This window comes from Melanotaenia boesemani, chromosome 12 (genome assembly GCF_017639745.1).
Source record: "Melanotaenia boesemani isolate fMelBoe1 chromosome 12, fMelBoe1.pri, whole genome shotgun sequence".
Lineage (NCBI taxonomy): Eukaryota > Metazoa > Chordata > Actinopteri > Atheriniformes > Melanotaeniidae > Melanotaenia > Melanotaenia boesemani.
The window spans coordinates 15716796-15823187 of record NC_055693.1 but is presented as its reverse complement, the minus strand read 5'-3'; the positions used below and the strand labels follow the sequence as shown (position 1 = coordinate 15823187).

Below are 106392 nucleotides of genomic sequence, written 5' to 3'. Positions count from 1 at the left end.
AACACTCCATCTGTATAAGTGTCTGTTGATCAATAAGTTTTGGTTCTTCTTTTGGATTTAGTTCATGTTAGATTTCAGATTCATAGTGTTATTTCCTCAGATTGTTCTTATAGATTTTCAGTTTAGGTTGTCTTTAAATTCAAGTTGAGAATTCTGTTGTTTGTGTCCTGTTCTCATTTCACTCCCAGTTCTCTGTTGCTCTCACAAATTTTGGGCGTTCTAATTTGGATTTGCCAGCCTCCTGCTTTTTGTTTATTTCAAGAAAAAAGCTTTTGTTCCTTTATCCCCTTGCCTCAAAGTCCTACACTTGGGTCCTAGAAGGAGCAAGGGTCTCTTTCCTTCCATCGTTTGTCAAAGAGATTGGAATATGATGAAGTTATTCCTTTTCCTTTTGCAGAAATGGGCCACAGCCCCAGATTACTACAATTCAGTGGAAGGGTTTTGCCTGATCTTACAGTTATGTAAAACTTAAGGTAAAACTCTGGGTTTTCTAAGAAATGTACATGACAAAAATTAAACTAAAGAAAAGCTCTCTCAGATTCAAAATGATGATGTGCTGCCTTTGTCCTTGAAATAACATTTTCACAATATGATGGACCAACTCCTTTTGAACTTTCCTGTAAATTCCACTTCATTGAGTTTCTATGACAGTATTTGTCAGAGTAAACTTCTGAATTTGGGAAGCAAATCAATGCTAATGGTCATGCAGCAAAGACAGAAAGTAGCAAGGATAAACTAGTGTGTCAGCAACTGTGGCCCCATTCCACTCTTTTCCCAAAGAAAGTCTCTAACATTAACATATTGAACAGTCCTATCACTGGATTTTGTTTTCACAGGAGTGGTATTGCGTTCAGTTCATTGTGAAAAGTGGGATTTACAAGGCTACATCCATAATCCTCTCCTTTCCTAAACCCATTTGTGTTTGCCTGCATATATCTGGATATTTTAAAGTGTGTTATTTCTATTGCTGTGGTCTCATTATCTGATTAGATATCAGCTTGATATTCTGCCCTCATGTGCCATATCTATCTATCTATCTATCTATCTATCTATCTATCTATCTATCTATCTATCTATCTATCTATCTATCTATCTATCTATATATATATATATATATATTTATGGAAGTTTTTCAAGCCATAATAGTGTAGCTGATATTGTTTGACTGTGAGTATGTCATCATGGAAAAATGTGTTCTTGGAAACACCCAAAAGTACATGTGTGCTTGCTCAATCACAAAGTGATTATGAGTATTTACAAAGGTGTCTATATATCTCCTTTTGGAGATTTTGGCTACAAAACACAAGTTGTGGGACTCTCATCTTGTACACATACAAAGGTCTCACAAAACTTGTAAACATGAAAGTAATTACATGCAGTTATGAGAGCTGCAAGGCTTCATGAGTACTCATGGGTTGAAGCATGTTAATGTAAGTTGTAGCTAGTTTCTCAACAGCACTGATGTAACTACTTACAAGTATAAAAAAGTAATATTAAAGTAGTTGGACATCTAGTATTAAAAATGGACTACTACTCGGAGGACATAACTGGAGACACTGATTCATTGTTTCATTTAGTTGTCTGGTTGGTTGTGCAAGTCGTCTATCTGGTTTACTGGCACACCTAAAGGGCACACTGCCAACATTAATCTTGTTTTTACTTGTACTTTCAGTGATATCTTGACTGTTGAGTAGTTTCATCATGAGTAAATATATCCAGAAGGTTTACAATGAAGTTGCTTATACACTCACTTTTCTTACCTTTTAGCAGGATGAAAAACTAAAAATGCATCATCATTCACTAATTAAATTAGCACATCAGAATAGTTATTGATGGTTTTCAAGAAAATCCTAAAGAATAAAGGTTGATAGTTGGATGATTTGCCCAAAATGTATTATAGGTACAGGTATTATTTCTTTAATGATCCTTTGATTTTCCTGTCAAACAGTGTTCATTACTGCAAACCTGCTGGCCAAGTCACTGGAGCAGAGCAGTGCTGGTAAATGCAAACACTCAGGGCTTGGTCATGTGACACATTACATCAGATATTACCGCAGTGTGGAAACATTGTCATGTTCACAGCTGTATTCACAATTCCTCAACTTAAACAAAGGTACTCTTTGCTTATGTTTGACATATAATTTGTGTAAGTTTAACAATGCTTTTCCAAAGTCATGTTATATACCCACACACACAAATATACACACATGCTAAAGAGCACATTTGATCATAGTTAGCCCTAAAACCCTCTCCAAAATGAGAGGATAATTTGTTCTGGCAGAGGTAATGGCATAACATACAGGGGAGTGAGACACTCAAACTGCCATCTGTATGGATTACATAACATCTCTCAGAGAAAGTATAGTCTTCTCTGCATCTGAGAAGCATTGCCTCTTCTCACCTCAGCTCATTGAATTTCTTTGCTTTTACCCTCAACTCCTCTCTGCTCCCTCTTGGCTCAGCCTTGCCTTTGATTTTCTCTTTTCTCAAAAGGAGAGGACACAGCCTGACTACTGCTTTCTGTTCCTAGTTGGAATGAAAAGCTACTTGGGTTTTCTCTCTGTATCTTACCATTCGTCAACACATGATGGAGCTGTTGTTACTTGAAAATGACAGAGGAGTTTCCATCTTGACATTCCAGCATCAAACCATAAGGTCTTGAATCTTTTTAGGTCTTGGTCTTAAATACAACTGTGGTTATTAGGTCATGGATTAAAACCACCAACCCTGCTGGGCACCAGCAACCCAGGACCTCACAAGCCCAGTTAAATAACTTGTTGCCAGCTGAAACCTAATCATCCAAGTGTAATTATCCAGTGGGAGGATCTTACCTATTTGCTTAGTTAAATCCAGGTGGTGACTTTTTTTTTTTTTTTTTTTTTTCGGACAGGCAGTTTATACAGACAATGGAAAGATGATAACATAAAGTTTTGTGCATTGCAAATCATGAGTCTATTGTAAAAGTGGAAATTATTTGAAAGTGGCAAATAACACTATCTGCTGGACAGAGATTTGTCAGGCTATGGCAAGATAAGCTGCCTCATTGGTGGGGCTTTGCTACTCCAGAAATGAAAAACCAAATCTCAGTAGGCTCAGTTTTGAAATGGATAAAAAATTTCATTTTTTGGAATCTGTATTCTTGATTGAAAAAAAAAAATCTCAAGCTATGATGATATGGGTACAAAGCAGTTCTTTGCTTTGCATTTGTCTGGATGCATTATAAAGAAAAGAAAAGCTTCCTTTGCTGTCATTATCAGGAAGCAGAGGTATAGAAATCCATTTATTTGCAGTGTGGAATAGAACACAGCTTGTCTGTAAAATGTTGGACACAGAGATATACAATTAGAGAGGCTGGAAGTTGGCATGACAACTTTACACCTACTGCTGCACATGGTTAGTTAATTTATTTAATCACCACTTTATGTAATAAGTGAAAACAAGCCCAAGTTTATATAGGTTCATGTAGAGGCAAAATGCTTATACATTAACCAGCCACAACATTAAAACCAACAACTTACTATTGTTGCTTCACATGTACTATTAAAGCAAATAAAAGAAAAAAGAAAATGTAAAAATCCTTTACTTTCTATTTTGAAACTTCTCCACAACGCGACAGAATAACAAGATATGTAAAGTAACATAAGCAGTGAGAGTCTTTATTATTCAGTACATCTCTGTTTACAAATATGTGATTTGAAGTAGCGGCAGTTGAGAAAGCAAAATGATCATGACTGACAGGTTTGTTCAAGCAAACACAGGAGCTATTACTTTATTTATCCAACTCCATTGCAGCACACAAATTTATGGCCTCACAAACTTCCTACTAAACTGTTCAGAGCTGTCTGCTTTTTCTTGTTGAGGCCTGATTGTTATCCCCAGAGACTGTGCCGCCTGGTAGAAGGAGCCGCACAGTCCAAAATAAAAACAGCTTAAATGGTGCAATATGAAGTAATAGCCTATTCTTTTCTCTGTCAAGGGAGATCTCAACAAACTTGCTTTTTTCTTTCGCTGCACTCTCACACTCTGGAACCGTATGAATGAATACCCCAAAGCTGATTTATCTGTGCGACTTCTTTTATGGTAAGGTAACTCAGCCAATTGTGAGCATGTGCCTTTCATATTTGTGTGCCTACCTGTCAACATGTGTACGTGCATATGCTAGCACCGAAACCTTTAATCATGTGTGCATTTTGTTGTGCCTCCCCTGACAGAAAAACCAAAACACAACATTTCATTAAAAGCACTGCATGAAGTATATATTGATTCATGTGTCAAAAAAATCTGACTTTGCTGTTTTTTTGTTTTTTGGAGGGGCTTGCTTTCTTCCATTGTATTTTTTGTTGTTGTTTTCTTTATTTTTTCAGTAGGTGGACGAATACGAACAATGATTCTTAACTGAGTCTTGATTGAGCTTTTTTCTCCTTTGTTATTCCATCTTGCTGATTCTCAAGAGCCCACTCTGCTTAACAAGACAGCAACGACATTTCTATCCCACTGACAATCAGAAAATAGATTTGTCATTTTGGGATTAATGCAATATACTCTCCAAAGCTGATAAAATGATACCACTCGCCCTGACTATGCTTTTGCTTTGAGATTGTTGGCTTCCTGTGGTGCAAGCCCTGTAGTTACTCTTGCCGTTATTTTCACACTAAAATCTTGCAGAAATTAGTAGGTATTTATTGCAAAAACATACTAAGAGCGACAGGTGCGAATAACAGATGACACGTGGGAGAAGCTAACTTTGCAGTCTGATCAAACATAACTAAAGAGACATTCATAACATAAAGCCTAAGATGTCAGCTGCAAAATAACATTTTATATGAACTCTGACTTCTGACCGAAGCTGCTCGCATAAACTTTCCTGGCTAGGAAATTGGGAAAACAGTCGTTAAGCTGCTTCAACTCTGTTTGTGTTCAGTTTGATGTTATCTGATTTTGATACAGACAGAGCTGCTGCTGACAAGAGGCCTCTTAGCGAAAGGATGAGAGGAGAGTGAAAAATGTCATCTGCTTCCAAAACATTCATTCACTGCTGTCGCGGAGCAGGACAGCAAATACAGCTATCAGAGAGTTGGATCGGCTGAGGCCATCCAAGCTGATGATCAGCCAATCCAGCTTTAGTCACAACCAATTGCTATCAGGGTCTCGCCTCCATCATGTTTTCCTGAAAGGTAACAAGGGAAGAAATGTCATGGTCATTTTGGCTTTAACTATATCTCCTTGTTACATGTACTGTCAGAGGAATGATAAGAAGGAGTTTGCTGTTGCAGTTTTGCTGGGTGATATTATGTTTTTCAAATTTTACTTTGTGCAGCATCTTTATTTTAGCCAATCATTGCATTTGGTTTCGTCAGCCATGTCCATGTCCATAATGCAGCTGTAGAGAAGAAACCTCTGTTGTCCTACTGTACCCCTTATATCATAATACAAACGATACAACCACAATTAGAGAAACCTGAAACTGAATGAAAATGTTCAGCTGCTTTAATCCACTCTGTTTCAGCCTCTGTGGATTACTGTGTTTGCCTGCATAGCCAAATTATGCAGGAAAGACTAAGATGGCATAAATCAGCTCAAAGCTGAAGCCAGGTAGATCCATCAAACAAACAGTGCCAATCTGTTGTATTTGCTCATTTCTTTGTTTCACTTCTGGACTTTTGACTGGCTGTGCATTGCCATCAGGACTCCACCATCCCTACTGGAGTGAGATTACTGCAAATTCACAGGCAAAAATGTTTTCATTCCTCTTTACTGGTAGCTTACGTGTGCGTCTGTCAGTTCCTCTGCACTCTGAGCAATTTATTCATGCCATATTGCCAGTTTTGACGGATGCGTCGCCTGTGACTAAGATGGCTGATGTCTTCATTAGCAGTGGTTTAGATGCTGCACTACCCTCCCTCCTCCCCCCAAGTCACCAGCAATGATGCTCTGCTGCGCCCATCATCCTCTCTCTGTGTGTGAGGCGCCATCCCAACTGCTGTAGCACTAAGTCATGTTGCTAATTAGCTGACAAACACTCCACAGTTCCACTAAGGGGCTGGCAGTTTTTACAACACCACTATTTGTATACTTGGGCAACTACTAACAAATATGTAAAATATACATTTCCATATGACTCATACACTCAAATGCATATGGCCATACAAGGTTGCATGCATTTAAGAGGTTTTTACTCAATGGATAAACAATTTTTATATTTAATGTGTATTAGATATTAAATATTTAATGTGGAAATTAGGCTGGAATATCCTACTACAACTATCCCATTAAAATGGCACTGTGGGTACCATGGCAACCAACTCCTTGAGAATATTAAGGGTAAAGGGGAAAAAAGTTTTCTTGACATATAAAACCATGTAAAGCTGTCATCTAGCGCTGTTATATCAAATCCACAATGCTTGTTGGGGCATTTTATGTGATGTTTGTATCTTCTCCATCCTGGCCCACTGGTTGAAACACATAAGAGTATTATATGTGAAAGTGGCTGTGTCTCTGTCTTTGTTTTTTTTTTTTTTTTTGAGCAGCTGGTTTATGTGACAGAGCGGCAGGCAGGCCTGTCTACATTGTGAAGACCTTGCAGAATGACACAGCAGGCCTTCAGGGCAGAACCATGGTCTGGTCCAAGTTCACATGTAAGTATATCACTTATTCCGGTCTGAATAACAGTCAAACTCAAAGTCATAATGAAGCTAATGTCAAGTCCAGTGTTATTGCAGCCTTTCTTTTATCATCAGCCTGTGTCTGTCTAAATGTGTGAAAAAAATGTAGTCAGATAAGGTACCTTTAGATTAAATATAGTTGCTAGCTTGAATTAGACTTGAAATATGGCTGTTTAGCTTTTTTGGTGTATTAAACTGGATGCAACTGTGTAATGAACTATAATAATTTGTAAACAAGCTGTAACTGAACACCACAAAATAATCTTTCCTCTATTCATCTTACTGCCTACTGGAAACAATGTGCACATAGCTTCACACATAGCAATAAATTGCTGATACAGTAATTAGTTTGCATCCTAACCATGCTGCAGTCAGATACATAAGTGCATGTAGGCTTTCTTCTTGCTGAAATAAAATAATTGTAAATATTACACAATAAAATGGCTCTAATGTCTGAGGGTTTCATAATAACACATTTGCTCTATCACTTTGATATTTCGCCTAAATGGTCTTAGTGTTTGCTAAAAAAACAACAACAAAAAAAACATTACATTTAAATTTAAATTGTGCCAGACAATACATCATATTAATTCAGTTTAGGGGTTTATACAGCACAGTCCAGATCAATTCAATTCAATTCAATTCAATTCAATTCAATTCAATTCAATTCAATTCAATTCAATTCAATTCAATTCAATTCAATCTAATTTAATTACCCCCTAAAGCAGTGCATTATTGGCACCTACTACTAATAGTAACTATTTTAGCACCATTGCTTACCATAATGTCATGATGTAAACTAGAGTGTTCATCCATCCATCCATCCATCCATCCATCCATCCATCCATCCATCCATCCATCCATCCATCCGTCCGTTCGTCCGTCCATCCATCCATCTGTTATTCATGAAACCAAAGTGGCTGATATTTGCATATGAAGAGTGTTTCGACCACTGCAGAGAGCATGTGCATGTGAATTGTAAAAAGTGCCATTTTATGCATGTGACAAAAAGAGTACAATAAGGGTGTATTTAGCTTTGCTTTAGTTCAGCTATTTCATAAACCCTAACCAAGTTGTTTACATTTCTGACTATAACCATGTGGTGCTATTAATGGGTTTTTCATATTAGCATGACAATCTGCAGAATGACATCCATGAGAATGACAGCAACATTGATAAAGGAATATCTTTTAGCTCGAACCATGATGTCTCTGTAACCCTGCACAAATAATGTTTTTATGTAAACCCAGCTGCGAGTGACTTCAGTGACTAATAAGGATTTTGTGTCGTTTTTAATGAAATACTATACTGTTCAACGTCTGCTCTGATGTAAAAACAGTCATTTTTCTGTCTGGTTGCATGTAGGAGCTGTTATGGGTCCTGTGTATGTGCTGCATGGTGGTGTGGTGGTTAGCACTGTGGCCTCACAGCAAGAAGGTTGCTGGTTTGAGCTTTGGCTGGGGGGAGGTTTGGCCTTTCTGTCAGGAGTTTGCATGTTTGCAGGTACTCTGGCTCCCACCATCCAAAGACATTAGTAGGGTTAGGTCATTTGGTAACTCTAAATTCTCCCTAGGAGTTAATGCATTTGTCTCTCTGTGTTGGTCCTGCAATGGACTGGTTCCCTTACCTGCTAAATCCTGGGTTAGGCTCCAGCTTCCCCGTGGCCCTTACTGGACGAGTAGATAAGTTTCACAAAGCTGCACACAACTGAATGGTTTCAAGAGACTGGACCAGAATCACATTTGTGTATTTTTGTACTATAATTTATCATTCAAATAGCTGACAACACACTATAGAATAATAACAAATAGTTGTTTTTTTTTAACCTCTTCAACCCTTTCCTTTGTTTTTCCTCTCTATACCCTACATGCAGCCTTCCTAATGTCAGGTGGGAAGTCAGAGAGGGAAGTCAACTCTCTGATATTGACCCCATTCATGTCTTTGTTCCTCCTTTACTGTCGGAAATTGTGAAATTATGAACGTTCTGCTGACATATGCTTAAAGGATCTCATAAAGAGAAGCACATAATTTCAGAAAACAGAGTAACAGTATATCTAAAACATATTTGACAGGAATAAATGAGAAATTTAAATCTGGTGAAGAAATCTGCATTAAATGCTTCAATAACATAAATATTTCCTTAGCATTAAATAATCTGTTTATAGTAAATATAGCAGATCAGCTACTAACACTGGAAACATGAAAAGCTTACAAAGATCATCAAAGCTCATGGATAGAGAACATGGCCTCATAGCACTCCTCATGAGCTTTAAAACTCATGTGACTTTAAATCCTTATTTACAAACGTTTAACAGCAGATGTTGTCCTTTGAGGCTGTATCTAAGCTGAAAAAGGCCATACATTGATAAAGATTTATTATAACTTAGTGTCACCATTAGATTCTGAAAAGCACACTGCTCTTTAAACAAGCTGCTGAGGGCTGTGATACAGGTTTTTACTGTAAGAGAACTTAGAAGCCTTTCATCCTGTGCATCTCTCTGCCACAGCAGACCCATTAGGCGTCATGATGCAGTGTGCAGTAATTGGTATTTCTGTTGGTAAGCAGCTTCCTCCCAGAGCTGAGACCCACGCTGTGCTGAAGACTGATATCAGAGCTGCACAAAACTCATGACTGAGCTTTTACAGTGAGAGACGTATCATTCAGATAAACACCTCCCAGGATAAAAAAAAGGGGAAAAGAAAAAAATCTCCAACAGAATTCAACATTTTGAGTGTGATTTGGCTGGGTTTGTTCTCCACATGCTTGTGTGGAAGCCTCTCTGTATGATGAGGATAAAACAACTTTCCCTTCCAAAACAGATAATAGCCGTTGCAAACTGAGAGCATATTTAATAAAATGACCCAAACACAGCTGAAGGGAAGTTCATAAATTAACATTATTTTAAATGCTGTGTATCATCAAAATTGGTTGCACAGTTTACAAAAATGGCAAGAGGGTGGTTGCACCTTTGATGTGGTAATAGGCTGTTTTGGTTTCTGTGTGTCAAGCATGTTTTAATGGTGAGAGGCATTCCCAACAGCTACTACTTCAATATCAATTAAAACTCCTTTGCTAACAGCCCTGCCTGGTTCAAAAGGAGGAAAACTAATTCTCTCTCTGAGACATACAGTCAGTCATTTGAAGAATGTGGACCAAGAAGAGGAGAGATATAGAGTCCTGAGGGAATGAGAGAAAGTCCTGGATTCAGACACTTTTTCTGCAAATTTATTTTTGCTTCATGTGTGCTGCACCCGCCATGGTTAGAATAAAGCTAACTGTCTGAAATACAGGCCAACTTCACCAATAATAATCCATGGTTTCTATTTAGGATTTGTCTTTGTAGATTTTTTTCTGTAGCATTTAAAATAACCTAAAACTCCCTCACCTTAATAAGAGGGAACAATAACTGCATTACACAGCCAAAACAAGTATATTGTTATTAATAATTTATTAAATACACATGTTTTTTTGTTGTTGTTTTTTTTATCAGTGGGATAATGATTGCTTCTCATCTCAATCCTGCTTACTAAAAGTCTGAGCTTCACAGAATTTGTGGAAGTTTATCATGACATGCATAAAGGAGTGTGTGCATGTAGGAAAATGAGAGGGCTGTTTGAAAAATGTTTATACAAAAGTACAACCTTCTGGATTAAATACATAGTGTAAGCATAAGAATCTTATCTTATCTGTAAAATGATGGTGTATCATGGGGACCAAAGTGTCTTTCCTTTACTGACAGAACAATTAATTCTGATCAGAGAATACTAAAAGAAAGGGTCAAGACAGGTTTTTAGTGACTGAATCTTGTGATAAAGTGTATCAGACAGTAAGACATCAACCCAAATATACCGGTTGTTATCCTAAAGAGCATTAATAGAAGAATAAAAGCAATGTTTTGACAGTCTTGACCAGATAGAAAGACCTGAAGCAAGAAGATTATGTGAGAAAACTCCCCAAATGAGACATGAGACTGTTCTATATCAAGGAACTGCCTTTTTCCAGGCTGTTGTACAAGACTGAGCAATAGTTACTGGAAATTTTCTTTAGCTGCTGCCCCACACAGAGGTCTAAGCATCGGAAATCACTCAAAGAGACGTATCATTCTCCTCCAATAAATATATGACTTAGCAGAATACTTTGGTATCACTTGTTTAGATTATTTTAATCTAGATATAATGTAGAAATCTAGAAAATTCCAGTGCTAGCTTGTTTAAGTGTAACATCAGCTTGCATGTACAGTTTGTTTTTTTTTTCACTTGAATAAAAGTCCATTTAAAGTTTTTGTTTTTGAAAAAACTGATGGAGAAAGAGGATTTTGTGATCCCAAAGTCTTCTTTGAGTCATGTTGAAGCTGATGTTTTTAATGACAATCAGATCAACTCCCTGGACTTCCCACAGTCTACTGTGGTTTTTTAATTTCCTGTTAATTTAGAAGGATAATGCTATAGCAATACTATGAAAGGTAATGATTTTTTTTCTTTAGGAAGATTGCACTAACAAATACATGAATTTTAAAAGGACCAGCAAGACTCATTTCTGGATTCGTGCCACAAGATGACAAAGCCCAGAATTGCAAAATGTTTTACGATGAGATTCGTTGGGAGTTGAGGCGCTCTTTTGCACAACTGCTGACAGAACTGAGGCTCTGAAATCTGAAGTGATTCAAAGTTTGTTTGTGCAAGATCAGATTTACAGCACAGTCAACACTTTCTTGTTCTCACCTCTGTGTGTGCATGCGTGACAGTCTGCAAGTCTACATGAGATGGTTACATGTTGAATTTTTCACCTTGCCACCCTCTACAGAACACTGTTTATCTGTCAAGACAGCTGGTCTTCAGGAACAAAGATATAAAACCGTGCGCATGTTTCTGGTTGTTGAGGGACATGAAAGCAAAGAGGATGTTGAAAGGCATGACAGGGAAAGTGTTATGCATGGGAGTGATAGCAGGAGACAGTGTTTGCGTGCTGTGTTCTGCTCTTTGTAGAAGATGCACAGCATGTGGATCCTAAATTGTGTGTGTGCATGTGTTTTTTTTGTGTGTCCACACAGATGAATATGTAAGTGTGTTTGTGTAAGAGAGTGAAGTGCATGACTCAGCCCGAGGTAGGCAGGCGGCTCATGTTTCTTCTGCTTGGCAGGCAGCACAGATGAGATAAAATGACCCGGCCATTTCAAAAGCCCTGGGCTTTACCTCAAACAACAAATGCGAGCAACTCAGAAATCTTTATCTGCCAACACACAACTCTCATCTGACTTGTTTTAATAAGTATCAGTGTTTAGATTAACTTTATCTTAATTAAAAATGTCACTTTAATTGTTGTTGTTAAAGCACATCGATCAATGGCACCTTAAACAGGAGCTCGTATTTCTGCTCAGGGTACTGACACTCAAGTGTCCCGTCTTAAATTTCACAGTCAGTGATGTCACATTGTTTTTTTTGTGCTTGTGCAGGGGCACAAGAGTACACATTCATGGCCTTGCTATGAACTTTTCAAGATAAAGTCCACGTGCACTGATGTTATGGCAGATTAGTAATCCCATTAGCCTTGTAACTACGTTACTGTACTATCATAAATGTCTGTTTATATTAAAAATCATGCACAGTGGAATGAGTTAGTTTCATTGTGTAATTTAACTGAACTGAATAACATCAGGGTGGCAGAATGGATCGAGCAGGGGCCTCTGTAACCTCTAGGTTTTAGCGTGCTGTCTTAGTGAATAGATTAGTGACTGAATGTTGCCTTTGGTAGTTATCTGTCTCTGTGACTGACAGGCAACCTGTCCAGGGTGCATCCTGGCTCTTGCCCATTGTCAGCTGGGATCAGCTTTATGTGTAGATGAATGATGGAGCCAAACAGCTCTGGGATAAGCACACTTACCTAAAGTGATAACATGCTGACAGTTCAGGAGCGGATCCTTTTTCTGCTGTTGTGGAAATATTAGAGCAGTTTTACTAATTTCATTTTTGTATGCTCAATATGAGCTAAGAAGCCAGCAGGCAGTTTGCTTAGCTTAGCATTGCAACTAGAAGCAGGGAGAAACAGCTAGCACAGCAAAGTTCACTAATTAGCACATTTTATCTTGTTTGTTTTCAAGATTAAATTATGTGCTGGTGTGTCTGTTCTAGAAGTGCTGGTTGGCTGCTTTTGGAAAGAACCAGAGTGTTTAAAGTGTTTAATGCTAACTTAACATAAATGTCTGCTGGTTTGTGGATATCATGATTGAATCTCAGCCTTATTCGTGGATGTAAAGATGAATATTTTTGGGTGTGATGGATGAGAGATTTGATTGAAGCTCCCACCTTTAAGTACTGATTGTTTTAACCAGCAGGACAGAGTAGAGTTGAGTCTTAATATTTCACTCAGAATCATGGTCATCTGACTAGTTTAAAGGTGAAATATGAGCGCAGTAAAGAAATTATATCTTTGGTTTAGACTTGAAATTTGGAGGTTAAACACATAAATTCATGATATAGCGTAACAACATAGTCCTTACTGGAGCTGGCAAAGCTGTCCTAAGGTAAGACACTGAAGCCCACTTTGCCTCTGATGGATGCATCAAAGTGAGTCACAATTTAATACGATGAAAAAAAAGCACTTCACATGCTGAAAAGACACAGTGCTGAATAGAAAGAGTCATAGGTATGTATGCATGTTTGCGAATGTGTGTAAAAACAACTACAGCAGGGTGAAATGTTATAGATACACTCACAGATACTCTACTTTCATGCTCTGTTTATTTCATGGACCAAAACATGTGTTTGTTTAAAATACCTTCATTATAACAGCTAAGAAGTATCACAATATCCTGATATTAATAAATGATCATGATAGTAAAAGATTTAAATACACATAATATATTGTGTTGATAATGGTAAATTAGAGATTTGATCTAAGCTGATTAAAAAAATGTGCACCCACATTTTTTCTTTTTTGTCAAATTTTTCTACATTTAATACTATTTAATACTAAATCAATGGCCATAAAAAGGAAACAAAAATAGAGCCCAGAACCAGTTCTGACAACCAAGGATCACAATCAACTTTTAACTCTACACAAATTAAATCTATACACCAAGTTTTAACTAAATAAAATCTTTTTTGTTTCACCATTAAGATTTGGAGAGAGCAGAGCAATCAGAGAAAACACACATCTAAAAAAATCCTTCCTTCCACATTTTATACCTGCTTAATCCAGTTCAGGGTCATGGGTCACCTGAAGAGAACCTGTGTACACACTGGGAGAACGCCACAGTGCAGCCACAAGTCCAAAACGAGCGTGTAAACTTCATACAGGAAGGCAATGGCGAACCTGCTTGCTATGAGACGACAGTACTAACCACTGCACCACCACACCACCCAATCTCCATTTCACAGCCACCAATTATGTGCCAGCCTGTTATAAAATAATTACCACTTAATGTCCCTGCTGTCAAATTAAACCCATCTTTCCTTACTATAAACCACTTTCACGTGTAAAACCCATACTTGACAGCATAATATGAAACAAGTTTGACCCATTTACCAATTAGACTGCAGTCAATGGTTAATGACATTAGTCTGACGCCTACAGTTGTTCCCTACAGATAAATGCTAAATAGCCAGTTAGAATTATAACAGACCTTTTGCAAAAGAGCTGCAGACAGTGAATTAACACTAGTAGCTACTTTTCATGCTGGTTATTCAATAGCACCAGTCACAATATATAAATAATTTAGTCTTCATTTACATATTCACCATTTTTATCTTCTAAATGGCTAATACAACTACCTAATAATGTTCTAGAGAAAAGTAAAAATTATGGTTAACAGACAAAAACCACAACCCTGAAATGGATTTTAATTCTAAAAGCATGCTGTTGTCTCTCTTTTGTAGAAAGTCACACAAAGTCAAGCAGAGTCAGACGGATTCAGCACTGGTCAGGAGAGGGTTTGTGAAGCTACATGTCAGATAAAAATGTAATGTAGTTGTGGTGCATTGGCCTGAGTGATGGTTCTTATAGGAGTCAAGCTGCAGACACCACAAATCACACCTGTTTGTTTATTTAGTTTCTGACTACATACAAGAAGTTAGGTCTATGCTGTAGGTGAATACTATGAAGTAAAGGTTATCACTCTTATCATGGCACCACCGGTACTGCATGAATTAAAAATTGAACAAACATGCAATGACCACTCTATAACCAGTTAATGGTGTGGTGCAGTAATCTGGTACTGTTGTAGTTGTGTTCTCTAGCCCACGTACCTTCTCTTCCAGCCATGAGTCATGTCAGTTTTACAGGGAGCATTTAGCATGTGTGTGTTGCCTTCTTTCACAATGCATAAGATTTAAAAAGATTGGGGCGGCAGTGGCTCAGGCGGTAGAGCAGGTCGTCCAATGATCGGAAGGTCGGCGGTTCGATTCCCGCTCCCGCAGTCATCTGTCGTTGTGTCCTTGGGCAAGACACTTAACCCTCCTTGCCTCCAGTGTTGGCATCGCTGGTGTATGAATGTGTGGATGAATGTTCGGTGATGGTCGGAGAGGCCGTAGGCGCAGACTGGCAGCCACGTTTCCGTCAGCTTGCCCCAGGGCAGCTGTGGCTACACACGTAGCTTACCATCACCAGGTATGAGTGAGGAGTGGATGAATAATGGATTCACACAATGTAAAGCGCTTTGGGTGCCTTGAAAAGCGCTATATAAATCTAATCCATTATTATTATTATTATTATTAAAAAGTGTGATCATTAACAGATAAGAATGCTTTGTGTCTTGCAGTTGACAGCTAGCATCATCTTTTCACAGTGAAAAGGATAAACCTGTACTTGTGTGAGGAATAATGATGAAATATGTGTGTTGTGCAACATGGCTGTTGTTTTGGGACATAAAGGATTATTCACAGTTTGTTCAGAATAAGTCATGAGAAATTTACTGTGAATTTTGTACCTATGTTACAATGTGTGTATGTGTGTGTGTGCTTATTCATGACCCGCACATTGCAAATGAATAATGCATGACATTCAGCTGGGTTGCATTTTGGGCAACACCCACATAATCAAGAAGAAAAAGACACAGAAAGCAACGAGAGAAGACATGATTGCAGCACAAATGCATGGTTCTTACTAAAATTATTCTTAATGAATACACCAGAAAATTAGTTTTCCTGGCTGCACTGAAGACCACACAGCTGTCCTTCACTGTGATAGCGGAGGATATTTTCCACACTGCTGCCAGAAACTGGCAGAAATGTATCTGACTGGATTTGTGCTAACAATGAGTCCACATTAACACCTGGTGCAACACAAAGTGAAAATAATAGCTTGTCTAAGGTAGGTAAAAAAATCTAATTGTTACTCTGATATTAAAGTATTTGTTCACCTCATTCAAAAGCCTTTAATCGCCCCATTCACTCCTTGTAAATTAAATAAATATAGCACATTTCTTGCAACCACCTGTCAGTTAATGATTATGAAAATTACATGATTCCATAAAGTAGCAGCAGTTCTGCTATAATTAGACAACAATGGTGAATTTAAATAAACATATACTAATGTCTTTACAGACAGATGCAAAGGTAAAAAGTAGAGTTTCATTCCAGAGTAGTAATTACTGCAAAACCCTGATGTAGCTGAAATTCTGCGTCCTTGCAAACATTGAAAAATGGATGCACTTGCACACACAAGTATAAGTGCATATAATTATCATGCAATTATGGCAATCAGAGCTTTCAAGTGTAAAGAAATACAAAGACATAAAGTGTCACAATTAGTTTGAAGCACAGATAAAAAGAAAGGGAAAGAAACAAGAAATAGGCTATAAGACCCGTAAGAGGGACTGAAAAAGAAGATAAGGGCCAAAAAAATGGTAGCTTGATAGCCATCTCATATTAATACTCTACATTAGGAGCCTTTGTGATGAATAAATAATGTGGTGATTCGTGCTCCTGGCAGACTAATGTCCTATATATATATGTATATATATATATATATATATATGTGTGTGTGTGTGTATGTGTGTGTGTGCGTGTGTGTGTGTGTGTGTGTGTATATTTCTATCTTATATGACAAGACAGTATGTAATCTTCTGAGCTGAGGTGAACTGAAGTAAAGAAAAGTTGGACAACATTACTTTAGCTGTGCAGCGACTGAGTTCGCATTAGATCTTGAGTGGTACTCTGGAATCTAGCTAATGGAGCACAGCTGGAGAGCTGAACTTTAAAAGGGACCCTTTTAACACCAAACCTCACTTGTACTCATTTATCTCAGAGGAGCCTGATATTGGAACATAACTTTGGTGTGACAATGAAAAACTCTTTCTGTGTTTCCTGTTTGTCTTTTTTCTCCATTAGTCTTTCCCTATCGGGATTATTTTCCAACTTTCTCTCTGTCTTAGTCTGTGTTTCTGTCCCACTCTTTTACAGAAGCCTCTTAGAATCAACTGGCATTAAAGCGGTTTTAAATTGTTTTCCTCCTTTTTTTTTTCCTCATGCCTTTTGTCTCTGCCAGCCTGAAATGCTTTTGTTTACTTATTTATTATTTTCTCATTTGTTTCAGATACAATTTATGTAACAAACTCAATGTACCCTCTTTGAGCCCAAGACTCAAGTTGGGATCCACAAAATTGCCCAACATGTGACTCCATGTTTGTGTGCAATGCAGGTTTTCATATGTCCCAACGGGGATCTTAATCTGTAATTAGAGGTGACACTTGAATTTCTCTATTTAGTCTACAGATCTGAACCTAAATGTGCACAAGTTCATGTGTGGCTTGCTCTGTACAGTATTCTCTGTGTAATACAAGCACATTCATGGGAGACTGAAGAAAACTGCACAGAGAAATGCAATAAATCATTCATATACTTTGGGGAAGCACTATGAAAATGTGTGCATGATGAAATAAATGAACAAAACTCTTTTCCTCCATGCCATGGCTGTCTCATTTCAGCAATGTAACCAGCTTAACAAACAGGGCTACAAGACAATGAAATGTTAAGTTTACTGTAATAATACTAAGAATTGGGCCTAAATGAATACTCACAACAATGCTTTATCTTGGTAATGGACCCCATTAAGAACTGCACATAATATTGAATCGTGTTTCCATGGAGACCTATTGCAATCCCATGCACATGCTATACCAACAGACCTCCAAAGATTTTTTCCCCCTGTAAGTAAGTATATCTAAGAGTAGATGGCAGAATCACTATAAAGGGCCAAAGGTGATCTCCTTTTCAGTGTGAACATAATTAAATGCTCAAACAATGCCGCTGCAGCCTTTGAGCTCCCTGCATGTGCAAACTGTGCCATCACTTGGCCATGCAGCGAGGAGTCTGTGGAGAACTGAGCTAATTTTAGGTGCAGCAATATGTAGACCAGGTGTAACACACATGACCTACCTATCCAGTAGTGGTTGTGCATTACTTCAGCAGCACTGCACTTGGATAGACTTAGGAAAAACTGAACAAATGACCTTTGTTCTTCATTGCAAGCTCTAATTCCATTCAATTTAATTTTGTTAGAAGTATTGTTTAGCAAAGCTTGTTGTTTTCACTATATAAGCATACTAAAAGCTCCTTCTCTTTTCTGGTAATACCATGACACTGTTCTCTCCAGAGGAAGGAACAAATAGTTTTTTTTTCCTTTTGCTTCTCCCCATGAATTCATTTGGTGAGCTGTTATGTGAGGTTACGGTTTATTAACACACTGTATTCTGTAAATATCTCCCTTTCTGCCTAAGGGTCCACAACCATCTTACTGCTTGTGCGGGAAGTTTGTATTCAAGCTGAAATCCATGAGCACAGCAAAGAGAGAATAATCATTTTACTGCTTCCAAAAAGAAAAAGAGGAAAATCATGTGGAAATCAAGCAATGGTTGCAGTTCCCAGCAAATAAAGATAATACTGATGGGTCCTCTGAAATTACTTTTTGCATGCATGTGCAAAGGCCTGCTGATTTATTTATGGACAACAAAGAAGGGAACTTTCAGTTTCTGTAAGTTAGAACTTTTTGGATTCTGTCTTTCTGTCCATTTCAGACAGTATCTCTCTTTTCACAGCCTCAGACACCAAAGAATTATTATTGTGCTTGACTCTCCCTTCCTGCAAACTCCCATTCACCCTGTCTATTTTAAGAACCTGCTAATAATGAAGCAGAGTCATGAAACCAATAAATATATGCTTATGCCCAAAGTAACTTGCTTCTCCGCGCATAATCTAAATCAAAGGGGGGTGGACTTTGAAACTTGGAACCTCTGCAAGGTGTGATATTTCCTGCAGCTCCCAAACAGAGTGGCACCTCATTATGTTGGCTGCCAGTAGTGTGAGTGTGCATGTGTGTGGGAAAAGGAAATAAAGGGGGGAGGGAGTGATAGAAAATTTCTGTCTGTATTACACAGACTGCTGGGCAAATTATGCAGAAGAAGGTGACGTTTGTGAAGAGAACAAGACAAATAAAACCCATTAATGAGAAGCCACATAACCGAGGACCTCACCTGGAACACCAACACTTCCCAGCTGGTCAGGAAAGCACACCAGCGCCTCTACTTCCTTAGGAAGCTGCGGCGAGCCGGACTAGGGAGCGCTGTCCTGAGGAGCTTCTACCGCTGCGCGGTGGAGAGCGTCCTCTGCACCTGCATCACTGTGTGGCATGGCAACTGCACCGCCGCTGAGAGGAGGGCTCTGCAGAGGGTGGTAAAGGCTGCACAGAGGACTATGGGGAGCAGCCTTCCCACCACCTCGGACCTCTACACAGCACGATGCAGGGGGAGGGCCCTCCGCATCATGAAGGACTCCACCCATCCAGCACATGGACTTTTCCAACCCCTCCCCTCAGGCAGGCGGCTGAGATGCATAAGGAGCAAGACCACCAGGTTCAGGAACAGCTTCTTCCCTGAAGCTGTCAGACTGCTGAACTCTTGCCATGCCCTGTAGACCCCACCCTACTTCCCCACCTCTGAACACCAGCCCAAACCCTGCTGCCCTGCCCCCACCCCCCCATCCCCACCCCAACTGAATCCACCCCCCCCCCCCCCACCCCACCCCCCCTCCGACAAACAGACCTGCACTGCAAACACTTTACTCCCCCCAGGGGAGTTCCTGTCCACATGTTTACATGTTTACCTGCTGTCCATATAAGTGCAATATCATTAATATTAATATCAGAAATGTTATACTTTGGACTATCACTACCTCATGCACATACATACTTGCACATATTTATTTATCTAGGCTGCACATGCAAACTGGGCTCTTTAGTGTTTACTGTTATTTTTATTTAAAAAATTTTGCTGTTTATATTCTATTGTATTTAGCTTATATTCTATTTATATTTAGCCTATATTTCTATTTTTCTTCATGTCTTATTTTATTTCACTTATTGCCCTCCTTCTTATGGCTCAAACCGGGACCTCAGTTCTAATTTCGTACCATAAACATGTAAATGTGAGCTGGTATGACAATAAAGTTCCTTGAATCCTTGAATCCTTGAATCCAAATATTAAAAAAAGAAGACCTTATCATCATGCAGACCTTTCCAAACGATTTATGTAAAATAGTGATCTGCATGGCAAATAAAATGCTGAAAAAATTAGTAGTTTTACAGATTTAATTAACCTCCAGTTGGGTTAACCTATTCAGGCCATCAACGGCATGCCCCAGAATTTGAATTCAGACATGCAAATGTGGCCTCAGGCCCCCACGCGGCCGGGGCGTGTCTTTAGGAGTGGGTGGGTGGGTGCATACTGCACGCTGTTAAGTTTTCAAACAGCTAAAGTGCATGTCCTGGGAAGGAAACAAGGAAATAACCTTGGAAGAGTGAGCACAGTAGAATAGCACGCTTGACCATGTTTTTTTCTGGGACCGTATCACAGCGGTTCTTTAATTTTTATTTTTCCTTTCGGATTTTTCTGACCTTATAACAGTTTGGTTAAGGCGCCTAAATTATTAAGATACACGAGCTCAGGTGTAGCTTATTGGAAGTGAAATGAGGGTTTAGAGTTGGAGTATTAATTGATAAAAACTGATGTGTTGTGTCAGAGCACACAGCTTTGTCTGCTTCATCTAGAGCGCCCGCCCATGGGCTTTCTTTGGAGCGATAGTGGGAGATTGATCCCAGTCTCCGGGATTTACCGTGGAAAAAAACACAGCCTGTTCTGCTCTCCTTTCAGAGAAGAGGAAGCCCATTCGCCAGGACTTATTCCAGCTCGGCTCCGAACTCCAAATCTCTCGGATCTATAAGAGCTTCACGTTTGGTCTTAAATTTTTATATTTATTTATTTTTGGCTGATCAGGTATCCAAATACGCGCAAGTCACGCTGGACTTTTCCTGAGGAGGCTGCGTGCGGGGTCGCCTCCGCAGTCTTGGATGCTTAGTAAGCTGGTAGTGGTGGGTTGGGTCGTGGTGGTGCTTGGCACACGTCGTCATCGATAAAACAGATAGGTGAAGGTGAGAGGAAGCGTCACCAGAGGCTTAGGGAAAGTCGCTCACCAGACAATCACCGGACTCGCCGGCTCTGGATTTGACTCTCGAGACAACCCACCGGGAGCTTTTTTTTTTCTTTTTTTTCTTTTTTTTTCTCTCTGTCTTTCCCCCCACAGGGAATTCATACGCCTTTCTGATTCAGGACTAGTTGTTGACCACACTGCCAGACCCTCGCAGTCATCCGCTCCTCATCTACAAGGGGCGGGGGAGGGGGTATCGGAGGTGGACACACAATGGCAACCGGTGCGCTTCTGCTCGCCTGTGCGCTGCTTGGTAAGTCATTTACAAAAGCTTTGGGACTGCTTCTGTCCTGTGAATTTTCTTCCTCTGCGCAGGATTAAAGGGACACATCAGCATCTCCTTCTTCTTTTTGTTCCTGTCACGGCACCTGTGCGAGATGCGGATGTAGAAGGATCATTGCGGGGAGAGCAGCTACAGTCCTCATGAGTCAGGTGGTCGTAGTCATCGATGATCACTCCTAGCAGATGCGAGTGAACAGCTGTGTGTGTTTGTGTGTGTGGTGAAGTAGGTTAATGTGATAGGGACTTTATAGCACAGATTAACCATACACTGTCTGACCTTTTCAGTTTATGGGCTGATCAGATAGACAACCTGCTGTTGTTTGTAATAGAGCCACATATGGGTATGGATTATAGCCTGCACAATATCTAAAGATACAGGTACTATTAGGACACCTGGATCACACTTTAACACTGCACCCTGATGGATATGAAGTCACCCAGTGGGTGTGAGTCAACCTTTATTACTCAGCCAGACCTTGAGATGATGCCACCTTGTTCTTTTCTCACACACTTACTTGTGATATATTGGATTTTACAGACAAATACAAGTCAAAGCGTGCACATCCCCAAACACACACAGACACTAACATTCACACAAGAGTGACTTTTGACAACACATACTCATAGCTTGCAGTACATCCTGCATGTGAGCCATCCCAAACAAAACACCAGATGGCTTTTCTGTTCCTGGATGGGGTGGCCTGTCAGCGCTGCTGGGGGACAGAGGAGGGGGGCGGGAGTGGGAGTGGAAGTCTGCCCGCTGGAGGCCCCCACTCAGCCAAGAGGATTATTAGTCTGCAGTTCGCCTCAAGTCCTCTTTTAGCATGTCAAGTCACTTTCACCGGGGTGTGGGGGCTGTGGAACAAGTTTTCCGAATGCAAATGCAAAATATATTGTTTCTCTTGTTGTAGAGATGCAGATCTCACATGCAGTGAATGCTACATAAGAAAGAGTTTCCATGTTGCATAATTATTTAGCCCATGGGAATCAGAGGCAATGATGGACATTTAAGGTATTAGGAAGGAGAAGATTTAGTTTAATGTGATAGTGATAGTTTTGATGTGCATATCAGGTTTCATATGATGCTTGCTCTTACTATGACAACATTAATGGTCATATTAGCCTGCACACTGGGAAATGTTACATAAATATATATGGCATAACTAATTCTTGCTCTAATTACTCTTTAATAGTAATATTTCCTGGGAATAAGTAGTTCAGTCAGGCTTTTGTGGCAGATTTTCTCTAATTTTCTTTAATCAGTTCCACTTAAAAGGCCACCAACCACACAATAACCTATTATATTATTAATTTAATTTTACCAGTCCTATAAATATTAGAGAAGCAACAAATAAACAAGTAGCCATGCTGAATAATTTAACTAAAGGAAAGGATTCAGGCTGCAGAGATGGTATCAACAACCCAGATTTGTTTTCTCCACATGTATTATATCTATTTCATGGTATATTTCATCCCTTGTTATCTACCCACCTACAGTGCCTCTATGTCTGTCTTCCAGTTTGAGAGCTGCTGGCATCAGTGACACCATTTAGTTTTAATTAAAATTAAAATGGAAAACTACTTTTACTTGCAGCCATATTGTCATCCCTGGCCATTGCTCTGAAATGACTTGTCCTAAAGCTGGTTATGGCTCAGCTTGGCTGTAATAGTTTGAATGATGTAGAGATTGCCTTGTCATTTGTGTGTGCAACACCCCAGCCTGCATGCACAAGAATCTGTGTTGAGAGAGATGTATTCAAGTCTGCTTATGTGTGATCAGCTGTCTGATTTATCTGTCATGTGTCAGGCAGCGCACATGTTTGAGCTTGAATTTGTTTGTTGAAAAAACCCCAAATGAAATAAAGGTGCATGACAGCTGTATTGCACAGAGGCTGTATCAGTCATTGTTAAACCCAGAGGTGCCACTTGTGCATTTTTTTTTTTTTTTTTTTTTTGGCAGGCAAATCTTATATCGAGGTTATTTATGCTGCTGAGTTTGCAGCCAGGTGCAAGTGAGCGTGCGTGTGTTTATTTGTGGCACAAGGGTTTATGATATAAAGCATATAAAAAGAGTCGCCTGAAGGAACAAATGGTTATTAGCTTTACAAACAGGATGTCTTCCTTCTCCTCCAACAGAGAGCGAGAGAGATGTCACGCTTTTAGTGTGGTGTTCGTGTGTTTTTGTGTGTAAGAGTATGTTTGAAACAGGGAGCCAACCCAAAGTCCCAGTTTATATAACTAAATTGAAAGTCTAATATGTGCGAGGCAGGCTAGTTTAACTGTTAACTGCCTCTGTGCTTTCTATTTACTTGGCTGACAAGAGAACAGCCAACAGTCACCTAGATTTTAAGGAACTTTGCTTTTATTTTTTAACTCTGGAAGATTACATCTGACAAGATATGCATTCTGACGCCTGCAGTTATTCATGCATTTGTAATGATGTGTCATATATGTGTCACATATATATATATATATATATATATATAAACCAGAATTTTATGGTTGGACCACCCTGACAACACCAGATGGCCATGGTATGTAACATGGTTCCATGAGTTTTTGGGGAGTTAATGAGACTTTGTGATTACAAAAATGTGTCAATTTTGCCTGATTTAAAGCAACTTGTGTAGTCAGGCAGACAAAATGCTCCTAGTCCTTGAAGGGTGGCATAAAACACTGCCAAATTTGGTTTTGGACCTGGGCTGGTTTGAGTCCAGACCTAGAGCACACGGCCATGTTCATGTGGACAGTGTTTGTCAATATAAATTCGGTAAAGACTTAATCAATACCAGTATCTTTGCTTGTAGCAATTTTATGTTGTTGCTTGTACCTAAACCAGTCTTCTGTGATCCCATAAGGGCTGTTACGGGGCAAATGGGGTCCCCAATTGACTTTCTTAAAAAAAAAAAAAAAAGTTTTAACTTCTCTAATAAAATATTACCAGTAATAAGATGCCCCCCTGAGTCTCAAGCTAGAAAGTTAGCATTAGCTGTTAAATTAACTCTCCTCTGCTTCATCTGACGTGGTCCCTTGTGGATTAAAGGAACTAAAATGGTGATGGCCATTTCCAACACCACAGTGGCTGTTTTGATCTCTTACATTGATCTTTTGGTTTAGAAAACTGAAAAGAGCACATCACTTATGATTTTATATGTTTTGCTCAATCACTCATAACCCATGAACAGCAGAATTTTAAAAACTGACCAAACCATTAGCTTTATTTTTCTATTTAATAACTGGTTCTTATGTTTCTTATGGTGTTTTAAATATTCTATATTTACACTATGTGGAAAGCTGAAACACAATGCTTTGGTCAAACAATAAGCAATAACAGGATGAATATGCTCTTTCAGTCAAAGATATAAAACATCCAAAAGCACATTCTGGGGTGTGTGCCAGTCTTTATTTTATTTATTTTTATTCTCATGTCTTAGTCAGATGTTTTTATATTGTCTGTGATCACTTGTTTCAAGTCAGAAAAGACATTGAAGTGGTAGCCTCTCCTCCTTGCTCATTACAATGCTATCGATCGAAAAGAGAAAGTTCTGAGTGGCTGTAACTATCAAACATGGCTTATCAGCAGAGTAAAGAAGGCAGCCCTTTGTAATTGGCCCAATCACAGAACATGAAGGTAGTTAAAAGTTCATTTTCACTTTGCAGTGTAAGAAGGGTGGCACTTAAAGTCACTCAAGTATGGATTTAATTGTTCATATTGCAATGTGACAAATGTCACAAAGGCTTGAAAGCACTTATAGTTTGAACAATCTCATTTTTCATATCAGAAAAACTCATTAGGATGTTGAATTTCTTAATGTGAAGCAAGTTTATAATTAAAAATGAAATGAGAAATCAGGCTTTGAATTTACTCAGCACCAGTTCTCTGCTGTAGATGTGTGTTACGTAGGTTTAGAGAGTGGCAGATGGACACTATTGTTTTAATTGTTAGCACTGAGATTGTAAACAGGTGGCATTCAAATAGAGAGTTTATTCATGTCATGATATGACCTTTTAATGGCTTGGATGTGGTACATGTTGACAAAGGCATTTGAAGTGTTTTCAGGATTCAGAGTTTGCAGAGCCACTCCCTGATACACCCAGTCTCTCCTCTGTCCCAAATAAGGGTGACAGCTGGAGGCTCCCCACCCAAAAATTACACAGATTTTTAGCTTTGTGTGGTCAAGCCAGTGCATCCTCTTCCAGTGTACCTTGAATCAGCTGTTGCAGTACTGGGAATGCATTTCTTGTGTTTTTAAGCTTCAGCTGACACACGAGAGAGTGCTGTCTAGACAGTGTGGCTGAACTCTGTAACTCACTGTCTCAATGTTGGTGTAGCTGTTCTCTGTGTATGGTCTGGAAAATTTTTGGAAGTGATTTCCCAAAGATTGGTCACTTGTTATTTTTTTGCCAGGTCTAACCAGAATCAGAGACCTTGGCCTGTTGGGGAGAAAAACAGGCTTTTGCAGTTGTGTAATTGTTCCAGTGTTTGCTCATATTAGTTTCTGTGCCTGCTATATTCTGTAGTTGCACACATGCTTTCTGGAACATTGTCTTTGTGTATGCCCATGACAAGATCCCTATTGTGGCATTGTTTTTCATATCATAACATTGTAGGCTCAACTGACAAAAAATGCAAAACAATGGAGAGGCAGAAGCGAGACTGTCAGCTCAGATATCATCCACCAACAAAGTACTAAGTTTTCCATTTAGTAATGATAAAAGTTGGATGTCACAATAAAGTCCCAAGCCAGTCGTGGGTTAATGGTGTCTCATTTGTCAATATCAGTGCTTATTAATGCTACTCATGTATAGATCAATAGAAGTGGATGAGGCTTTTGTGATCTTTAGTGATGTGGTCCTTCTGTGCCTAAAGAATTTCTTGCTTCAGGCAAACCTAAAGGCAAATACTAGTTGGTGTCCAATAGCCAGAGGCCAAGTAATTGCCTTGTATTACATACATCACAGTCAGCTGCAAAGACTACTACTAGTTGTACTATGACTACACTGGTTTCTGTAATCAGATTGCATCTTCTGTCTCTTATCCAAGGTAAAACAATAGTTATCAACTTTTCTTCCAGTGGGGCTTTTAGAAGAGATCAAGGTTTTTTATTCCCTTGATTGGACTGGCTGAACTTCAGTGGAACAGCAATAAATGGGGGGAAAAAAACCCTACATTTCACTATGAGTGATCACAGCTTGTCTTCTCATTCCGTATCTGCTTTTTAAATGACGATCATCCTCTGTGACCCAGATTCAAGCTGTGGCCTTTCTCCACTTCACAGATGATTGACTGAGGAGAAACAAAGTTCTTGAGGGAAGACTTCCTGCCTGCCACAGTGATTCAGAAAAGTAGCCGGATTTGGAGACAGAGCAGAGGCAGTTTCTGTTTTCTGTCTGACTCGACTTTACTCCAGCACCTCTAGTTAACAGTCAGGCCTCTCTCGCAATACAACTTCTCATCATCTTTCCACATCTCGCTCAGACTTTATCTCATCTGTTTAATCTGTTTTGTGATAACAAGCCAGCAACATCCCTCTAGCAAATCAGTTTGTAAACTGGTTTGTGCTTTTGGGCTGATTTGCATGGGTCCCTGCCTCTCCTCACTTGCACTCTTAAAAACCACCCCAGCTGCTGCCACCACCTCCTCCTGCTCCTCTAGTGAATAGCCTCTGACCTCCCTCCCCCACTCTTTTTGAAACAATGCTACGCCCAGCCCACCCCCTTCTTCAAAAAGCACTCATTAGAAACTGAGCTTAAGTGTGATCCAAGCAAGATATTTTCTGCTTCCATAAAGAAGTGGGTTTATTTACCTCAGCCACATTTATCTTAGGCTATTTACACACACCATCTTCACAAAGGTGAAAGACTAATGCAACCCCCTTTCCCAATGAGATTTTTTCTGCTCCTCCCCCTATTTTGCATTTCTGTGTGGGAAGTCATGATGACGAGGCTGGATAGATGATTCCACTTCACTCCTACACACAGATGCACAAACACCTACAGTACTCTGAGCTGCTGTCCTTCCGTTCAGCTACCCTCCCGTCTCCCTGCGTGATCCTCCACCCGAGCAGATCCCACGCTGGTGGCATGCACACCAAGCGCTGTAGCTATGACGACCGCTCCCCACTTCCACATGCTGTGACACATGCTCAGCTCTGTGTTCACATTCATTGAAATATGGGCACACCTAACTCAGTGTCCACATTCATCCTCAATATCATTTTCCCTTATTAAAAACAAAACAAACAGAAAAAAGGGCCCCGCTTACTTTACGGCAGTGTTTTGTTAATGCACTTTTTTTTCTGTTTTACACACAAAACCAATATGGCTGCATGTGTGTGTTTGTGTGTCTGATTGCCGATGCATAAATTCATGAATTTACTCACGCATGTCTTTGACAGCCTGAGAGCAAAATGACTGACAATGGCAGAAAAAGTCTGTTTGAAGACGACTAATTAATACTTAATTAGTTTTCTTTCCAATCTGCAGCTTAATGCGCAAACGTGGGGACTGATAGCAAGTTGCCAATCATACAAAAACTAACAACTGTACATTAAGTAGATACAGCTGTCAGGCGAAATTGTACACAAGTTTGGATGACGGATGATGACTGGAGATAGTTGAGTGGTATTATAGTCTTGCTTTACAAGTTGTCATTGATTGCATGTAATATATAATTTTTTGCATTATGAGTGGTTGACAGTTTTGTCCAGGAGAGGGTTGGAGACTGCAGGGCTTTGTCATCCAAACAGGATGTGGGGGATGTGTGTGTTTGGGAAGAGGGGAGTCAGGGTGGTTATGACATGTGGGGGGATGAGGTTAGTGGGGTAGCAGGTGTCCATATAGAGTTAATGGACTTGGGGAGGGGTATAGCTGGAGGCACATAATGTGGGGGAGTTGTGTATGGATGTGTGTTTATGTGCTTTAAAAGTATAAAAAGACTGACTTCCACTGCTGTCCCAATCTCTGTTTTCCTCACAGGTTTTAACTGTAAATAAAAAAAAGAGTCTGTTTTAACTCCTCGCATTAACACATCCGTGTTGAACAGACTTTCCTGCTGCAAGTTCATCACAGCCATCACAGCCTACAATAAGTGTGTGCATCTGTCATTTTGCTGACTGTTTACCAAGCTCCCAATAGGGCTGTTTGTATAACCCAGGAGTGATACAGTCAGTGCGGGGATTTCAAACCCCACAGCCTAGCAGATACATGACTACCCAGCTACCGTTTCTCATGGTCTCTCTCTTTCTTAAATGAATTATTCATTCACAATATGGCTGGCAAGGAGCTGTCCTGACACATGCTTTTAGGTTTTAATTAGATTTATATGTCGAGATGTTTCTCTAGCTGTTCCATATTTGGCTTTATTGCAGTAACTGAGTTTCAGCTCTGCACAGACTGTCCCAGTTGACATTTGCTGCAGTGCTGTAAAGCTAAATAGCAGAGTCATGGAAGTAATCTCTAATAAAGTTCTAAAGTAAGCTTGTTTGCTTGACCACATCTTCATGTTGATGGTCTAAGTGGTAAAGCAACATGTAGTTTTTGGTAAACGATGGCTTTCTAAGATGAGGGGAGGAATATAATTTTCCAGTATCACCAAATGAGAGTGTTGATGTAAATTGTGTGCTGAATGTTATTTACAAATATCAGAGGAATCCTTGTTTGCTGATCAAAACTGACTCAAAAGCTCTTTTTTATTGTGGTTAAACCGGAATGCGAAGCAGCAGAGGGTATAGGAGGGAGGATGAAGAGGCAGCTGTTCTGTAGAGGAGGATAGGTTATGAGCTACCCTGTGATGTTGACACAATCCACAAATGCAATGGTGGCAAAAATATGAATCAGCTCCCAATTGGACCCCCCCCGGCTTCCATTCTCATCTGACCAGCTGTTATGTCAACAGTGCAGGTGGGGTTATGACTGTTGTAGCCCAGGGGAGCTGTAAATTAAGAGTAGTTAGCATAGTGAGAGCAGAGTAGAGCCTGACCCCGGTGGGGTTTCACAGCAGGATTCCCAGTCCAGACAGAAAATGTTTATTTGATTTTCAGTGATGTACAACTTAACATGAACTTGTTTGCAGTAAGACTCGACTCAACTGAGAAACTGTAACTTGCCTTTTTTTATATTTTTGAAAGACCTGTCAGCATCTTGTCTGAAACTGTGAAAAACTGTGTGTCTTTGTGTACTATGGAAACAAGTGTGAGCAGCTTTGAGTACAGAAGTGTTAAACTCTTCTTGGAGCATAATATATTAACTGAGATGGGGGCAAAAAAACTGCAGGTTTTATATCTGTACTGTGGTAATATCATGCTTCATTTGCTACGCGCACTGATATGTAATAGGAGCATATAGATTTGCAAACAATCTCTTAGTTGTGAGCAAACCAAATGATACATTCAGGAGTTCAGCTGTGCAGCAGAGAAGTTATTTTTGACATACTTGTAACGGTTACATTTAAAACTTTTTCATAGCTCTTATAACAACCAGAGGAACCCTGCTTTTTTCTGACTGTACCATAAACGATATATACATGTAAAAGATTGACATAGCATGTCTAAATCAACAGCAGAACTCCCTTAAACCATGCAAGCAAGAGCTGGTTCCCAAACATCCCGGCTAAATTAAAAGAGCAAAACAAACAAACAAACATAAAAAAACAAAGAAAAAGAAACATGATGATTCATTATGACAGACTGTCTACTCACTCAAGGCATCCGGCTATTTTTCCAGTCCCTGGTCCATTTTTAAACAGTCTATGCTTGTCAGTCAGGAATACATAAAGATCAACAATCAACAATGCAGTTCCATCCACTGCCATTTCAAAAATGCATGTAGACATCAGTAAAATAATGATTGCACTGCTGTTAGTACATTTAACTCTAAGGATTCATATGCCAATTGTAGCGTTCTCCAGTCCAGTGGACAGATTACCTTTAGGAAGTTGCCAGTACTGTTTGGTCCTGAAAGCATCCAATGGGAAAACAAAAAAAAAAAAAAAGAGCACTAGAAGAACTGAACTGAGCTGTACAATGAACTAAAAAAGAGGCTTAAGGCCAAAGAAATCAGCTGGCTAGCTTAGCATATTGACTGGAAATGAAGGAAATAAGATGCATTGGCTCATTTAATCTGCAGTGAGAATAGCTTTTGACTTTGAGTAGCAATTTCCTGAAGCCCTGTCATCACAGGGAGGCTGTCCAACACACACAACTCAGTTTTTAAATTAGACGTTGCCATGGAGGACATAAAAGGTTGATTACTGAGCTTCAGAGATGCTTACAGGTGGATTTAGTTATAATGAGTAGTCAAGACTATTAAGTTAAAGTAGCTGCCGACTGGGGTTTTTAACAGTATGTTTACAGAGTTTTCTCAAGGGCACCAAAAAAGGGACACTCTATGGTCATGCGTTTTTCAGATACATTACTAGTTCATAACATGGGAACTCCAGTTTCCTCTTGAGCCACAGATGGAGGAAAAGTACATCAATGTGCTATATATCTACGTGCCTTCTGTTTCCTGGTTTCCAAGGCTTTTAAATGTATGAAGGTGAGTCCTCTTGCCATTGCCCTACAAAAACTTCCACAGTTTCCAACATCTTCCTTTGTGTACCTGTCTTTATCTTTAATAATCATTGAATACCCCAGACATTGCTAATGTGTTTTAAAGACATACAAAGCAATGGCAACATACAGAATGATCACTATTATCCTCACTCCCTGTACATCTTGTACTCTGTCGTTCTTGGTCTGATTAGAGCTGCGTGGGTGTAATAGGCAGTTGTTGTGACTGTTTGTCAGCTGTCGGAGTGACCAGCCAGCCTGTCTTACTGGCCGCTAATAGGAGACACAGCATTTAGTCTCTTTTTTTCTCAGTATTTCTCCATGTCACAATCATTGTCACATCCGTTTCTCGACTGACAGAGCTTTCAGCAACTAGTGTTTTCCCTTGTAAATCACTTAGCTGTCTCACCAGCTCAGAAGAAATGCGTCTGCCATATTTAGCTCTAAAAGATTATATTTAATAAATTAGGCAGGCAGGATGGGGATTTGTTGAAGATTCTGAAGCTAGAAAGGGGGTCAGAGGTTGTTAATAACAGGCCTGCTACACTGATTTATACATTCTGACGCAGATGGTGATTATCGCTGCAGGAGAGACAAGGACTGGAAAAAGGAGTGAGGATGCAGCCTGAATTGCAATGTTTGATGCTGTCTAGAGCCCCTCAAAGAGCGAAAATACTGTGAGAGAGCGATGGGGATAAAAGAGTGGGGATTGACATAAATCCATTACATGGTTTACATTAGGATGACATGATTACCCAGTACCATGTGTAAAGAGTGACAAGCTCACTTTCTTTCTCCAAGACAATGTGAGAATTTTTAGTCTGAAACCTTATTTCTCCCTCCAGTTGAGCATTAGCACAAACACAAAATCACTTATGTCAAAATGGTTAAAACCATTAAAAATCAAAGACATTCTGGCTTTATAGAAGCACCTGTAGGTTTTCTTTTTTTATTCCACGATATTAGGAAATAGACACAAACTATATCGTATAGTCATATCTGAATGTTAACATTAGCTACATGAAAATCTCTCCTCTTTTTTTTGCTCTTATCTTTCTACCTCCAGTTTCCTCTCATTCTAAAATCTCTGTCTCTGTCTTTCTCTTGGACTCTATCTCTCTCTGGTAATGATGTTAACGGGGTCAAATGCTTTCAGGGGCCTAGAGGGAGAAAGATGAAGGGTGGTTTTTGGAGAATGGTTAACTAGTGCTGAGAGGTGTTGAGAAGGAAATTCTCTGATGTTCCAGTTATTCTCTCTGTAAGTCATATGCAGGATGTTAGTCAGTGGCATGCTTATATATTCACTTAGTTCAGTGCATTTAAGTACTGTTTGGCACCCTAGAGGTAACTTTCTACTTCTCATTACCCTTCTATCCTTTCTTCTTTTTCTTCTCCTCCCACCATGGAGTCATTTGCTCTCCTCATCATTACCTTCCTGTCAGGTTTTGACATAGATCTGGTCATTTTGTAAATGTCTATTATATTTCATGACTATATGATATTAAACCTTCTGCCAACTTCCTGTGTTGGTTTTTGGTGACAGGTTGTTGCTTTTTATTCATTTTTTAGATGTTGGCTGTAACTTCAAAGCATGTTCACAAAAAATAAAATCGGAGCAAAATTAAAAATATATCGCACAACTGAATTGAATTGACATTTTTACAGTATTTCTCTATATAATCAAATATTCAGGGATGAAAAAGGAACAAGATAATCGTAGGGAAATACATTATTTTTGCTGTTCATAGTATAGCACTGTGAGGCTTAACCAAGGTAGCAGGAAATGCTGTTTCCATAGTACCCATTTTCACTGAGGAAAAAAAAAGATTGAGAAAAAAGACTGAGAGCCTTTAAATGGGGTACACTGTATATGCAGTGAAACATGACTCATGCCATGAATTCATTTTCAATAAACCACGTTGGTTCATTATCTAAGAATATGTGTCTTCTTGATGCAAAATACGGTTATAAACCTCACCTGTCCGTAATTTCCTTTTAACTGGCCATTTGGAAGATCACATAGTTGTTTTACTTGCATCAAATTTTCATCATAGATGTATCTCCTGTTGCAGTGGGAGCTTTGATGGCTCAACCACAGAAACCTTGGTCCCTACTGCTGGTTTGAATTTTTTATCTCCCAAAATTAAACTTAACTGGAACTGAAGAGTTTCCTCTTGGCAGTTCTGAAACTCTGCGGCAGAGGTTAATTATAATTAGTACAAATGGGTTAAATTCAGGTGTGTATTTAATACTAAAAGCCTGAGTTTAAAGATATTAAACCTGAATGCTAACTGTAATGCACTGGAAGTAAGAGTCAGTGGGCCAGATTATGCTGTTTTGCAGTCTTTGTGCAGTTAATCTGTGGTTGTATTACTACCTGATGCTTTTCTGTCTTGCAGTATGTTTTTGTTTGACTATGTAACATTTTCTTATTTGGGTAATGTATCTACCAACAACCAAATGAGCATTATCGCTAGTTTTCTTAGGTTTTTATCTGTATGTATGCCCTTGCTTCTATGTTCATTGGGTCTGAAATCAGAATGCCCTCTATATTTGGTTGGACAGCAAATTTTTAGGACCACAACACTGGAAGTAACAAAGTTAGTATTTAAATTAGTGTAACCATTTATCGACCATCATCACACGGGCTTTGACGATAACACCATACATTGGTCAAACCAGGTCAAACCAACAGAGGCAAAGAAGCACAGGTGAAAACTACAAACAACAGCCGTTCGGAACAGTCTTTATTATTTAACACATAGCTACACCACAGAGCAGATGTTCTAACAACAGCACTAATGCTATCAAAAGCTGCCCACAACTATGTATTTGTACTGCCCCAAAGTTAGCGCCAAATGCTTGCACTTGCATAGTCTGAGCACAAAGCCTGCAGAGTATGTTCAGACCAACAGTTGTGATGGATAAGGTTCTGTTAAAGCGCTACAGAATGCATTACTTTAATGAGAACTCCTGAAACACTGTTGTGTATGTATGAGTGTAGAAATGGAAGGAAAGTGAGTTGAGTTGATGGATAGCTCAAATCTCTACATTAGAACATCTCTACGCTGCTGTGATTATGCTCTATATTCCTCACACCCTGCAGCGTTTTTATTATACACCTTTCCAGGTGTATAATTATCATGTGTCATAGAGGAGTGATGATGTGAGGAGCAGGCATGAATGTGAGTGGCCTCACCGCTGTTTCCGCTGAGAATAAGACACTGGTCACAAATGATTGGATTAGTGTTGAACCCCCCCTTCCACTTAGCTTAATCCTCTTTACAGCTTTTTGTGTAAGTTGGTGTGTGTATGTGTGCTTGTTTGAAATCATTTGCTCCCATTTCTCTGTATGCTCCAACCGATGAACAGCAAGGACAGCTTGTCCGTGGTCAGTCTGCATCATCTGATATTGGACACATGCTTCCTGCATCCAGTGGAGCTGAGTGGGAAGCAACTGGCAGCTAAGATGGGAGATGACACGCAGGAGTGGAAAACTAGAGAAGAGTGAGGGCGGGAGTAAAAGGGGATAGCAAGGCGAGATATTTGAGGTATGCAGAGATGGAGATGAGCGTTAATAATAGAAAATCTTCGGCCTTGTTGAGCAAATACAGCACTTGGAGATCAAGGCAGCACAGCCAGAGGTGAAAAGTAGGGGGAGGTTGCGGGCGCAGGATTATTGTGGATGGATGGTGGAATAGAGTGATCAGCTGAAGGTCTGTGGGGTTTGGTATGTCATTGTCAACCTTTCTAAACAGCCTGCAGAGCGATGAGCACTTTGAAGTTCCACAGAGCTGCTTAAATCCTGCCTGAAAAGATGCAGAGAACCGCAAGGCGCGGAGAAAAGACAGGAATATGCAGAGAAAGACTGGAGGGGAAGGACAGAGGGAAGGATTGATGTTGGGGGGGGGGAACATGGAGGAAGGAAGTGTGAGAGTAATCAGAAGTAAGGAGGCTTGTTTTAGGAGGATGACAGGAGACAGGCGAACGGAGGAAAGCTCTTAGTGCACCAACACAGTATGAGTAATTCCTTTTTTTTTTACTTGGATGCATGAGTAATATGCTTCCAGCAGGTGTGGATGAGAAGCTGAAACGTGAGAAGCAGTGATGCAGCAGTGCTATTATGAGCTGATCTGACTTGGAATTGGGTAGACTGGGTGCTGCCAGATAGCACGCTGACATCACAGCGAAGGAGAAGAGGCAGCTGAGTTTCAATCGAAGGTTCTTTTATTATCTTCTGAATTTCCGTAACACATTCAGCCAGATTTTGACAGTACTTCAACATTAGAGTGTTTCATGTTTGCTTTTTGTGGATGGATTTCCTAAACTAACTGACTTTTTGAAAATGAAATCTTTAGATTTCAGATTTTAGGGGTGGCTTGCCCCCCAGGCCACCCCTTTTGTCCGGCCCATGGGTAATCATGATATATGGAATGTTACTGTCCTAACTTATTCAAAACAACATAAATTAGGATAAAAACTGAACTCTGACACAGATACCAATCACAGAAAAAGTGTGTCTGTGTCTGATATTTGAGATCAGATTGGAACATATCTAATAAGAAATGAAAATGTTGAAATTTTGTATTGCTAACAGTGCACAGTTTATTAATCAGTTCACACATACACTCATGGCAATAACTTCTATCTACCAGAGGGCTCTGTAGAAACCCAAATTTAAAACTTATTAAGTGTCCTATTTATTCTACTCCATTTCCATACACAGCAATAAAACAACTAGCGCGAATGGCAAGTATGCATTTGGTTATATTTGTGTTAATAAAGCTTTAGAAGATAATATTCAGTTTTCACGACTGGATGAAAGATGTAAGCAATATATGTGTGGGCAATAAAAAATACATTAGAGAACTGGATTATTCAGTTTATCATTTCAAACTTCATATATTCCTGTGATATTTATCCAAAGTTGTATATCGTATGATTTCCCCATTTTTATGGATGATTGTGGTATTTGACCAAATTAAGCATTTTTCCCTTTTCTTTAAAGATATCATTACCAAATCCAAAGTTGTTGCATTCATGAGCACATAATTCATGTCCTGCTAAGGTTCCATAGGAGAAATAATGCCATGAAGAATGATTATTTTAATGAAGTTTTCACTTTGATATATCACAGTGACTGAATCTGAATCGTATTTAAATGAAGGGTTCTAAATAAAAGCTTTTTTTCTTTGCTCATAAATTAAATGTGTCCCGAGAAAAAAGCAATGCACAAAGCATCTGAAGCTCAGGAAGCGCAGGAAGGAAACAAAGCATATGACCTATAGAGATGGATATTCATGTTTGCCCACGCAACACACTCTCATAGATGCATGCACACACTGTGTGAGTCTTCCTCAGATTGTTTTTCCTCCTGTTATTTAGACTCAGTGGATTCAGTGTACATATGTTTTTAAACAGGGACCTCCCACCTCACATGGAAAGGCTTGTGCTTGTTCTTGCGTGGACTCACATACATGGATGTAATAAGCTCAAGCTAATAAGAATAAATGAAACAACAGGACTGTTAGCGGAAGTGTGAGAAAGTTACAATGAGAGGGGCAAGGACGTTAAAGTTAAAAAGCAGTTGTGGTGAATTATTAATGCTGAGCATTGTGCCCACAGACGCAGCCATTTACAGACTTTCTTTCTGTCACACATACACAGGCGCACACACACAAACACAGCTGCAATCCCCAGTTGCTTGTGCCGACAGGAAACAGCGTACTTGTCACTGTGTCTGGATTTGGGGTATGTGTAAGTGCTCTGTTGTCTCCGGCCCCAATGAGAGGGATGTTTGTAGTTGTTCCCTGAATGGGGAATGTTCTCTGTGTATTTCTTTGTGTGTGTCTCTATGTAAGGGGTTGTGGCAAGATTCGCATATGCTGTATGCCTAAATATAGGTTACAAAGACTTGTAATAATCACTCTTCACTGGGTTTTTACACCACCAGTTTGTTTCAATGCTCAGAACATGCTCATGTTTCAATCCACAAACTGTTTTAAGTGAAAACACTGTATTACCATTGAGGATTACTTGTTTATTGCACTTAAAATAAAAAAATAAAAAAACGTTCCCAAGCTATACCTTTTTGATTTTCTGCAGTCTTGGCTTGTGTTGTTTGAACTGCAAATAACTGTTGGATGAAAGACAACAGCTGGAACAAAAACTTGTTAGTGCTCTCTTGTGGGCAAATTGCATTTAGTTATAACGTGTGTTTTGCGTTTCTTAACAGAATTTCTAACCATATTTCATCCTCTATACATGCATACACCAGTATGTAATAAAAAAAAACCCGTCAGCCTGGCTGATTTTTATCAGTCTGGCTCAATTGCATAGTTTATATCTATGTTGCAGGACCATTACAAGTAGTATTGCGTAAGGATGTGTCTAGCAAACACTGTTTATTCTCCATTTCAAAGGCACCTGTACTCTTTGCAGCTTGATACACTTGTCTCCCACAGGCTCATGTTTTACCAGCTCTCACCTGACTCCTGGGCTGCCTCAGTGTAGTACAGCTGCAGTGCTGTCCGTAAGGTGAAGGACTAAAGTGTGGGTTTGTGTAATAGCTGTACTGTTCAAGAGTTAGAGTGAGGTTTTCGAGTGGTATTTAAAAGCTGTGTTTGTGTCAGCATATGTGGACACCTCAACCTCAGTTGGACCTCCCCCAGAAGGCTTAGTTGCACATGTCAGGCTCTTTTTATGTTTCCTAGGAGATGTAAGGTGCATAAACGGTGCAGGTGTTAAATATTTAAAGTGCAGTTTTGTAACCCCTGTTATCTCTTTCCTCTCTACCTTTCTCTGTTCTCCCCATCCGACCTCCATCTCTTCCTGCAGCCGGTGTTTCTGTGGCTAAGAGAGTGGTAACGGTGCAGACTGGACCGCTGATTCGGACCGAGGGCTCCCTTGTGACCATCTGGTGCAACGTGACGGGCTACAAAGAAGGAGTGCAGCAGGACTTTGAGTGGTCCATGTACCTGGCATCAGCACCGGAGCGAGAGATTCGTATTGTGAGCACGGCTCAGTCAAACTATGCCTTTGCCCTGTATTCCCAGAGGGTGAATAATAAGGAGATCTTTGTGGAGAGGCTAAGCCGTGACTCTGCTGTGCTCCACATCACCAAAGTGCTGGCCAGTGACCAGGGTCTGTTTGAGTGTTACACACCCAACACAGATGGACAATACTTGGGATCCTACAGTGCGCGCACCAACCTCACTGGTGAGTCTCTAAATATGCACACACTCAAAAATGTTAAACACAAAGGTGTTTTTCTGTATGATGTAGAGTAAGGACAATGTACCAATTGTACAAAAGTCCAAAGTCAATCTTCAAAGGCTGCAGTTTTTATATTTTTCCCTACTCCAACATGCCTGATTTATATTAAACAGCTCTCCTCAACAGCTTGTTGTCCAGGTCTGCATAAGCATGTTGACCCATTAATCTAATTCAGGTGTGCTGCAGCAGGAAACATCCCAGGCCTGCGGGGCTATGGCCCTCGAGGACCGACTGTGGACACCTCTGCTTTATGAGATTGCATAATTTCATTCTATGTATGAGACTGTATTCCAACAATAAATTACATTTTTTTTAACCATATACAGTAACATGTATACATCCAAGCAAATGTTTCATTATCAGTTTTGATGTGGAAATGGGGCTTAAATGTAATGGACAAAGGCCCCTGTTTCTCATGGATGTGACAATAATTTCAACCAATCAACAGATTACCATGGGTAAAACTCCACCCTTAAGGGTTGGATCAGTAAGAATGGGACCCTTGCCAGTTTTCGCCTGTGGAAAAAAAATACTGTACATACTGACCCGCTGGTAGAAACGGAGCTATAGGTTCCCACATTGATTCTAATGTCTTGTTGGTGATTGTATGTAAGTGCAAGTCATATAAAATTAGATAAATGATAGTGAAGATTATCTCAAATGCATATTACTAGAATAACATTTGGACTGTGTCGTGCCACATCCAATGGAGCATTTGATTTTCACCCAAATTTAATGGGCCCTTCCTTTTTTTTTCTTCATGCTTTGCCTCTCCATCATCCATCCATCCATCCATCCATTATCTTGACCGCTTATTCCATTTCGGGTCGCGGGTGAGCTGGAGCCTATCCCAGCATTGCCTCTCCATCAAGTCCTGTAAAATTCATTGTGGCAGTTTTTGTGTAATCTTTTTGACAGACAAATGGCACTCATCACACACCTCCACATTGCTCTCATCTTTGGGAAGGATTTGACAGCTAGAAACTGCATAAAGTATCTGTTAATGTCAGTGTAGTTTCGCACAATCCCAACTCCCCCAACTGGGGAAACCAAACTCATAATCCACACACACACACACACACACACACACACACACACACACACACACACACACACACACACACACACACACACACACACACACACACACACACAAACACACACTAGTACACGTGTGCTCCCTCCCTGTCTATTCATTCCTTGCCTCGGGCTGTTTCTGTAAGATATCCTGTGTGTTAGCAGGATAAGGGACTGTTTCATACAGTAGCACAAGTTTCCCTCCTTCCACTCCCTCATTTTCAGAGCCATACAGAAATCTACCCAAAAGCCAGCACTGCAACCACAGTTGTCATAGTTGGGGGATTCAATTCCCTTTGCTCCTTCATGCCTTTATTCCTCACATGGTTGACCTTCCTCTTGAGGTCAAGGCTGAAGCCAAATGCTTATGAGCTGAAAATTGGAGCTGCAATCACTTGTATCCCAGAGTTTTCAAGTCACAGAGTAGCATTTTGAGCTGTGAAACACAAATATTTGCATACATTCTTTTGGGCCAGTACCACATAGTTTACAAGCTGCAGATTTGTCTGCTAGAAGTAAAAGAAACTGAATGCTTAACAGATCAATAGAGTTGATAATGGGTTGAATGAGTGTTTCCAGGATTCAGTGGATATGATTTCTAATATGTGTATTACAAACTGAATGTGGGGCAGGGCTCGGTTGCAGGGCACTGTGAAACAGCTCTGCTGATAGCACATGGTATTTATAGATCTGGGTGTGAGAGAGAGCTAGACATAGTGTGAGCAGAGGTGTTGAGGGACTGTTATCTGATCTTCTCTCTGTGTCTCTAACCTCTTAACCCAGTTTCGAAGGTCAGGGGTGCACAGCAGGGTCTCTCCCATTTTTCTTTCTGCAATGACTTAAGTCCTTGTGTGATCCCTGGGCAGCTGCACACCTCCTTCAGCCATTGCGAGCAAACAATACCTTGTCCTCCAGCCTTTATGCATCCTGTTCCCTGTCTTTTCCCTTTTCTTCTGCTTTTCATTCTGCCATGGGTCTGTGTCCATTCATCAGCCATGGCCCCTCTCTCTAATTTGCTCTCACTCTGCTATATTAAAAAGCCCCTTTGCTGCCTTTGAGGATTTGTGTTTCAAGGGTATTGTCAAAGGACTGCAATAAGCAGGGAGTAATATGAAGGAAATATGGAAAATAAGAAAATGAGGCAGTTGGGGGTATGTCTGTGTGTACGTGAGGTGGTTGGGTGAATTGTGGGGTGGTAGTGAGCGCAGTAATTTGTGCCATAAATACTGGGTTAAGTCTTGCTGTGGTGCATTTCATCTAGTGTCACCTTTAAAGAGTGTTGGAGGGTTTTAATGTGAAACTTAATACCTATTGCCTGAGGTGAAGAACTGTTTCAGCAGTGCACCTGGACACTGTAGTGTTTGACACCATGACTTTGTGTGTTCACATGTTGTTTTGTTCGTCACATTAAACCAGACAGCATGGGTGTAATTGCCTGAATAATGATACCTGTTTCTACTTGTAAGTCAAAGATCCTTTCTTTAATAGGAAGTGAGGAGCCAAAAAGCATGTTTTTTTCCCCCGTTTTCCTTTTTTTTATACCCTCTGTGGTACTATATTTAGATTAATCAAGTGAAAATGTAGTTTGGCTCAGCGTTTAAGTCCTTAAAAAGCCTTGGGGAATTGCTGAAATAATTCTCATATGAAAAGAATAATTGGCTATCAGGCCACAAAATCTGGATTATGCCCACTGAATTATGGCGTGGCACAGAGATGCAGGCATATTTTTATTATGTAATACATGAGGCTGGGCTTTGCTTTTTAATAATTTTTTCTCCCAAGATTTTCTGTTGAAATGTAGGAGGGCTCACTGGTTTGTTTCCAGTTGCTGCAGGCTGTTGTTCTCAGTGTCAAAGCTCTAAAATTGCCTATTTCGATATTTAAGTAGCTCCAAAATAGCAAATTGGCAAATTTAGCATCTAGTTGGTAAACACATTTAAGCCTTTAATTGTTAAATTGCTAGTTAATTTCCACAGGACATGTTGGAGACCAAAATGGAGCAAAAAGTGCAGAGTAATATTAGACTTTTATATATCAGGTGATGAATATTACTTTCTAGTATTGTTAAATTTGGTTGAATTTGTATAAGATGCAAAGAGTAGGTTTCTGGAACAACTTCACCTGCTTTGCAGGTGCATAGAGAGGGGAAAACCAAATCTGTCAAAACAAGAACACTTGTAGTATAAGGAGGTGGGATAACAATTGGCCTAAAACATCTCACACCCAAACCACCCCCCTGGTTAAACCCTGTTCAAATATATTTGAATTGTATTGAATTGAATCAAAAAATTATTTATAAGCCCATCAAAGAAAAATATATTGCTGGAGTATGCTTTTTTTATTTTATTTTATTTTATTTTTTAAGAAAAATGGCTAAATAATAATAATAATAATAAAAAATCCAATAAAAATTAAATTAGCTGATAATTGTTGGAAAGTTTGAAGAGTAGTAGAGATGCAAGCATGGTTAAAATCGACAACCTTGAATGTATCGTGTTGTTTGTATCTAGGGAAAAGCTGAGCTGATGACATCACATGCAGCATCAGCAGGTTACACAGGTGAACTCTCTCGGTAAAAAACAAGGACGGAAACGTAAAGCTAACATTTTATTTATAATGCTACCTCTCAGTAGCATGACCAGAATGACCCCATCTGTCATTAATTAGCTCTGCAATCCTTCATCCTTAATTCTGACCTCTGTTGGCTGCTGATGTTTAAAAGCTGGGTAGCAAGGCATTGGAGCCAAATTTAGTCCCTGCAGCCTTTTCTACTGCAGGTACATTTCCAGTATTCACAAGTGTCCTTGTCAGCCCTTAAAAGTTATCCACTTCATTTACCAGTGATCTTAGATTCTTTGTGAAGATCACGAGAAGAAGTGGTATAAATTTCCTTCTCCTTGCTCTCCATTTTGCTGCTGTCTTACATCCGCCACTTGTCTGGATTTAGGGGGTCTTATTTCAGACAGGACTTGGTCTTTGGAAAGCTCAGTCACCTGCATCCACATAAACAGCTTTCCCTGTTGGCTTTACTCATGATAAAGGATGCAAAAAAAAAAAAAAAGTGCCAGAAGTATACAACTAGAAATCCCTCCCTGGTTTATTCATTTTCATACCTTTTTTTTCACCTTATCAGATGTAGGCCTAAGTTGAAAGACATTGCTCTAATAAAGCTGCTCTTTTAACTGCTTGTGTTGCTTTAGTTTTGACCTCTTTTGCTATGTAGGCAAGAAATCTTTGCATGTGTGTTTGCCATCCAGCATCAAATTACAAGGTGCTACATATCAGTTCAGTTGTTTCTGTTGCATGACTAGGGTCATGATAAAGAAGGACGCCACACTTTTCCTGCTTTTATGTCTTAACTGCCTTCATTTTACTGATTGATTTGATTGATTTTTGCTCCTCTATAAGTGTTTAAGTGCACCACAAGGCCAGCATTAACCTGAGTTTTGTGGCATTATTTACAAGTCTCCTTTTAGTCTTCTTTGTGTACGCATTCATTCTTTTAAGCTCGCTAAGCTCTGTCTGTTGCACTTGAGTGTATGTTTCTGTGCTTGCTTGTACATTTGTGTATGTGTGTGTGTGCCTGCCTGACTTCCTCCTACACATTAGATTGCAGAAGAAAAGGACAACAGCCTGACACGGCCATCATAGTTGTCCCTGTCCTACGCACCAGCCTGTGTGTGAGCATGTCCAACAGCTAACAGAACAACAAGCCCTGGCTTATACACACTAACTTATGAAGCTCACGTGTACCCTCACCGCTACAGAACGCACCATAGGAGTCATTTTGCTGGCAGATAGTCTAGCCTTCGCGCTTGGCAGTAGTCATCCATTCCCTGTGCGTGAAGTAATATAGTAATAATGCTAGAGAACTGAAGACTTTGTCAATTTTAACAATAGTATTCTTGTTCTTTTTCTTTATCCTCTACCACTCGTTGAGAGAAGGCCATTTTCAGATGTGTGGCACTAGAAAAAAATATGCTTGACAGCAAGTGGTCTTGAGGAAAAGAAAGAGAGATGGATGGTATGAAGAGGCTGAGATGTGGAAATTGGAAAAGAGAAAAATGGGGACAGAAGCGACAGTACTGGAAGGTAGGTAGTGGAGTGATGCTGAATAGAGCGTGTGACCAATAAATGATGAGCTCTTGCTCTCACTCCAGTGTGATTGGCTACACCTCCCCAAGGCATTGCCCACAATACAACCACCGCAATAGGGGTGCATTTTGAATAGTCTCTGCCTGATGTGATTCTTAAGGTTAATGTCGTTACCAGCCACCATACAAGTTCTAAAATGCAATTAACCAGCACAAATTGAGGGAAAGGGAGAGAGAAAGAAAAAGAGGGAAAAGAGCAGAAATTAGACTGAAGAATTTCAATTAAGGAAAAAAAAAGTGTTCTGAAAAATCATTTTCAGTACAAGCCGCTGGAAATTACCAGGTTTCTTCAGTCACACTTCTCATTTACATCATACCTATGGTCTATATTTTGTTTTCTTCCATCTTGAGAGGCGAAAAGGGATCCTTTTCCCGAAGGAAAGTGTGCACCTACTATGAGCTGGAAATTTGCCTAACCAAGGTCAAAATGCAGTGCTGTGTTTTGCATGGCTTTTCATGAGGGAGGCCAAGATTGCACACTGCTAAACAAACAGTCAGAGTAGCTGAATCATTCTTCTGCTGAGCTCAGCATTGTGTGTGTGTGTACATGTGTGATTTGTGAGTCTCCACTGCTTTTCTTTTCACACGGGAGTCAAAGCAGCCAAGCTTCTCTCTTCTACTTCACTTAATGAGATGAACCGAATGGGTAGATGTCATCCTGCATTCTGTCTGTTACGATGGGACACAGGGAGACCCGCCCCCCCCCCCAGTGCTGTCTTGCTGCTCACTTCATCAATCCAAAGCTCCAGATTTGATTCCTGGTCTCCGCCTTGGCTCCCAGCTGGCATTGGTCATGCAGGTATATGGCTTTGTCAATACAGTTGTTTATTGAGTTTTATTACAGTAGAAAGGTATGAGCGTAATTAAAGAACAAGACTAAAGAAGAAACCAGAGATTAATTAAAGACAGTGAAAGAAAAATGGGAGGCATCAGAAAACCTCTTTTGAGAAGAAGTAAGAATGAAGCCTCATGTTGACAAAGAAAAATGCACAAAATGACAATACTTGAGCAAGGGGAAGGAGAGAAAGTGAAGATGAATAGACAGGAGAGGTTGTATCTCTGTGTCTCTTGGTATCGATTGGGAATACAGGCCAGTATGTGATGGGAGCATTTTATCGCTTTGAGCTTTCCTTGCTGTCTCACTTAAATTTTCTGCATTACCTTTCACTCTGATCTTACTACCACCTATCAGTTTCTTCTATAATTACATTTCCATTTTTCCTATTTGTGTGCATGTGTGATTGCTCAAACTGGCTCTAAACTGTAGACCAGGCAGGGCTCCAAACAGAAAAAGATTTTATCATCATGTCTAGCTTGCCATTTCTTTGCACATCTCATTTACTTTAGAAGAGGGGGCTTCCTGCCAATATATATACATATATATAACACAAACAGTCACAGGGGCACTCTGTAGTGAGTTATCAGAACTGACGTCGCACCTGTAGTTATGTCTCAGAAGGATGATGCTGTAGTACTCCCATTGGAGTGCATGTTTTCTACTTAGCATTGAAGAGACAATTAAAAGGCCAGTGGATCTGTGGTTTACAATAAACTGTAGAATAGAGCATGTAGTGTTGTAATTAAGCAGTGCTGAACAGGGCAAACTATAACTGTCTGTACTCTTGGAGTACAAGCTGTACTTAAATGTAACTTTGGTTGATGGCTTTCAGAAATGCAAAATATTCCAAATGTAATAATTTAACATGTCCTGCAGCCACTTTCTGAACTACTCCTCAGATGTGTAGTGTCAGAAACTAAAAGAAATGTCACATTTCTTACATTTGATTAACACTGAAGACCAAAGTGGCTAAGATCTGACTTTTTTGCCCTTATGTGACCCTTATCTGATCTTGTTATGACAGTCTGATAAGCACAAATCCTTTTTTTTTTCTTTTTTCATTTTTTTTTTCCATATCCGACCCAGGCCACTTTCATACATGTTACTAAAGTGAGTGAATACATATCTGATGTTCTCATTTCATCCAACTTTTAGGTCATTGAACAGACACCACAATTCTGCACTGGGGGAGGTGGGACACAGAAAGATCAAATGTAAAGAATAATATAATATTTTTTTTATTTTTTGGCTCCTATTGCATAACAACTTTGAAACTGATACACATACGCTAACAAGTAGCATTCATATTTACCTCCACAAACACAGCATGCTGCGGTCAATTTAGGGCCATACACGTTCATACTAGGGTCTGATGGCGGCTGCATTAAATTATAATGTGAACAAGCATGCAAAAAAAAAAAAAAAAAAAAAAAAATTGCATCTCTGTCTTTTCATTGACCAAGTAACAATTAAAGAAAAAAAAAAAAAAAGCTGACAAATTATCTATGTAGTGTGTACACTATCAAAGTTAATAGCACTGAGTTTACGAGGTTACAGGTCAGCTTCAACACTTCAGGATATCAATCTTTAAAGTGAGATATGGATAACCCACCAGAATCTGAGATCCATAAAGGCTTGTTCAAAAAATGGATCTGAATCAGTACAATCCAAATTGGCCTGAAGATAATTGGATGTGATCCTGCATTTTTTTTAATGCAAAATGAACATTGTTGGCAGCAGCATGGTGCACTAGAAATTAACAAGCAGCCTTGCTCAAGAGTCTCTTTACAAATCCGTTTTTTACTGCATTTTTATTTTTAGTCTCTCATAATGATAGCAAAGGTCTTATTACACCACCCCACACAATTAGCCTGAATATAATTTGGACTAGATGGTCTGAGATTAGGTCTTGGATAATCAGACTCTGTGGAGCTGTGTTGACCCATGGATAGGATTAATGCACTTGTTTTTATGACAAAGCATTGTTGCTTGGGGATTATGATGGGCCAGTTATGAAACAATTAATATCAAACATGTATCAAAATTCACTTGCAGCCAACAGACACACTTCCAAGCATACGCTGATTTTTAAATTTACACCCACATGAAAACATAAATGATGTCAGTGATGCTCCACATTTAGCTCATCTGCTATGCTACTGCTGGGCTAATGAGAAAGGATTTTCTAAACTCACAGATTACAAAATAACAAAATGCCTGTGTGTATGTAATTATTGGTGTTTGTGTGTGTGTGTGTGTGCGTGTGTTCAGTTGTATGCATTTATGTTGATTGGCTGTAGCTTTGACGCTCCTATTGCTAGTTGATTTGATTAGCTTAGCTAAGCACTAACCCTTGGGGACCTGCTACCTCTTCTCTGTGAGATTAGCAGAGCATTCCACAGTTTTAAATATGAATACAGCATGAATATGGAAATTGCAGGGTATAATTTTGTGTGTGTGTGTGGACACTGCTTTGGTATTGTTTTGATGTCAGTAGCTGCTTTAAAACATAATTTTAAAGAGAGGGCAGAAGGTTTTTCCTTCATATATCTGATTATTTCTTTTAACACAAACACACATGGACTGAAACTGTGATTGTGGGTACATACTATTTATTCCATGGAATTAAGTAGTAAGGTAGAACACTCATTTCTTCTTTTATTTATTTTTTTATTTTTCCAAGCTGTAAAGTTGCTTTTACACAACATGTATGTATCTGCTAGTGTGCAAGAGCCAGCCATGATCTGCAAAACATAAATATCACCAGAGATCACAGACCTCTCTGACTTGTCTTTGTAGTTCAAAAGTGTGTGCGTGTGCTGTATTTATTGACAGGATGTGTAAAGTAAGGCCCAGGAAGAAGAAGACTTTACTGATATGGTTTAAAGATTATCATCACACCCACTTCATTAGTATGGTAACCACAGTCTTTTTATTTGCAACAGGAATCAGATTTAGTTAAAACGCCTGATGTAATGGATTTGAGTGTGGGCTGTAAAGACAGCTGAAGGCTGTTTCTGAGAGCTTGAAAGAGTAGAAGCGTGTGAGGTTAACCTAATTTTTGGGAAGCTTCATCAAGAAAGCAGATGGCCCTGAAGTCCCTTCTCAGGGACACACCATTATCTAAAATCTTTTGTATAAATTTTGATACTCTGTGCCCACACTCTTACTAAATAGTGTGGGCACACTGTCTATGTGAGGAGTATTATAGAGTCATGACCAGTTCCCCCCTCACGGTTGACTGCAGGGCAGACGACAGACATATGCTGCCACCTGTGTCCTGGTGCCAGGGTGGCGACATCAGGATGTGGGCATAGTGAGAAGCATGTGTATGTGTGTGTGTGTGAGGGGTGGGGCCAGTTGGCATATGCCTAAATCCCCTCTGTGCTGGCAGCTCAGACAGACAGTTGCTTCCTCATCTGCTGCCCTGTTGGATGGATGCCTGGTGATTGAGCGCTGCCGTCCTCCCATAGCGCTCCTTCACGCTCTCCCTCAGTGACACTGTTTCTCACACACTGACATGACACATGTAAAGCTACTAAGCCTCTGCACCTCTGGCCAGCTTCATGCTTGACCTCAGCCTTGCGCTCACAGTAATGAAATGATACCCTAGATCTTCTCACTGAACATTTGCAACAGTAGAAAAGCATTTGCACAACTGTTCCTAGACACGTATGGCAGCGTTCCCTGTTTTTGAGAGGATGGTGTGTATAATTGCTGAAAAAGCGGGGCTTTGTACTCTGATTAAAACACTGGGCTATGTTTTAGAAGGTTTATGTGCACACACACACACACACTAGCACATAGAAATGGTCAGATGGCTGGGGCTATAACTGGTTCTATCCTCAGGGAAGTCTTAATTGGTCACAGTGCTTTGCCATCTGGGGCTGGAGCGTTGATGGAGGAGAGATGAAGGGAGACGATGGGAGCTCCTGTAAGGGGTATAGAGGGGGGGGATAAAAGAGGAGGAGGGGCAGTATGTGCAGTTCAGGGATGAAGCTTATTAGTATTAATATGTGCACATAGAGAATTAGTACAATCCCTATATACTTGATAAATTCAGTTTATAATGTACTAGTCGGAGGAAGCATGAATGATTGCACATGTTGTGTTCCAGTGCATGTATGCCTCTAGGTATGGACCGGTTATTGCATGGCAGCATCTGTGTGTGTAGAAGTGGTAATGACTCTGGGTTGTGTTTTTTTGTGCTGATGTTGGCAGTTGGAGCAAAACCCTGCACATGAGCTAACAACCTCCAGGACAGTAGCAATGGAGAAAACAAACAAACTCACACAGGGCTGGTGTCTGTTTATATTTCTGTTTTCTTGAGTACAGAGTGTTTGCTGAAATTCATAGTTTTTGAGTCAATAAGCAGATTGAAGATACTAAAGAAAGCGTGGGACAGATGGAAGGATGGATAACGATGGTCTGAAGATGAGGAAGATAAAGAAGAGAAAGGGGGGGGGGCGAGTGAGGCTAAATCGGGCCTATTTCATGTGTTTAGACATGACGAGTAAATCTTTGATGCTTTAAAGAATTTCTGTTAATGACACCTTTGCGCTAGCTCTTCTCAAGCGTTCTTAGGAAGATTTGTCTTTCATACTCCCACCTCTCGTCTGACTAGCCCTCCTCTCATGCCTTGCCTTTTTAATCTCTCGCATACACTCCATCTTCCCAACATACTCACTCAGGCTTCTTTCCTTGCTGGGGCCTCAGTGAGAGGTAGTGTCATATTGTGTATAAGCGTGTAACCCTGTAGATGTTTGTGTGCTTCTTAGTAAGTGTTAAATCCTTCTCTTCTACCTTTGTGTAAACAGCATATCATATTAGGAGAGCTCTCCTCACCACGGATCCCTCTCTTATCACAACATTCAGCCTTTTAACTCCACGTCACCATTCTCCTGCTACAATAACATAGCCCACTCCTTCACTCAGTGCCCATCTTTATTTTCTTCTCCTCTCCCACCTATTCCTTTTGTTATACTGCTCCCCTTTTGCCTGTGCTGTACAAGGAGAAAACCTGGGCACATGCACATAGACTATATAAATGAACTGGCAAATATACAGCATATTTATATAAATTACACTATTTCTTTAATTTATTTATTTAATTAAATTTATTTATTTCAAAGGGTTAATGCATATTGGTGGACAACATATGTAAATATACTAGAAACAGACAGTGGCTACTTTCCATCTGTAGTCTCTGACAGATCAAGGAAATATAAAAGCAGTGTACAATGATAATGACAGAGAATCAGAGACAAAAATCATCCACATAATCCAACACTTGAGACATAAGACATAAGCAAAATAATACTCATTGGTGGTTACATGTCTGGTTCCTCTTTAGCTAACATTTGAGTTTTGTTTTAAATATTTTGAATGTGGCACAATTTCTAATATCAGCTGGGATGTGTTTCCAAATTTCAGTTCCTTTGACTGATAGCACTTGTTGACTAATGCTGTAAATCTATAAGTCACTTCTACAGTCACTTCTAATAGAAGCTCTGGTTACTTTACCACTTATACTGGATTTTAACTTGATAAATACATTCAAGGATGGTGGAGAGAGTCCATGCAAATTTATAAATTGAACATGCCAGTTTAAATTTTAATAAAATTTTTCAAAATTTTGAATATTTTATTTCCTAAGTTTTAGGTGGCGATGAAAGGAAAACGATTTTCTATCAAATATTTTTACAGCTTTTTTGTATAAAGATTCTATTTTAAACTAGCCATATTAGTCAGAAAAAAACATACAATGAAGAAACATTTTAGCAGCATTTACTGGCAGTGATGATCTAATTTGTCTGAAATTACAGAGACTGAAATTTATCGTTTTTTTCCATTTTTTTAAACAGGATTTTTAAAAAATAATGTTGAGACCAAGGTAATACAAAGACATTTAAATAAATCTACAATCTGTAGCTCTTTATAAAATGACATGTGAGCCTGACCTTGCTGTTTGGCATGTTGAAAATATCATGCAGACAGTTTTCTTTGAATTTAATAAAAGGAATGACTTACTGAGGTCATTGCTGAAGTCGGTTTTTCTGAAACTTTCACAGGAGAATTTTCCCTTGTAAAAATGACTGCATCATCTGCATAAAGCTAAATTGATGTTTAGGCAAATATTCAATAAGTCGTTAATATTTAATGAAAATAATATGGGCCCAAGTATGGAGCCCTGAGGAACTCCAACCTGGCATTCTAGAAAAGGATATTTGATACCACTGACACTGAGAATGATTTCATCCAGAAAATTGCTTGTTTTGAAAAATTAAAGTTGGTTAGCCTGGCCAGTTAAATTTGGTTGCCAGCTGTATGAAACACCCCTTTTAAACCAAGAAAAGCAGCCCCAACAACATCATGTTTAGCTTTTCTAAAAAAAAAAAAGTTTACTTCTGTTTCTATTTGTTATTAACGAAAACCAAACTGAATTGGGGTGCAGGGGCGTATGACCCTTGTTTAAGTAAATTGTTTAGCAACTCATGTTTCAGCCATTTTTGACACGGTGGGCGGTATACTGATTGGCTGATCATTTATTTACATAATCCTTGTTCCCAGACTTAAACACTGGAGTAATTGTGGCAACTTCCTACGCTGTTGAAACAACAGAAAGCCAAATTGTCTGATTAATCATATGAGTGATTGGACATGTCAGGACATTTTTGTGAGCTTTTATGAAATTGGTATCTATCCCATATAAATCCTTACATTTAGAGTTTTTCCAAACTTTTATAATAGTCTACTTCTGTCTCATTAATTTTTGCTCTTGTAAAAATAGGCAATGACTGATTTACCGGAAATGTGACATTTCCATATGACGTAAAAAGTTCAGAGACTAAATTTTTAAAGAAATTATTGAATTTAGTTGCCACAGCAGCGGGATCTTTCACCAGTGTATTCTTACTTTGTAATCACATTTATTGTCTTTATCCATCCTTCTTCGGATAATTTTATTAACAATTTGCCAAACTCAGTAACTGACAAATAAAAATTTGCTTTAGCTTTATGCATTACTTGAGTTACTTGTCTACCTGTAGTAAGTCCAGTTTTGAGTGATTTTTTTTTTTTAAATAGATTGTTAGTCTTAATTAGTTTTCTTTACTCTTGATTACTTTTTATAATACTCTGCTTATTGTCAGACACTGTATTAGTTTCTTCTGGGTGGCATTGTATTTCTTTTCGTGTATCAGGGTCCTGATAAAGTTGATAAGCTTTCATTCTAGTAATGAGGCATTCACATATGTAGCCAAATGTATGAATTGATTTTGGATTATATGTCTGTATTTTTCTTAATTTGTACTCTCCTCTAACTCCATGGTAGAGAGTGCTAGATATCATAGGTTGAAGGAAAAAATGGCTGCTTGCTGATGGTGAAAACAAGAGCTGAGTCACCACTCACTCACTATATTTGTGGTAATGAAATCACCAAGTTTGCTGTGTTTGGTTGAGAACCTAAAGCAACAGTAAATATCTTTCTAATCTTAAAACTGTTTTTTTTTTTTTTTTTTACTTGCCACACTGACATTCATTATGCACATTCATAGCAGAGAAACCACACTGCTGAGGGCATTACCAGAGGAAGAGAGGAAAAGAAAAAGAAGAAAAAGGGACAGAACTAGTGATAAGACATCAAGCTGCCTTTTACTGGCAAGAAAGAGGTCAAAGAGGAGACACAAAATTTGTCAGGGGCACCAATGTGCAAAAACCTGTGAAAGTTTAACAGTCCTGCTTTAACATCCCTCTCCATAACAATGACAAAAAATTTTATTTAATTCTTTGCACACCAATAACTTCTTTTAATTCTTTTAATTGTACTATTCTCCCCTTATTAAACACTTGCTGCAGCTGTAGCTATAATAATCTTTGGTATACTGACAAGGAATGTGTACATAATGCAAATAAATATGCCAAACTGTTGAGTGAAATGAAGAGTTCCAGTTTGAAATACAAACACCACAACAAAAAAGTTGACTCACTGTATCGTGAACTATGATGTGAATAAACTGACAATTTAAATACAGCCCAAATTAGCTTCAGGCTATTAATAAAATTAAAGAAACCATAATATTATGCAGAGCTGATAAACATTTCTTGTTTTTCCTCATCATAAATCTATCTGTATTTAATTGCCAGTTGCTTGCTCCTTCAGTTTTTGCTTCACTTTTTATGTTAATGAGCTAATCTTTCAGTTTCTTTTATGTAAAACATGTATTACTTGAGATAGCTGACAGAAACAAACTTACCAGTATCATTAGAAGTAGTACTTTAGATGGAGTAAAGCAGGCCTCACACCAGAAGACTGGCTTGCACCCAACTTGATGATTTGACAGATTAGAACATCCACAACAGCTGAATGAGACGAAGCGCTGCTCCACAGGAAAGCTACATTTAAATCATTTTTTTGTCTATGGCAACTTTGACAATGCAATGTTCAATTATTTCATGGTTTCTGTAACAACAATGGGTCTGGAAACCCTTGGTTTCTGTCAATCAGTAATGATGTGACATACATCAAACAGACATTAAAAGCTCCTATTTCATATTGTGTCTGCCATCTTTGTGAGACCAAACAACTCCGGCCCCTTGAGACATGGGACTTCTGGGGTGACTTGGGCTGTCTAGCAACAAATCCTTTGGGACCTGTGTGGATCAGACTCCTTCAACAGATGAACAATCGAATTGGGAACTGGGGAGTTTATAGACTGGGTCAGTGCTTTGGGCTTATAGCTGTGTGTTTCAGGCTACATGCTGTTACTCAGTGTTCTTTGTGTGTGTGTGTGTGTGTGTGTGTGTGTGTGTGTGTGTGTGTGTGTGTGTGTGTGTGTGTGTGTGTGTGTGTGTGTGTGTGTGTGTGTTTGGGAGGCTGCTGTTATTGGGGCATTCTGTTGCCATGAGGATATGTGCCAATGGAACATCCACATGAATGCCAGGACCTAAGGCTTCCAGGGGATTGCATTGTAATGAAGGTGAATGGTACTCACTTGACCTGTTAGTGGTTATAATGTTGTGATTGATCAGTGTTTATATGTGTCATTCTTTTCTTTTAAACCTTGGCTGCTCTCAGAGAAAATTTGGCTTATGTTATTTGCAAATTAAGGAGGAAAATAAGGGTTCATTAAGATGAAACATTTTCAAAACCTGTTAGTACTATAGTGAGATGCTGAGACCGACCTACTGTATGTTCCTCCGAAATTTGTGGCTAATAAGCTGCATGTCCCTTAGGACTGTGTAACCCAGTGCAGTTGATTCACAGCTCTGGAGGGGAATGTTTGGGTGAACAGAGGGGAATACCTCTGTCACTTATAATCATCTGTGTGTGCTGGAGAGCAGATATTCCCCCAGGCATCACTATCTGAGTGTTGGGGTGGGTTTGTAATAGCTGGACTGCTTTCATGTGCTTCTTCTCCTACTGTATGTAGGTATAATGAGCTACAGCCACAGGGCCCTTGTTTCTCTTACTCTTGTGCACACACTAACATACACACTGAGAAGATGTTGTATTTTAGTATTATGACAGCCTAGCAGATGAAAAAACAAAAACAAAACAGCAGCAGCACTCGGATTCTTCTGATATATAGAGTAGAAGCTGGTTAAAGAGGATTCATTATTCTAAAGAAGCATTCTTTCATGTGTTCTGAGCCATAGTGACGAAGATGCACTGGACGAGAAAGGTGATTAAAAGCAAAATAAGAGATAATTAGGAGCTGACAAGCAACTTCTCTAATGAAAAGGAAACCCACCAGACAGCGTAGTAGAAATAGGGAGGGCATGGATGAGCTGTGGACGGCGCATAGATGGAGGAAAGCTTGAGTGAGGAGAAAAATGGGACAGAGCCTGGAAGCCCTAACATGCATGACAGTGTAAGGGGACAGAAAAGAATGCTTGAGAGATCCCTTTATTAAATGAAGAGAGCCATTTCCTCTCAGTCATCGTGACCTTTGTGTTTCAGCACAGGACACACACCCACACTCACACACCCACCGAGAGTGATATTCCATTGGCAGCAGCTCCGCACGGAAAATCTCATAACGGCATCTGTGCGCTCTCCTATATCCTATCACCCTCTTTCAGCTGTCCCCCTCCCCCTCCCTGTTTCATCTCTTTTCACGTTTTTAGAAGATTGGATTTGGTGTAATATGATAGGACACCGTAGAGGTCTCTTTGATCGGCTGTGATAGTATGAGGCATTGAACTTATTTAAAAACCAAATTATTGACTAATTTGTTTTAGTTTGCTTTTGTAAAATTTTCCAGCAAAGGGCTGTATTGTTGACGTTTATCCTCAGTCACTGCTTTGAGGTCCTTTTATGAACAAATCTACATATTTAAGACAAATAAATAATAAAACATCAATTGCATTTCTACACATAATCAGTTTAAGGAAAATTTGTCTATTCAATTTCTTTAAAGGTCCCATATTATGCAAAATTCACTTTTTAATGGTTTTGGAACAGTCATACTGGTCCCCCCGCATGTGTAGGAGACCCGTAAGTGTGAAACTCTTTCAGGCGCTCTCTCTCCCCCCTGCTCCACCTCTAGGGAAGTAAGCGCTGAAATGAGCTTGTTTGAAAGCGTGTACGTTATGACGTCATAAGGGACAATAACCACTCCCCACAGAGCGATGGACCCGTCTACCGGCTCTCAAAGCCCGCCCTCTAAAAATCACCTAGCGCCCAGTGTTTTTCCCTCTTCGGCAACCCTCGTTAGCGGACATGGCTAAGCGACAGAAGCACTGTTCTGTTTGTGGCTGCATAAATGAACACGAAAACGGTTTTTTACTTCCATCCACTGAACCCACGAGGACTGAGTGGATTAATTTTATTTTTGGAGGAAATGTACCCGGAAAACTTCCAAAGGTTTTGCATGTCTGTGGCCAGCGTTTCAAAGAGGACTGTTTCCACAACATGGGGGCATGGAAAGTAGGCTTCGCCAACCGTTTGAAGCTGAAGCCAGGTTCAATACCAACTGTCCGTGACACAGCTGGAGAGGTAAGAGCTGGCAGTTATTTTATCGTTTCGGCCTTATTAGTCTGATAGCTTGAAAATATATTAACCTGTCAATCACCTCATGACGGGCGATGCGATGGGCGGAGCCAACAGCTGAGCTGCTCCACCAGGGTTCCGCCCACCATAAACGGCACATTTCTGAAGCTGCTAAAAAGAGGGAGGTGAAGAGAAGCCGCTGCACTCAAACTGAGGGTCGATTTGTCCATACCATGGCGGAAATATTTTATTTAGATATTAATGAATGGTCTCAGATTGGGAATAAAGTGTATAATATGGGACCTTTAAGGAAAAGTTTGGTTTTTTTAAAGGAAATATTCTTGATAAGAACTCTTACACTTTTTGACACAACTACTGGATCAATTAAGTTTTGTGTATGCTAGTAAACTAAGGATTCATACAAATGTGGGCCTTCCAGCGCTTTACTGCATGGTAACTTGACTGATTTGGAAATAGAGTGTTACTGACAGGTTGCAAATAATTGCAAATGAGTTAATGGAATAATCAAATTACAGACCACTTGCAGTGTTTTATTTATTTTTTCCTTATTTTGTTTCAGCTCATAAAATTATGTTGTGTTAAAGATATAGATTGTAATAATATCATTGCTTGTATCATAATCAGCAACCATATAAGTTATCCTTTAATTATGTGAAGCACTTTATGCCCTTATGTTTGTTTTTGTTTTCCACATTGCAGATTATTGTGGTGTATTGCACATACTGGGTTAATCATCTGTATAACTTTTTGCAGGGTAATTGTGGAATTAACATAATTACTAGTTTTAGAGTTTCTGGAAAAGAGTGGCGAACATTAGGGAGTTGGCAGCTGTAATGTAAAATCACTATTAGTCACTGTGTAGTCACTCCTAAAAAGCAGTCACTGTTTAGGAGTGACTACACAGGCCTGCTGCACAAAATATGCACTTTGTGTCTGCAGGCCAGTAGAAAACTATAATTCCAGTGTTGACATTTTATTCTGTACAAAAGACCGGACCTACAATATGTAGTTCAGCTGCTTGTAGCTACTCAGCCTCATGAAAAATGTTTTGTATTTTGTTATCATCATCATTAAGTTTGAGATTTTTTAAAAAGGGAACCCTACTTTTAGGCAACTTTAGAGCTTATAGCATGGCATGACATTTGTATGATGGTATGATGAGAGATGGTAAAATATGCTTTGCTACTGTAATAGTACATGCAGTTCTGACAATGCCTGCCTAATTTTTATGTTTTTTACAGCAAGTAAGGTCTTACAGCTATGGCCACCTTTTCATTAGATTTGGGGAAGCTTAAACTTTATAAAAATTATCTTGTTGCTTCTGTGTGAGGCGGATAAACTAAAAAGGTATTTGGAAATACCTCTTTCATTTACAAAAGTGCACAAAAGATGTTCTAAACATATTACAAATAAGCAAAATGCGAAATCTAAAATGGATATCACGTTTAAACAAAAACTGTAGTATATATGAAAGGTCCAGACACATTCATGGCAGCTAATTTCATGTTTCTGTGGGTAATTTATTTAGCATCCCGGTTAAAAGCTACATAATTAACATTAGCAAACTAGCTTACATAAGCAAACCCTGCTATATGACACTATCTTGTTAGTTATCTTGTTATTAGTTGTTGTTAGTTATTCACCAATGCTACTTTACAGACTGTCTTTCAGTCTATTGAACTTTTGCTAATTTTTCTACTGTAGCACAAAGTGGCTTTAAGGGGTCTTAGTTACACACAAATCAAAATTCTTAAAATAGAGGCTTCGGAAGTTAAACATGGCATGTGCAGTCAGTGCCGCAGATAAGATTGTCTGTCACAGCTGTCACATGACAGACAGTAAAGCAGGGTCAGTAAGCTTTCAATTCTTTCTCAAGGACAGGTGATTTACTTAATGACCATGAGCACATTTAGGGACCAAATGAAGAAAAATTATGATGACTTGCTTAAAAGAAACAACCCCCCCCCAAAAAAACAAAAAAAAAAAAAAAAAAAACTGAGTGGTCAATTGCATTGCTCATGAAGGCACTTCTGCTTTGGATCAGCTTCGAGTCATGTTAGCTGCTGCTCAGCAGCAGCTGATTAAACCTGCCAACGGCAGCTGCCATTTTAGCAGGCAAACTGACAGAGGCTGGCTTGTAATGAGAAGCATTTTGTCTTTGCCTTCTGCATAATTGTTACAAGATGTCCATATAAATGCTTATCATCGCTATACCCATGGTACATGTAACTAAGCAGAAACATCTACAACAAAATGGGTCGCACTGGATGTGTTGTACACCTTAACTTAAATTAGGTGACAATTGATCATATGTGTTATGGATGTACTCCCTGCTGTGGACACAGATCCCAAATGGTACCCTTCAACTCCTTTTCTTTCTTCCCCTCCTCAAGTCTTTGTTCTCTATTAAGAAAGGCTACTGCCTGTCTCTTATTTGTGGCTCTAAGTCATTATCCTGACACCTTTCTTTTTCTTGTTTAACTCCGTATCCTGTCCTTGTTATAAGAGGGGGCTCTTGGGATCGGTGTGTAGAGCTGAGCTCGTCAGTTGCTTTGAGTTGTTTGAACCTGCTTGATTTTCTTATCTCTTGAGAAAGTGCTTGCTCCATGTGTTGTTTGACAGATTTGTGTTAGTGTGTGCCTGAATTTAGGGTACTGAGGCGAGTGACAAGTACATTATCTATATATAGGCTATAGACAGAATAATAATAATTTATCTGAAATAGTCTTTTTCCACTTCCTGCCTCTGACAGTTATTTTGTATGTGTGTAGTGGAATGTATAAAACAAAAAAGCACTTCTCTTTTGTACTTTTTTATTTTTTCTTCCTCTTAATCTTTGTTCACAGCATCTTTCCTTTTTCTCCAGCTTTACTCTCTTTAGAAATTTCCCAGTTGAACCACTTCACCCCTCATTCTGACTCATCAACAGCTCTCACAAAGAAGAACAAAGGAGTGGAGGATGGGAATGGACATTATATTGGATAATAAGATTGCGAAAGACAGGTGTAGGCACAGTTTCTGCACTGATCTCTCTGTGTTTTACTTCGTGACCCAGTACGCCTGCATATGTTACAGGCACCCTGGTTCAGTGACGTCTGCTCAGTGATGAGGCTGCACTCGCATGAAGTGGAGCTGAGGATCGCCCACTCGCTCTGTTTTCCTCTCAGCAGTGCTCTTAGTTTCACAGAGTAATTAACAATAATTACCCTGCTGGCTTTGCCAAATGGCCATTTGCTTTGCAGCAACACACACGTGCATAAACAGACACTCGAGCATTACCCACTGAAAAGCAGAAGCCACTTCAGCTGTGACTGAACATCTGCAGTGCTAGCCTGTTGACATATAATACGAGGCTAGAAGTGTTCGGACGTCCGCTTTGTTTGCTGTGTTAGTTGCATCAGTTTGGAACTGTGATATAAGTTTTAGAGAAGGAAAAAAAATCTTGCAACATGCACTCATATTGTACTGACAGCAGACAGCCAGCTCTTATCACCCAACATCCCTGATGCTGACATTTGTAGCACTGATAACATTCAAAGGGCAATGTGAATCTCAGCAGTCCCTCCACTGATCATCTTTAGTCATGAAAAGACAACAGAGATAAGTATTCACTATCTGATGCTTCCCACCCAACTTTAAATATCATGAACACACAATGAATACAACAAATGAAAGATTCCCTGCACCAAAACACTGCTACTTGATTTCTCGTGGTTTCTTTCTTCTAGACTGCTTTTAGAAACTCACACTGTGGAGAGATACTACAAAGCTGCAAGCATGCAAAGTGTACAGATCAGACTTAATAAACTTAACTTTTTTGTGTGTCACCTTTGCAAAAGATTCTTCATTGTTGTGTCCTTGTGTCCCTGGCCGTTCTGCCCCTTTATGACTGGGCTTACAAGGCCAGCTTGAGGGATGGCAACCACCGTTCACTTCAGAGGGCTGAGTAGAGGAAAATCAGGAGTAGAAAAAGATAAAAGCAAAACTTGTAGATGGGGTATAGCAGAGAGTAGCTGTTAAGACTTACAAAGAATACACAGCATGTGTCGGTAAAACAGAGTAACACAGGGATGCCTTTTCACCATATCCAGCTCTTTCTTTCTTTGACAGTGTCATGAAAAATAGGAAACAGTACCGCAAATCTTTTAAAATATTTATTGCTTGATGCAAGATTGGGTTGCAATGAACAGGAGTTAATAAATATAATGCTAAATGTTTTGAAGATGTTTAAGAAATAAAAATTAGTACAAGGAAGCCTTCTTCCCGGTTAATAGTCTCTTTATGGTCACAATTATATGACAAACCATGTTTTCTTTGATTAAATCAGTCTCATAATGACAAGAGGATTCATCCGGCATGAGTTTGTGGGAGATGGGTAGTTGTTTCCAGTCAGCATCACATACTGTCAGCTACTGATGAATTTTATGGTCAACAATGTTGAGTCCGAGTGTCACAGTGGGAGAGTTTTTTTATTTTTATTTTTTTTTTCCATTTAAGAAAAAACAGACAATGAGAGTGAAGGCATTTAATGACCAAGAAGTGTTTAGCTTTCTCTTTGACCAGCTGTTTCACTGGTTTCAATCTGTTGATGTGATTGGTTGAAGAGCGTCTCTGATAGACAGTGGCAGACAGATGGCTACTCCAGTTACTTGGCAAGTGTTTTATTTTATTTAGTTTTTTTATATATGTATTTAATTTTTTTTTTTTTTTTACTAGTTTCTGTTTTCCAAATAAACGTCAGCTACAGTTTTCCAGATGGTTCTAAGTAAGCAACCATCTGGCACGTCAGGTTAATCAAATTACATGACCACAACTGTCAGTTCATCGGTCTGTTATTTACAACTTCCTCCGCGGTTTACTTTAAATGTCACTCAGTTTTAAGCTCATTCTCATAGAAGCACTATGAAACTTCAGCAAATTTTCTCAGCGACCCGCCAGGTATTGATGGCTAATTCAGCATCTTGCATCCTATCTGTAATGTGAGCTTTGTCCAGACAGTAAAAATGGAAACTCATCACCACCCAGGTGAAACCTAACGCACAAGACACGATGAATAGCAGTGACGGCAACAGTGTTGCACACTGCTTTTCTCCAAGAAATTTGATTGGTTATGTTATTTGAGGGAATTTTGACATTTTCAAAGCAGTCCGTGACAAAGCATGAAGGATGAAGTCAGAGGCTTTTGCTCAAATTGACAAAAATCTTGCTTTTGACTCTTATTGTACAAAAGAGAAAGCCAACCCTTGTTTGTAGTCCTATATTAGAAACAAGGAAACAGCATGGAGAATATCATATTTCGATGGTGGACCTCAAGGCTGATCTAGATAAATTCAGGATCTATGTTCAGACAAATTCATCCTGGTACCACATGGCTTCCTTTTTATTTACATCTCTATCATCTTTGCATGAAGTATCGCAAAGTATGGGAAAGTCAGACACAGCGAAAATTATCTGTACCATCATGTTCAAAGTGTTTGCAGACTGCGCTGGCTAGCCTGCTCTCAGCTCATTGGTCAGTCAATGAAGCCCCTCGCTGATTGGTTGTAGTGCCATGTGACATCAACAAAAACGTAACATTTTTCTATTTTCTTGTGTCGCGTTGCAAAAGCCCCTGTGTGCACGTCTGCGAGAACGAGCACAACATTTCACGTGCACAAATTCTGCCTGTCGCTTGGCTGAAGGAGGGCAGCGTTTTTCGCCTCATTGCATAAGGAAATAAATGGAGGAAGAGCGAATGGCGTCCCCGAAACAAAAAGTGCAGTTTCTCCTCCTCTGAAAGCTGCTGTACAGCGATGTCTCCAGAAATGTACACAATAAATGTCTCTGTGCCATCAAACGACACAGGAAGTTTTAAGTTAGAAAGTTGCATTTTGCATCTTTAAGATGTAAGATTTTAGAAGATCACACATGTGATCTCAAACCCCCCATGTTCTACTGGCTATAATTCATTTTACAGCAGGTAAAATAAGTCTGTACAATGTCCTTACAAGTGACAAATGCTTGTGTCTTTGGCCGAAAATGTCATCTCATGCTGTTCTTAATCCCTCCCAGATTGAGGTCAGTAGGGCTATTGGAGGAAATCTTTATGTTTACAGCCTCGGCCTGACCCTTGGAAAGGAAAGAATTGACTGCTGTTGTTTGTTTTACTTCATTCCTAGACTGTTGATCCAATCAGATCTCTACATGCATATATGAAGGAAGGACATAACCAGAATGTTAATTATCTTTATAAGAAATGGGTCAGGAGACACGAGGGAGCAGCTTGTTGTTTACTCTCTACATAGGTGTATCTGCAGAAGAGACATGACTCCGTTTCAGAGTTGGGCTGGTGTTGGCGGGTGCTGTTGTTATAGTAACTCCTGACTGTTCTCAAAAGCCCTCGGCATCATGTGGGAGGGTTGCCATAGCAATGGCAGGTTGTAGCGTAGGTGTGTTGTTCTGGGAACAGTAAGTCTATTTGAGACTGTCATTCACTCATTCTTGACTGGAGAAAGAAGTTAGTAACAGCAGCTTTACAAAGACCAAAACTGATAAAACAGAGATGAATAGAACTTGAATCAGCAATCCTGGAAATTCATTCTCTTTATCAATGAATAATAACGGTATTTAATATAGATTACTTAATGTAAGATTTCATATAGTCAAAGTACAATTCACAACTGTGATGTTAGGATAAAAACAGCTGCAGCGGAGACTTTTGAAGTTTGGGGGATCGTCTCCCTCTACAGATTTCTTAGTACCAGCAGTTTGCAGACCCAAAGCTGACCGAAGCCAAGATTGATGTGAGGATTGATGTGAGGATAGGTGTGTCCAGCAGCCAGATGGGTGACCCTGGTTATGGGATTATAAGAAAAGATCAAGGGTGGAATTGTTTAAATTGCTCTTTCCCATAAAAGCAAGACAGAAAAGCAAGACAGAACACTAATGCTTTGTTCAAGAGGTGTGTGCTCTTGTGGAGGAAGTAAGATAAATACATGAAGTTGGGATGAAGAAATGCAGAGTCTAAACTAGGTGGGATAAGGCTCTAGAGCGGGACGTCACAGTGACTAAGGTCTAGAAAGGTCAGTCCTGCCAGATGTAGCTCATCATTCAAGAAGATCATGACAAGTTTCAAAGTCCCACAAATTTGCACACCTGTGGCAAATCCTGCTCTCTTGCTTAGAATAAAGAACCTGACAGATCATATCCTTAGGGAACTTAGACGCAGGCCAAAAATAGGCTTTTGGGAGAGTCTGGAGCATTTGTGAAAGTCTCTCTTGTGTGCAGTGTACAGTCTGCACTGTTGAATGTTCGTTGTAGCTTGATAATCAATTATTCCACCTATTTAGTGCAGTTACTTATAATATTTTGTTTCTGCTTCTGCCTGTCGTCATCACAACCAACAGGTCAGCTGTTGCCAGTGTCTGTCTGCAACAAAGTTGTAGCTGACGCTATCTATAATAATTATATGCAAACTTCTGCAGCAAGCTAACAACTGTAGTGTGGTAATGAGCAATCAGCATTTACCAATGTGCTCTTCTACTTTTCTGCCTTGAATGTTTCAAATATTCTAGCATCCTCTTCTGTGCTGGAAAGGGACCTATCACGCAGGTGTAGATGACACATCCTAGCTGTGTGATATGTTCTATGCAATGTGCTTAAGTGCTATTGTTTTGCCCAGATTTAGGCAGTCCAGCAAGGGGCCCATTTGTTACCGCAGGGTCTTTGCATTTTGATGTATAAAGGCCTCTAAAGCCCTGGCTAATCAATGTTAACAATGAGAAAATAATCAAATTCTGAAGGAAATGACACAGAACATCCCAAAGCACATTGCAATAACTACCTTCAGATCAGATCTAGTTCTATGTCTAGCTCAACCAAACACACCTTCTTACTGAAGTCTGGCATACCACAGGATATTAAAATCCTCTTGAAAAGGCATTTGAAAGAAAATGCTCTTGGTATAAAAGGGTTGTCACCCTGTGCAGACAATCTGTTTAGAGAGGAAAATGCTTGTCAGTGGAAGTAGGCTGCAGAGGCTTCATGGCAAGCTCATGCAGCAGAGCCTTCGCCATACTGAGCATTGAAGGACAGGCTAAAAGAAAAGCCATCAACGAAACCAAAGGAGCGGAACCATGGGCTCGACAGTAGCTCATTGTCAGATCTGACACAAGCAGAAGCTATATTTAGTTTTAATTATTCATTAAAACCACAAGTTTTAGAACAGTTGCATATAAGGCCAGAAAATGGAGTGAACCAACTGAAAGGAAATAAATGATTATATGGAGCAATAAACTATTAACACCATCTGCTCAATGTAAATCTCTTGAAAATATCAAGGTTTTTCAAATAAAAACATAGCCAGACCCAGTAAGATTCCCTTGTTGGTCATTTTGTCTTGGCACATACAAATAAAGGGTAGTTTTATCAGTTTTATTGCTGCTCATGACGGTCATTTGCTTCCCCTGCTGCTAGACAATATTTCCAGCACTCAAGGCAATTTAGAGATATTTGATCAGACCCTGACAGTGTTTTGAAGAATGCTGAAAACTATAACAGTGAATTGTTTAGTCTTGCCTGGACTTAGTTTATATATCTCACAAGCGCAGCATTTTATTAGAGTGCCTCTGAATCTAGCCCACTTGATTTTTTTTTCCCCAACTATAATTTACACCACTTCTGTTTGATCATAGTTTCTTTCTTTGAGTGCCTTGTTAAACTTCTGTAACCAGATGTCAAGTCTTCTCTTTGCCTGCTCTTTATTTTTCTCTGATCCCCCCAATCTTTGTTCCTCTTTTTGTTTCATTAATAGTGCCTCATTTTATTCTCTCTATCTTTAAATATTAAATGTCTACACACGCATATAGGCAAACATCCAAAGAGAGTTTTTAGTCTGCCCGTGCATACATTATGTACTTTCAGAATTTTTAAATTAGGCATTTAAAGCTTTTTTCCCCCCCTGCATCTAGAATTAGTCAGTTTGCTAACAGGAAAAGCAAAGGTGTCAAACATTTGTACACAAATGCAGTTTCCAGATGACAATCCACTTGCAAAAACATGCACTGTACACTCCAGATTTTGGATTGCAATGCAATGCAAAAACTTTTCAATCCACTCGGGGGTTTTTGGCCTGTTTGTCAGTGCAGTCCCAAGACATTTTGGCCTCATAACCTTTCTACCTTTTTAGCTGTCAGTAATCCATTAAGCTTGAAAATCATAAATCCAGTGCTGTCTTACACAAATACATTAATATACAGCACAGATACAAAAAAAAAAAACAACTTTCGTGCTAAGCAGGTTTCTTTAAAAATCTGTACATGTTTATTTCTGTCGCTGTGTGTTTCCAGCCTGCCTTCTGAAATTAACACATCTTGGTGTCTCTTTTCTTTCTTTGCACCTGACTGTCCCCAACTCTCTCATCTCTTCTGTTCTCAGCCATCTGGCGTGTATTCTGTCCTTTCTTCTCATTTATTTTGTAGATAGGGCAGAGCTGAATTTATTTAGGTAATTTTAGCTTGCTGTTTGTATATTTAGTGTGTGTGATCTAAAATGGTGGAGATGCTTTGAGATGGAATGTTGTTGTGTTTACAATAGCAATCAGTACAGGACATAATCAGTCCAACAGCAGTGCCAGAGGCATCTCTAGAGGCATCTGGCTATGTGCGATAGAGAAAATGTCATCAACACTCAGAGACATGTGAAAGTCATATACGGAAGAGGGAAATAGAGGGCAGCCACCCCAGAACAAAAAGCCTGGTTGCATTAACGCCTATTCCTCACACCTTCTGGGAGCAAAATCAGATTACTAATCACTTACAGCAGCATGAATGCTTATTTTCTCTTTCATAATGGAAGCATAAATAAAAAATACTATGGCTAGCACTCAATATAAAACGACAACATGACATTGGAAGCTTTTTATAGAGAGGTTGAGGGTTTATAAGTGTGAGCATAAATTTCCACCTCTCCCGACTCTTGGTGTTAACATTTTTTATTCTTTCCCCATTTTTTTTCCCTTTCAGTCATTGCTGATTCGTTGACAGTAACGGCTCCAGCTCAGACTCTGTCCAAAGTGGAGGGAGATACCTTACAGCTTACCTGTGAGGTGTCCCGAACCTCAGTCCATCACACTCACTTGTCGGTGGGTTGGTATTTGAGGTCTCCGGAGGATGCAGCCGCCCAGCCTCAGGAGTTGGTCACTTTGTCAAGGGACTTCGTTCTGCGCTCTGGAGGAACTTATCGGCAGAGGATGGCGGCGGGGGACCTCAGGCTGGATAAAACGAGCACTACATCCTACAGGCTGACCATTCACAAGCTGCAGCCAGTAGACCAGGGACTGCTCTACTGTCAGGCGGCTGAGTGGATTCAGGATCCAGATGGAAACTGGTTTGCTATGACCCGCAAACAGAGCGACAAGACCCAACTCCGTATACAGCCAACTGGTGAGTGAATTAGATTAACTGCACTTACTTCATATACTTGTTTCCTATTTAAACAAGTAAGATATTGTTTGGAACTGGGAACAGTCTATTTTATGTGATTTAATCATTTTGCGTGTGACATAGAATTAACTATGATTTCTTAAATACATACAGGGGAAAGTTATGTATGTGTCAACGATGAAGAAGAAAATAACTCAATACCTGTCTCCATCCTACTTTCATCTTTGGCCAATGAGTCTAATCTTGTTTAAAAGTACTTTTATTATAACTAACATTACATTAAGGTCTAATGCAGATTACATTATGTGAAAGCGTTACAGTGACTTTAAAGATTTAAAGTTTTTGTCTTGCTTACTGATCTGCTAGTCAAGGCTCAAAGAGTGAGAGGCATATATGAATGGAAGATTTGCTTATGTCTAAATGGAGAAATACTCCATTTAGCCTGGCTCTCCAGCTGAAAGGAGTATGCATGCTGAAGCGTAATGCATGCTTTAATGGGTTAATAGAAACAACCCTTTGTAATTGGCCTTTCATTAAGTAATGCTCTCTCATTCAGCAGTTTGTGTGTGAGGATGAATGAATTTGCCATATAGCAACTTGTGGTTATCTGTCTTCCCACGAATGCTTTGACATGCGAATATGGGGTAGCTGGGCATCGAACTGTTGACCCTGTAATCACGCAGCCCTGTGCCCTATACTTTCTTATCCACAGCCAGAGTGAAGAGAGAGATTGTCTTGAAGGGAGAAAGAAAGAGGAGGAGGGTAATCACATCAGTCTAGAGCCTCTCTGTCCTTCTGACAGACGCACATGCCTCCATGTGGGCCAGGTTCCTCTGATTGCTGATCAGTATCTCACACTAAGCTCATTAGCTTACTAAAAAGGGCTTAACTAAACCTCCACAGACTCCCCAGTTTTGTATTTGGGTCTGCTTTATGGGCAACATTACTGGCAAACCTAAGAATGAATTTGACCAGCTCCAAAAAACACGGATGTTTGACGTGGGAGACCTTTGGGTTCCACAGAAACAACCTCCCCAGGCAGCTTGTACCCTGAAGCCCCTTTATTATTATTATTATTATTATTATTATTTATTTATTTTTTTTTTTAAATAATAATTTCTCACCAGCAGTTACATCAGGTTTGTTTGTGCCAAAATGTGTTTGTGGCAGAAACCATGCATGTTGTCAAAACTGAAGGAAGAAGATTTCATAAAATGAGGAAGTCATCAAGTAAGGGAAGGGAGGGGAAAATAGGGAGGTGATGGGTATTAGTGGGGTGATAAAATATGTAAGTATGATGGAAGTATGTAGGAGAAAAAAAGAGTGTGGTGGGATGACTGATGGAGGAGCAAGTCTTGTATGATGATGATCTAATAAGCTGTCAGCCTTCATGTAGACCACAAGGACAAGCAACAAAAGCTGCTTTATGACTCCTCGTCCATGTTTATAGCAGCCTGGGGAGGTTGTGTATGTGGACTGATGTCACGTGGTCCACATACATCAAGAATCTCTTTGTCTGCTTCTGAGAAAGGGCCAAGGATATGGGTGATAAAACTGCTTTGTCATTAGCTCAGTTACTAAGGAGGCACAGAGTGGTGAGTGTCTAACGCCAGCAAATTACTTCAAAAGCGGAATCTTTTTGCCTTTCTCCATTAAGCATCTGATCGGATGCGTCTTGATGGTGCCCCAGATAGTAGTGTGTGGATGAGAAGAAGAGTTGGAACTCAGATGTAAAGCAAGTTTTTCAGATGAGTTCCTGTTACTTCAGAGAGAAGACAAAAGGCACGAAGAGCTCCCCTCTCAACGCCCTTCGTCACTCTCTGTCTTCCCTGTAATCTATAATTGATGGAAGTTATTGTTGCATGACAAAGAGAATAAAGCAGTTGTGCTGCAGTGTGCAGCTGTTGATATAAGTGCTCAAACATGACTGTTGGTGACTCATTTTAACTTCTTTTTTTGTGGATTTATTACATCTTGAGGGTGCACCGTTTTGGCATGCAAGGTGCATATTTGGTGTTTTACTTGTTTAAGTGCATATTTGACTGAGTGCATTTAAAAGGGACGTAGACAGGAGAGGGTGCAGCTTCTCCATTACACTTCTATTACAAAAGATGGAGCGGATCTCAAGACAGCCTCATCACTAGCTAATCACCCACAGCCAGCATCAGAGATGGGGAGCAACAGACAGAATCCCAATGTATCTTGCACTCTTTTTTTCTTTTACCATGTCTGTCTTTTTTTCTCTTGTCTCTCAAATTATCCTGTTTCCTACTCTAACGTCATCTCACATTTTCAGCATCTATGTCCTATTACTTTTATTCTTTTCTGCCTTGTCTCACTTCCTCTTCTGTTTACATTTTTCTTTAATAACAACTAAACATCTGCATACCTGGATTGTGCAAGGCCACTTCTATACCATCTTAAACTAAATCATTGTAAAATGCTCCTTTTCCTGAGTTGAGCAGTAACCAGACTGATCTGACAGTGATTACACTGAAAAGTTGCATCACAATCTCTTGCTGTCCTCATAGAGCAGTGTGTCATTTATTCAGGCATCTGATGGTTGTTCTCTTCTATGCTATTGAATTTCATTTTTGTATGTGCTGCGGCTGTGGGTAATGTTAGCTGTCTTTAACAAGTCTACCAGATATGGACAGACAATCATGCAGTCTTAACACTTTCACTACCTCCCTTTTCGCAAGCTTTTGGTCTTGGATGACACTGGTTGCCATTATTTAAAGTAAGCATAATCATTTTGGATAACTTGTATAAACACTTCCAGTCATATTTACATAAACAGTTGGATTAAACTAACAGAAATGACATATTTCTATAATTATCCCTTTCAGTTTCCATCTTCATAAGCTTGACTGTCACTCTATCATCTTGATCTCTTTACACAGACTTCTTCGTTGGTTCACTGGCAGCCAAGTAGAAAGTGGAATTCAGGAATTAACGCTAATGGTTTAAATTAATTAATTAATTAATTTTCTTCTCTCATAGGAGCTTATGTATTCATTAGTCCTGATAAAATGATGAGATAAAAAAATGGACAAGTGCATCATCATTCATGATTATTGTTTTGAAAACCATTTATTTTTCAAGATAATGGCAATAATTTTAAATATACAACTTCACAAAAATAAATAAACAAACAGTGGGTTCAAACCTTTTTGATGTGAGGTGGCAGGACTGACTTCTTGTTTGTGGGTTCTTTCTGTATGTGCACTGGGGTTTCACTCCAAAGATATGCTTGCTAGGTTAATAGGTAAATTCAAGAAGGCCATTAGTGGGAATGTGAGTGTAAATGGTTGTCTGTCTCTGTGTGTTACTGTTAGAGAGGCTCAAGCTGCTGTTTGAGTATTCATATGTTTATGCATGTGTAAACAATATGCCACCTCCTTTTCACCATAATATTCCCCTGCATAACTAGCTCTGTTACAGGCACAGGCTTTGAACTTTTCCACGTGAATGTGTTTTCAGGAATGCTGTTTACAGTCTTTGTAATTGCAGCTTGGGGCTACCAGCCCACAGACATACAAAGCAGCCGTGTGCGATACTTGCCATGCTCATCATCTGGAAATTAATGCAACAAATAAAACCGGACAAACAGCCACATACAGACTAATGCAAGTGCAGCAGCACATGCTCAGGCAACAAGTGTAATTTGGCCATGTGGAAGTGTTAGAATTAGCTGTGTTTACCCTCTGTGTTGTCTTAGACAGTGCAAGAAGAGGAGGGGCTGCCTGATTCAGTTTTACACAGCTGAGGAGAATTTAAATGAGATGTCTTTTTTTTTAATTGATTGCAGAGGTGAAACCAAGCAGGAAGGGAGGGCAAAGTTGTCTGAAAGATCAGTTTTTACAGTGCGACCTTAACCTTCACAAGTTTATACTCTCTTTATCTTTATCACAAAGATATTCTACATTGCCCCCTCCATCCGAGGACGCCTCAAACTCCTCCTGTACCACCAAACACTCAGTCCTATCAGAATGTTTTTCTTTTGAAAAGCTTGTTTCCTTGTGTCAATATATATATATATATATATATATATAAACCTAATAATTTATTTTTTATCATAGCCCACATTTACACTTGGTTCAGATGTCAGAAACAAGTCATTGGTAAATTAGGAAACATATTATGCCCTTTTCATGCAATCTGACTAAATTTCCTGAGGACTGTGTCTGTGACACATTTTGGTCAAAATGCCGCAAGGATATAGTTTGACTTTTTTGAGATCTGGTTGTACAGCTTTGGGCTACCATGCAAAAACAAAGATGGACACAAATTGCACTAGATAGTCTTTGAAGCATGTTATTACCATCTGAAAGTGCATAGAAGACCTAGCCTGAGAGCTCACACTAGCACACACAAAACTGATAATACAGTACTTGACAGGCAGTTTTATTTTCAAATGCTTATATTTCTCTAAGCTGCAGCTCAAACACTGACAGCTGGTGCTGATCTTACTGATAGGCACAAGCCCATCATGTGCTGAACTGACTCAGGTTTAGAAACAAAAAAAGCATATCTCTGAGGGAAATGCTAAGAGAACTTAACAATCAGCAGGTTGTTTAAAGAAAAATTATGTTTTGATTTATCGTTATAGAAGTTGAAAAGAACGCATTGAATGTCAGACCATCACAAACAGCTGCTTATATGGCTGATGTTTCACAGATGTTAGCTAGTTTAATCTTCTTTGTAGTGATTCTGTATTCGATGACAAAATGAAACTCAGAAAGAAAATAAAAAAAACATATGAAGAAGATGGATTTCCTCATCACGCAATAAATCATTAAAGTACTGGTAAAGTGTTTATGTTTCTGCCTTAAGTTAATTAGCTGACTGCTGATGACAATTCACAGTAAATTGCAAAACAAAGGGAAAATAAAACAAAGAAAAACAAACAAAAGTTACATTTTCTGGTATTTGTAACCCAGATTTTTCCTGTGTTTTTCTCCCAGACCGAGACTTCAGCATTCAGGTGAGCACGGAGCGACGGTCCTTCACGGCCGGTGAGCCGCTGGAGCTTCGCTGCACCATAGAGGCGCAAAATGTCCCCGAGCGTTTCTTCTCGGTGTCGTGGGTCTTCAGCAGCTCACCGGTGGCCGTGGTGGGCCCCAGTGCCGTGCCTGTCCTGGGCACAGAATATATTGCCCGTGAAGCAGCTGGTCTCATGACCGTGCGCAAAGAGAGTCCCAGTGTGCACCTGCTCAAGCTGCAGCGCTTGCGCCAGGAGGATTCTGGGAAGTACATCTGTCGCGTTACGGAGCGGGAGAAGACGCCAACTGGAGATTTTATCGACCGCAGCAAGAGGTCCCGCAATGTCCAGATCCTGGTCCAGCCTCTCAGTGAGTAATGAGTTCACCTCCTAAGTTGTCCCTCCCCCTCTATTTCCCCTTCCAATAATTGCTGATAACAGATAACTGTGTCACCTCTATTGTTGTTCTTGAGAAAGGGGAGAAAGGATAATGCTGCTCTTATTCTTGCTATATTTTCTGTTTGAGTGGATTGCTAAGGATTGGTAATTCAGCATTTTGCTCCTTCCCATTTGCTTGGCTTAGTGGTGGGGTTGGGTGGGGTGGTGGGGTTGACACTATAGGAGGATAATGGAGAGCAGAAGAGTCCAGACAGATGGAGGCTGAACTAACAGCCATGAAATGAAAGTGTGGAAAAAGAAAATAAGCAGAGAAAGGCATCTAGCTCTCCAGGGCCATGTAAGTGGTTCCCTGGGCTAAATTAATGTGCTCTGCTGGGAGAGACCTCTTCAGCTGGCTTAAGCCAGGCTGGCCAATGGGGTTGTGTCAGGCTCGTAGCTGATTGGCACAAATGTACAGTCAAACCTTTAAAACCTTGCTCACAAATTTGTTATCTGCCACTGAGACTTTTCAATCTTGTCTGGGAATATGTTGCACTCCCTTCGCTCTCTGTACTTCCGTGTCTCTTAGGACTTGAAGCCAGCTGCTACCAGCATAATAAAGCATATTCAAGACAAAGAAATATATTTTCTAGCGTAGCCATTGCTACCTTATTTTGACCTTCTACTAAATTAGCTAAAAAACAATGCCCTGGAGCCTGCAGCTGTCTCCAAGGAGTCACTGCACAAGAGGAGGATTTGTTCTTCCAACAAAAGACCTCAATACCCAATAAAGTCTGTTTATTGCATTTACACAAGATAATAGACATAGTTAGTGGAGGAGGACCTTCCTGAAAAACAACAATTTTGTTATCCATCATTTTTTTATGCGGAAACTGTCCCCTCATGCTTGACTTCTCTCACCTGCACACATGCATGAAATCTCTAGAAGTGCTTCATCACTCTAATCGGTGGAATTGGGATAGAGTCAGTAATGGGTTATGGCAGGGGTTAAGAGTTGACGAGTCAGAGGTAGGCAGAGGTGACGGCAAAGGAAAATCAGTGGTAAACACCTCTGACAAATGAGTGTTGATGGATGAGTTTACCTTTTGCAATGAGAAAGCGAGAGAGGACTCACTTGCCAAACATATTCTGTATCACGCTCATAGAAAAGGCAAGTTCAAAGGTCGTGTAAAGGAGAGGGGATGTAAATTGTAGAAAAAAAAAGATGCATTCTGCTCAGCAAAATCCTGAAGGCGCTTGTGAGGAGAATGTAAAATATAAAGTTCAAAGGAAATCTAAGGGAAAAGTTAAAGAAAGTGAAAGTTGTCCAGACATGAGACAATTTTATGCAAAGGCTGAAATATCTAAATGTCTGTCTCACAATCTTTTCTCCGTGTCACAGTGTAAAAAAGTGATATAATACAGCATGTTCCATGGAAAAACCTTTAAAGCTGCTAAAATTAAAGACAAAGGGAATGAGAAGAGTGAAAGTTTTTTTTTTTCCTTTGTTCATTTGAGTGTGTTAGAAATAAGAAGCAAGTTTATTCCATTTTCACAGAGGGCTCACGCTTGTTAGGGGTCCGGTTAGCTGAGAGGGAGGCAGCAGAGCTTGGCCAGAGGAGGAAGAAAAAAAGTGAGAAATCGTAAGCCAAATACTCGAGACACTGATCCCACAGGTCCCACAGGGGGAAGACGTCTTATGGGTCAACCAGAGCTTCACGTTTGATGGACGTTGAAGTGATGTGAGTCTCGATAAAGGAAAAAGAAAAAAAGGCAGGAAAAAAAGAGCCTAAAAGAAGACTTTTATCCTTCCCCTCTGAAGTGCCACTGAGCCCTGTGATCTGAGCCTTCTCTCCTGTGCGTATGTGGACTTGGTGAACAAGCTTCACAGGGTTAAGAGGGAAAATCTCAACCCACACACACATTCTTGCAACTCCTCTCTAGCTGTCACTGTGAACTGCCTGAGGCCAGTTACCCTCACATGCTTCCATATGCACCCACAAGCATGCAAACACAAATGTGTGTCACTTTGAAAGGGTATCGTTTTTCTTCTGGGAAAAGATGCAGGGATTTCTTTATTAGATCTGATCCTACACTTGTCTTTACACAGAAGATGTTATTTGTGCCATCTTCAGGTCTCAGCATGAGAAGGAAACGTTCTCTTACCTCCTTCGTCACCCATTTCTCTGTTTGTTGATGAATGTGTAGCACAGTGGGTTCAGAAAGTATCAATACTATCAATACTTTTTTCATTTGGTTGTGTTGAAGTTCTCCTGAAATAGCAAGTCGGGGTCAAGTTGTTACAGCAAAATTCCAGTTAACTGTAAAAACAAAAGCTGTGAAGACTGCCACTCCCTCATCTGCCTTGGCATGATTAGGGTTTGTCCATTATTTCAGAATTCAAGAAGTTTTCTTTTGGATCCAAAATTAGTGTGTGCTGCGACACACAAACACACACAAAAAAACTACAAAATAAACACAAATGATGATGTTCCATAATCCATTTTTTTGCAGATTGTCTTATTAGACAGTTGATTAAACAGAACCATTGTTAATGAAATGTCCCCCACCCATGCTCTTCCTGCTGCACAAGCCAAAATGTCTGCAGGGATAAAGAGTCTATTCAGACCCTTTGCTGTGGACAGGTGCATGCTGCCTGTTTTAATTATCTGGGAGATGCATCTAGAACTTGAATGGAACCCATCTGTGACAAATGAATATTACTGGACAAAGTGTAGAGAGGTGTACACCTGTGTGTTTGTATTAGATCCCAGAATGAACTATTTTAATGGCAAACATTTTCAGTTGTCAGTAAAGATAAAACTGTACTAAAGATGGCTACATTCCATGCAGGGAAGTTTGCAAGCCAACAGGGTGGTGCTATCATGTCTTTATAGGGAAACAATAAAACTTGCTATCATTAATACCAAATATGAGCAGTTTTTCCAATTTGTGCAAGACTGCTTTGCATTTTATTCAATTCAATAATTTTATTCAATTCATATTTAAACAAAAGAAAAAAAATTCCACATTTTGAATGACTGCATGTTTAAATAGTAACAATCCTGAAAATACACTTTTCTTTGGCTTATAGTTAGTTTGTGCAGCAAAACCAGGGAATGCTACCATGAATCAAACTTTGCACATCTACTGTAGGTCAAGTGCAAGTTACCCTGTCACCATCTTTGAAAATTTGGAGAACTTGAACAATGCATTTTTTAAGCAGAATATATGGAAACTAATTCAAAGAATAGCGAATGCAGCTACAAACAAGACTGGGAACCACTTGCAGCTGTGGGAAGCCAGTTGACAGCAATTCTCAGAGTTTTTTACAGTTCAGTTTTACACAAAGACAAATATTCCTGCTGAAACCCAACAATTACTGGCAGACAGATAAAGCAACAGTAGCCAAAATAACCACATTCACCACAATGTGCAGCATTTCCAGTCATACAGGTTAGCAGATTGAGATTTTTTTTTCTTGACAGTGTGCTCACATCAGTAGCTACAGATGAACTGGCATCTGTCTTTCTGAAGACCTGTTTATTTATAATCTAGACTTCATTTCAGAATTTGTAAACTAACCTTTGGCAGTGTTCCGCATTGCTTCATAGAAATGTAGTCTGTCCCATATTTGGTTGGTTGGGATCTGCTTTACACCACCTGTGCTGTCTGTTTTGTGACAAATAAGATTTGTTTGATATGTAAATGTGAACAAATAAACAAACCATGCAGTTCAAGGAACACCCTTAGGACCTATGCAGTAATTACATGGCCATTTCCTGAGCTTTAAGCATTATGAACACCACAATGTACTAGATAAGTTCTTAAATGTTATTTACTACCCAACCAAATGAGGGTTTTGGTTATAGAGCCGGACAGAGGTCACTTCAGTGAGGCTCGTATAAGAGCCTGCTTGGAGTTTAAGTACAGCACTTAACAGACTTTGAGTAAATGAAGAAAACATTTGTCTGTTCTCATAAATGTAAAACAGACTATTTATAGTGAGAGTATAGCAGATGTAGTATCATTATGGTTCCAGACTTTGGACTTTTAATGGAATCATATGAAAAGGATGGATACTTCTTAGCACAGATTCGCATTTAATCAATTTGTCCCAAATTTTGGTACATGTGAGCAAAACTAGACAAGAGACTATAAATCACATTAGAGAAATGGGAAGAGAGGGAGAGTGCAGTTTAATCCAACATATTCTTGGCACGGTAGTTTTTCACATGGACTGATTTATTTGTAGCAGTTGAAAACAATAAAATAGATTTTCCATTTTTGGAGCTGCTCACTTTGGCCTCACTCATGTTTTCTCTTTCCCTCTCTCTCTGATAAACTCCCAGACAGACATGAGCACAAGTGTAGCATGACTTGTTATTCCCACAGTGCTCACAAACACCTTCTTCAGAGGTTTTATTGTAGTCTCTTTATCCCATCTGCGCAGAGGGGAGCCTTTATGCTATCCGCACTTAGAAACATACATATTAATTGTGTGTCTGCATATCTTTGAAAGCTTGGACTTTAGGCTGTGAAAACATTGAATGTTATGGTACATTTCTGGCAGACCTCGTAAATTCAAAAGTCAGTCCTCACATGGCAATGAAGTTTGTTTAAAACAGGAAACGGGTCGTTGTCATTCTTTGTTGAACAAAATGTGTGCTTCGGATTGTTTTTGCCACTGAAAATTACATTTAGAGACTTATTAAAATTCTTAAAGAGAATATCCTTCCAAGCAGCGGCATTGGTTCAAACCTGAAAGGTATACAACCTTAAGTATTATTCTCTCAGAATCAGGGACAAAGACCAGGAATCAAATATATTTCTAAGAAAGTAAGGCCAAGGGTGCACAGTTTATGTGCACATTTGTTAACCTATGTAAACATCCAAGTTGTAAAGCCTCTGTCTGCCCTTAAGTTAAGCAGCCAAAGTCGACACTTGAACCTTTGTAGAGTAACTCAAGATAGCATTTAAGATGCCAGTTTATCCAGTTTGATCCAGAGATGTCCTCAAGACTTAAAGCTGAAAGTGCTGGGAAAGGGGCTTCCACAAAACACTGAATTAAACAGTGATTTTGTAAATAACATTTCCCATTTGCACAAACTTCAGAAAAATATCTTTCCAGAAAAATTATGGAACATTAAATCTGCAAAACCACGAATAATGACCACTTTTTTTTCATTTTATTTTTTTGTTTTGTGTTTTTTTTTTTTCCCCTTTCTTTCCCACTCAGAGAGCAACATCACTGTGTCATTGTCCAGTAATTCATCAGAGGTCCAAGAGGGTGATGGGATCCAGTTGACCTGTTTGGTCCAATCCACGTCGGGCCCCGTGTCTGTCATCTGGCAGTGGCTAGACAAGCAAGGAACGGGACCGATCCAGGAGGTGGCCTCAGTGGATCGGGAGGGCACCATCTGGCACAGCCCCACCTACAGAGAGCGCTCCAGTTATGGGGAGATCCGTGTTGAGAAAGTGCGGGCTGACATGTTTTCTCTGTCCATTTACAACTCCTTACCTGGGGACGAGGGTCAGTACTGCTGCACAGCAAGTGAGTGGCTTCAAATCGGCACTGAACCGGAGCTAAGCTGGGAGAAGATGGAAAATAAATCAGCTACCAAGACTGTCACTGTCAAAACAGTTGGTAAGTTATTTAACTCTCATGTGGCGTCATAATAGTCTAATACCTTCAAGTCAGTAAGGCATGTAAACATTCTGACGTGTGGCTTCACACTTAAATACCAAATCCAAAAGAGGCTTGTAGTTTGTGATTTGCTGAATGGCTCAGGAAAGACATGCAGTGCACATAGTTGAATATACCATGGTTTATTCATGCATCGCTTTAGGGAAAGAGCTATTATGACAGACACACAGTCTAACACCACCTGCCTCATGTCAAGAGCTGTGCTTTTATGACACCCGTGATAGAAACACACACACACATACACACCCGTATGGATTAGTCAGAATTATTAGAATGGAAATTTAGCAGCAGTGTGTTTCACAGTCTGTGGGTCTCCTCTGTCACTGCTGAGTTAAGCTGAACATCCGTCGTTCAGGCTGAGGAAGCCACTGGAGCGGAGCGGTGAGGAGCTGGCAGGCCAAAAGCACTGGGTGCAGTACAGGCACACATACATGCACACAACCAACGGATTAGCTCCCTGCAGCAGCACGCAGCAGTGCTGCAGAGAAGAGATGTCAGTTTTTAAGTGGCCATTTGTCAAGTTGGGGCAACAAGAGAAACATTAGTTTGAGGAACAAGAGACGCATTATGCAAATCAGAGGAAAGAAGCCCAAACTGCTCATCTCTCTTCAGTTAGACTCCTCAATATTGCCTCCTCTTCTTCTCCATGCTTGTTGATCCAAGGATTTTCTAAATGTGCACTGTTGTGTGACGGTCACTGCGTTTCATTTTGGCCCTAATTTTTCTCACTTTAGCCTCCAGCTGCAGTTTTATTGGTTCTAGGCCTGCTATGCAAATAGAGTTTTAGTTTTTATTACAGTATTTTTCACTTCTGGAGTTTTTGCCTTTCTTCTTACACAGAACTCAGTACTCCAGTTTTCTATCAAAGCTCGGATCGTGTTTCACATCGACCTGTCCTCTGAGTGAACCAGTCCACAGCCTGTACTTCAGCATATTATATATGGCCGCTGTACCTTCATTTAGTTTATAGCCATCTCCTTAATGGACTCCTGCTGATAGCTGACAAGATCCGGTGGGAATGGCAGTGGGATGTCCGCTGCAAGCCTTGTGAATTTGTTGCACAGTGAAGCCAAAGGTGCTCAGAGGAGAGGCTTCTTTCCAGCTGATTGGCTTAGGGGGGCCTCAAGGTGTTTAGTGTGGACTGTGTGTGTGAATGGAAATAGTAAACACACACACAAGCTGTTGTAGGTACTTACATGGACAATATTACAAACAACAGTTAAAGAGTAGTATGGGAAAAATGCATCTGTATAAAAATTCTGCCACGGAGATACACTGACAGTAAGGGAGATAGATGGAAGGATGGATGGTGCCAGGAGATGAGAGATAGAGCAAGAGGAGAGAGTTATTGTCTGTTAGAGAATTATGGCCCCAGGCAGCTGTCCTAGCAGTAGCCAAGTCTGGACAGAATGCCATTGATTACAAACCTTGAAGGACACCAGGCATGATGGCTGTTAGAGGACATGATAGGGTGGGGGACAGACAGAAAGCAATGGACCTGTTGACAAAAGCGTAATGGGGAATCTGCAAAGTCTGGGGTAAGTTAATGATCTGATCTGGCTAAATTCAGGCATCATCAGCATGTCTCCATTCCACCTTCCGTACATTTGTAATAAATCTGTAACCATCTTTCTTATATTCAAGTTTAATAATTTGCAGTAACTGAAAACATGAGGAGCAGGGACATCAAAATGTAATATATTTCATATATATTCTCAAAGCTTCACCTTATCTTGTCTATCTCTCTAACTTGCTTTTTTAGTGCAGGTGTGTCTTGGCAATAATACCCAGAGTTAGGTGAATGTTTTTAGCTTAATGAGGATAGTTTAGACTTGGCAAGCAGCTAGGCGTAGATCGAACGTCGGCGCTTAGAGGAAATCTCTCCCATGGGTTTTCTTTGTTGCATCACCATTCATTTTGAAGCACACTCTCACAGTCAAGTACACACACAAAACTGTGTTTAGACTCTCGGGCCATAACAATATACAGAAATACTTGTGAAGATTTAGAGCGGAGTTACCTATAGGTCAATAGTCTTCCAGTTAGTATTGTCTGTATTTGCTCCAGTAAAATGCTTTGTTCCTTTTAGTAGCCTTGCTTAAAAGGATGGCTCCTTCCTGGAAAAGATTCTGCATCCTTTCCTCATGAGAGAGTAGACTCAATTACATTTCCAAGCTAGTCTCGGTCTATTAGAGGCACTCAGCAGCAATAATAAAATGAATAAAAAGACCATTTGACAATATGTCATTTTAACCTGCTATTCTCCTCTCCCAACACAGAGTCCTCCTTCATGGTGTCGGCCTCTTCACGAACCCCATCGATAACCTTCGGAGAGTCCTTTGACCTCCTTTGCTTGGTTAAACCCCGTCATAACCCACGAGTCCCCACGTCCGTCACCTGGCGCTTCATGCCGGCTAGTACTCGAGCTGAAGTCGAGGATCAGAATGATTTCAAGGACCTTGTGACTTTTACCCGAGAAGGCACTTTGCAGTGGGGAGAGCAGCTGCTTGGGTTGGGTACCCGCACCACAGTGGATCGCTCCCACTCCAACACAAACTTCAGGCTGTCAGTCACCCGCGCAGGGCGTCGCGAGGCAGGAAAGTACCAGTGCACCGCTGTCCTGTGGAGGAGGAACTACGACAACAGCTGGAGCAGAGTGGCCAACCAAACCTCCAACCTGCTCGGCATCAGTGTCCTACAGCCAGGTAAAGCTGCATGGACACTTGCCAAGCGGACACACACCTAATTGGAACGGACACAGACCAGCATGCAAACAGGGATAAACACAGAGTCAGACAAAGAGCTACACACACACTTACACACACTGTGAATCCACCAGAGCTTAGAGGATTTCTGCTTGCTCTAATTGCGCTTAGTCTCTGGTTTAGCCACTAATTGGAGTGTCTTTGGATTGCGTTTGTGCATCTGTGTATTTCTGTGTGTGCAGGGCAGGGTGGAGTCTCCTAATGGAGCGGGGTGAATGGATTGCTAAATATCCCACAGGAAGAGAAAACTGAGTGAAAGTAGTAAGCAAAAGGGAGAAAGACAGAGGAAATGAGGAAGAGTGATGAAGAGAGTGAGCAATCTGTCCTTGAACGTTTTTTCTCAGCGGAGGCATTAAACTGTCTGCACACCACCCTCATTGGCCCTTTATTCGCCATACACACACAAAGACAAAAAACATTCAGACACAGCCCAATTAAAGGAAGAACACAAAAACACACACAAACTCACATCTGCCCAATTTAGCTCAACTTGTTGTGCCTCAGCAGTACAGTACTTCATTTATTCAGGTGAATGTACCTCAGGCAAACAGTCATTCTACTTAGCAAAAAAATATTTATATCCTCAATTTCTTTATCTTTAAAAGCAGTCCAGCAAAATATTATAGTACCTGCAATACTAGTGAGGCTTAGATTTGTTGGATTCTGCAGGAGGAACATAAGAGAGTTGTGTGGGTGGGATAAAATGTAGGTTTTCATCTTGTTATAATAATACCTAGCAACATCTGAAAGTGCTGGTTTGCAGTATTATATTTCTGACCATGAGCAATACATGCATGCTTGCCTCCTCCATGTTTAGGTGTGGATGTGAAAGATGCTGTACAGAGTTAAGAGGCAGACTCTGATGATCAATAACACTTTAAAAGTGAGCCAGAGGCATGGAGTCACATCTATTGAATAGGTAGTCTCTCATTCCTTGCTGCTATTGATTAAGGTGCACGCATAAATGCAAAGAGATGTAAACAGACTTGCACTACTTTCAGAAGCAGGACTGATTGCAGAGACAGTGCCTTACTGGTGACTGACTGCACTATGACCTTAATCGTTCACTCAGAACACACAGCTTCCCTAGGACCTTCGGGAGTTATTTGAAAATCGACTTATCATCCCGAATGCTCATTCAGGCCAACCCCCCTCACATCATGTGGAGCTTACCGTGTTTAACCCTAACCAGAGAAATCTTAGGAACAGACACATTCACACAGGCAGACATTTGCAGGGGACTGAGTCCTTATTCCACTCTCTTTCTCCAGCAGTGTCTGTCTCCATGACAAAGTGATCAGTTACCTTGGTAATGCCATCAGTATCCGTGACGATGTGATCAGTTGCCGACTGGAATCCAATCAGTAACCGTAACAGTGTGATCATTCTGTGCATAAGGGCACTATCTCACGTGGAAGTGGGGTTGGGTAATTCCTTTATCTCTTCGGTTACCAAGGCCCAGCTCTGTCCTGCTCATCTTTTCTGGCTTCTTCTTTTTTTTCTTGGTTCTGTCTTCAGTCCATCATTTACACTGGTGACTCATTTGTCAAAATGTAGGACGTTTCTCTTCTCCCCATCTGCTTTTTTTCTTCACCGTTTCCCTAAATGTTAACCACCCCCGGCTAAACGTGGCAGACATTTTCAGTTGTTCTCTCAATAAGTTGGGATAAAGGGGAACATCGTGTAATGAAGTGTGAGCAGACACAGCATCTGACCAGATACATAATTGAGAGACTTTATAACATGCCTACAGTGGTAGTTGCTCAATATGTATGAGTTGCCTCACCGGTATGATGCAAGCTTTTATGTGCTTACTGTGCATACATGGAAAAGGCTACATTGCCCCTGACACCCAGAAACACAACAGCCAAACTGCTTCTCTCAGCGTTCTGCCACCATCTTGTATTCTGAGGAAAGCCTGTAAGACAGCCTCCAAATGCAGAATGACACTTTTCATTTAATTATTGGAGAACTTCAAAAGCAAAGAGAGAAAAAAAGGATAAAAATTGTGCATAGACCCAAGATCTATGCATCTTAAATCAGCAGGCGGGCGGGAGGGGCGGGGGGTTACTGGATATAGATAAAAGCTAGACCAAACCCACACAGTCAGCTGGTCAGCATAATGTTTTGTCAATATATTCCTCAGTGCAGGCCTACCTCTTGTTCCAAATTGCGTTAGGAGCATGCTGCCTGTGCCAAAGTCCCATGGGTCATGCCAGAAGAGTTCACCACCATGTATGCACACACAATAATTTTATACTTACTGTGAGGGCCCCTGTACAGCAGTTCAGTTTGAATTATCCACCAAAGGCTACATGTGGAAAACCATTAAACACACAGGAGTACAAACCTCATTTTCCTACACAAACCTGCACTACATGTGCACACTGTGGGATTACCTCCCTGAGCAAAAGTGTAATTATCTTTTGATGGAACATGATTCGATATTAGCCCTCACAGCGAAGGATATCCACAAACACACAACATAAACAGTTAATATACAGCTTCACATACAATGGAAGAAATATTAGATTTCACCTGATTGAGTTTTCTCTTTGTTTCTTTCTGAAATGCAATAATGGCAAACACATGTTCAGCATGGCAGATCACCAGGGAAGCCCTGGTCCCTGCTACACAATCTAATATCATCTACTCATAACAAACTACACATGTGGCAACACAAACGCACATATACACAAACTACAAATACGCAAAACTAATTATGCAGAATCTTCCCTAATGGAACTGCAGTTTAGATTAATGATGATTTGGGGAGATCAATATGTTTTTCTCATCATTTGTGCATGTGTGCGTGGCACAAGGAGTGGGATATTAAGACCGTCTGGTTATTGGCTGATTGAGAATGATTATAGTTATAGTGGGGGGAGGTGTCCCACTTAGAGGTTCTCATCATCTCTGCTTTCACACCTACATTTTCCTGGCTGCCTTTCACTCACATGATCAAACATGATCTTTTTTTTTTTTTTTTTTTTTTTTACTTATTTTTATCCTCTTTTTGTCTCTTGTTGTTGTACTTTGAGTTGCAGGATAAAATCCTCCCACTATTTTCTCCTGCTCTTGTGGAGAATGCCCTTCCATGTAATAACAGATGTGCTCTCCTTTCATGCCACTGATGTAGTTGCCACTAAGCCTGTATTGATAGTGTTTCCACCACTGCAGTAATTGGAGATTCCAGCTTATCAGGGTATGGATAGGAGCTGTCTATCTTCATTAAGGCCTGGCTCATCACCTTACATACTTGCTGCCGCTCCATACAGTCTCTCCTTATTTTGTCCTCACTCTACCCATAAGGTCTCTAATGCCTTTTTTCCCCTTCACTCCCACTTAGCTGCATGTTCCCCTCCTCACGCCCCCAGCTTCTTTTTCACTCTTGTGCTTTTTCAATATTTTATAATTCTGTACTTCCCTCCTCTCCCTCATAATTCGCTCCATTATATTTACATTTTTCTTCAAATAGTGTCTTCGCCACTGTCAGTTTTGTATGAATAATAAAAAAATGTGACAGCTGCATGTTTGCACACACAATTTGGGTTTTATCATTTTGTTATTGTTTTTAACAGAGTGGTAAATCTTTTCTGTGGTTTGATTTTATTTTCTGGGCTGAAAAGAGTGTAGTGTGGGGTTGCCCCAAGCTCACCTGAGGCAGGACCGTGTGTAGAGTTGCATTCATCTCTTCAACACACCATTTGACTGCTCTGACTACAGTTTATACTTTACAAATTCAAATAATCAAAGTGCACTTACAGTCTGTTTGCCAGCTGTGTACACACATGATCACAGAAGGTCATAATGTGTGATAAACAGAGACTTGGAGGGATGCATTGAAACAGAAAATAATTTCATGAAAGGCTTCTAATTTATTGTGCCTGTTTTAGGCATTCAAGGTCAGGTTCCTCCCCTTTGTGTCTTCTCCCTCACACACAAAAAAAAACACATCCTCTCATCCTCTCTTATGGGCTCATACAGGCACATATTTCTGTCTAAGCTAATCCAATCTCAGCTTCATTTCCTTGTTCAGCCCAATCTGCAGACACAATGAGATTCTCTGTGTTGTGTCCCTCCCTCTCTCCGAAGCACCTGCACATGTGTGTGTGCATGCATTTTATGTGTGCACACAAGTGCTTGTGTGTCCTGCTGCTGCTGTAATTGTAGTCGTAACTCAGAGCTAGATACAGTACCACTGCTCCTCATGTAAATCAGAGGCTAATGGTAGGAGCAAGCTTGAGAGGCTTTGCAGCGCTGCCTTCTGAACACACACACTCACTCACTATTCTTCTGCTTGCACTGACTGAATGACCACTGTTCTTTGTGGTTTAATGAGCATGATATGTTTTATGCTTATTGGCAAGGCCCTCTGAAACACACTCAGGCATGCACACTGGCCCATGGCTCAATCTAATATGTTTTTATGTTCTTTTCTTCGTGCCAGCTTCCTTTGGGTTATTAATCTCCTAGAGTTCCCCTGCCCTGACCCGCTGTCTCACCCAACCCCTGTAAATCTGCTGCCAAGCCGATAGCAGTGCAACAATCAGACAAGAAGATGGAAAATTATTTTACTGATGTGTGCATACCTCTACAGTGGCTGTGTTCAAGCCATCATAGATATCCATATTTGGTGCACTCATTTTGATGAGCTGCCATGGAGAAAAATCCAAACTGGTAATATCCTTCTGACACAATGGGTTCATAGATATATCACAGTCATTAGCATAGAAATTAGGCTCCCTAATCTGCACTTTTCAGTCATAGGACCTCCATCCATCATCACTTCTGACTGGCAGCCTGCACTGATCTATGCCCCCTGCGACAAAGGCCCAGTCAGACTGTGTAGCATTTATCGTTGAGTGTCTGCATGAGAAGTAGTAGCACGCCAAAGTGAGCTGTCCTTCAGGGGATCAGGGTGTGTCCAAAGCCTTCAGACTTGTCATGCTTGGTGTCCTGGCCATAGATAAGCCCAAGGGCCATGCTAATGCTAAAGGCAAAGCAAGCAGCCATTAAGACTATAAGTCCTCTTGTTTGTAGCTGGAGAGACTGTCGGCTGTTTTTCTAAAATCCCCTCAGGAGCATGTTCTTACTTTCTGTCTTTTACATCTCTCTCATCTTTTTCAGGCTCTCTCCTTCCCTCTGCACATTTTTCTTACTCCTCCTGTGACTATCCATTCAGTTTGATGATATATCCCTTAACTTTCTCATTATTCTCTCCTGCCTTCTTTTGGTGAAAAAAGAAAAAAAAACCTTGTTCCTTTTTCTGTATCTACCTACTTGCTCTCCTTCTCCTGTCTTTAAATCCCTCTCTCTTAACCACATTTTTCTCATTTTACAGTAAAGTGGAAGCATTGCAGTACATTTGTAGCCTGGTGGTTAAGTTGTCAGCCCAGTGGTCTTTCAGTACACATTAGACTATTTTTAAAGAAGGAACTAACTGTTCAGTAGACTCCACCTTCATCTCTGATGTTCACACTTCATTTAATATTCATGAACCCACAAGTTAGTCTGCTGAATATCCACGCTGGCTGATCAGAAAAGAATAACGCAGATCGTGGTAGCAAAAAGGAAAGGAAAGAGGTGATGATCCTTCAAATGAAGAATGTGACAAAAGAAACAGATCAGATGGTTGAGTGTAGTTAACTGACCTACAGTAGAGACTCCTGCTTTAAACAACTTCACCAGGAACAGAACAGAACCGAAATCTAAAATCGAATCCCATTTTCTACTTGGAAAAAGACTAAAGGATAATCATCTTTGATTACTATCTCACCTTGGAAGGCAATGGAAACAACTTTGCTAAGTTTACGGTCCATGATCTGCTCAGCCCTCTTTGCCTCGACTGCTGCAGCGTGCTTTGACAAAGCAGAGCCAACAGTGCACCACCTCCAAGCACCTGGCTGTTGTATTGCTCTCCGTTAGCTTTCCCAACCAATTTCAGGACTCTGCCTACTATATAAACCCTCTTCGCCTGGGACTCTAGGCAGCTTTGACTTAATGTGGACTGCTGCAAACCATTTCTCTGCTGGTCTGTGTATCTGTCTCATGTTTAGGATAAATGGCTATACCCGTACTGTTTAAACTGTAGTCGTCATTGGTACAGCCACAGCGTTTGTGTGAATTTGGTTGTAAACGTGTTGTAGCTCTTGTTTATTGCAACCCCAATATGTATTTTGTGTTGATATATTTATTCCACTTCCTTAAATTGGGGGGGGGGGGGGGGGATAGCTTAGTTAGCACACTAACCTTTAATTTTTTTTGGTCTCACAAGGACAGGGAGTGTTAACCTTTTGGGTTTTTAGCATAGTCCTTTCTTTTTCTTTTTCTTTCTTTCCTTATAAGGGAAATGACTCCCCCACTCTCTCCAGTTTGCTCTTGTGGATGTCCATCTCAATTGTTTGTTTTTTTTTGTTTTTTTTACGTGTATTTTCTGTAATGAGAACTGTTGCTATCTACTGAATTATAACCCCTGGTAACAGGACCTACAATATATGACCACCCTCTGGTGACACTACACAGACTGCTTCATTTGCTCTAATTCAGTTAACTGATTCACAGTATTCAGTTGCAGATTTTTAGACGCTTGCTTCAGCTCTCCAATTTGATTTCATCTGCTGGGATTCATAATCACCAGGTTTGAGTTTTCGAGTATAGTTTAGGGTCTATCTTTTGTATCAAAATGGGGTTGTCATTTAAAGCCTTTGTGCACCTCTGGTGAAAAAAAAAATGAAGAGGGATGCTCGGAACATATCTTCTGCTCAGCCCAATGCTTGGTTTTGCAATTTAAAAGAAAATCCTCCCAGCTATGCACCACAATGCAGTACATTCTTATTTTGGTCACACTTCACCTCTCTGCCCAGTTTTGTTCAAATTTGCTCAGGTTTTTTTTTTTTTTTTTTTTTTAGCAGTCTTGTAAAAAACAGGCAGATGACCACTGGCGGTGATTGCATATGTCTGATTTGACTGTCATCTTGGTGGAGGAATGAAAACATCTTTGCCTCAGTTCTGATGTTTCCTGTTACTACTGAAACTGATGAACCAGACAAACTTCAAGAAAGGGTGAGAACAGGGTTCACTGAGCCAATTAGTGACTGTACTGTGTGGGTTTGCACATCTTTAGAAACAAGAGTGAAGCTTAGACATTAGTGGGATAAAACATCATCTGTTTCTTTCTTCATCTCTCCTTCACCCAGTAATATATTGAATGTTCCAGGCATTGGCTTAAAGATTAAACCATGCTGCTGATGTAAACAAAAAAGCTCTGGCCTGGTTTAACCAAGCTTTAACTCACTCTTTTGCTGGGTAAGACTTCTTTAAACTTACCATGTTTATAAGGAAGACAGGGTTGACCTGGAAACAACAGAGGTCGGTGAACAGCATGAGAGGCTGTTATTGTTAAAAAACACAATTAAAAAGTTGTGATTTTTCTACATGAGATGAGAGAAGAGGAGGTAAGGGCTAGTGCATTTAAAATGTCATTCAGCTTCGTTCACACTTGAGTGGTACAAGAGACCTTGCTAAACCAAAAGAACAAGTCTCTAATTATGGCTTTGTCTTACTTTGTGGTTGAACCCTTGAGGCTAATTAAAGACACAGTGGCAAAGAACATGTGATAGCATTTGAAATGCATATTCTTGCTGACCCAAGAGCACACAGACCTACCATTGCTATCCAGGGATCTCAAATACATGATGAACAGCCTTGTTAATGGTGTACAATTGAACTACATAGAACATTGATACAATATATAGAGCAACAACGCATGTGGCCATGATGTAAGTATGTATTGAGTTTTTGACCTGTCTTTTGCTTAGGTCAACAGATGCAGTGATGTAACTGTTAGATTGGCTGTACTGTAGCTGACAGAAGAAGCTTCACCCTCTGTGAGATGGGACACGAGTCAAAGGATGTGACAGGCTGGTCTGTGAAGTTGCTTTCACAGCAACAAGATTCAGCAGCGAGAGAAGACTATAAAGTTGTTTTAGAGCATAAAAGAAATAGTATTTCTCCTGATAATGTCTCTTCTGCCTTGTTGGCCATTGTTTCTCCATTTTGTTCGTCCCCTCGGTTTGTGCTTCAGTGAGTCCTTTGTAATAATAACTTGTAATAGCTCTTGATGCTACCTAATAAGGCTTAAGTAATTAACCTATTTTAGATCTGAAAAGGCATTTCTGTAAACATTGGCGTATGGCAACAGGCTTGCAGCCCCCAGATTTTCTCTTGACTGCCTATTCAAACTTCAAATGGGAATGGCAGAGAATTGCTTTGTCCTGTGGCAATCCAATCCTGCATGGTTCCACTTCAGGAGGTTTGAAGGTAATTCTCCTGCAAAGAACAAAAAAGAGTTGCCAAGATTCCACAGGGCTCTGCAGTAATTTCGAATGGAGATGTCAGCAGGCTTCCTACCGAGTCTAGTTGGTATAGCGGCAATAATGATGGCAAATTTGAAATGTTAGCTCCAAATACTGTTGCACCACAGGGTGGACTGACGATGCCTGGAAGCCAGGCATCTTCTGAATTCACCCAGAAGCATGCATGCTGACTATAAATTATAATGCAGATATGGAGAATTACAAATAGCAGTCATTTGAGCATGCTTGCCAATCTGTGGATAAAGATGAGGTTTTCTAGGCAGATGGTTGTGACCCTAGGCAGTCAATCGGTCAGTCAGTCATAGCAAAGCCTAGCATGAGCTGCAGTAGGAGCTTGCTGAGGGCTTGTTCAACATTAGAGAAGTGTGAGGAAAAGGAGGAAATTGAGTTTTATTAAGGGTTGGATGTATTTTAGTTAGGGCTGCACAGTATATCAAACTTCTGTTGTCATTGCAATATCAGTATTGCGAGAAGACTACCTGGATGGATGGAGGTAAATTTTTACCCTCTAACTTATACCTCTTTACAGCAGACATTTTGACTTGAAATAGTGAAATAGTCACGAGTGGATTAATGAAGACTACATTACACTTAGAGGAGGATCTGCTTTTCTTTTGCAGCTAACCATCATGCACAGGTGTTACAACAAATACACTAAAGATTATCTTATATACCTAAGTCGTATCATCGTTATAATACATGTTTTCCCAATATTGGGCAGCTTAAATATCACTCAGTAAAAGAAAGTATATCATTTAAAAACTAATTTTCAACAGCAACACAGTGTAATCCAGGTCAAGAATCTTTTTTTTTTATCTTTTATATGCTGTTTTAATTTTTTTTTTAAGTATAAACAAGAGCAAAGATAATAAAAAAGAATTTGCTTCTATGAGTATCTAATTGCTTTGCTAAATGAATCATGTTTTTATTATGAACTACTTCAAGTGGATTTATTAGAGCTGCGGGCCTTTCTACAAGGCAGTGCAGTCTATGCAGCGAACAAGCAGAAGAATAAGAACTTGGAGGAATTAGTGGCTGTGTTGTTAGATCTGATTAACATTTGTCACTCTGGGCTTGTTTTTTTTGGAATTTTTTGGGATTTGTCAAGTTCCAAATGAGCATTTTGACTGTCTAAACAAAAATGATATAGTTTTGTCTTTTTGTAGCACGATTTCTCACTCGCCTTTTTCTTTACACACAGGTGAGATAAATCAGAATGGTTATTGTAATTTTCTTTGGCTACTTTATTAAAAATGCTGAAAAAAGACTAAATTTCTCCACAAGTGGATGCATTTTAAAGGCTGTGCAGATTTATAATTATACATCACTTATATTTCTCATGGTGTTTTCATACTGTGGAAAAAAATGCATTTTACTCGTATAAAATTTAGATTTCTGTCTCCTATATATTTATTTTATTTGATTTTTGCCTCTCTCCCACCACTTTGCTGGCATCACATTCTTGATCAGTTTAGGTTTTTTTTAAATCTATTGAAGTAAATACACTGATCATTTCCTTTGTACTTGTGTCTGTTGAATAATGGGTCAGACAAATAAAAAATTTAAGTTTTTTTTTTTTTTTTTTGCCTTTTAAAAAACTTCCTTGCTTTTCTAGAAACGACAAAACAAATTTCTTTCCTGCATTTTGCTTAAGAATTGTAAGGTATTTTGTTATTGTTTGTCATTGTGTCTCCCTGTTGTTTTCCTGTATCTTGTCTCAGGGATATGTGTGTGCATCTTTGTGTGTGTTCGACATGCTTTGAACTAATCTTCCCTCCAAGCATTTGACAGTAGGGTTCTGGTCACGGTCAGACCTGATGTACCTGCAGCTAATCCCATCCTGCAACCGATGTCACTGTAACCAATCCTGTCACGGTACTCAAGAGAAGCTGCAGCTCCCCTCTGGCATCTCATTTACACCTCTCTGTTGCCTCCTTCCACTCCTACCCGCTCTTTTACTTTGCTTGCATGACTTTATAAATGCATTCCTTCTTCATTTTCCTTCTGGCATACTGACAAGACCCCCTGCCCTGCTTTTTATATCTTACCTAATGATATCCTTCCTTACCATCCACCTCTGTCACTTTCACTCCTGTCTCTTCACCTGTTCTGCATCTTATCATGCATTCCTACCTTGAAACCACAAGACCTACCATCTCTTTGACACAGCCTTACTTGGCATTTCCTTCTCCTTTCCCCCTTCTTTCTGTCTTTTTTTCTCTGTCAGCGGCTGTACCCATTCGCAGCTCACTGCAGCAACAAACCAAGCTACAGGCCATTTGTCAAACAAACAGAAACTGCATTGTGTACCTGTCCTGTTCACATTTTCCTATATCCAAAGGGTTTGACTGTTTGTTCTTTCTTCCTCCCTCGTGACCCCATCCTCTTTGTTTCCTTGCAGAGAGTAAGCTAAAAGTGCAAAAGAACAATCAGTCTCATGTGTACTTGGAAGACAACCGTGTCAGGATCAATTGCTCCATCACCTCCCAGACCAGCCTGGACTCCCAGCATGCTGTCCTGTGGTACGTAAGACGTGCAGCAGGGTCAGAAACGGATGAGCTCCTGCTGAGGATCGAACGCTCGGGGGCCTTCGAGTATGGTGCCTATGCAGATGAGGAGAAACTCAGACTTCGCGTGCAGGCCGAAAGGCTTTCGCCTCGTCTCTATGTGCTGACGCTGAACAGAGCAGAGAGCAGCGATTCTGGGACATACTACTGCTTGGTGGAGGAGTGGCTGAGAGACCCAGATGGAGCCTGGTATCGTCTGTCACGGGAATCCTCAGGGTACACGCAGGTTTTGGTCAGACAGCCAGGTAAGCAAGCAGAGAAAAGGGCTGTTCTCTTTAACTAAATGAGCATTTATTCCCACAGGATGGAAGCAGCTGCCAGTTTAGCCTTGCATGCTGTCATGCTTGAGGTCAGTGGCACATTGTTAACGTTACCTCCCACCACCACATGTTTCATTCAAAGCCTGGAGGCCATCTCACTCTGATGACCTTACACCTACACTAGGCAGAGCTCAGGTGGAGGGAGAACAAAGGAATGAATTCGGGAAAACTGATGGAGATGAGCCTCTTGTCCAGCACTTACTTATACTTACACTTAAAGTGATGATGTTTCTACTGCCGCCCACATCCTGACTTCCCACCTCATCAGAGTTATTTTAAGGACACTCCAACTTATACCTCTCTCTCTCCCCAAAGAATACTACATTTCTCTTCACCACCGTCCTCCCGCCTATCTTATACAATACTGGTCAGAATTATTGGTACCCCTTTCTAAAAATATTTAGGACTAATAAAAGACAACCAAGTTTTTAATGAAGCAAAATTAAGGAGTCGTCATTGTTGGGTCCTTTTTTATAGACTTAAGTTTGCATCATTTGAATTAAGCATTGAATGGTTAGAGACAAGACAGCTATCTCAGAAATGCTTGTTTTCATAAAACGGAGCAATAGAAAATGGTTTAAGAAAATCACAAAACATTCTGAAATCCTCTTATAACATTTTCTGATGTTACTGAGAAGCTCCGCAGTTATAACTGTTATGATGCTGCCAGGTTTCTAAGAAGAAATTTAATGAAAAATATTGAAGTGGACTAACGCATCTTAAAAGGTTCAGACCTGAAGTGATATTTTGGTTTAACTTCAGCCAGCTCTGTGCTCTGACACTGAATCACACAGATGATGTTCTGTGGACGATAAAAACCAAAGTAGAGCTCTTTGAGAATGCAGCGCATAACTTTATGTATAGGCGACAAATTGAATAAAACATGGTGCAATGGAGCCACTTTGCGCCCTCTGATAGTAAAAGGATTGTATTTACTAGAGGAATGATGAAATCAGAAAATTACCCAGCCAGGCTTCCACAAAATGTTTTGCCAAAGTCACAAAACTAGGGTTTATTACCTGGTCAGTGTAAAAAAAAAACACATTAAACAGCAAAACAAACATTTTTTTTCAGCTTACTGATCAATAGTATGTCTCCAGTAGTATGTGTATCTAATTAAGAGGACTTGAAGGGAGCTTAAATCTGTAATTGCAAAAAGACAGGTGTAGACAAGTTAAAAAAAAAGCTTCTAGATTTACAAGAAACATTTATAAGTTGTTAAAGTGTAAATGTTATTGAAAGTTTTTTTTTTTTTTTTTGCATGTTTAATTTCCATACATGAAGATATAGAAAAAGAATCTATGCTTAAAATCCATAGCTACCAATAATTCTGACCAGTACTTGGTGTCTTAGTGACTAGTGCCATGAAACTAAACACTCTCAAAGGCACATTAATAATAGCCAACCCACACTGGCATTTTCCCCCCGACATCTCTGAATGATGTAGTTTGCTGTCATCTACAACTCAAAAAATCAATTGTGGTGATGTTTATTTGTAATTATTTACATCAAGTAGGTGTTTTTTTTTTTTGGTGGGGCGGAGCTGATCATATTAATAAAGAGATAAGAATAGAATTCAGAAGAATGGGGAAAAACAGCCACCACCTCAATCACATACAAGAAGCAGCAGTTGAGGTGGAGAAAATAAAGTTACTTCCAACATGAATCTTTAATACCTGAAGTAACCCCCCCTATGAGCATGAGCAGAACACCGACGACACTGACCTAGGGTCAGATCTCCCATACTTGGAGGATGGCTACACCAACTGTGCAGAAAAAGGCCAGCATCATCATTTCAGACACTTCTCAACCCCGATCATATGCTCTTTAAACTTTTGTCATCAGGAAAATGCTACAGAACAATTCAAAGACTGAGAAACAGTTCTTTTAATCACACATCTTCATTACATATATGTGTGTATATGTACATGGATTTTTATTAAATTATTAAAACACTTACAAAGGAATTGTATAGAAATCTGCCCTTTGAGAGGAAAGATGAGGGGAGATGTTTGGGGTTTTTTCTTTGTCCTGCTCTAATGCTGTTCATCATGCTTCTCTTTTTGATTTACCAAGAGCAAAAATGCAAAGAGCATGTGAAGAGAGAATCATGCAAGCCAAATCTTTATTGCTACTTCGTTTTAAACTATATTGGAAGTGGGTCATTGTAATAGCCCTGAAAGGCTTTGGTATTCTCATGCAGACAGACACAGTAGACTTGAGTGAGGATCTAACCCTGCTGGGCAGCTGAAAAACTGGAGATGGCTACAGGCAGCACAGTGGAATTTATTTATTTTTACTGGCTCATTTGCAGGATTTACTGTTTTAAAGTGGTGATATGTCCAAATCAGCTCATATTAAGTCTTTTAGTATTTATTTTGATCATCTAATTTTGTCATGATCGTGTTGGCAGAAAGTTGAAGTTAAGGCTGAAACAGTAAGGGTTGTTGAAAAGGTCACGTTAATGTAAATTTGGGAAAATACAAAAACTTTTTCCACACGTTTTGTATTTCAAAAGGTTTTTCAATTGTTTTTTGCCCTCATCTCATCTTCTCTTTTTTCTTCTTGGCCTTGCAGAGGCGCGACTGCAGGTGGAAGAAACAGAGTCAAACGTGACGATAGCGGAGTCCAGTTCAGTCCGGCTGGACTGTAGCATTTCCTCACAGTCTTCTCCGGACTCACGCTTATCTGTTACCTGGTATGTGGAGCGCTCTGAGGACGAGAACACAGAGGATCAGCCAAGCGAGGAGGAGAGTAAGCGCGAGTGTGTGTTTACCATCGCCCATGACTTCGTATTCAGAAATGAAAACTGCAGCCCGCGGGATGAAACAGGGCCAAATTCCCGCTTGCAGTTTGAGAGGACAAACTCTGACCTGTACAGACTGACCCTTCATGGAGTCCGGCCGACAGACGCAGGCCGGTACTACTGCCATGTGGAGGAGTGGCTGCTCAACCCCCGCAAAATATGGTATCGCCTAGCTGCCAATAATTCTGGGTTTACTATTGTCAATGTACTGCAGCAAGGTAAGCCCTGAATACACGGCCTCTATCAGTGGAGGTGACATTGAACACTAACTAGATTTAATCAGCTGCTTCTTATTAGGATGTTAGACCAAATTATAACTGCTGTTGTAATGCAGGAAAAATGGCCCATTCACTTAATCCATACCAAACATTTTGTTCTAGCTTTAATTATCATTCACTCTGATAGACTAACAAGCTCCATGTTGGTCTAAAGTTCAAAATCACTCCGGAAATGAGAACTTACACAACATTAACATTAAGGAAAGTCTATTTCATGTGTATTTGCTCATTTTACAGCTATTTTTCTTCATCAGGACTGTAAATGGGACAAGAAAAACTTAATTAATACTTGGTTATTCTCTGTCAACAGTGTCTACTATCCACTCAGTGGTGTGCTCCATCGACTCCCTCTTTTACTTCGTCTTCTTTTACCCCTTCCCCATCTTTGGCATCCTCCTCATCGCCTTGCTTTTCGTGCGTTACAAAAATCGCAACAACAGCAAGAGCCAAGAGGGAAAGAACGGCGCTCCTCTCCTGTGGATTAAAGAACCTCACCTCAGTTACTCTCCCACCTGTCTCGATCCGCCTGCGCTCAGCTTGCACCCCGGCTCAGTTGACTAAACAAAAGGAAGACCGCCCCACCACCCTCTTCCTGCACATTGCGGACTCAGCCAACACAATTCCAGGGAGCAGATCTAGACTCCACCTTCAGACCTAACTGTCGTTAAATGCTATGTTGAATTAGTCATTTGATCAGTTTTAAAAATTTCACCCTGGTGGCTGTTTTATGTTAAGAAATTTGTGTGTGTGTGTGTGTGTGTGTGAACAAGAATGGATGTACCATTTCAGCACGATTAACTCTACAGTTTGACTACTGGTACTCCAAATATTTGTTTATTTTTCAGAAGTAGAAAAAACAATCCTGTGCAAATGAGATGGTGGGCCAATCTGGGAAAAACATTCAAGAGAAGTAACTCTAGGATTGACTCGGGGAATGAAAACAAAGTCTCTGAACTGATCCAAGAGCAGCAACAGACTTGCCCACTAATGTGGTTGCCATAGCAATTCTCTGCTCCCACTGACTTTGTAGCTGCTGACTTGGTTGCCAGGCTGCAAAGAGACAAAGGCTGGGACACACAAGTCTGTGTCCTAAGGATGTGTGTTGGCCCACCTGCCTTCACAATGCATTTGCCTTGGCAGACTGAAACAAGTCCTGGTGTGCCACTTAAACACTGCCAGACACTCTGGCCTGAGTGAAAGACTATCCCACTTTTCTCCTCTCCCTCCTCCTTGCTGAATAGAGATGGCGAGAGAAAGAAAAGGAGGCTGGAAATTATGGAGAATAAATGAACAGCTCTCCCCTACTGCGGATGTGTGTATTTTAATATAAGTGATTTTTTTTCTTTTTTTTTTTTTTCCAGTGCCAAGTTTTCATTTCCATGCTGTCCTCTGCAGCTAATGTTTGAAGTTTGAGAGAGAGTGAGGAAGCTGATGGGTTCAGAGGCAGATTGTAAATGTCTGCTTAACTCCTGCTGTGGATTTATGAACCATGTTGGCAGTTAATCCTGAAATCAGTTCAGCTGTCTTGGTTAAATTACAGATTAACTGAATAAAATTAATGTCTTGTATACTTCAATAAGTCGCCCAGTATGACCACTCCCTCCTATTTTTAATATCAGATGGATATTAGTTTTGAAAAAAAAAAAAAGAAGAACAAAAGACAAATTTTTTAAGGGCCAAATAAAGATTGCTTATGTGTAGATGTGTCATAAAACACTGAAAATGTTACCTGCACATAATAAGAAAACAAACAGATAAGGACAAATGTGTAATTCATGTTTTAAAGGGTTTTCTATTTATTGTTTTATACTGTTTTGCATAGCTTTGTAAGATTTTCTTTTTGCTTTGAAATCCTCTAAAAACTGTACTGCTTGTGTTGCCAGGCAACTGCACCAAGCACATTGTGTCAATAGCCTGTGTGTTGACAATGTGGTAGAAGTAGAAATGCTAGATCTGTCCTGCGCATTGCAGTCTGTAGCATTTCATATCAGGCTGTCAGGTTTGGTCAGTGTCAAAACACTGTATATCTCTACATATAATCAAATTTACTGTGGCTTTAAATGTACAATAGTATCAACAGACAAGTCACAAAAATTGATTCACTTGATGCTTTTTGCTTGTTTATTTAGTAAAATGTGATGTACCACCTAAGTAGGATGTTTGATCAAAGACTGTATCCGAACTGTTAAAATGTCTTTTAATCATAGCTGACGGCGTTCTCCACACCTCCAATGACACACGGCAGAAGGCTTAAAAACCTGTGTCACCTTCTCAGCCAGGAGAAGTGTGAAATTCTCTCTGATGTGGGCCGAACCCATTCACTGCCAGACTGGACTTACTCTTACAAAAGAAGAAGAAGAAAAAAAAAAAGACATTGTTGTCTCAGTCGTGTCAACATGTATATTGCATGACAATATTGCAGGAGGAATTTTGATGTTTTGTAAATTTTGAACTCTTTGAGCATTGTGTTTGTGTGACAGCAGACAGCCTCCCCTCCCCCACCAAACTTCCTGAGCCATGAGTCCACACAAACCCCCTGTCCTATGTTTGACTGCCAGTTCCAGATGCCCTTTGATCCTGTGAAGTTGTTCATTTCAAGAATGGGTGTTGTGGAGATTGTGTTTGATATTATTGCTCATATTATCTTTTTAATGCTTTGCTTTCATGTAGCACTTCATTAAACAGATTTATGTAAAAAAAAAAAAAGTAAAAAATATGTTGCAGATTCTCACACAAGCCACCAAGTTCTAATATTTCAGCTTACTTTTTCAAGCTTGTAAGTTAGCAGACTACACTATAACAGGTTGGGTAGGCTGGTGCAGTTTAGTCATGGGAATTGAAAACGTGATGCGTGTTCAGCAAAAGCAGCTACAACACAGTGACTTGTTGCTTATCTGGTCACTGTTAATAAGGTGGTCACATGTTTCTACAAAAGACTGATATTAGAGAGCGTGATTAGACTGCAGTGCTCGCAGTCTTGGTTAGACACAAAGTGCTGGAATCATGCATCATACAAAAGAAACAAAGAGATGGTCCACACACTGAAAACTGCAGGGTCCCTGCAATTTAATGAGGCAACATTTTGATTTATTGAAGTCTGTGTCAGGCAAACAGCCGTATAAAGGCAAAGAAAGTCACTGCTATGTGTCTAGTAAAGAAAAATAAAGCTGCAAGCTGTGATGACTTGGCCAAGCTTGACATTCTACATATAGACTCTACAGTATATATAGATGGAGCCTCTGGGTCTAAAAAGCAAAGCCTGAGTGGAGGTTTCACACCTCAGTTCTTTTGAATAGCCAGCAGTGAGTGACTTTGCCACAAAATTAATATTTTTTGTTTAAGCGGCTAGTTTTAAGTCATGTTAGATGAAAGACAATGTTAATTTAGCAAATTATAGGTGAGGTAAGTTAGAGTCAAATGGATTATGATGAGGATACAGTTGGGTACATTCAAGGTGCCTTGTGATATTTCCCATGTTTGGAGGTAAGTAGCATCTTTGGGTTCACAATCAAATCTATTTGTTTAAAACTCGTAGTTTCATGAAACCTTATACAATCATGTTAAAAATGACTGATAAAAACAGTTACATTTTGATCTGTTTAAGCTCAGTAAAATGGTTAAATACAGAAAAATAAAATGATAAAAATAAAGACATGGCACCCAGATGGACTAAATCTGATTTCAATGAAAGTTTTTGCACATGCAGGGCTTAACTTCCTGTTTGCTTACAGCATCACATTTGCCCAAAATCTAAAAAAAATCCTAAATTTGTATATTACAGTGGAGTGACCCCTTCCACAGTCGGTGTGTTGCAGTTTTGGTGATGATTGGTAATATGATCTTCGTATTATCATTTCTATACAATTTCTGTAGAATCCCATTTTTGAATAGTCAGAAATTAAAATCATAGGGTGACTTAGATTTGCCAATCGGCAGGCCACATTTAAAGTATCTTTACTACAACAGCAACATGAAAAAAAGATGAAAATGTAAGCCTCTTTGTGCAAGAACATTTGATATTGTATAATTGTAAACATAAAATACAGCAGTGTGCAATAACTTAAAAATAATTTGAACCAAATGCTTAGTTGAAAAATAACACAGAAGCAAATATGTATATATAAATACAAATTAAACATTATTTTCATGGCAAACAAACATTGTTCTATAATCCTGAATTGTTAAGCAGCAGGAATCTCACTTTAAGCAAAAAAGGGAAAGTGTTTCATTTTCAAAACTACAACAGTTTTCTTCAATTCCCCAAAACTGAAACGATAAAAAGAAAGTGATGCAGCTCAGCAGGAAACATGACTGTTTAAACCTAAAAATACTTTGGAGTCAAACTCAAATTGAAATGTTCTGGTGAAATTAAAGTTTACCAGATTTCAGGTTTAATATGTTGTATTTGTACTGTTTTTAATTAAATATGCAGTTTAAACAATTTGCAAATCATCACATCCTGTTTTTATTTAAATTTCAAAGCTGTTGCAGGATAAGAAAAAGTAAAAACACAATGGATTTGTGCTGCATACTCCACTCTCCTGCTTGGCTACCAGTTAGGCAACCAAAACCTTTTATAAGACAAATGTTAATGTAAATCTGAATAAGGGTGTAGATACTGATTTTAAAGCATTTAAACATGTTTTCCATAATCTACTCTGACTCTGATCATGTTTTCCTGACAGACCTACATAATCAAAATGTTGCCATATAAAATTTTAAGACTTGGTGTGTTTATGATGATTACTGTGTCTTCATAATTATCTTAAATGGCACACAATGAATTTGATACAATTTCTTGCCCCAGTTTTTCCCAGAAACGTTAACAGAAAGCTGTTTTTTACAAAAACAACAAACAACGAAAGGAAAACCTTACATGAACTTGTTTGGTGGTTGAATGATTGCCTTTAATGAGTCTTAAACATTCCCAGAGAAGCAGGTTAGTTAAATGGTGCCATGGAACAGCTGCTTTAGCTGCAGCATGCATAGCACATATCCCTCAACTTAATTCATGCAAAATTCATCCCATCTCCCAAGACTTTGTGCCAGGAAGAGGAGAATGTGGTTGAGGTGTGATGTCACAGTGCTCCAACCATCGGTTGTTACAGTCAAACTGGTGTTCTGTGGTAATGATATGAATACCATCAGCAGCTGCCTCCTGAGACCCCTCCACACATTCTGACAGTGTTGTAGCTGTGTTTTAAAGACTGCATGGACTGGCTGGCTCCAGATTTTGGTGTAAAATAGGTTGTGTTGATGTGATCAGCTGGGCCAGTGATGCTTTGTTTTCACTAATGTAATTTTATACAATCACAGTTTCTTTTTTTTTCTCTCTTATTCTATCAAATATTGTGACATTTAAAAAGACACTTAGCTATTGTCAGTTCATTGCAATAAAATACATTGAGTGCATTTTCCTGTTTTCCTTCCTAAAATATGCATTTTTCTGTACTTTGGGAAAGCTTATTAAAACACTTTTTTTTTAACAGCAGCCATGATTTATTAGAGAGCCACCAGCACCTTTCCAACCACATAGTTCTGCTTTAACCATAGAACCATGGTTAATGCTGTGCAGGCAGCTGGGATGTGTTTAGTATGTGTGGGATTTTAACCTCAAACAACCTAAGGGTTTATTTACTCTGCACGCTTAGTGTGCACCTTTAAGTTTTAGAGACAAAGGATTCGGGTAGCACATCAAAGGATAAATGATGCTCAGATGGAAACTCTTTGACAGCATGCCCTTTGCAGCCACAATCACATCTCATAATCCCTAACATGTCCATAGCATACGCATGCACATAACTCCTGAACAGCAAACCTCTGTAAGTCCTCCATAAGTTCATGCCTTTTGTACTTCGCTATGACTCCTTCTCATATGAATTCATGTTAATACACATTGATGCACATGTAGTGAGGCCAAGAACAAATGATGCCACCGCTTCCATAAATCACAGTGACATGAGGGGAAACAGCATTCACTGCAAGAAAAACTCATAGCTTGTGGATCCTTTTCTGGGTTCTGTGATGCAAGCAGGTTCCCTAGCAAGAGTCTTTAGTCAACTCTACATGCTGCCTTGTCTAAAAGAGCCCTCACACTTAAAGATAGCATGCACACTGCTAACACATTGCTGATGTTTTTGACAGCAAGCTCTGTCACATCTTCACAGACTGGAAAGACGCCAAATCCACCCCCCCTTGAGCGTTCCCTCTCCCCGTCCCACTTTCTCCCTGAATTTCGTTCTTTTTCCTCCATTTTTCTCTCATGGACCCCCTGTGAGGAGATGCTTTGCATAAAAGTAAGCAACGCTCACAAATCCGTAGCGCTTGCCGAGGATTCAGGCACCAGAGGGCACACTTGGGCAGACAGTATTTAGCAAATCCAAATCGGCAGGGAAGCAGTCAGGCAAGTAAATGCTAATTTATGATCAATGTGAGAGAAAGTGATGAGGCCAATACAAAGACAAGAATGATTTTCTCCTACTTGTGAAGTTAAATGTATCAGCCACATACATTTCAAGTGGTAATTTATGCAGGAGATATTTGCTCGTGCATGAAAGTGTACTGACTTCCTTGCACTGTTTAAGAGCACCACAGATGGATTATTTTCTTTTTAGAGATGAGACATTAAAGAAACAGAGTGACAATTAACAGCAAGTGAACTGTGACTAGTTGAGGCCTGGGCACAGCTTGTTGCACTTACCACAGTATGATCCCACATTGCTTTGTGTGGTATGACTCACTGAGTGATATAAGGATGAGTCAGATAGAAGACACAGAAACGTAAATAAATTAAACGTAACAGTCACGTATCAAGTGATGCACCGGATTATCTCTAGATAATTAAAGAAGAGGAGAAACATGAGTGAAAATTACAAGAGGAGAACAGATGCACCACCTGTACTGCTGGAAATGGCTGCACAACTTGCTGTAGATGTATCAGCAGCAGCAGTTAGTAATCTCTCAGGCTGTGTGATCTCTGCAGATTGTGCTGAAAAACTGGAATTGGCTGGTGTATTAGGAGAGGCTTTTAGTTAAGGCTGTGTGCTAGAAAAAAAAGGAGTTTGATGATGATTATCATGAAAGCAGCAAGCAAACAATTCACAAGAATGAGGTACCAACAATAAAACTGCTGACGGTGACACATCATTCATTATGGATTAGCAACGTGCCCAAATTTACAAACACACTGAAATTTTCTCATGCCATCCATAATTGATCAATACTAAAGTTGTATGTGTGCCTCCACCCATTCTGCCTAAGATGGGGTAAACTGATGTAAAGGTTTCTGCAGCTTTCCTATGGGACCTCAGCATTTAATCTTTTGATTCTCCAAGGCCGTGTGAAAGTCTGGAGATTCACATATGAAGCTAATTAAGTGTTCCAGGCATTTATTGTTTTATTTGTTTTTGTTATGGAACTGCGCCAGCCACAGGGCTTTCTGCATGTCCATCCTGGTCATAATAACAGGATATCTAATAGGATAAGCTAAAGTAGATTTGTGTAGTTAACACTGATGATATTTTACTTCCAAAAGGCCATAGGTCAATTTCACTGTGACATATATGTGTCATGCTAGAGGACTTCTCTAATCACCGTTTTGCTCCTTAACCCAAAACACTGAAGCAACTGAAGCTAAACTGCAATCTGTTGTGTTTTCAAAGACATACGTGCATCTTTTTCTGTTGGTTGTTCCTTTCAGGGGTCACCACAGCAAATAACCTGCTTCCATCTTTGAACTGCTTTGCATATTGATTTGGCATACATTTTATGTTGGATGCACTTCCTGACACAACCCTCTGCATTCAAGCAGGCTTGGGGCCAGCACCAGGGGGTTGGCATACATCCATAAGCTTGCAGTTCTAATTTAGAGTTAAGATGAATACTAAAAACAGATGGGTGGAATGATTTGGCAAAATTTTTAAGTTAAAAAATAAATGAACAGAGGAAATTTGTCTTGAGCCGACTTTAATATTTTCTTCTTTGTGTTGATAAGAAATCTTCATATTTCCAGCTGTGAAACAGTAACCAATGTTTATTCTTGTTTAGCTGTAATTTGTTTTTGCTGTGCCAGTGGAATAAAATGGTACCCAGTCTCCCAAATGGGCTCAGCTAAGGTGTTGAGTGTTATTTTCATTAATTAGATTAGATAGGGTTATGTGAGTTACAAATCTATTGGTAGAGAAAAGTGGGCTAATGAGAAAGTGTTACAACGGACATATATATAGGTCATATTTTTAAGTTCCTCTTTGCTAAAGGATATCTGTGTTGTGATATCTCATGAGTGTAGTGTTGACACACCAGGCAAGTCTCACACAAAGTTAACTTTTCCCAATTTTTAAGGCGCAAAAATACCAATTTAATGTCACAATGTCTGGGGCATATGTAGGTTGTTTAAAAGGATTCAATATTCATTTGGGAGAGCAAAATAATTTGTGGGATTCTGTGCTCATGTTCACATCTTCCATCTTAATGAGTACACTGAAAAGATGAGCTAGTCGTCTGATGGGGCATTGGGACCACGGCTTGTTCAATATGGCGCCAATATTCACATGGCATCTTTGTCTTGTTAGGCTGAGGGAAGATGAGACAATTCATGGGCTATGTTGGTGCTGTCACGACACAAATTTTGGTTGGGTTCTCCCAGGGCCACATTTAATAAAGCTGGTATGGAAAGTTGATAAACAGGTGACTCACAATCCCGTCTTGAGGTTCAATGTGGTAATACGTAACGTAACAAGCTAGAGATGGTGTCTGTAAGCCGATAACTATTGTCTTGCTGTAATACAATCAAACTGTCACAAAAGAGAAAAGTGATATTTACAGCTGTTTCCATTACTGCTGCTTTACACAGACACTCTGCACCTGGCACATAATAGTAAGAAAACTGTGGCTCTATCAAGACTATAGTGAACTCACTTGATTTACTATCTAGTCTCACACATATCATTTTTTTAGTCACATTCAAAGGCATGTCTGAATAAAGCCAAGATGAATGTGAAGGCAAAAAGGCCCAACGTCAGGATGATTGAATGTTGTTACTTTAAAAGATTAATGATGCCATTAATGATGCACATCTCATGAGTGAAAAGGGCTTGTGACATCTTTTATTTCTTCACTGTGTTGAAATTTCTTTGTAAATTTTTACAGTGCTGAAACATTTTTAAGCTCTTGTGCATTTATCTCTAAACTATTGAAGGGGGTGTTTGTGAAGGAGACAGACTGCTGTAACTGCAAGGCAATGAAACAAAAAAACTTACTTTATGTGTATTTTGACAGGCAATATGTTATTTAGATGGCAAAATAGCTAAAAATGTTAGCTTTTCCACAAGCCAAAAGCACCAAATTCAAAGTTCATCTGAGGCTGAGAATAATTTTTCCATGTAGTTGGTTCAATAAATGACCAATTTATTCTTGTGGTGCTGCTGGAGAAAAAATAAGGGGATCAGTTGCATGGGTATCTACGAATTTTTTTATGTCAAACGAGCTAGTATCCATTTAATTTTCTCAGGCCTAAAGTAGTGAATCGGCTGGCTGACATTGCCATCTCTGTAATGGCTAGTATGCCCGATCTGAAAATGTTGAGCTCTTAGTTTCATTTGCCTTAATCTATTTCAGACCAGCTGGAGTATGCCACAGTTATATTGAAAGAATATTGCACAGGCAAATCCTCATGAAATGACACACTAAGCTCATGATATAAGCTACTCAGTAGTGTGTCTTTAGGCATTTCTTATATCACTTTTATAAACAGAGATGAAAGGCAACAAGGCTGAACAGGTCCCCCCCTGCTTTTCCACCCAGTGAATCAGCCACTCCGTTACCAGTCATATTTATACATAGAGTGCTTGTGCTGTAGCCCACCTTGCTGGAGGGCAAAGCAAAGAGATCTTTTGTAATACCATCTCATGTAAGTTATTTTTAATTGTTAATAAGACAACCCAAACTATCAGATGAGGACTTTTGCATAAGTAAAGTTGGTACCAACAGTGAGCTAATCAACATTATGCATCTTGTTCTCTTGTGGGATGCCTAGTAATTAGAAATGAGCATGAACAGGCAAAGAGAGTTATCTAATATGTCATTAGCACTGAAGGTGAGGACACAGACAGAAAGATATAATTCTCCTGTATAACAATCCCAGAAAGGGGGGAAGAGTGATTCACAGAAGCAAAGAGGATGCAAAAGGGAATAGACTTAACAAAATAAACAGCAACAGAGTGAAGGAGAAGAAAGAGGGGAAAGACAGAGAATACTCCCCTGTTCCAAGCATTTAGTTACATGAAAAAGTTTGGGTACACTATAGCTTTACTATAGCTGGGCCTTGTTTTCAACTGACAGTAAAGTCTTAAATTTTTATTTCCTTATTTTGCAGTTTTAAAACATGAAGAAAGAGGACAGCTTCAACCTTTACCTGCAATTTGTGTCCAGATTTACATCCATTTTCCCTCAGTTTAATTACTCAGGAAGGATTTATCATATTAAAATGCTTAATATTAAAATTGCCCCTTGTCTGTGTGACAAAGGACAAAAATAAACTTTACATTAGATTTTATTATAATCACAATTTGGGTTGCACTTTATGCCCATCTTCATCCATGACCATTCTCTTATGTATGACCTAAAAACTCCCAGTGTTCTGAAATGAAATACATATCACCTGCTAAATACTCATTTGTAAGTATAGATATAGATATAGATATAGATATAGATATAGATATAGATATAGATATAGATACAGATATAGATTAGTGCTGGGCAATGATTAAAATTTTTAATCGCATGACATGTTGCGATTAATCACGATTAATCGCATTGTTATGCCCAAAATGTCTTTTTCCTTTAAAAGAAGGCCTACGGCTATATAAAGAAAATGCAGTAAATTTAATTTAACAAACACTAAATCAGGGTACTCAAACCTGCGACTCTGGAGCCGCAAGTGGCTCTCTGGACCTTCCACAATGTCTCTAAATCGTTTTTTACTTCACATAATTTTCCACAAATATCTACATCCCTTAGAAGAAAGTCTGTCTATCCTCTTTTTTATAAAAGTTTTATGTTTTTCTTTATTTTAAAACCTAAAAATCGAAATAAAAATGTGGTTCTTCAAAAATAACAAATATCCTATGATGGCTCTTTATTACAAAAATATATATAATAATTTGCTTTGTTGAAAAGTCTCAACATTTGCAGCTCTAAAGGAGTTTTATTTATCTGTCTGACTCTGCAGGTTCTGCTGTTTAATTATATGTTAAATACCTTACATATTTTCTCATCACTACCAAAAAGTTTTATTTTAACATAACTGTTCCTCAGGACTGGTTTCATAAAGGAATCAAGCTTTTTAAGTTGTTTATTTTTTAAGCTACTATTGGTGAATAATAGTGAGTAAAGCTTTTGTGTGACAATGCAAAGAAGGTCACCTAGTTGACCAAGGATTTTAGCAGTTTGAGTCTTAAATTACATAATTATTAGGTTTGACAAGCTGATTAAAACAAGCTAATTAAAACAACATTACTACACAACTTTGGCAGATTTTTGGTACTCCATAACGGAAGCTAATTTGGTCCCAGGATCCATCTTGCCTCCTGTTTCTTCTCTGAGATCTCTCCAGCCCATAAATGTCAGTTTAATCTAGACTCTTGTCTTATTTCTTGCTTTGTCACATTCTCGCTTTTGTTTTTCTTACTTCTTCTGATATTGTCCTCAGACATCTTGTTTAAAAAGCCATGGTGCACATTCAAAAGGTCCAGTGTGTTGATATCCAAATTCTGGATTGACATGGGTCCCCCTCCGATGGATTATTTTAAGCTGTTGATATCCAGTTACTGCAACATTTTCTGCCTGACTAAAACATGGCTCACTCCTCTGGTGCTGGACCAGGCCATGTCACGGTTGAATCCTCTGTTTTCTGCAAGGACAGAATGGAGGAATCAGGTGAGTCTAAAGGTGGTGGAGTTTGTTTAATGGTGAACAAAAACTCGTGTAACCCCCAAAACACTGAAGCTCTCTCCAGCTAGTGCTCACCAGATTTGGAACATCTCTTCATCCTGTGTCAGCCATTCTATCTCCACTGGGAATTTACAGCCATTATCATGACTGCCATATTAATTTCACCACAAGTGGACAAAAACACAGCACTATCGGATCTACATGATGGGCTATGTCTCCACCACAACAAACACCTGCCCTCATCTTGGCAGGGGATTTTAACAAGGCTAACCTTAAAAAAGTTATACCGACTTTTTATCAACACATTACGTGTGCCACCAAAAGGAATAACATCTTGGATCACTGTTATGCACAATTCAAAGAGAGGAGCCAGATGAGGTGGCCCAGGTATTTGGTTAGGATGCTTCCTGGATGCCTCCCTGGTGAGGTGTTTCAGGCAGAACACGGACAGTTTTAAATGGAAGACGCAGGACACTCTGGAGGGACTACGTCTTTTGGATGGCCCGGGAAC

The 106392-nt window shown here is 39.7% G+C and overlaps 1 protein-coding gene and 1 long non-coding RNA gene across 2 annotated transcripts; one reads left to right on the top strand and one right to left on the bottom strand.

Annotated features, from left to right (window-relative positions):
- Window positions 1-20402: 20402 nt before the first annotated feature.
- On the top strand, window positions 20403-95635 carry igsf3 (immunoglobulin superfamily, member 3). The gene is made up of 9 exons (XM_042001596.1): window positions 20403-21390; window positions 37808-38188; window positions 65330-65749; window positions 70717-71103; window positions 76351-76758; window positions 79098-79523; window positions 90363-90773; window positions 93426-93872; window positions 94243-95635. The coding sequence occupies exons 1-9, from the start codon at window positions 21351-21353 to the stop codon at window positions 94491-94493; spliced, it is 3171 nt and encodes a 1056-aa protein (XP_041857530.1). The 5' UTR covers window positions 20403-21350; the 3' UTR covers window positions 94494-95635.
- LOC121650211 lies at window positions 83195-97222 on the bottom strand. The gene is made up of 3 exons (XR_006012226.1): window positions 97139-97222; window positions 87242-87247; window positions 83195-83204 (listed from the first exon to the last, which is right to left on the bottom strand). It is a non-coding gene; the product is annotated as an uncharacterized LOC121650211 (long non-coding RNA).
- Window positions 97223-106392: the final 9170 nt, after the last annotated feature.

Coding starts and splice junctions, on each gene's coding strand:
- igsf3 (XM_042001596.1), top strand. CDS start 21,351: ATGGCAACCGGTGCGCTTCTGCTCGCCTGTGCGCTGCTTG. Junction 38,189..65,329: donor TGCGCGCACCAACCTCACTG/GTGAGTCTCTAA, acceptor TTTCCCTTTCAG/TCATTGCTGATTCGTTGACA. Junction 65,750..70,716: donor ACTCCGTATACAGCCAACTG/GTGAGTGAATTA, acceptor TTTTTCTCCCAG/ACCGAGACTTCAGCATTCAG.